At 35.3% G+C, this 144,179-nt stretch overlaps 1 long non-coding RNA gene and 1 pseudogene across 4 annotated transcripts; one reads left to right on the top strand and one right to left on the bottom strand.

Annotated features, from left to right (window-relative positions):
• Positions 1–34,981: 34,981 nt before the first annotated feature.
• LOC149562453 (uncharacterized) lies at positions 34,982–132,399 on the top strand. 3 transcript variants are annotated; one of them, XR_016363946.1, is made up of 3 exons: positions 34,982–35,416; positions 131,115–131,207; positions 131,954–132,399. It is a non-coding gene; the product is annotated as an uncharacterized LOC149562453 (long non-coding RNA). The 3 variants fall into 3 exon arrangements; XR_016363945.1 differs by lacking the exon at positions 131,954–132,399 and adding an exon at positions 131,817–131,850; XR_016363944.1 differs by lacking the exon at positions 131,954–132,399 and having other exon boundaries at positions 131,115–131,494.
• On the bottom strand, positions 125,903–126,996 carry LOC149562454 (vesicle-associated protein 4-2-like; annotated as a pseudogene). Its single transcript, XR_016363502.1, has 5 exons — positions 126,963–126,996; positions 126,703–126,820; positions 126,458–126,535; positions 126,098–126,217; positions 125,903–125,962 (listed from the first exon to the last, which is right to left on the bottom strand). The product of XR_016363502.1 is annotated as a vesicle-associated protein 4-2-like (transcript).
• Positions 132,400–144,179: the final 11,780 nt, after the last annotated feature.

Here is a 144,179-nt window from a genome sequence, read left to right as displayed (position 1 = left end):
TATATTAGGTGGGTTTAAACCTAATAGCAAGAAGCATAAGATAGGGACAAGCCTAAGGATCAGCTAAATCCTATATTTAGTAGGGATAAATCTTAATTTTGGGCCAACATTAACAGAGTCATCAAGGCCCACTTCACTTTAGGCTCTATAGGGCCAAGGCGAACAAACCTTAGGGATTGATCTTATCAAATTGATATTCTTCTCTTCAAGACTAACCCCTATAGTAGAAATGGTCAATATTCTTCTTATGATTTGTTGATACACTTCTTGATCATGGTAGCTAACTATAACCACATAGAGGGTAAAAGAAAATAAGTAATGATCAATACTTCTAGTTCATCATTACATAAAATGGTAAATTGATTTGTTTGTTTGTTATGTATTTTCTGCAATTAGGTGAATCATCAACTTGTTCTTGAACTTTAATTTACCAATGTCTTATCCATTGATATATAGAGTCAAAACCAACAAACTTGGACCTATTTAATCAACTTGTAATTAAATTTTCCAATAGTGAGCTATGAATTTCATTCTTACCAATCCTTCTTATAAACCCTAAACCCTATCAATTACAAAGAGCAATTATCTAATTCTTTGAATCAGCTTTGGTTTATTTGATGATGGAGCCATGCTCCAAACTACCATAGATTTTTTATCTATGTTGAACCTTCTTCCTCTTTGCAATCCATCAGCACCAAATGCTTCATATGAGATGGAATTCTCCTATCTCCATATCTAATCAAGCATAAATGCTTGCTCCAAATCCCATTTGGGTACCAACAACATACCACTCCTTTGTGCAAGGTCTCTTGTCTCCTCTAGAGTCATGACTTCACTCTTAGGATCATAGGCCTCTAGCTTATCAACCAATTCTAACTTCTACTCATCTAATTCTCCTGGTTTCATCTTCAACACCAACTCACTCTATTTTACCTTATACAAAAAACTCTTGAACTCAATTGATTTGATGAATTCATCATCCTCTATGAATTGTTGGGCCCGAATGATCCTATCATCCAGCCTTGGTGCTACTAGTTCCAAGTATGTGAGTATGCTCTCAGTTGCATTAATCCTATCTTAGAGATAGCTTTTCCTTAACTGAACAAAATATTGACTATTGCCAGGTAAAATCTGTAGTATATGGACAACTTTATGTCTCTTATTCCCTTTTGTGACCCATGATGCCTTAGGAGTGTCATTTTCCTCTATTTATAAAGTCACATCAGGTTTAGGGTTGTCTAGGTACACTCTCTCTTCCCTCCCATAGGTTCCCTTGGCATCTTGGCCATAATCTTAGCATGGTCAGTGACTATCTTCCTAATCCTATGAGAATAGGGGACATCCATATAGAATCCTGTGAAATTTGGATCTACTCTCTTCATTTCCCTCTCCACCCTCAAAACATCATCCAACTTTGCGAATTTATCAGTTACCTCACCCTCTACAACTATATTTGGAATAAGGTCCTCATGTGGTATCTCCTTGGTGTCGGGCAGCACATAGGTCCTTATCTCCTTAAGGGTGCTCTTCATCTAATTGTCAGGATCATATATCCTTTAGGGACCAGTTGACAGGTTGTAGTGGTGGAGGAAAGAATGGATTTGATCAAGAGCCTCTTTTCCAATTGAAAATTCCCCCACCTTGAAACATCTACATAAGAAAGTGCCTTTATGCACTTTAGGCCCTAGATTCTCCCTATTGACCATAAACAACTACCATATGAATTCCATTGTACCCAACCTAGGGGGAATAAACTTTGGTAATATGTGGGGTGGTTGGGGATAACCATAGACTCTCATCAAAGAAAAATTTGGAAATAAGAAATTGTCCCCCCAATTTTGATCTAATCTTTTACCTTCAAAAAGTAGGCCTAGTCTCAATAGACTTTTTAAAATCTCAGGTGCCCTAAAGTAACCTAGATCTAACATTCTCATTATCATAACACTAAAATTATTAAAGAGTGAAATAAAATTTGAAAAATTTGTCCCATATCCATGTCCACAAATGAATTGGTAGCTCTCCATTTTCATCAATAGTATGATCAATGAAATCATAGCTCACATACCCCACATTCTTGTACTAGATCAGGTGCACTAGCAATGAATAGTGATGGAACTTGAAATCTTTTTACTCTCCACTTTGAGCCAGGGAAATGTTTGCTATCATCACCTCAAAAATGTGTTCAACATAATCATACTCCCCCCCATTGTAGGAGTCTTGCATGTCTCTGGAAATAATAAATTTAGCTCCATACACCATGTCAGTTCCATCTTTGCCAATCACCTTGTGGACACCATATACTATTTTTACAAAGTAATTTTTAAACTTGTCCAAATGCATCATTTTTCCCACCTTCTTAGGGGTAATCACCCACACTCTTTAAATCCATAGGGATATGTTGTAGCATAGACTTCCTAGTGTAGGCCTTGGTATTTCTCTCAAACTTCTTCTACAAATCCTCCAAATCTACAGGTTGTCCCATGGCTCCATCCAATCCAAAAGCTTCAATGAATGAAGCACAGTCAAGTATACAAAGAATAGTTCCATCTTTCCTATGGAAGGATTTGGTGGCCGAATTGTATGAACAAAAAAGGGCCTCCATTAAGCCCACATCCACGAAAACCTCTAGAAATATCAACTTTACCAAGTTCTTCTTCCATGGATTACATACTGGGATCTTCTTTTTTCTATTATGGTAGAAGTATTTGAATAGCTCAAAACCCATGACACTAGGGCATATAGCATCTCTAAAAAGAGCATATGGGTCAACAAAAGCATGGTCATTTGTAGCATTAACATTTGAGGAACCAGGGAAAAGTGTAATCCACTCTTTTACAAACCTATTAGATTTTCTTTGTCACGCTTTCCCTCCCTTAGAAGTTGAAGTTTCTCCAATCCACATGTCTGACACTTGAATTTCTTCTACCTCTTTATCAGACATCTTGAAAATATGTTGGAAAACACAGTATGAACTCCACTCTTAGGCACTAAAAACAATTATCTGTATGCACTAAAAACTCTGCAACTACTCAAAATCTCTTTTTTTGTAAATGGTAAACTGTAACTGATAAATAGAAATGCCTTTATAGCTCGATGTATATTATCAACATTCATCTTTGCATTGATTCTAAGCATGCTCGAGCCATAAGATCAACTTATTCTATCACCTCAAGGGAGCATCACCACTACTATCCAGCAATGCACTTTTCGTACCATACTCAAATCTCATTGGTCGAGAAGTTTGTTGTTATTTCTAGCTCAAAAAAGTGAATAGCACATTTCATGCCTAATTAATGTTTACGATCTTATGATGAACACTAAAGAAAGAGACTCCTTGTATTGTCTTACGAATGAAGAAAAGGTTCTACGATGTTATGAAACCTTGGAAAAACCCTCATCAAACAATCGTAAACCATGGGAAAACCCCTTACAACCTTACAATACATTAATTATTGTGGCATCAGAGTTGATTGTTAAATCCTTTATGATCTCTCAACATGCAACTTATACTAAACAACATAGCATCTTACCTCAACCCGCCTTACCTTACGATCTTACAATCATGGTTATCTATCACTTCATAACATCTTAAGTTACCCATCAAACTCCCATGATACTATGAGAAACTGCTACCTTTCTTTACCATAGCATCGTTATCTTTGACTTTTACTTTTACGATCTCATGACATGTCCCTCTTCGTAGCATCGAAGCTTTTTATTCATTGGCTTAAGATCTTATGATACACTATTTATTGTAAGATAAGAGATCACACTATGTTGCATTAAAATATAACTTATGTAAAATAATTTTATCGCCCCATTGATCCAACTAAGCATCCACCTGGTATATGTTTGACAATTGACCAATGAGGACTGGACACATATCGCTTGTCTGATCATGTACTGCCAATTTGCCTTGTTGTTTGTCACCTTACAATCCTAAGTACCCCGTAGCATCATAGCATTAAAACATCATCTTCATGACCTTACAATACCCATTTCTTCATAACATTGTAGCACCTTTTTTCTCAGTTTTTGATCTTATTGTCATAGCCTTATCGTAACATCTTACAATTTTTCAAAAACCTTCCCGATGTCCCAATCACCTTCTTTGTCATAACATCACACACTGGACTTTGAAAATCTTCAACATGACATATGACCATATGATACAAAAGGAATCGTTAGACTGGGCACTTTTAACTTTCTCATCCACGATACTACGCCACACTGCATATCTCAAGATCGGGGAACTAAAATCATTACACCATGATCCTCCACTAACCCTTACATCATAACATCATAAGAGATGATGTAAAAGACAAATAAACTTCCACTTACATATAAAACCTAAGGTAAGGGCTAGAGTCTAATTTTTATGAAAATTTATTGTAATATCAGATGAAAACATAATCCTAGGGCACCATTTTTCATACTAGGGCAAAGAAAAATAACTGGATTAGGGAAAAAATACTATGTTAGGACTATCCTCTATAAATGAAAACTGATAACACATAAACCCTAACATCACAACACTCCTTTTAAAACATTTTCACCATAAAATTTTGCAAATTTAAATTCAATGAAAATAAGGGCTATTAAACTCTACACCTATGTGAACTTGATTGAAAATTTGAAAAATAGATCTTTCATGTCTCTTTTTTGCATGCATTTGTGTCTTTTTCCTCATATTCTTATCTTGATCTTTTCTCCCCCTTTCTTCTTTTCTCTTATTCTCCTTTTGTGCTTTTTATCTTTTACCTAAATCACTAGCAATATTCATCTTCTCCTATTCCCTTCTTTATGACCTTATCTTATTCTCTCCCTATCTCTTGTGCTATTTTATTTTTCTCTTATTCTCCCCCCTTTTTTTCATCAATGACAAAGTGTAAGAATTTGGTTTTCACAACCTATTGAGGATCCCTTTGTAATAGGCTTTAGCACTATTCAGTTGTGTTTGTCATGACTCCTTGAGATATTGGAGAGTGAGTGTCTCACTCTAAATATCACCCATTTCGTATTTGATGCTACCTAGTGTTTTTTTCGGTGGCTTGGATGACCCAATCTCAACATCTTTGATATGTTCTTAAAAAATACCTATTAGTGGTGATAGAAAACTCTAAAGTTCTAAGAACTTTAAGGTTTTCTTGTCTTCTTCAAACTTTGTTCTTTGTATCAAGTGAAATCTTTCCTGGACTTTTTCTATGTAGTCTATTGCTTAATCTATCAAAGCATTGAATGTGATCTACATTTTTAGAAGCTTAGGTTGAGATTTATTTAGTGTTCTCTAAGTTAGACATGAAGGTAGTTGGGTTGAATACCTTATATAGTACTCGAGTGATGTTTTTTAGTTGTTCAACCATTCTATCTTTAGCTTCGAACCAATGCCCCCTTTCTTTCCTTAATAAGATGTTTGAGTTTCTCCACTCTCTTTTCTTCAACCTTCTTTTATGGTACCTTAGCTATGTTCTCTACTTGTCCTTTAATGTTGTTAATTATGTGAGTGAGCTGACTTATCATATCGGTTTAAGAATCATATGCGACTAGTGAGGCTATATCCACAATTAGGTCTCTAGTCTTAACCAATATTCATTCTCTCTCTTGTCTCTTGTTGTCTTGGTCCAAAAGTTCATACTAGCATACTAGTTTGGAGTATTTCTTTAATTGCTTGGAGTCCATTTTCTTGAAGTTGGCATTAATTTTCTCAATCTCCTCCTTGAGTGACTCTTTCTCCTCCTCTTCTTTGGCATCACATACAAATAGTTATTCTTCATCTTCAAAGCTTGAAGACGATGATGAGGGTGACCCACATTGACTCTTTCACCTCTCTTTTTTTTTTTAGTTCATCTTCTTTCAAGATTAGTCTTTGATTTGAGGATTATGTTTTCTTAACACTTATTTTTTCTCATGATCTATTTTATGCCACCTTAGACTTGGTGCCAATTTTCATATAGGTGACTTGTCTTTCTCTTCTTCATGTACAAGTGCTTGGTTCTTGTCATCAGTTTCTCCTTTATTTGAGCTCTTCTCCTATTAACATTTACTTTCTCTTGCAAATGTTTCTTTCCTCTCAAGTTCCTTCTCTTTCTCCAGAGTCATTACTCTCTCAAGAGTCTTCTCTTTTGTTAGTTCCCTTGCCTTTTCTAGACTCTTTTAATTTTCTAACACTTTGGGCTCCTCTTTGTGTGCACTTTCTAAGGCCAATTCAACAACACTAGTTAAAGTTTCTATCACTTTATGGACCTCAAATGCCTTTTATTTCTCAGTCTTCTTGGGATGTTTCTCCTTGATTGGAGCTACATAATTTTCCTTTAGTACTTCATTAGCTTTCACCACCTTTGGTTGAGCTACCAAGTTAGGACATTTCTCTTTCTCCTACATGGTAGGTTGTTCTGTCACTTGATTCTTCTTTTCTTCCTATGCCTTTTCTATTTCTTCTTCTTCATCAACTATTTTGGAATCATTTTCCTACTCTTGTTGAGTTTTCTTAATTGGTGAGGTTTCCTTTTGAGATGTAACTACCCTTATTGGTGAGCCTATTCTTATTGCGGAATCGAATCTTGTTGGTGAAACTTCCTTTTGAGCTAATTCTAGTGATTTTTATTTCACCAATGGGCTTACCTTTTGAGTGGATTTCTCCATCACAAGACTTTGTTGGGCCTCCCTTCTCCATGAAGTAAGAAGGTTGAAGTTCTTAGATATTTATGGTAGCTTTTCTACCATTCCCTCTTCTTCGTCATCCTTACTTGTCCTCAGTGCTCTCTTGGGCTTCTTCTTTGGATTTTCCTCTTGCATTTTTCCCTTACCCTTTGGATATGTATATTTGGGCAATTGTGCCTTTGCTTCTTCCACCTTTTTCTTCATGTTGAACTCTACCAAATGTTCATCCATGGTGTTCCATATCTTCACAACATTTTCATATTCTTCTTTCTTTCTCCTTGTAGTCACTAAAGCTACATTTTCTAGCATGGAGAAGTCTTTCTTGTAGGTTTCTATTAGTGGCTTTCTTTCAGATGAAGGATACTCTTGCCTCATCTGCATGAGGACATCATCAAGTATTTCTTTATACCTAAGTATTTTGGCTCTCCATTTCCCATAGATTATGTCTAATAACTCTTTACACACCTTTTCACTTACCTATGCCATTATCCTACTAAATGTTCTCATACTAAGTAATACAACACTAATAACTTTATTCTTATTTTCCTAAATGAGCTTGTAAAATCTATTTCTTAGTGTATTATAATTTTTGTTATGTATATAATATCAACCAAAATATCTTCAAATGAGTGTGTGTGAGATTTATTCTTACCTCTCTTTGATACACTTATGACTTTGACATCAATTTTAGTCTTAGAGGACTCTTTTTCTTTGGGAACCGGTGAGAGTTCCTTCTCCTTTTTCTTTTCTTTCTTGATATTCTTTCTCTTGTAAGTGATGAGGGCACAACCCAAGACAAAATGAGCACAATAGAAAAAGGAGAATATTATTATCAAAAATGATATGTTATTACATTCAGTACAACAAGAATAGACTCAATTGCATGCCCTATGTGCTTACAATGTTATCAGATTCTAGAGAAAAACCCTTTTCACAGTACCTTCTCCCAAACTCTGCAAAAACTGCTTTTACAACGCAAGAAATGACCTTAAGTAACTTGAATTAAGTTTAGAGTCAGGAATACATTTTAGAATATTCCATTTGGCATCCACCACCAAAGTAGAAGGTTCTAGAAGACATGTCAGAAGTTGGTGCAAAATTAGAAGAGTTTAGAAATGGTAGTCCAACTTCTGGGAGGCATAACTTTTGATCTGGGACTTTGATTGATGAACCATTTATACATTTTCAAAAAGCTCTCCAAGAACTATATATCCTTATGGATGAGCATTTCTCATTACCTATTTTTGGGCACTTATGAGGCTGTTTAGTGCTCAAATCTAACTTTGAAGCGTTCTTTGGGGGTCTCCAAGCAACTTAAAACTGCAATAACTTTCAAACCGTAATGCCTTTTAACCTAATTATTTTTATGGAATTCTTTAAATTACAAGTACAATCATCCCTCCAACTTATACCCTTTGACTCATCATAATTGTGGCTCAACAAGAAAAAAAACTATTTTCTACACTAGCACATATCTCGAGGTGTTCAAAAACACTAACCCAAAAAACCAATAGTGGAACTATAAGAGTTGGCATCTCTCTTTGGCCCAAATGGGTATCTAAAAATACAAACACATTAAACAAAAACTAAAACTAAGCATATTTTTGGGTGATACAGGATTGCCCTTACACCACTAAATGCTCCTACATCAAACACCCAGGGTAAATTCAAAAGTGACCCTGTCACTTTATAGCTAGTAGAGGAAAACCTAAATGGGAAACCTCTGTCTTGGATAACTAGGTCAAATATTCTAATGGTTGTCCCTTCCACTTCACTAGGTACTCCTCATACTACATATTTCTAGTGCTTTGACCTACACGACTATCCATAATTTCTTCAATCTCCCCCTTCTCAGAAGTAGGAATGGGACATGGCTCTAGTATCAACTCCTCCTTTGCACCATTTTCATGATATTTTGTTAAGTCTACAATATTGAAAATAGGGGAAACATGGATCTCATACAACAACTCCACTTCATATGCATTTCCTCAATCATGTTTCTTCAAAATCTTGTAGGGACCGAATTTCTTCATCTACACCTTATTGTAGGTGCCCACTGGAAATTGTTCCTTCCTCAAGTACACCATAACCATATCCCCAACTTAAAACTCCTCATATCTCCTCTTTTGATCCACTCTAGCCTTATATTGCAAGTTCATCTTGGTAATATGTGCGCGTACCTCCTCATGTAGGTTCTTGACATGTTCAACATGTCTTCTACCTCAGCACTAGTCCTCTCTCCTTCCTCCATCTTCCTCAACTCTAGTTCAGTCCTCAGACTACTCCTATACACAATTTGGAATGGTGATCTACTAGTATTCCTATTCACTAAATTATTGTAAGCAAATTTTGCTTGTGGTAGAACCAAAGCCCATCCCTTGGGCTTATCTCCTACTAAACACCTTACTAAATTGACCAAACTTCTATTCACCACTTTTGTTTATCCATGAGTCTGCAGATGATGTACAGAACTAAACTTCAATTTTGTCTTCAACTTCTTCCACAAAGTCCTCCATAAATACCCAACAATTTTAGTATCTCTATCATAAATAATACTTTTTGGGAGACCATGTAGCCTCACCACCTCTCTAAAAAATAAATCTACAATATGCACTGCATCATGAGTCTTGTGGCATGGAATGAAATGTGTCATCTTTGAGAACCTATCAACCACCACAAATATTGAGTCATTACCCCTTTGTGTCCTTGGAAACCCAAGAAAAAAATCCATAGTTATGTCCTCCTAGGGCTTTGATGGAATAGGCAATGGTTGATAGAGTCTAGTATTATGACTGACTCCTTTGGTTTTTTGACATACTCAAAAACTCTTCACAAACTTATTCACATCTTGTGAAAATTGAGGAAAAAAATAATGTTCATTAGTAATGGCAATGGTCTTATCTTGATCAAAGTGTCCTACTATCCCTCCATTGTGTTTCTCCTTGATCAAGTTCTCCCTCATGGAAGTCCTTGGAACACATAGTTGACTGCCTTTGAATATCATATATACCATCTTGGATCATGTAATCCAACCACATGGTCCTATCTAGAGTAACAAGTTCTTTGCAAGCCTTCCAAGCCTTTGTAAATTCAGTATCCTCAAGGTATAGATTCTTGATTTCATCAAACCCAACTACTTCAACCTACATTTTTGTCAACAACAATTGTCTCCTACTTAATGCATCCACAACCCTATTAGATCTTCCACTTCTATGTTTTAATACAAATGTATAGCTCTGCAAGAACTCTAACCACTTCAAATGTCTCTGATTCAATTTACCTTGGCTATTTAGGTACTACAACGCCTGATGATCAATATACAAGACAAATTATTTTGGAAACAAATAATTCCTCCATTTATTTAAGGCCTAAACTATTCCATAGAACTGCTGATCATAAACAAAATACTTCTTCTTTGAATCATTCAATTTTTCACTAAAATAGGCACTAGGCTTACCTTCTTGGCTCAACACAGCCCCAATAGCACTACCACTATCATCACAATCCACTTGGAAGACTCTTTTAAAATTGGGAAGTGCTAACATAGGTTGCTCTATCACCTTCTTCTTCAGGAACTCAAAACTCTGTACAGCTCTTGTAGTTCGCTTGAACTCTTTTCTATCCCCTCTCATTGTTTCAATTAGGGGTGCACATATACTACTGAATTTCCTAATGAACTTGTAAAAACTAGCCAAACCATGGAATGACCTCACATTAGTGGGAGACCTTGGAGTAAGCCATTCCAGGATGACCTTCACCTTCTCTAGGTCTATTTTGAGACCTTCAATTGATACAACAAACCTCAAATAGACTAACTCTTTTTTGACAAAGCTACACTTTTTCAAATTAATCAAAAATTTGTCTTCCCTCAACCTCTCAAGGACACTATGAATGTGCAACAAATGTTCATCCAGAGACTTATTGAAAATCAAAATATCATCCAAATAGACATTAACAAATTTTCCCAAAAATTACTTTAGTACCTCATTTATAAGCCACATGAAGGTTCTTAGTGCATTGGTCAATCCAAAGTGCATGACTAATCACTCATACAGACCCTCCTTGGTCTTGAATGCAGTCTTCCACTCATCTCCCTCTCTTAATAGTATCTTGTGATAACCACTCTTGAGATCTATCTTTGTAAAGTATTGAGCTCCACTCAAGCAATCCATAAGATCATCCATCCTTGGCAAAGGAAATAGGGACTTGATGGTATCTTGTCTATAGCTTGAGAGTCTATACACATCCTCCACTCTCCATCCTTCTTTGGTGCTAGTACTGTAGGTACTACACATGGAATCATGCTCTCTCAAATTAGACCTTTCCTCCAAAGCTCCAGAACTTCTCTTTTCAACTGCTTAGTCTTAATAGGAGTCATCCTATGAGTAGCCTTGTTAGGAAAACTAGCTCCAGGGACTAAATCTATCTGATGACTTATTTGCCTTATTGATGGCAACCCTTTTGGGACATTATCATATATGATATCTCCATACTCACTTAAAAGACACAAAACTTTAACTGGAACTTCACTACTACCTTCCTTATCCTTTCTAGGAATTGAAACATAACACACATGTTAATGTTTCATGCCATCCAAAAAATTTGTTCGATCAACAAGACATACCCTAGCACTATTTCATACTTTTTCACCCTCCTTTATCAAGGGCTTCAACTTGTGACAAATGTCATCCTTTGTCAGAGAATAAGTGTTAGCATAACCATCATGTATAACACACCTATCGTACCACCACGACCTTTCCAACAAAAAATGGCATACATCCATTGGGATGATGTCACAAAGAACCTCCTAGTGGTAACTAGCAATCTTGAACTTTAACAAACAATGTTCACTAACTAGGACCTTATGATCATCCTGCACCTAGGCAATCCAATATGGATGGGGGTGTTTCTCTCTTTTGAGCTTTATCTTTGAGACCATCTCCTCTAACACTAAGTTGTCAATGTTCCCATCATCAATAATCACATCATAATATTTACCCTCACACTTGCACCTAGTATGAAACAGACTCCTCCTTTGTCTAGGTTCAGTCTCATCGTTGAACAAGACCCTTTATTAATTCAAACCTCTCATTTTTCTGCATCCTAGGAACATGATGACTTAACATCATCATCCACATGAGAAACCCTTTCTTGACCAATAGTTCTCCTATCTATCCTTTCTTGGAATTGAGGGAACTCATAGGCATGATGGCCTTCTTTGCAGTGAAAACATGTACCACAAAAGCCTTCTCTTCCCAAACCTTGTCCACGTCCTCTACCTCTTCCTCTTTGGTCTCCAAAGTTTTGATCATGGGAACAGTTGAAACCCTTATTCCTTTGGTTTCAACTAGTACCCACATCTTCATTTTTCTTCTAGTCCTCATTTCAATCTCCAAATGACTTACCACCGCTCCTTTGATGCAAGTAGGGAGGTGTTCTACATATTCTTCTTACAAACTCTATCACTAGGCTTCTTCCAAGCCTATCAAGCATATCACCATCAACCTCTTACGACTCTTCCAAAGCTAGAGACTAGGTTGTTGGCCTTTTCCTCATGCTGCACTCACCAATTCCAAGTATCTCTACCTATATCTTCACAAACACAAACAACTATCTCTCATACCACACAAAACCTCCACTCCCTTACGCCCTCTAGGATCTTTCACAAACTAAACACACCCAATTGCTTCCAAGGGCTTAACTCATTACCACATAAAGTGATTTTAACCAGTCATAAAGTTCCATACACCTTCATGGGATCCAAACACCATTTCTAACAAACTAACCTAATGAGGGCTCTTCCTTGTAGCCCTATCTTGGGGTTTTAGACAAGAAATCAAAATCTTGCCAAACAACTATCAAAACTAAAGGAGGATTCAGATACCCAATATTGAGCTTGACTAAATTCCAAAATCTTAGGTTTCCAATTTGTTCAATAAAGCATTCAACCAACAGGCCCTAATCTAGGCTAATAGGCCTAAACACACGTTCAAACTAAAAACTCACCAAACTCTCAAAGAATACTAAGAAATGAACTTGAGTACATCATTACCTTACTAAGATCTTTCAAACTTCCTATTTTAGAACTCCTAGCTATTTAGGAGATAATAGATCCTTCAAACCCTAGCCTTAGTGAGGGTTTCATGTCTATTTTAAGAAACCAACTTCAAACATCCTACATCTCGATTGCCAACACTTAAAGTAGATCCTCCAACATTCCATGAATGAATATAAACCTTTCATCTCATATATAGACTCTAGACAAGCTTCTATCACATTTCTTGAATGTTCGTTTATTATATTTTACATGCAAAAATAGGTACTTGCTTATTATTGGTCCATACCTTCATAGGGATCAGGGCTATGGTGTAAATTCATGAGAGGATAGTCTCAAACAACACAAATTTTTTTAACAACCTTCACTAACTCCACACAATGGGAACATGTAGTTACTCTGGCACCTTTCTCTAAAAATATGTAGAATATACTATCTAAATAGGGAGTAGTGAGTTCTTGGCAATAACCCAATGATACTAGACAAACATTTAACATCAACTTTAGTACTATAATTCATTACAATATATAGGAAGCTTAAGAATAACCACATCCATGGAGAAAGGAAGAAAATATTAGAACTGCAGTCAAATACTAGTACACCAACAAATTTCACAAAAAAACAAAACACTGATTTTATTATTTAGAAACCATACAGCATACCCTTCATCTTTCCTCTCCACATCTCATTCTATATCCTCTACATGAGATTGCATTGATTATGTAATAGAAGAAATTTCAAATCCCCAAAGAGCTCACCCAAGATGATTGACCTTCCATCTTCTCCAAAACCATCATTTTGCAAAAAATGTTGATAGCAACATTTTTTTGACAACTTTGCATTTTTTGCACATTTTTGACAATTTTCCTTTTTTGCTAACTCATGCCTATTTGACACCATATATAGGTTCAAAAGGATTACAATTTACATGTTTAATTCACTTGTGACCTTGCATGACATTTTAATACCCCTCAGGGCCTTTGATCAATTTTGACTAATCCTAGACCTTGGTCTACATGACCTTCATTGAACACCTAATTACATGAATTGAATAACTATTACAATAACCTATCATGACTCAAAAACATACTAACTATGACTCAAAATTCCACGGAGATGGTTAGGGTTCTTCTGCACCACCCTTCCTCCTTGACCGCACCCTCTTTGACTTCCATCAAACTTTTTGTTTAGCTTCTCCTCAACTTGCAAGGCAAATTGGTATGACTCTTAAATGTTGGTCATTCTAACTAGACTTAGCTCCTCCTGAATGCTAGGTCTTAACCCATTAAGGTAATGGGAAACCTTTTCCTTATTTTCTTTCGCATGCCCTATCCTAATAAGGACTCGATAGAATTCCTCTATATATTATTGGACATATTTTCCCACTTGCTTTAACTCTTGTATGTTCTTGAACAAATCAAGCTTGTAGTCAATAGGAATGAATTGCTTCTTTAGTTTGTCCACAATGCGATCCCATCTTGTGATTTTCTTCTTGCCTCTTCTATTCCTTTCTAACTGAATCTCTTGCCACTAGTTTTGGCATGGACCTTCAGTCCAGCCTTCGCAAACTTAACCTTATCAGGGTCCTCAATATCCTCATACTCAAAATATACCTCTAGCTCATTGATCCAGTCAATCAACTCATCTAGGTTTAGATTCTCAAAAACATGTCGATCTCAAGTATAGGTCTTTTTCCTAGCTTGGCAATGACCCTAAAAATATTCTTCTCCACCTGGTTCAGGACTTCTCCTTCTTCCTCCCCTTCCTACACAACATTTATTTCTTCTCCATTTTCCTCCTCACTCTCATCCCTTATGACAAGATTCATCCCTCTACGGATCTCCTCTTGTAATGTTTGTGTAGACACCTAAAAACCTTTAGAAAATAAAGTATTTTTATTTTCTGAAAAAGTCCTGATGACATCATCATTTATTAATTAATTAATTAATTAATTAATTAATTAAATTTTATGCCATTAAATCCCTTTATCTTAATTAAAAATATTTAATTAAGGAATCCCTCCCAAAAATGTTTAAATCTTATTTAAACATTATTTTCTTATTTATTAATTATTTAATTAATAAATTGACCAAAAATCCTAAAATAAATTTAAAAATTATTTTTTGCCCAAAACTTGGCCAATTTCCTTATGACCAATAACCTCTTCCAAAATCTTCTAATCCTTCTTTAATTTCGATTAAAGGCTAATCTCATCATTTCCTACCCCTAACCCCAACTCAAAATATTTAATTAAAATTAAATATTAATCCTCATGTTTATTAAAAAAGTTTTAATAAATATCTCCTCAACCCAAACCCTTGAAATAAATAAAACTTTATTTATTTCCTAAAAATCTAATTTATCCTCATCCTAAGAAGTTCTAGACTCTTCTAGAAAGTCTTCATCCTCATCCTAGGAAATTCTAGACAATTCTAGAAAGTCTTTATCCTCATCCAAAGTCTAGACTCTTCTAGAAGATGTCTTTAAACCTAATCCTAATCCCCTCCTAACCTTGTCACATTCCCTAAACATGGGTTAAAACTTACTAACTCAAGCCAAAGTTAACAAATATCTCCTCCTTCACCCACCCTCATTAAATGCCATCCACTTGCCTATCCCTAAGCTAATCCTAAACCATCCTAATCCATCCTCTAATCATTTGCACAAGCCTAAGCAAGCTTAAAACCTTCCTAATCAAGTCCAAGTCGAATTTGCTCTCATCACCCTCAAAATATCTCAACAATAAAACTTTATGAAGTCCACTAGGTCATAAATGACTCTTACAAGCCCTTTTATTGCTCTTACAAGTCATTATGAGGGTCTTTATGAAGATTTTATCCCTTGAGCCTCCTTTGTTGATTCATCCTTCCCCTTTCCTCCATCCTCTCACCATGTGACATGTGTCACTCCTTGATTGGCTATAAGGAAGCACAATCCATGTGCTCTCTTCTCATGCAATCTGAGCCCTCCATGAGCTTTTTCTCATCCTTGCATCTTAGCCCTCAATCCCTCAAGCCTCTTGCCTATAAATTGGATCCTTCCCCTTTGCAAAATAACACAATCCATGAAGTAAAGTTATAATGCTATTTTGAGAGACAAATCCATACTAAAGCCATCTATCCACACCAAAAATCCATAATCATCCATTGAAGCCTTTGGAAGCATATTGAGCATACATCCTATCCATTTAGATAAAGCTACTCAACAAGAGAGCTTCTTATTGAGAGAGTCCATTAATGGCTCATATTCTCAATTGAGAGCTCATCTTAGTCTATCTTGAAGTTTATGAATTTTGTTTAGTTTGTAGAAGCTTTATTTAAATTTGGTTTCTATTAGCATACTAACATTGCTCATATACATTTTGGCACGCCCGGTGGGACCCCGCATGGGTCATCTTCATTAGCTTTTTTAGTCAAGTTTTGTATGTTATTTTCTGATTTTGGCTAATTTTTCTTGTTTTTGTGATTGGTAGGATTGTATAAATTGGTTTTGTAGGTCCACATGAGCATGAAGAAGACAAAGAAACTCATAATCTATCTCATAGTGTTTGCAGATTTTTCAAGCTTATAGGTGGACAAAGAACTTGAAATTCTTCTTCCTCTTCTTGTCTATATTCTTCTTATTCCATCTACTTCTTCTTCTTCTTCTTGTGGGAGATCTTGGCCATTTTTTTTTAAGGAAGCAAAATCATACACACTTCTTTTTAGTGCTTAAAATGAACCCCCAAATCATACTTAAATCCATTGAAAAATTTAAAATTTGCAAGAAAGAAAAAATCTTTTAACAAGTGAAACTAAACCAATCTAATCATTTGCATCCTTGCAACATCAAGGTTTTAGATGCATTCATGCAAAATTAGGAACACTTCATTTTTGGGAATTTAAAAAGAACTTCAAGTTTCTATTTCAAAAGGTTCAAAATCAACACTAAGTGCACACTAAAGTTCTTTTTAAAAATCTCATAAAAACTAAGAGTCCTAAATGGTTGCGAAAAATTGTCCTAAAAGCTTTGTTATTTGTTCCAAACAAATGTCTTATTGCAAAATCTTGAATGTTTCTTAGGATTTTCATGCATCAAAACAATCTAGGAATATCATTTTTGGGCTTAAAATATGAAAATTAGAACACAAAATCTTGAATGAAAACCAAAGTCCAAAAAGTCATTTTCACTTTTGAGTCCAAAACAATCTTGAATGATCTAAGGTTAAAACAAAGCACTTCAAAGTTCTTAAAACAACACACAAAATCTCAATCTTGAATGCTCAAAAGAAAACACTTGAATGTTTAACCACTTTTCTTTGAATGCATGTTGCTAAAATCACTCTTGAATGCCATGGATTAAAATCAAATTTTCTTTGAATGCATGATTAAAACAACAAATCCAATCTTGAATTCTAAGGATCAATTAACCATTGCAATATCAAACACTTCATTTGGAGCTTCTAAAAATTGAACAAAACAAATCTCTTTTCCACATGCAATCTAGGTAAAGTTTGATTTTTGGACATTTAAGAAACCTTGTTAAGTTAAAATACAAATTTGCAAAAATCAATTTGAGTAGTTCCTTGGACTCACCTCTTTTCTAATCACCCATCAAATATTAAACATTGGTTGCAATCTCAGCGCCATTTATGGGGATGGGTCTACTTGAAAAAGGTGTTAAATGTTCCACAATCTAACTCACTTGGTCTTTGAATGTTTGCTTTAACTTTATCAAAATTCTTAAATGATCAAAACTCTAGATTAAATCGATCACACTTCAAGTTTGGGCACTAAAATTGAACAACAACTGACGTGGAGAGCCTCCGGGCGCGCGCTTGAAATCGAATCTCACACACTTTTGTTTTGGGCTTAAAACAAACTCACACTCAATCTTGAATGCCTTAAAGAAAATTAATCGATACTTGACGTGGAGGGCCTCTGGGCGCGCGAGTTTGCTTTTGTTGACCCTAACTCTTCTTATTGTTTGCATTCTTCGATCGATTTACTTTTGTTGGCGCTTCAAGTTGGAATTGAACATTGTCTCTTAAACATGAGTGCTTGCAAAGTCTAGATTAGCACACATAAGAGTCAGTTGGTAAAAGAACAAGCGTGTTTTTTATCCCAAGGTCATCCAAGTCTTCTCTCCCCTTGTCGTCTTTCGAGGCCATCTTGGGTGCATAAGATTAGGATCCAAAACCTTGTTTCTTTATAGGAGGCCTGCTTGGGGATTTCATCACCCCTTGGACGACCTCAACTCCAGCGTTCTGGCGGAGTATAAGAATTGGGAGGTGAATCGAAAGACACCTCTCTTGGGATCAAGATTTTGTCACTCGGGCTAAGCCTCAAGGAACTTTATACCCTTGAGAAGTGAAAGAGGAGAAGTGGGTTACCGCTCCTCTCGGCTGTGTGACATCTTTTTGGTCTCATCTACGGATTTGGGCCTCACGTACCTTGGGTATATCGAGGACTCCTTAGCTAAACCAACTATCAACCTTGTAAACAACCATCTAGGATGTTAATGTGTTTGAGGTGACTGATCAAAACATTTGTAGAACATACACACTCCTTGGCGCAAGTATCACTTTCTGAGAATCAAAAACTTCTATCTGGTTGTTTCTATCTATTGCTTGATCTTTTATTTGTTGAATGAATGTTTGCCAAACTTGGTCAATCCTAGCTTAGGGCATACTTAGCGTAGTCACTGCCTATTCCAGAAGTTGAATGAGTTGAAGCAAAACAACCAAGATCTCTCAAAGCCAAACAGATTTAGAAATTGATGTCAGAGCAACCCAAACCCAAACAGAAGTTCCACAAAGTTAAACTCAAACCATCTCTAGCATACCAAGAACTTTCAGCCAAGAGAAAAGAAATAATACCAAGCCCACGAATTGCCAAACTCCACAAAGCAGAGGACAAAGCTACCAACGAAGCACTTCAAGAGGCCTGGTTAGAGCGCACCATCAAATTTAGCCAACATCCAGGAGTTAATCCTGCTTATGCCTTACCAACTAGGCATGATTTCTATGATTAGACACCCTTGTTTCTCCCCATCTTCTTGGATTAGCTTCACTTTAGAGTCATCTTTGTAGAAAAGCCAGCCATCTTAGGCTATCCCCTTAAGAATTATTAGCTCATCCATCTCATTTAGAATCAAACCATCTAGCCAGCAATCAACACCTCACATCCAAGTCTTCAAAATTGTTGTCACTTTTGCCAAAAGTTTGCCACTCCTAAAATCTTCCAAATCCATCAATCTCACCAAGGTTATCCCTTTGATAGAGCTTTGTCTAGGGTAATCCAGCTTTGTCACTTGTTATCCCTCATCACCTTGAGCTAAAGGTTGGGATCCACAAGTGGTCAATCTTGTGTTCTTCCTAAAGGATCATCAGTCTATCCTTAAGTTGACACAATCACCACCAAGCTTGCACATAGGAAAGCAGACCTTTCGTGCTTTGGCAACATATCTTTGAAGTTAGAATCTCCAACCCAATCCTCCTTAGGTTTTGTCATATAGCTTTGCCTTAACCTAGGAAATCATTTGCATAGAGAAGCCTTCCCCCTTTTGCATCCATCAGCATTATTGCATCTCATCCCTAGGAGCATTTTTCATGCCACCCGTCACTCGCTTAGCCAAGAAGAAAGAAACAATGGAGCCCTATCATTTGGATCGAACAACCTCACCCCCCTTGAGCACTCAGCCATCCTTCAGCCCAGAGAGCCATCATGTACTGACATTGAAGCTTTCATGAACCAACCAGGAAATGCAGTATTGGTAAATGCCATTATAGACAAGAACAAAGAGACAATCATGGCTAATTTTCGAAGGGAAAATGTAGGAGCCTTTGACTTTGGAAGACCCCCTCCATTATCAGATCCATCTCACCCATTGTTTGGGCAGCTACCACCACCCATAGGCTCTTATGATCCAAATTATCCTCAATATATGCCAAAAGAAGAGCCTCCAGCCAATCCATATGATCCAACAGACCCAAACATACCATCATCCACCCAAGTTGAAATCTCCATGCCGCAAGCCAACCCATCCACCACCACTCCATCCTTGGTTCATACCTCTCCGCTCCAAACCCCCTTTACCCAAAACAGCTCACCGTTCACCCCCTTCACTATTGCTGCTGCTACTCCCCAACCCAGCCTTCCAAATCCACCCATCTCCCAAATCAGTGCTAGCATCTTTGGCCAACCTTAGCAATATACAACAGGGATGCCACCCATGGGGCCAAGTAATCAACCTTTCATCACCCCCAGCTTGTTCACTGCAAACCAACGCATAATCCCATCATTTCCATTAGGTCTTGGGAGCTCAATACCATTATCCACAAATCTACAAGCTACTACCCTCACTCCACAAAGCTATCAAATCCCACAAGCTACTACCAATTTTCTACCAAGCTCCCAAGTGACCCCAGCCCCTGCCACCACTCTACCAAGCTTCCAAATCCAACCACAAAGCTATCAAACCCCATCAGTTCCATTCCCAAGCTTTCAATTCCCACCACCTCCACCACCAACTAATCCATTACCTCCAATTACCAACTACTTTTCAATGCCACTTCTAGGAGGTAATCCACCACCCCAGCCAACCACCAATTATTTGCAGATACCATCCCAAATGGGGGCACAACCCACATATATTGGTCAAACCCCACAAGCCCCTCGATCCTTTCCCCAAGCCTCTCAACCATCTTATACCTTACCTCCACAAAGCAATCCATTTATCCCACAGCCAGCTTATGTTCCTCAATCCCAACCTCAAATCCCATATCAACAGCAAGCCTCGCAGCACATGCATTAATATGCGCCACCTCCCCCTCAGCAACTTGTCATCCACCATGTAGCTGCCCAAACAATGTACAATCCCTATCAACAAATCCCTCATAACCATTCATATTCAGTGGCCCCATCTAGTACATACCTACCTCAAGGCACTCCTACATTGGGGGCACCCCAGCCATCACCTATCAATTCAGAATGGGAGCAAATGAAGATAGCTCTGAAAGCCATCCAAGAAGGGAATGATCCAAAGACATTCAAGTTTGAGAATGTGTGTCCTTACCCATTTGACAGAGCCATTACCATGACACCATTTCCCAAACACTTTGAGGTACCTAAATTTGACAAATTCAGAGGAAAAGGAGACCCTGTCACACATATCAAAGAATTTTACATGCACTGCCAGGACATAGCATACAATGATGTCTTCCTCTTGTGCCTTTTTCCCAAAAGCTTGGCTGGACCAGCTCTTGAATGGTTTTATAGAATCCCTTATGGCACAATTAAAAACTTTGCTGAATTATCTGAGGCATTTGTAGCCCAATATGCCCATCTTGTTGAAACAGAGCTATCAATAGTTGATCTTGTCCACACCAAGCAAAGAGGTGGAGAAAGCCTTGCCAAATACCTACAAAGATGGCAAACCCTTACCACCCGCATATCCTGCACCTTGCTAGAACGCCATGTGGTGAAAATGTTTATTGATAATGCCCATCCTAGCTTGGCTCACCACATGACCATGAACTGTTTGCAGACCTACAAAGATATCAAAGAGAAAGGAATGATCCTTGAGCAAGGACTCATTAAAGATGGTGTGGTCAAGATTTACAAGGAAGCCAACCAAAATCAATCACATTCCAATGATAAGTCTAGGTATTGGAACAAAAACAAGCACATTGCAACAGATGGCGTCACTGACACCAGACATGTGAATATTGTTGGTCCTTCTCACAACCAGTCCAACCCACCATATCAACCAAACAATCAACAAGCTATCAACTACCAACAAAAGAATAACCAAAGCTATCAAAACCACAATCCAAGACCCAACTTCCAAGGGTCTAGCAATCAAGCTAATGCCATCAATGTAGCTACAGGACAAAAGCCTAGATTCCAACCTACACCTAGAAACTATACACCCCTTGGTGAGCCATTGGATGTCATTTTTGAGAAATTAGTCAAAGAAAACCTCATCAAATTTCCTCCTACCCAGCAAATTGACCCAAGCCAATCCAAAGCTGCATGGTACAAAGATAATGAGTACTGCAAATTTCATAGGGTAAAAGGTCACACTACCCTCAGATGCATGAAACTGAAAGACTATGTGCAGGATCTCATTGATCGGAAGGAAATCACTGTTGGTGCCCAAACCTCTCCCAATGCAGGCTTACAGATCTATCAAAATGCTTTTCCTCCACACCACAACCAAAATCCTAGAAAAGCACCTATCCAAACCAACAACAACAACACCAACAACCGTCAGCCAAACCAACAGCATGGGAAGAACAATGACCACACTTCATCCTATATAGACTATGGTAGCCTTATAGGTTGTATATCCGAGAAAGAGCCTTCCGTCAATGTTATCAATATCCAAGGACCAAACAATGAGTGTGTGGTCACCACTCGAAGAGCGCGATTTAACATCGCAGGCCCACCTATTACACCAACACCATCAGCTCCATCAAAAAGCCAATACAATATCTTGGAACACCTTGGGAACATGCCAGCTCAAATCTCCATTTTAGACCTTCTTCGCACTAGTCCTGTGTACAAGAACATCCTTGACAGTGCTCTCATAGAATCTCGTGTCCCTTCTGATATCAATGATACTGATTTTCGTAATCTTGTTGGACACCTCTCATCCTCATGTGCCCTATCGTTCAAACCCACCGACATACCCGTGGTCGAGCCAGATCACACCCTTCCGCTTCGCATAGCCATCATGGTATCCAACTTTGTTGTAAAAAGAGTAATGATAGATAATGGATCAGCCTTGAATATTTGCACCCTAAAATTCATAAAACAAGCTGGGTATACTGAGGCAGATATCATCAGTGAAGTTATCACCATCAAAGCTTATGACAACTTGGAAAGAACCATAGAAGGAACTATTTTGCTGCCAATCAAGGTTGGGCCAGTCATCCAAGAGACACTCTGCCATGTTATTGATCTAAACCTACCATTTAACATCCTCCTCGGTCGCCCATGGATTCATGCCATGAAATCCGTTCCATCCACTTACCATCAGTGCATCAAATTTCTGCATCAAGGCACTGAGGTAACCATCCATGCCGATCCAGAACCCTTTGCTTACTGCAATGCGGTTGAAGCTTCATATACAAACCATTGCCCTGGAATTGATATCGGCACATCCATCGCCAACTCATCCCACACTTATAATGACCCAGAAACCATCCTCGCCTCTACCCTGTCTACCGTGAAGATCAATAACAAAGGTTGTGGAGAGTATAGTCTGTCAGATGCATTTGCTGTCGGGGCACTGCCAGTTGATCCACATGCCCATGGACGACCGACATATCACAAAGCTAAGGAGGTTCCACCTCCTCGATACAAACAGTTTGGCCCAACAACCTTTGTATCCTCAAAAATCCCTCTTCATGAGGAGCTCACTCCAGATATCAACAAATGGTTACATAAGGATGCACCTCAAAGAAATCAAGCACGCCTTGATCACTTCAGCCAAAAGTATCCCCAAGAACATAAGCTCATCACTGACAAATGGAACTATCAAGGTGGTGGTCTAGGACCAGAAGAAAGAGGCATGCAGTGCCCCATCGACGCACACAAGTGGGAATCGAAGTCAGGTCTTGGCTTTGGCATACCCACAATTGGGGGCACCAATGAGAACGGTCACGCTTTTTTAAACATTCATCGCAACCTTGTCGAAATCGAAGACATTCCTGAGGAAGTTGAAAAGAGAGCCTACGACGATATCCTAGACCAAATCTCCCTCGGAGACTCTGTTCTCCAAGAACTATCCATCCACCTCATTGACCTACCACTTGCCCATCCACAACTCATAGATTGGGACCAACCAAGTGTCATACACATCGATGAGTTCACATCAGAGGAGGCACTTCTAAGATTCATGGGAGCTGAAACTCCTCACAAGAAAACAAAGCCAGATTCTGCCTATATCTACAAGCTAGATCCCAAGGGGTATTTTGGAGAAAATCCCCAACCTAGTTCCGATACACCCAAAACTGGAACTAAGGTGAATCTAAGACTAGCTAAGGCAACGAAGAGAACCCCTCAGCAAGAAAATCCTGAAGAACATGAGGATTTAGCATTGCCTCCTCAAGATAATCGACCAGAGGGGTCTTCTATTCTAATTGAGGATACTCGAGAAGTCAACATTGGTTCATCAGAGATCCCCATACTTGTTCACATTGTTGCATCCCTATCACAAGACCAAGCTGACCTCCTCTTTGAGGTCTTAAGAGAGAACATTGGCCGATTTGCATGGTCATATCAGGACATGCCAGGACTTGATCCAAAGCTTGTAGTTCATCATCTTGCAGTTGATCCAAAGATCAAGCCCGTCAGACAAAAGCTTAGAAAAATGCACCCCAAGGTGGCATTATTGGTCAAAGCTGAATTAGAAAGAATGTTAGCTGCTAAGGTTATCCGATCTATCGACTACTCAGAGTGGATCTCCAACATGGTCCCTGTCACTAAACCTTCCGGTGACATCAGAATCTGCACTGATTTTAGAGATCTTAACAAAGCTTGTCCAAAAGATGATTTTCCCTTGCCCAACATAGATATGATTGTAGATCTTACAGCTGGACATGAAATTTTGTCCCTCATGGATGGATTTTCTGGGTATAATCAAATCAAGATTGCAGAAGAGGATCAGCATAAGACAGCATTCACTACCCCTTGGGGAACCTTTTGCTACAACATGATGCCTTTTGGCCTAAAGAATGCTGGGGCTACCTATCAAAGAGCTATGACAGCCATTTTTCATGATCTCATCCATAGCATTTTGGAGGATTATGTGGATGATATCTTGGTCAAGTCTCATACCTTCATGGATCATCTTGCTGACCTGGAGAAAGTCTTTGATAGGTTAGCCAAATATCATCTCATGCTGAATCCCAAGAAATGTGTCTTTGGGGTCACATCTGGCAAGCTTCTAGGTTTCATAGTTTCTAAACGAGGTATAGAGATCGACCCCAAGAAGGTCAAGGCTATCTTAGACATGCCTCCTCCCCAGACACTGCGACAGCTTCGCTCTCTTCAAGGAAAGCTCCAATCTGTTCGGCGCTTCATCTCCCAGCTTGCAGATAAGTGTACACCATTTTCACATTTACTGAAGAAGGATGAGAACTTCAAGTGGGATCCTTTATGTCAGCGTAGCTTCGACCATCTCAAGCAGTATCTCATCAATCCCCCTATCTTGGTTCCACCAGTTCCTAGTCGTCCCCTGATTTTGTACATATCAGCAACACCTACTGCTCTAGGGGCACTTCTAGCACAGCTTGATGACTACAACAAAGAAAGAGCCATCTACTACATCAATAGAACCCTAGTTGGTTATGAACTCAATTACACTCCTATGGAAAAAGCTTGTTTGGTAGTTGTTTTCTCAACTCAAAAGCTTCGCCATTACATGCTAAGTCATACCATACAACTAGTCTCCAAGATTGACCCTCTCAAGTATATGCTCTCTAGAATAGCACTTACAGGCCGTTTGGCCAAATGGGTTATGCTCCTTAGTGAATTTGACATCCAGTATGTGGATAGAAAGGCAATCAAAGGGCAAGCTATAGCAGATCACCTAGCTGATGCACCTCTAATAGATGCTTATCCATTGATCACAGAATTTCCAGATGAGCATATATGTCTAATTGAAGAACAACCCCCATGGAAACTTTATTTTGATGGCTCATACACATCTCATGGATTAGGGGCAGGAATATTGTTGGTCACACCTCAAGGGGATTACATTCCAAAAGCCTTCAAGCTACAATTCCCTAGCACCAACAATATAGCTGAATATGAGGCCCTCATAGCAGGATTAAAGATAGCTGCAGAATCGAACATTGTTGAGCTACAAATCTTTGGCGATTCTCAGCTCATCATCAAGCAAGCCCTAAATGAATATCAAACCAAAGATGAAAAGCTATTACCCTACAAAGAGCTGGTTGATTAGCTAACCCAACATTTTACAAAGCTTCAGTTTACACAAGTGCCTCGAATACAGAACAAAGCAGCAAATGCTATGGCTACTATAGGCTCACTCTTAGAAATTCCCCAAGCAGCTACACAGTATGAGTTTTTAGTGGAGCAGCTCCTCACACCCGCCCATGCGAATGAGGATTCAAACCGTGTTTGTATCTTGGTTGGTCCCCAATCCCCTTGGTACCATGAGATTCACGCTTACCTTAACGATGGTATCATATCCCCTCACCTCACACGTACCCAACCCCAGAACCTCATCCGAAAATCATCCCGCTATGTTATCATAGCCAATACCCTATATCGTCGGGGTTATCATGATACTCTCTCTCGATGTTTAGACCAAAATGAGGCCGCGATGGTGTTAAAGGAAGTACACTCTGGACTTTGCGGTGCCCACACAAGTGGAATTGTCCTAGCGCGACAAATCCTTAGAGCAGGCTACTATTGGCCTACCATTGAAGAAGATTCCTGTGACTTTGTCAGAAAGTGTCTCCCATGTCAGCAGCATGCAAATCTTGTGCACGCTCCAGCACAGGATCTACAGCCTATTGCACCACCTTGGCCTTTCGCTTGTTGGGGCCTTGATCTAGTTGGAACTATCACACCCCTCTCATCTGATGGACATAAATGGATAATAACAGCTACAGACTATTTCACTAAATGGGTGGAAGCAATCCCCCTAGTCTCAGCTACAGGAGTTCAGGTCTCCAAGTTCATCTTGTACCACATTGTTTGCCGCTTCGGCATCCCATCCACCATCTTCACCGACCACGGAGGTAACTTTGAAAATCTCAACATGGAAGAATTATGCACTTCCCTTCGCATCCATCACCGCTTTTCTAGCCCATATTTCCCACAAGGTAACGGCCAGGCAGAGGCAACCAACAAAACCCTCCTCAAAATTCTAAAGAAAGTTGTCAATGATTCCGGCCGTGATTGGCACCTACAAATAAATTCAGCCCTATGGGCCTATTGAACTTCTTTCCATACATCCACAGGCACAACTCCATACTCCCTAGTCTATGGTGCCGAAGCGGTACTACCTATAGAGGTTGAACTTCCCTCCTTGCGCATATCTTTGCAAGGGCAAATATCAGATGAAGAATATAGAGTAGCTCGGCTCACCCAGCTAGATCTCTTAGACGAGAAGCGACAACAAGCCTATGATCATCTCACAGTCTATCAAACTCGTCTCAAAAGGAATTTCAACAAGAAGGTGCTTCCACGACACTTTCAGCCAGGTGACATGGTCCTTAAAGAAAACATGAAAGTCCAAGCAGATCGAGAAAAGAAAGGCAAGTTTGAACCTACATGGCTTGGTCCTTATGTTGTCACTGCTTCCTTTGGCTCCAGAGCCTATCAGCTATCTACACCGGAAGGAGAACTCTTGAATGATCCTACTAACATCATTCATCTCAAGAAGTTCTATGCTTGAAGATCCTTGGTATACCTAGCTTTTGAAAAATACAAAAAAATATAGTAAAGAGAAATAAGCGTCCAATGGTGAAAACTTGGCAATTCAAACGCCTTGGATAGGTATCTTGGTGAAAACCTGGCAATTCAGGCACCTTGTGTACTAAAGACTAATCCATTATCTATCACTATCCTATCCCTCATCCATTCACCCACCATCCCATAAGACACACTTGCTTGTTCCCTTGGTGTTCCAACCAAATATCCAAAATCTGATGAAGCTTGTAAATACCTCTTGTACAACTTGTAAATCTTGTACTAAAGCTTGTATTATACCTTGTAAATCTTGTACCATACCTTGTCTATCCAAATCTTGTCCAAGGTTTGTACCATATTCCAACCTATAAATAATCTTGTATCCTAGCCTGTATCCTATCACATGCACCCAAAGAATTCCATTTTCCTTAAGCTTTTCACAAACCATCTACCTATCCACCTATCACCTATTATAGACATCCCATCCTTCACAAACATTTCCATCTCACAAAAACCAAAACATGAACAAACTTGTACTATATCTTGATTAGCCCGCTTGTAAATATCTTGGTCTGTCAGCTTGTACATCCTCTTTAGCTTAGTACCATTGTATCTATCCAACATTTGTGTCAGTTTGTCCTTGATCAGCATCTTGCACCCATCACACATCTTGGTTAGCTATTCCAACGCATCCTTTAGCTAGATTTCCTATCACCAAAGTGTTATCTTTCTTAGTTCAGCTTGCCAAACGCATCACTCATCCAAATCCACCAGCTTCGGTGCTCTCCGATAGGTCCTTGCAGGATATAGCTTTCCTCATGTCTGATCTTGGTCCGTTAGTACCTTGTCCTACCCATCTCATTGGCAAACGACTCTCTTTTGGATTTTCACTTTCTTTTGATTTGGGATCTTCCCTTTTGGGTCTTGAAGTATCTTTTCCAAGCAATCTCCTTGTTCCCTCCTTAAGGTTGCCATGATCTTCCATATCATGGTATGCTGCGAATGGGGCAATTAGAGCGTAAGGTCTTGATCCGGTCTTTCGTTTGTTTTTCTTTTCTGCTTGTGGGTTCTCTAGTGTCATTTCCACGCTGCTTCCTCTGGGATTCATGTGTGATGCTGGGGCAATCCTTGTGTGTTTGTTTTGAGTCAGTCTGTCAGTCCTGTGGACAGTTGGTGAAAAGGCCTTGATGTTCTTGGTAACCTTGGCAATTAACCAACAGTCCTATAGCAAATCTAGTGCTCAACTACATGGTGGTACTTCTCTTTGAAGTATCCCCCCCGCTCAAAAAGCTTCAATGGTTTTCCTTCATCTCCATTATCCCCCATCCATATCTAGCATCTGTCTCTCCTACCCCAGCTTATGCATCAGTATCTCTTTGAATCACTCATCACTCTTAGCTTTAGGGATCCACAATCCTAGTCTTAGGGATCCACCAATCCAAATCAATCCACCAAGCCTCATCTTTCGAGATCCACAATCCTAGTCCTAGGGATCTCCGAAACCCAATCTTCTGCCAATCTGACTCTTTGAAATCCTGTTGCATCAGCTTTTTTAATCCCCTCATCCATCTCCCCATATTGGATTCCTTTTATAGCGCTCCGCTCCTTCATCCTCTGCAATCCCTGAGATCTTAAGCTTGCTTCCTCTTGTGCCTCTGATTCTCCCTTTATCATTCTCCCATAGTAAGAGTTTGAGCTAACTAAACCTCTTCTCTTAATCCAATCTGAGTCTCCTTGCTCATCCCAGATTCTTGTATTTTTCAAGAAGCCACCGAGCCTCGCTTTCTCTCCTCGCTGCCTTCTTGAGGGGGCATCTCACAGTCCATTCTCTCCTCTTCTGCTCTAGCCTTGGGCATCTTATTTTCTTATCTTTGATGCCATGCCACTTGCGGCATCACATCAAAGAGGGGCAAAATGTAGACACCTAAAAACCTTTAGAAAATAAAGTATTTTTATTTTCTGAAAAAGTCCTGATGACATCATCATTTATTAATTAATTAATTAATTTTTATGCCATTAAATCCCTTTATCTTAATTAAAAATATTTAATTAAGGAATCCCTCCCAAAAATGTTTAAATCTTATTTAAACATTATTTTCTTATTTATTAATTATTTAATTAATAAATTGACCAAAAATTCTAAAATAAATAAAAAATTTATTTTTTGCCCAAAACTTGGCCAATTTCCTTATGACCAATAACCTCTTCCAAAATCTTCTAATCCTTCTTTAATTTCGATTAAAGGCTAATCTCATCATTTCCTACCCCTAACCCCAACTCAAAATATTTAATTAAAATTAAATATTAATCCTCATGTTTATTAAAAAAGTTTTAATAAATATCTCCTCAACCCAAACCCTTGAAATAAATAAAACTTTATTTATTTCCTAAAAATCTAATTTATCCTCATCCTAAGATGTTCTAGACTCTTCTAGAAAGTCTTCATCCTCATCCTAGGAAATTCTAGACTATTCTAGAAAGTCTTTATCCTCATCCAAAGTCTAGACTCTTCTAGAAGATGTCTTTAAACCTAATCCTAATCCCCTCCTAACCTTGTCACATTCCCTAAACATGGGTTAAAACTTACTAACCCAAGCCAAAGTTAACAAATATCTCCTCCTTCACCCACCCTCATTAAATGTCATCCACTTGCCTATCCCTAAGCTAATCCTAAACCATCCTAATCCATCCTCTAATCATTTGCACAAGCCTAAGCAAGCTTAAAACCTTCCTAATCAAGTCCAAGTCGAATTTGCTCTCATCACCCTCAAAATATCTCAACAATAAAACTTTATGAAGTCCACTAGGTCATAAATGACTCTTACAAGCCCTTCTATTGCTCTTACAAGTCATTATGAGGGTCTTTATGAAGATTTTATCCCTTGAGCCTCCTTTGTTGACTCATCCTTCCCCTTTCCTCCATCCTCTCACCATGTGACATGTGTCACTCCTTGATTGGCTATAAGGAAGCACAATCCATGTGCTCTCTTCTCATGCAATCTGAGCCCTCCATGAGCTTTTTCTCATCCTTGCATCTTAGCCCTCAATCCCTCAAGCCTCTTGCCTATAAATTGGATCCTTCCCCTTTGCAAAATAACACAATCCATGAAGTAAAGTTATAATGCTATTTTGAGAGACAAATCCATACTAAAGCCATCTATCCACACCAAAAATCCACAATCATCCATTGAAGCCTTTGGAAGCATATTGAGCATACATCCTATCCATTTAGATAAAGCTACTCAACAAGAGAGCTTCTTATTGAGAGAGTCCATTAATGGCTCATATTCTCAATTGAGAGCTCATCTCAGTCTATCTTGAAGTTTATGAATTTTGTTTAGTTTGTAGAAGCTTTATTTAAATTTGGTTTCTATTAGCATACTAACATTGCTCATATACAGTTTGAACTTGTTTTTAGAGGACTATAACCTTAGGAGGAACACCTCTGGCCCTTCCACCATGCTCTCTTTATGGAGGCATCTTCTCACTACCTCAAAACCCACAACCACACAAGTGTGGTGCAAACTACCTTACAATTGGCGCTTTGTCTACACACTAAGGAACTCCTACTTTGATACCACTTGATGAGGGCACAACCCAAGATAAAATGAACACAACAAGAAAATGAGAATTGTATTATCAGAAATGATATGCTATTACATTAAGTAATGAAAATAGATTCAACTACATACCCTATGGGGTTACAATGTTATTAGATTCTAGAGAAAATCCCTTCTCGCAGTACCTTCTCCCAAAATTTGCAAAAGTTGCCCTTACAATGCAATAAATGGCCTTAAGTAACCAAAATTAGGTTTAAGGTTAGGAACACATTTTAGAATATGCCATTTGGCATCCACCACCAAAGAAGAAGGTTCTAGAAGACACATCAGAAGTCAATGCAAAATTAGAAGAATCTAGAAATGGTAGTCCAACTTTTGGGAGGCATAACTTTTGATTCAGGATTTCGATTAACAAACCAGTTACATTTTCAAAAAGCTCTCCAAGAACTCTATAGCCCCCCCATTTTTCAAGCCCTTATGAGGCCGTTTGGTGCCTCAAATTTGACTTTGAAGTGTTCTTAAGGGGTCTCTAGGTAACTTAAAACTACAATAACTTTCAAACCGTAAAGCCTTTTGACCTGATTCTTTTTCTGAAATGCTTTAAATTGCAAGTTAAATAATCCCTCAAACTTACACCATCTAACTCATCATAATTATGACTCAATTACAAAATAACCTATTTTCTACACTGGTACATATCCTGAGGTGCTAAAAAACACTACTCAAGAAACCAATAGTGGAACTATGAGAGTTGGACTCTCTATTTAGACCAAATGGTATCCATAAATACAAACACATTAAACAACAACTAACACTAAGAATATTTTTGGGTGATACAGGATTGCCCTTACACCATTGGATGCTCTTGCTTCAGTAAGTTTCTAGCTTTGCTAGCTGAGTTGTACTCGCCTCCTTATTACTAGTGTCTTTTTCTATCTCCACAAGCACAAGTGAGGAATCCTTAGTCGGTCTAAGTTTTCCCTTGGTGTCTACCTCTAGTTGAGGACTAGATGGAGCTCCATTGGTGAGCTCTTCTTCAATATCCATTTCTTCAACTTCTTCAATCTCTATGGCCTTGAGATCTTGTTTCTTGTTTGATTTCCTTGACTTTTTCTTTCGTGTACTCATCTCTTTTTTCTTGAGGAGTCTACCTTTTATTTCCATACTTAGGGTCTATTGGCATGGCCAATAACCTTTCGAGGTATGGTCATGCCACTTCTTCAGTTATCACATACTGAAATGGTGTCAACTAGTGAGTTCTTGGTTGAATCGCCTGAACCAAGCACTTGTCTGCATTTGTAATGAAACAAAATTCATATTTGTGTTCCTCTACCAGGCTAAAGGGAATCCTCTCCTTTTGATGCATTTCCTGCTGAAATTTCATAAAATACTCCCATAGGGTAGCATTTCCTTTTCCTTCTTCATGTATAATTTACTAATCTAGGTTGTGATAGGTACATCTTTTGCCCATTTGAAGGGTAGATACCTTGGAAATTCCTTTCTAAAATAAAAGAACATGCTCACAAAAATAGCTCCAAATTTCAAGATATGTTTGCTTTACTGCTTCTTGATCCTACTTAAATTCTCCATTATTTGTTCGTGAAGCCATCCACTTAGGTCAAGTGTGGTGTGGTCATAAATAGTCTAATAAGCACCATATACATCTTCATCTCTCCCATATTTCTATGTTACAAAATAAGTACTCATGAATGTGTTGGGTATATTTTTTCAAGGCCAAGGATGAAGCCCTTGATACATTCAAGAGGTTCAAAGTCCGCAAAGAGGATGAAAAAGGGTACAAAATCAAATGTTTGAGGACAGATCATGGAGGAGAATATTATTAAATGATTTTTCAAAATTATTGTGAGATGAATGACATCAAAAGGAAACTCACTGTCATATACACACCTCAACAGAATGAAGTGGCTGAAAGGAAGAATCGTATAAATGACAAGAAGCATGTTACAAGCCAAGGGTTTGAGTAGTTCTTATTGAGGAGATGCAAATACTACAAATGTGTATATTCTAAACATGAGTCTTAGGAGTGCACTCGACAAGATGACACCTTATGAAGCATAATATGAGAAAAGGCAATTTTAATCATTTCAAAGTTTTTGGTTGTTTAGCATATGCATATACCCATGTACTTGATCAACAAAGATAAAAGTTAGATGTTAAAGTGAATCGTGCACTTTATTTGCTATAATGAGGAAATTAAAGCATGTAGATTGTGTAATCCTCTCACTAAAAAGATTATTGTGGCAAGATATGTTTTTTTCGATGAAGGGGGAGTGTATGGTCATACAAAAGGCCATATTGAGAAATCGATTACTATTTTGAATAATGATGAGAACCCCACTAATGATTATATTTCAAGTGGTATAAATCCTCCAAGCAACCCTGAATTTAGTTCTTCAAGTCCAAATACAATTACATTTTCAACTCCAAGGCCTACAAGTAAGATGAGAAGGTTGAGTGATATTTATTGAAGGGACACAAATCAAGCACATGAAGAAAATCCAAGACATGAGACAGTTAAATTTTTCTAATTCTCCAAGGCTTATTTTGAACCATCATATTTTTAAGAGGCATGTGCTAATGAGGTTTGGATGCAAGGAGTGAATAAGAGATGAACTCCATTCACAAGAATACCGCTTGGGAGCTTATACAACTTCTACATGACAAGAAGAAGATCAACACCAAATGGGTGTATAAGACAAAGTTTAACAGTGATGGGAGTGTTGAAAGAGATAAATCAAGACTTGTTGGAAAAGGCTTCACATGAGAATATGACATTGATTATGAAAAGACATTTGCACTAGTAGGAAGACAAGAGACTATTAGTATGCTGATTTCATTAGTTGCTCAAAATAATTGAAGCATACATCATATGAATGTTAAAAGTGACTTCTTGAATCAATACATAGAAGAAGAAATATATGTGTAGCAACCACAATGGCCTTAAGAAAGCACCAAGAGCATGATATGCAAGAATAGATGGCTACTTTCAAGAATAATGACTTCAAGAGAAAAAAAAGTGAACATGCCCTTTAGTACAAGCAAGGAGGTAATGATATTCTCACTATAGGCTTATATGTTGATGGTCTATTATATACAAGTATTAGTTGTAAAATGAAAGATGAATTCAAAGTTACTATGATGAAAGAATTTGAGATGAAAGATCTAGGTCTTATGCAATAATTTATTGGAGTGAAGGTTTCTCAATAAGGATAAAATTTCTATTTGTCAAACGAAGTATGCAAATGATATGTCGAAGAAATTTGATATGGCTAATTGTAATCCATACCCCACTCCAAGTGCTTGTGAAGTTGTGTTGCATGCAAATGACGGTTATAAATTTGTTGATGAGAAAACTTATAGAAATATTGTTGGGAGTTTGATGTTTCTAATCCACAAAGGCATAATATTGCACATTCAATTTCATTGGTTTCAAGGAATACAACAAATCCATTTGATATACACACGAGGGCAACCAAGAAAATATTGAGGTATATGAAAGAAACTCTAAATTTTGGTATTCATTACTACCGTTCTAACAATTCAATTTTATCAATTTTAGTGGTTTGGGTGAGTTACATGAAGTTAAAAAAAAAAACAAAGTACTATTACCCTCTCATCCATCAAAGCATAATATGTGGCAATCACTTCAACAAATACACAAACTATTTGACTATGAAATATTCTTGAAGAAATTAGATAAAAGCAAGTTCAATGGTTGTGATTTTATGTGACAAAGTAAGTGTCATCAAGTTGGCCAAAAATCTTGTTCACTATAGTAGAAAAAAATATTCTAAGCTAAAATATCATTTTATTCAAGATTTAGTGCAAAAGGAGGTTGACATACTTGAAGCACATAAGCACCCAAGATCAATTCACATGTATCATTATCAAAGCAACTACAAGATAAGATTGTTAGCCCTCTTAAGGTGCAGGCCCATGGAAGGTGGCTTCCTAAAATATGTTTTTAGGATTATTTTAAACTAGGAGATCCTATAAATTTTGTAGTGGAGTTTATTTAAAAAAAAAAAAAACCCCATAATTTAAAAAATAAATGGTCTCATGATTTTATTAATTTAACATATTTAGTTCACTTACTAAATAAATAAAAAAGTTTAAAAAGTAGATTTTGTAGCCCCTCTCATAGAACCGCACCCTTAACATGAAGGATGAATATGTAGATGTTTGGTGCAAAGTCATAATTTCAAGATATAATTTCCAGCCTATGATATAGAGAGTTCACTTCATATGTTTCAATTCATAACTGTTATTTTTTCCATTAATTTTTATTGTAACTATAGTTTACAAAGTGAGCGAGTCTTCAGTGTGCAAACTGCTGTTAGTAGTAGTAGATTGGAATGTCTCTACGTTCAAATCTGTTAGCAAATGCTTTTTTTTGAAAACTCCTTTTGAGTTTATTATTCCGATGCAACTAAATTTCTGTATTTAACAGATATTTAAATTGTGTTAAAAACAGAACACTCTGTTTTTAACAGAGTTTTTTTTTCTGTTCATGTTAAGGGTTGATGTATTGGAACTGTTATTGCTACTGTTTTTTTCTTTGCTGCTATAAGAAAGTGGTTGCTTATCATAGATTTCACACCCAGGCATCCTGCCTACCTGTGCTGGAATGGGGATCTTTGAAGTAGAGTATGGACGTGTTGCAAAAGTTAAGGAGGAACCTTTTCCAGGTATTATCTTTGCAACTCATGGGTGTTTGCTTATTTAGACGCTTCAATCCTTGCTTGGCAAGCTGCTGGATTGTGGGCTTGGGAATACCTGATTGTAAAGACAAGGATGAAAATCAAAATGCTTTAACTATTTCTAAAATTAGTTTATAAATAACTTTTCCTTTTGAATAATCCTTTGATGTACCTTCCAAACCTTTCTGAGCTGCTTCGATCCTCTCTTTCCTAAACCCTTTCCGCCTTTTCTGTGTCCCGACATCTCTCGCCAAGAGGCAAAAAAGAGGGAAAAGTTGAACAACTTTAAAATTTGGGTTCTGAAAGAATTCTGGCCAAATTCTACACAATAACCTCGGAAGCTAGCGCGCGGGATCGAAATTTCAGAAAGAAAAGAAATTTTGAAAAATGAAATAGGAAAAAAATTATATTCTCACAAAAATCGAGAACAAAAACCTAGGAAAAAAATTTAGGGTTTACTTATTTTAGGAAAGAAAAACTACGGAAAACGGAACGGGTTTGATCATTTTTTTCCAGTGTTCAACAGGAAAACCATAGCAAATGCAAGGTTTTAAACCGATTAGTCACAGAATACATATCAGATCTCAGAAATAGCTGAAGTTTTGACTCAATTAATTGCAGAAGTTGAAACCAAAACCCTAGGAAAATCAAGAAGTAGAAACCAAAACCCTAAGAAAATTAGATTTCGGCGTAGCTTTAGGGGATTTCAAAACTGAATACAGGAGAGGAGCGAAATGACTTATGATACAAATACACCAGTGAAGAAGAAGTACCATTAAATATTGTATCGGAAGGAAGAAACAATTGTACAAATTTGCATCAGGACTGTCGTTAAATATTGTATGATCTCGTGCAGAGCCATTAATTTAGATAGTTGCAGCGGTAAAGTCATAGGAGCTTCATGCACAGTCTTTTATTTTTGAAGATTTTTAAGTTTTGTGAAGTTTGTAATAAGATTTCAGTAATTACAATCCATAGAATTGTAGAAATCTAACATTTCAGATACATATGTTCTAATGACTAATACATTTTAGAAATAAGAACAGTTGAGGGAAATCTTAAATTATAACAAACAAATGATTTCTGAATATCAGAGAAACAGTTCCGAATCAGTTACTAATAAGAACAGTCTAGAGAAATATCATATACACACACATATCTACATTGACATAATCCTGTAATCTGCTTTATTGATTGAAGAAAATACACGTTAAAATCCACAAGCAAACCAGTCTATAATACATAAACTACTGCATTTACCTATATATTTCACTCTAACATATCCATATGCTGGAGACACCACTATCACATTCTGCGCCAGATTCACAAGTCAAATACAACGTCTCTTTAAACTTTAAGAATAAAGAAAAGCTCTGCCCATCTTTTGAGAAAGAATCACACCTACGTCTGCTCCAAAAAGACGAGCTTAACGATTGCCCTCACTTAAGCCGAACACAGCAAGTCCCGGTTTGAAGACGTCTGTTGCAACGGAGTTCGACACAGCTTTAAGAAGCCCTTCTTCGTGCTTTCCCATATATGCTCCACATACTTCCAAGGCCTTTTCGAAAAGAACTTTGTCCATTTCAGCTTCGTTCTTGGCATAAACTGGAAAATTTGCAAACAACTCAAAACAAATACAATTCCCTGGAACAACCTCTTGGATGCCATCGAATACTTCCCTCAAAGAAGGCAAAGTTGTTCTGGCATAAGGATGAATGCGCTGTAACCCAAATATATTGTAATAGAGCGGGAAAAACGATGCTCTTATCATCTGCTTTTCTTCAGTTGTGAGGGCATTTATGGTGTTTTCCACTCGCATAGCAGTTGCCCATAACTGAAGATCAGAGAGCATGGTGGCGTCCATGGAGTCAACGAGCTCAGCAATTTCCTGCAACGGTGATGCTTCAGTTTTTACTAGGGACCTTTCTAACATACACCGCTTACAATCACAACTAAATCCCTTGAATGCTGATTCTCGTCTGAACAGTGGCAAAAGGGTGTCAAAGTAAGGGATTGTTATTTCTGTTGGAATATTTAATTCTGTTGATGTTTGCTCCTAGAGCCAAACGCCCACCTACCACCCCGGACGAACTCCAGAACAGTCATAAACATGAATGCGGTAGGTGAGTTTTGAAATCAGGAAAGAGGGGGAAATATATGACAAAAGAAATGTCTCACATTTATTCGACCAGTTAGAGTGTATTCAGCAGATCAGAAGTTTAGCAGAGCAGAGCAGAGAAGGAAAAAGAAGAAAGTGATCAGCAGATCCAATCTCTCCAGTTGCACGTGATTCCTTGTTCACTCTGTAAGTTCATTATTGTTGGATTTGTCCTATTGAAGCAGTGATTGCTTCAGGCACCATTGTATGCAGCCATTAGAGCTGCAAGTTTAAAGTTCATTGAAGTTTGAAGTTTTACCAGTTTAGGGTTATTTTAGAGTTTTCTGGTTGAAGCCGAATGCTCCCAGATTTTGTAATGTTTTTAATCTAAGTTGAATTGAAAGCAAGCAGGCATACTTGAATCCATTGATTCCTCTTCTATTCATTGCATTTTGACAAGATTGTTTAGAAGCTTCAAGCATTGGCTGTCTGGTTTTAATGGTGAAAGCATTCACGTTGAAATTCTTCTAAGTTATATTTATCTTCCAGTTTGAGCCGAGCTCACTCGGCATCCACTGCTGCTGGGCTTTGCCCTTTGTGTGCCGAGCTTACTCGGCTTCCTCTTGTGCCAAGCTAGCTCGACATCTGTTGCCTGTCACTCGGCACCTTCAAGTGTTGAGCAAAACTGGCACTCAGCACCTTCATGTGCTGAGCAGATTTTTAGGTTTAGGTTTGTGAGTTTTAATTGACTTTTTTATTTCTCACAATTTCTTCTCCGGCAGCAATTTTTCTTGCGGCTATAATAAACATGGCTTCTCCCACAATAATGCAATTGGCATTGGGAAAACAAGAATGATTAATGAAAGAGGGAAGTGCCCACAGACCATATTGCTCATTTTGTCTATTCATCTCACTATTTGATTCTGTAGTTTGTATTTGACACCCTACATTTCGCATTATCTTTGCAAGTTTATGCTGGTCTAAGTTCCATACTTGATTGAAAACATCGTAGTTAGTCCAACTGCCATTATTGATCCTGAAGAGATCCATGGGGGGCACCTTCATTTCATCCGAATCGGCAAGGGACTCTAGCTGCTGCAATATCCTCGGAGATGACGCTGCAGAGGAAACGATTTTGGCCTGTAATTCCCGTTTAAGATGACCAAGTTTTGTCTTCACTTCTATCATACAACCTATGACTGTTTCAGGGCTTCCTTTCAATCTGGTTAGCTTAATGCTGCTAGATGCAATGGCGTTGTCCACGAGCAGGACATCTCCAATATCTACATTGTCAGTGGCAAACAATCCTCTGCCGTGCCCTACTGACTTTTTAATCAGCACAGGACCAATATAATTGCTCAACTCAGGCGCACTACAACCACCGTTTATGAAATAGGAAGAGAGATCAAAATTACCTTGTTGGTTCTGACGGCTGAGTTCCTTTGATTTTTCATACTGCATCTGGATCTCTTTTGCTGTTGGGGACTGCTCCAGAGCTCTATCGAAGCATTGGCAGGCTAACTTATATTCTCCAAGAGAGTGGAATGCCCGGCCTTTGCGAAACAAGGACTTGAGATGCTTCTGATCAAGGCCTAATGCCATTTCACAGTCTCGTACGGCATCCGGGTACTCCTTCAACTTCATCCTTGCTTCTGCCCTGTTTGAATATGAATACACAAGGGTCTCTCCTTCACTTCCTCCTGTATTTTTGAGGAAGAGGGCATTTTGGGCTCAGCATTGTTGTGCGAGAGAGCCAAGTCTATGCATCTGGAGTAAAAGTCAATTGCTCTGTTCCAATCCTCATCGCTGAAGTATTTGTTGCCCTTATTGCGCAGTTCAAGCAAATTCTTAGCCAATGAAGTTTCTTCATTTCCTGGAATGGAAGACAAAATCTGAACGTCTCGTGGATTATCAACGCGCAGCATGAGTGCACCATCTTGGGCGCCTTGCTTAAAATAAGGCTGTTTGATTGCAACCTTGGAGCCTTTAGGAAAAAGCCTACTCGCATTTTCCATTTCAATGTTGTATATTGCAAGTCGCACAGCATCTCCATACTGGTCTTCCATGATAGTCATAATGCCCACCATTCTGAGCGGATCAGCACACAGCGTTCCAAATAGAACGTTGCCTTTATGCTCCGACTGTTTCCGGATTGTAAATCCAATTGTGTCACACTCTCGCATCGATTCCATCTGCCTCATCTCCTTGAAGGAATTCTCATGCGCTTCTAACAGGGCTTCTTTGTCGAACTCTTGTGAAGCCTTCAACTCTTTGAATCTTTCAACCAACATGGCTAACATGTCCATATCTGCCAAGTATCCTCTCGATCTACAACAATGAAGCTTCTCTACTATACCTGACACCCTTGAAGAAATAAGGAAGCGATCTCACCTTCCACACGAAAGCAATATGATGAAGGAAAATTCGCATAATTGATTGCGCAGAGCAGGTGTTCCCTACAGAGCCTGGTTGTGGCACCACTACAAATGTCCATCGACAACTCTTGACGCTGCAAACCTTAAATTAAAGGTACGCACTAATGGGTACGCTATTTTAATATATTTTACTCGTCGGAAGTCACTAATCCACCTATTTTTGGGTGGGGTGGGAACAGAATTATTAGCATGAGCCTTGTGCCCATCAAGTTGCAGCGAAACAAATTGACAACCGGGATAGGATATTGATTTCCTTATAGATTAGTTTTAAAGTAACCCGCCTGGTTTTGCGCATAGTTTTGGATAAACAACGGTCTTTGAAATGAATGAAGTCATTCCAAAAAAATCAATATCCTAATTTTTTCATTAAATTCTTTGTAATGAATGTCAAATTTAATTTTTAATTAAAATATAGTTCTAGGGGAAAAAACCTAGTAGATCTAGCAGTGGCTCATGCTAATTTAGTGGACTTAGAATTCGTAAATCTTAGGTCAGATTTTGCCGATTTTTTCATAATACCTTTGTAGGTGAGTGAAGAGCTTAAAGCTAAGGTTTTGACTTTTGGATATTGTGCTATTTCAAAACGCTCGTTCGATACACGCCATGTTCATGGACCAATAGTTAGTCAATCAAAAAACACATATTTTAGTTAAATGTCCCAGTAGTCTTTATGAAATGTCCCAATAGTGGTGCACAAATTGGTCAATCACCAACAAGAAAAGCTAAAAAAAGCTAAAACCTGATCAACTATCACTATATGTGCAATCAACTATTAATACACATGTTTTCATTTTTTGGAGCTCTTTTAAGAGTAGTAATTGGAGGCATCTATGGCAAAACTATCACGATGGTTGGACCCCCAGTTAGTTAGTGGATCTCTTCCCCTATGAATTTTACTTGATTAAAAACATAGTTAAATAATGCATTTACTAGCTTAAAAGATATTTTAGTTTAGAAAATTTCAAATTTACTTTTTAACAATATTTATAATTTAATTAATTTAATATATTTATTTATAAAATAATTCAAAATTTAGTATATATGCACTTACATTCATTTTAAGACCTAATTGCTATCGTAACGCTCCAAAATAATAATAATAATGCATTCATTATTTTAAAAATGAATTCGATATCTTTATTTTTATTATTCTTGAGAATATCCTTTTCAAACATTATATCATGCCTACGCTAGTTTAGAGATCACATTTTCTTCCAAATCACATATATATTGTGAATATAGCAATGTCCATCTTAATACTAACAATCAATCATTATTTCCATAGAAGAAAGAAAATTGAGGTTAAGTAATGGTGTTGGTCACACTAGCTCTAGCGTAACAACATAGAGAAATGAATCTTTTTCTCCAAATCAATTAAATGACATTTTTATGTGTGCATTGTTTTGAACTAGTTTTACTATTATAGGTTTTTTTCTTAAAAGAATTAGCTTTGTCTTTCTTGTCCTTATAGATTTGTATAGGTTCTTTGTTGAGAATCGAGAGCTCAACAATTAACCCTTTTTCTATGATCTTCTTAAAAGAAGTTAACCATTGGATCTAAATTTGGAAATCAATCTTGTGGTTTGAATTTTGTGCAATGAGTTCAACCAATAATTTTTAGGGATGTTATAAGAACATTTATTTGTTAGGTGTCACCATATTTGTAGGAAAGAGATGAAGGCTTATGCATTTTTTTGGTTGTTGTTGCATAGGTCACCCATGCTAACTTCATGTTCAATTCTATAGGCATTATATGTCATAATTTTCTTTGTTAGCACATTAAAGGTCTTGATCCCATAAGGTAATCCTAAGAGCCAGTCCATAGTTTGACCTCCTAGGCTATGTGGAAAGACGCACATAAGTCTCATTATGATAAATTTCTAAAAGAGTTGTGAAGAAAAAACTCTTTCATATGATCCCAAGGGCCACCTTTCCATATGTATTTGTCAAACTTAGGTACCTCAAAATTAGGTAGAAAAAGAAACATGAGTAAGCTTGAATTAAAAAGATAAGGGCATTGGTCCTCAATCATGAATTTCATGTTAGAAGCCCTAGTTTGTATGGTAGCAATTTGATATTGTGGGGTTTGAATTTTTTGAGCCAAGGCGTTATTTTGTTGGTAATGAGGTGGACGTGAATATGCATTTTAATTAGGTGCATGGTAATAGAACCAGTAGTTATATGTTGGTAATTGAATATCCCTTGTATAGATTTTGAATGCACTCATTTTGGGTAGATTGATTACCTTGATTGGATTGTTGGGTACCAAGACCTTGGTTGTCTTATTGATCGTGTGGGGGAACATTCTATTTTTTTGACATTATCAAAGATTTAAAGGCTTCTTCTTTTGTAAATGGGATGATGGAAACATGGTTATGTTATGGGTCCATTGGGAATGTTTGCTAGCACTAGCATCACTTGCATTATTGATTTCCTTGAGTAGGGACACAAATCATCAAGCAACTTGACTCCTTTAGTGGCCAATGACATGAATTAATGATCTAGATGATGTTGCATTACCACCATGAGGATTTTTTTTAATTTTTATAAAACATGACTTATTACATGGGCATCCTCTATCTTTGAAAAGGGACCTCCACATCACCATCAATGGCATGGTCAACATCCTTCAAAGGTCTATCCTCACAAAGTTGTCGCATATCATCATCATGGATGTGTTCTATTTCCTTTATAAATGAGCATGCCAAATTTATAACCTTGGAAATTAGGAAGGTGGCATCTCAAATGGTAGGATGACAACTAAGTCTAGGATTAGTGAAGGATAAAAAAGGGTAAGGTAACTCGAGATATTTTAACGAGAAGATAGGAGAAGGTTGATTTTGAGTATGGAGGATAGTCAAAAGACAATGATCAAGAGGGAGCATGCTAATTGGGAGATGATAAACTATACTCAAAAGATGATAAATATCAAGTGATAAAGACCAACTACCTAGCGATAGCCAAAAGACAATAAGATCAAGAGAACTAAAGATTTGACTTGACGAGGAATACAAAATAGATATGGAGCTCACAATAGGATAACAATTTTGAAAGACACTGACTAGTAAAGGGTTTGAATAGATAAAGACTTTCAATAGAAATATTCTCATTTTCCATTTAACACATTTTAATTAATTATTTTGATAGAAATATTCTCATTATTTCTAAAGGGAAAAATTGAGATGTAGTCTAGATTAAGAAGTAAAATTGGAACTAAAGTTAAAATGTGGAATCGAATGTTAGAAAATGGAAGTAGACCACACATTAAAAAAATTAAGAAATATAATGAAGATAATTAATTTCGAAGATATTTTTTGTTCTTTTGTTGACCTTGGCAATATGTTTTCTTATATGTAATGGGCACCCCTGGATGTCCCAAAAAACTAAACCAAATTGCTAAAAGGAATTATGTCAAACAGTTTGCATTCAACTTCTTAAAACCCCTTATAACTCCGGAAATCAAACGTTTATTTGTTTGTTGTATTTCATGCATGGAATTGGTATCATACAACATAAACAAGAAAGGAACTACAATAATATGCAAAGTGGAAATGAACTGCTGCTAATAAAATGTTATTTTCAGAATTCATAAAACCAAATACATGGCAGATTTATCAACTCACTAATTACTTCAGCAATATTGTCATAATACTCCAGCCCATGCTTACGAACTTGCTGCTGCAATACTTTGTCCTTCAATCAGTCCACTACCTTCGTAATACCATTCCCTCAAAGCGGCATAAGCGTCGGACAAGTAGTGAAGAAGATATGAGCAAAATACCAAATCTGCCTGTAGCCGGAAATGCAACTAAACTGCCTGATAATGAAGCCAAAAACAAAGAATTCCAAAGGCCAAACCCCAAGGGAATGACGTCTAGAATGTTACAAGAGAGGATAGACGTCCTCAGATGCCAAGAACTGAGCTGCAACTCACATACCAATTTCTTCTCATATTCAACCTGCCTAATGAAGCCACAGATGCTTCCTTTTATTCTATTCCCACGGGTCCGCTCAACTCATATGGGCAATGTGGGATAAAAGATGTGTAATATAAAACATATATTAAAATACCCCTTATGTCTCCCTTGGGTACACATCACCATAAAATAAATATTAAAGTAACACTTTAATATTTTACAATTAAATTAGACGTTACTTTAATAAAACTTTAGGCATTAAAATGTATTAGCAATCGAACTCCGAATAATGCGAGTGATAGCTCATCGGAAAGCTCTCACCGAGGAGTATCGAATCCAATCACCAAAATTGACCTGCACTGTGTCCTGCCGACTTACTAAAAATAGTAAGTATGCCTGAAACTGAGTAAATCAACTTCATTTTGGCCCAAACTGGAAATGACTAGGCCAAAACACTCCAAGATCCCATTAAACCCTTCGTTAGCCCTCGGGACCATGTAGAACAAGGCTAACGCACACACACTTGGTCAACTGCTAAAATGGGGACATTACATTATAGTCCCACTTTGTTCCTCAAGAGCTATATCAAGATACTTATTAATAATTTGCTATTCATATTCAAATTAATATGTATAAGAGATAATGTCTTCCATATTTTATGTTTTATTTTTCTAATAGTTAACTTCTTTTATTTTATATTTTATGTTTTGATATCTTGTAGTATCTGCTTTCTAATTTTATTTTTTGATATCTCATAGTATCTTCTTTCTAATTTTTTTCCCTTAAAATGTAGGCATGCTAGTTAACTTCACATGTGAAATAAAATCAAAATTAAAAGATAAGACATTGTACATTAGGAACATTTAATAGAATTATTTTCTTGTCGAATTAGGATATGATAATAGGAAAATCTACGATTAGTGACTTCTTTTTATCAAAGCCTTCCTAAAGGGGTATTAGCTCATCAATTGTTCTATAAATATACAAATATCATCAATAAACACAAGTGTATAAAGTTTAGCATAGCATTATTTTTCCTACAAATTTAGGCTTACATAACCCACGTGTAAATTCCCAATGACACATAGTTTCTTCTCAATTGCCTCATTCCATCATGTAAACTATTGTATCAACACAAATATATAGCTCATGTTAAAAGACAAACAACCATAATTTTTTAATGATTTTAAATACTCACTATTTTGAGGCTAGAATGATGAGCATATATATCATGCATGATATATTAAATGATGTTATTGCATATTTTATTTTATTCCATTCAAATCTTATGAAAGTGCTTTTGAGATAACTCTTAAACATAAGATTACTATAGTATTTTAGACTAACGATTATGAACTTTGTTAGTGTAGTCATGCTACTCAACCAACTCTTTTTAAGTTCTTTTTTATGACAAGGCTTTAGGATATTGAAATACACTATGAATAGTTTTAAAATATTTTTCTATATTTACTTATAATCATGAAAGAAATAATCAATGATCATCAAAATAATTAAGATTTGGAAGTTACTTGATTTTTCTTTCTATTTCAAATTCTTTTTATAGGAATTTTTAATAGATTCTCTCTATGTTCATCCAAGCATAAATGTCTTGTATAATGTAGTCGTGCAGCTCCATCATCGTCTCCAATATAAAGAAGAATTTCTTGCTTAATCATGTATATCCTTTGAATAGAAGAATCTTAATCTTTATATTTCAATAATCCTAGTTATTTCCACCAAATAGAAGAATTTAAGCTCGGGTAAAATTGTTGATTGCACCAAGCATGCAAATACTTTACAGAAATGATTTTTCTACTTTAATATCATTTTAGATGCATACATAGAATATTAAAAGTGAATTCATGTTGTTTTCTACACATTAAAAAAATATGGCAAAAAGTTATTTATATTAACACATTTAAAAAAATTTAAGAATGTTGTTTTTGTTCATATAGTATATAGATTTCTATTGAATACTACTCCTATAATTATCAATGTTTTGGATTAAGGTAAAATAGGTTTTGAGGGGACTCTGAAACGGAAACAGCTAAAGGTTAAACTATATTGTTTGCCCTGTCGTTGCCAACAAAATGCATATTGGCCATCGGCAACGACAGGGCAAACAAAATAGTTTACCCTTTAGCCGTTTCCCTCTGAAACCCCTTATAACAATATTACATAAGATATTCAATAGAGCCCATCAAAACCAAAAAAACTAGAAAAGAACACTACTAGAGACACAACTAACAAACCAAACCAAAACCAAAACCAAAACCAACTGAAAACCAACCCAATAGACAGAAAAGACACAACAAGCTACATAAACAAAGACGTGGAGGAAGCTAGGAAATCTCTCCAAGGACATGATCCACCCGTTTCTCTACAATGGCAACATCACCAGCAGTACTCAGGATAGCTTGAGCAGCAACACCTTGAGTTTTCTTCCTCATACTCGCCCTTGTACGTTTTCCAGGTCCAACAACATCCATCCCCTAATCTAGACCCGTGTAACAAGTACCTTGATTACCATCTTTATTATCCATTCTGGCAAAAAAATCTACAAGCTTTTGAGTAACCACCTTCATATTCTCCTCACTTCATCTCAGGATGTCCTTCAGATTATCCTCATACATCTTCAACTTCTCTAGAACCTTCCTAATTTTCTTTTCCAACTCCATCTTGGCTTGGAATTCCCTATCCAACTGTGTTTAGAGGTTTCCAACCTTAGCCTCAAGGTTATGAATTTCATTTTATATCCAACTGTCCATTGTCAAAGAGTTATCAGCCCCCAACTTCACCTTGTTTAGAAACTCAATAGTACACTACACCTTTCCACTAGGAACACCATGGCAAGAGTGAGTAGTAATCTCCTTTCCACTGCCAGGCCTTCCAGTAACCTTCTGAGCTTCAACATTTGGGATCACAATGTTATCAGGGTCAGAGATCCCCTTGGTCGAACTAGAATGAGGGTAGTCAACAATGTTCATAAAGGGAAGTTGGCCCTCCTTCCCATTATGGCCCTTCTCCTGAGCAATCTCTTCTCCTCAGGTTTCTTAACAACCTTATCCTTCTGCTTACCCTTGGTCTTCACTCCTTTGGTTGACTCGGCCATGAGAGGCCCTACCATTTCAATACCGGTCTCCGTCTCTTTATCCTTATTCTTCATGGAAGAAGTAATATCCTCTTCAATTTACATTCCTTTCTCCTCATAAAAAAGAGTGTTAACAAGGCTTCTGTCATCATCCTTTGTTCCTGAGTCACTTCTACTTTTGGTCTCCATCCCCTCTTCCATATCAATTTGTTTTTGCGTTCTAAAAAGGGATTTCTTTCCCATTTTCAAGCTCCACAAACTCTTCTTCTCAAGCTCCTCCCCTTCCAAAACTCTCTTCCTTTTAGGATCTTTTAGAGCAGAAACATGAGTGCTCATCTTACAATACTTCAAAATCAGAAGAATGAGGCCCCTTATGAAGCACCGACTTCTTGGGCTTTTCCCTATGCTCAACCAAAATAGTCTTGAGGGAAGTTAACAAGAAATAAGGAAAAGACACCCTGTTTTTAATGAAAATGATTGAGCAAGGAAAAATGATAATTGTGCACCCTAGAATATCTCTTGAGTAAAATAAGCCATAATACAGAAAAGAACTTTCTTCCAGATGGGTTTAATCTTCGCACTATTATAATTATCATTCACCTGGACAAGCATATCCTCCTCTTCCTTAGTTTTAGGAAACTTGCGCACTACCACACTAAAGACGTTTCTCTCTTTAAAAAAGAGTATACCAGTATTTGGCAGACCAAAGATCTCAGAAATAAACTCCACATTCAATTCTACTTTAGTCCCATATAGTAACAGACACCCTCCCATCCTTTGAAAAAAGCATGCTTAACGTCCTTCTTGAAATCACAGATACGTTCCAGGTACTAAGTAATCTTACCTTTATTAAGATGGTTCCAAACCTCCCCATCTTTCTTCCACTCGGCGCAAGAGGCCGACTCTTGTCACATGGCTGAGGGAAAATGACCAAACTATAATTTTAGAGAAATGGCATGGAGGACATGTTTAGGAAAAATGCAGATCTCAATCGAAAAATTAACCCATCGCACATGAGGAAATGATGTGCAACTGATATTCCGGCACACACTACAATAAATGATGCACCGTTTAACAAAATCAAGGTACTTATTTTTCATTTCCATGATCTTTTGTAATTTTTCCCACATAATTACTTGTTAAATAGGTCTTAATAATTTTCTTTAGGGTTCGTTTGGGCTCGTTTGGTTGCTAGGATAGAAATATGAAATTAGCAATATGTTTTCTATTTTCTGTTTGCTGTGCCAATTGGAATAGAGAATAGGAATACATATTCCCATTTTGCCCCTAAAATAAGCTTATGTCCATTCCAAAAAATAGTTGTTATTGAAATAGCCATTCCTATTCTCAATTCCTATGCTTGCAACTAATGGCCCTTAGTGGTTTATCTATGCCGATGCCACTAAGCCACATAATAGTCTCCTTACTTGTGATCGCCATGTTGGCGATCCAGTCAGCTGCTTGGTTTATTTCTTAGAAGGAATGAGATATAGACACTCTCAAAAGAATTCAAAATTATTTCTTGCCTCTTTTATAAGAGGATCAATGGTCCACAAGGCATTACTTTTTCCATGAAGACAATTAATAATGTTCATGGAATCACCCTCGATCTATAATTTTTTGCAGTTGAGATGATTGGCCGATTTGAGCACATGAAACAACCCATTAGCCTCTACCACGTGGCCAGTCTTTATTCCCAGAGGCATGTACTACTATACCCAAAAAATTGCCATACATATCCCTAACAATGCCACCACAACTAGCTTGACCGAGATTCCCCTTAGCGGCACCATTGAAGTTCTCACATAACCAACCATCTGGTAGAGGTGTCTATGCCTTCCCAACCCTGACCTTTTTCCATTCTTCCTTTAGCATTGGGGTTGCAGAGAAGAAGAGAAAAAGGATCATAACCTTCATTCTCAAAGGTCCCTTCCTTTATGATAAAAAGATTATTTTCCTTAATGGTTTTGATCGTCTTCGTCACAACCACCCATGCAGGAGAAACCTATTTCTAAACACTATTATTATGCTTCTTCAATACATTTTGACATACGTGGGGAGCAGCAAGAGACCACACTTTTTTTGCCACTGAATTTAAAGCAGGGCATTTCCATTGTTAAGAAAACTCCTTTAAAATCTTTGTAGAAAAACCCAGTGGAGGTTCCAAGAATTCAAAATATGACCCCACCTTCGAGGAATAAGGACATTGAAAGAACAACCGAGGGACAAATTCCTGATCATTCTTAAATAAGAAACACCAATTAGTCATGTAGAACCCTCTTTTCCAAAGGTTGTCTACAATCAAGATTTTATTCCACATCAAAAGCCAAAAAATGTCAATCTTAAGAATAAGACCTTTTGTCCAACAAGAAGACTAGAAAGGGGAAATATCAGTTCAAAACAAGGAGGAGAAGGTAGAGGACACATAAAATCTTCAACTAGGGTGAAAAGTCCAAATCGATTTATCTTTCCTGTTATCTCTTAAAAGAATAGATTTTAGAGATATGTGAATATCATTGAGACTGGAATCAATAGAACATAAACTAACCCAAGAACAATACTTCCAATAGTCAACAACCATGATTCCAAAGGAACTCTTGCAAATATGAATTAACCGCAGGTTAGGGAAAACATCCACCAAAATAGCCTCGAACTAACAATCATCCTAGAATCAAACCTTGCTACCACCCTAGCTTCCATCGTTTTTCTTTACCTGCAATATCTTTACCTGCAATATCTTTAGCTTCTTGCATAAAGTTCTAGATAAAAGAGCCATTCATGATAGGAGGTGAGTTGAAGAAGACATCAAGAATTGGAGAGTTGAAGAGGTACTTCCTTTTTCATATAAGATTCCATTCTTTATCTTCCCCATACATTCTCTAGATTTGCTTAGCAAGAAGGGCCTTATTGAGTTGCCTTACAGGTTTAATTCCCAGGTCCCCTTTGGATTTTGGCTTACATACCTGGTCCCGGGCAACCAAAGATAACCTCTTCCTCTCCTCCATTCCAAACCACAATAACCTTTTCTGGATTCTCTCCATTGCATCAACAAATTTGGCTAGAATTTTGAAAAAACTTGAGTATAGGTTGGGAGCTTGCATTTGAGTAGAAAAACCTCACTAGCTTGGCTCAACAAGTTCCCCTATAATTATCAATGTTTTAATATATTTTTGTTTTAGATTTTGTTGTTACAAGTATAAAATTGTGTCCTCTTGAACAACATAAAACCATTGTACACTATTTTGAATTAATAATAAAAGTAATACCCTAACAATTTTTTTTAAAACAATTCAATGTAAGTATATATTCATATACACTATATTATTCATATGATTATTACATTTTATTTAATTAAACACTCATATATAATATTATGTATATGATCATTAGATATTGTATCAGTAAAATGAGAACAAAATAAAACTTATAATTCCATCACTAATTAAAAATACTTAATAATTTTAAAAAATATTGTTTTCAAAAATTATATCTTTAAAAGTTAAATTCAAATATTCTAATAAAATGTACATTAAGCAGTTGCAGTTCCTTTCAAATGCTCTTTCAAATAACTTCTTGTTAATAGATAAAGAGAAATGAGGGAAATACACCTATTGCCCATTTACACAAAACGATGCACACATAATGTATTTTAATCTTAGAAAGAAAGAAAAATGGAAGGACCCAAAAAGTGGAGTACAAGTTTCCACCTATAGATGCAGTGGGTTTGCTCCTTGGTTCCAACATAGAGAATTCAATAAATCTTAACAAATACACAATTATCGGTAACTTTATTATGTAGTAGACATTTCCTATCTGGAATACAACGATCTATTTATTGTGATCAATGGCTGCAAGTGGCGGAAACACCCAAGACTACAAAATAGGACAAACTGTAGTTCTAGAATAGAATTCAAAACTGTCATTGTTTGATTATAAAAAAAATTCTGTGTTTCCCTTCAAACTCTATCTGTTTTGTCTTATTGAAATAATTGACATCATTACACAAATTCACAGTACCTTTTTTTAAGGAATTGAGAGATACTATGGTAAATCCATTAAGGACGATCAAAACTTTATTATTCATCAGATTTTGCAATCACTATCTTTATTTCTCCTTCAAGTTTCTATTTGCCACTTATTATTTGCTAGAACTTTTGACTAGCTACCAATGAAGTGTCGTATTAAAATACAAAATATCTATTAAAAAAAAAGCAAAAAGAAATGTATATAACTTTTACCTAGTTGTATGTAAGGAGAGAAACAATAGAATATTATTGTGCCACATATAATAATATTGTATGGAAGATTTGAAAACTTAATTTAGGTTTATATGAAAGGAGAGCAACAATAGAATCTTTTGTGACTAGTTTAGAAGTTCCAAAGAAAATACTAAAAGAATTACATTCTTTATAAATGAAAACATTCGATTTATTGATGACGACAACAATAATTCTAATGACGAAGACAAAGAAAGCTTAAAGAAGTGGGAGATATCTAAATTATCAAGAAATATCGGAAAAATAAGAGAGATAATGTTGTTTGGACCTCTCGTCCTCATATGTGGGTCAAAGCCAATTTTGATGTGTGGTGAAAGGAAACCCAAGCATAGCAGGTTGTGGTGGAATAATTATAAACAAAGGTGGGAGAAGCATTTTTTCTATGGTAGCTCCAATGGGTATTTGATCTAGCCACTATGTGGAAGCTATGACAGCTCTGCTAACTATTAAAATGGAAAAAGAAGCTAGATGTGAAAGAGTTTGGTTAGTGGGAGATTCAAAAAATATCATTAATTGCATAAAAGGTCATCATGGGGCAAGTTATGAAATAAGACATATAGTGGAAAAAATTAAGGTGGTGGCACAAACTTTTGAGAAAATTTACATTTCCCATGAATATAGAGAAGCTAACAAGGTTGTTGATAAACTGGCTAATGTGGCAATGTCAAGTAATGTCATCATAAAATGGGAAGGTACAAAGAATATGAGTGATGAGATAGTCAACACAATAAATGAAGATAAAATCAGCCTTTGAGCAGGGGTAATTATTAACTCAAATGAAGAAAAAGGATAATCATTTTTTGAATACTTGTACTATCAACATGAGCAAAAGGTTTCTCATAAAAAACATTGCTATTATCGCCATTCTGAGTTGGGGTTATGTCTTAGTGAAGCAAAATCATCTGAGTTTACAATCTACTATTAGCAAAGTTGTCAAATCAATGGGGAGCGATCTGAATTACGTGGAGCTTGAGTGTTGCCAATGAAAAAATCATAAGAGAATGTGGATGATTTTGAAGGAAGGGGGCTTATCGAAATTCTTGGAACAATTCAGTGACTCAGACAAAGAGATCACATAGCAATTTGTGGATGCTTGGGGACAAGGTAAGGTTATTCTACACAATCTTAGGGTTGAAGTTAATGTAGATTTGATCTTGAAAATTACTAGGTTGCCTAATATTAGTAAAAGTTTTACAAGAATATAAAAATTGCCTAAGAAATAGGAGAAACTGAATTTGGTTAAGGATAAGGTTAGTTTTTCTGAGATTCAATAGGTGAAGAAAAAGTGGAGAAATGTGTTAAGGGCTATCATGGAGTATGTGAAATTAAATGGTAGCTTTACAAGAGTTTGTAACTACCACTTTGTGTTTTTAAACCAATTGAAACATGATAAAAAGGTGTCTTTCCCCTTCTATCTTCAAAATTCATTTGTGAAAAGTCTTGACAAGCATTGCAGGAACCCCAACAAACCGATCCTCCATGAGGGTCATATGAAAATGGTTTTTAATTATTGTGAAAAGCTTAAAATTAGGAATTCACTAGATTCCAAAGACCAAGAGAAATGTAAAGGGGAAATCCAAAACAAGAGGAAACAAGGGGAGAAAAAGGAAAAGGAAAGAAAGAAAGGAAAGTTTAGCAATTTGGACTTTGAAGACCACTTAGAGTCGAAAAAAGATATAAGGAAAAAGAAAAAATTTAAATCTTCAGATTTAGAGAAGAACTCTTCTTCGGAGTCTAGTGGTAGTTTAGATAAGAAAATTGAATTAGGGGAAGAGAAAGAAACATAAGAAGAAGAAGGGGAAAGTTTTGAAGAGGAGGAGGAAAGGGAGGAATCTAGAAGTGAGGAGGAGGAAGCTGATAAAGAGGAGGAAGGGTTTGACAGTGAAGATCCTGAAAACACAAATGTTACAGATAGTGAATCCAAGAACGACAAAAATGGAGAAGATGAGATAGAGGAAAAGGACGATAACTCTATAGAAGGTAAATCTGAAGAAAAAGAGGAAATAGGTGTTGGAAGTATAAGGTAGGCAAGGTTATTGAGAGGGGAGGGGTGAATCAGGAACCAATAAAACTTTATCCAACTTCACCAATTAATTCTTCATATAATATTCTGATATAATTGCATGCATGAAAGAATGAAAGAAAATAAACATTCATAACACTTTTGACACAAGATATGGTGACCCAGAAACCTTCCAATTTAATAAGTAAAACTAGTGTGGGGATGATACCCACAAGCTCTAGTACTACAGTATAAAATTAACCTCTTAAGGCTTACAATTGATCACTTCTGGTGGTTTGTCCTAGTAGGAGCTATAGGGACTATGAGGTCCACCTTGTTAATGGATTTACAAATATACAGTGAAGTATGCACTTGGTTAAGAGATTTAGCAAAGATTGTTAAGTTTATCTTGTTAAATGATTTGACTGATACACATGTTAGGATGAACTAGTGGCTGATCTCTGATCTGTAACTTTGATTTGCTGGTTGAGATTCCTTGTATTACAATGACCACATGACTGTGATAGATAAATCTCTGTTGTCCCTTATACTACTTGTAGCCTCCTTTAATTCACATTTCTGCTCATCATATTCTCTTCACATACATACTTGGATATGATACAATGCATTAGATACATACCAATCTAAATCATAACTTACTGGAGTTAGCTACTATACCAATTTCATCATAATTCACAAAGTTGGCCCAACTACTATAACTTGGGTTCTGAAGAAAAACTCAGTGATGTTTCAATACACAAAAAACACTATCAATGCTTGAAATTCTTTGACACTCGGTTAAACTTGAAGCTTAGTCCATACTAATCACTTCCAAGTAGATTGAACTTGGTCATCACTGTGTGACTCAATGAATACTGAGAAAATCGGTGGCAATTGAATCACTAGGTTGACACTACATAACTCAGTCAACACTAGATCCACTTTGTTAGCCCTGTGAGCTCGGTAGACACTATTGGACTTGGCTAACACTACAGAGCTCGATTAACACCGCAATCTTCTTCACTTCCACTGACTAGCTTGGTAGCATCTGCTACACTCGGTTTGCACTGAACTTTGTCTTTGATGCTCGGTAAACACTATATAGCTCGACAAACACTGCAAATTGACTTAGGTGCTCTGTAGACATTGTATTCCAACTACTTGGCTTGGGAACAACTGAAACACTTAGTTAACATTGCAAACTGAATGATAAGCTCGGTAGCAACTATAAAGCTTAGTAGCAATGTAACCAATTGATTAAGTGTTGAGTCATTGATAGAAAAATTGACCTTAATGTCAACAATCTCCCCATTTGCCATTAGTGACAAAAACACTTATCAAAACAAAAATCTAACGATTCAAAAATATAAGTCAAAACTTCCTTTGTCATCATTCAGTGTCTTCAACTCAGTTTTGACTTCCATTTGCTGTGGCTCGGTAACATACTCTATCTTTCTAATTTTTTCAAAATTTATTTTGTAAAGGTATTTTCTGCTTATCCATACTGCACTGTACTGCTCCCCATACATATATCTCTCTTATATACATACAAATGTAGTATAGTATACTCCTCCTCCTTTACATATTACTTCTCCCTCATTCTTATTCATATAATATACACTTCTCCCCCTTTTTGACATAAATGCCAAAGGTGTATAATATCTATATGTTAATACCAAAATGTGATAGGTATTTAGAATGTACCTTCAGAATAAGTACAATTGTCTTGTCCCAATTTTCTTGTAGTACCTTGCTTGAATGCAATGCAATCTAAACTTTTTCTGATAATTCCATCATGTGATCAGCTATGGAGAAGTTGTTAGCATGGATGAGTGTCTTTGCATGTGCAATAAATTTTTGCAATGCATCCATGTTTGGAAGAATCATGTCTTGGATTTATGCAAGTGTGGCCCTGATCTTGGCTTCTTTCTTCAGTACTTCTACCTGCAGACTTTTCAGATATCTAATCTTTGAATAATGTGCAGAACTATGGCTTGGGTCAAGCGACAGCTGGTGTGCACTTGCCTTCATGTCTTCATCTATCTTGGACAATTTATCCTTAATTTCCTTTGTAAAGATAGATGTGTCACTTGACAAATAATGATACAATATTATTAACAGATGTTTCTAGTGAACCAAGAGTAGTAGCTAACTCTACTTGATCTATTGCAATTCTTTGTGCAACTTGTTCTAACACTCTGTTCTCAAATTCCATTTCCGCTCTTTGAAGTAGCTTTTCCTATTCATTCAAGTCTTCATTGAATTTGTGGACAATTTTTGCTCACTAATCAAGAATGGGTTGAGTACCATCAACCTCAATACTCAGAGCATCAACAAATATGCTCTTTATGTCTTCAAAAACTTGATTTTCTTTCTTCTTCTCTTCTCCAAGCTTTTGTTGCTTAGCTTCATTCTTCAGTAGTTCTCTCATAGTATTCATTTGATCAGGAATAAGGTTAGAGATATCTCAATTTGGAATAACTATATCCTCATCCATATCAATAGCTTATGTTTCTTTTCCCTTTTCCTTCAGAATGGTGGAAACAATTTGTTTTCCCTTGTCTCGAATTTCAGTACTCGGTTGAGATTATTTCTCAATTGTCATTGTACTAGCTATGGATACACGTAGAATAGAAACAATTGTGGAAATTGATGGACTAGAAAAAAATGTTGATATGACACTAATAACAAAAATATCTTGTTGCTGCTCAATCAAGCTTGATGATGGAGGACCTTGTTGCTCGATAGATGAAGTGCTAGGTACTTCAGTCATTGTAATATTCAACTGAACAAATTCAGAGCTTGGTTGGGTTCTTGGTATAGAAGTTGTATCCACAACCAACTCGGTAGAAGCTATCTTTGAGCCATATTGCACTAAGGTTGTGCTCGAAGAGTGAGGAATTGAGGCCATGATTGTTGCTGCAATTTTATTTGCATTAGTTTCCTCAATACCTTGTATCTCCAGAAGACTTTCTCCAGTAGCTTCTTGTTCTTTCTCCTCATCATCCAAATTGACATCATCTAGTTCATCATCTTTTATTTCTACATTTTCTTCCTCATCTTCATCATCTTTGTCATCAACATCAACAACAAAGTCACTAGGTTGATGCAAATTATAAATGTTTTTCCATGTTGGTGTAGCTGCCTTCACTACATATTCAATGTCCTTAAGCAGTATCATACAAGTGTTCAACTTGAGAGTGAACTTCTTTTCATTCTGCTTCAAGGAGTCTTTACTTTCATTTTACTGAGATATGGCATGAGTTGCTTCTAGGTCTATTCGTAGATGTCCTTGGTAGTCTTTTGTGCATGCTCCCATCTAGGCTTTATTGCTTGCATAAGTTCATTAGGAATTTTTTGTGCAAGCTCATCAGGTGACTACTTCCATTTACCTAGCTTGGTCATAACAACATCCTCCATGTGCCTTTTCTCATATGTATTCCTCATCTCATACTTGAGGAATTTAAAACGTGCCATGCTAGTTCCTTCTTCCATCTTCTTCAACATTTCTTGAAGTGTAGGTGCATATCTCTTGAAAATAATATGTTTAGCTTCATCTTCACCTAATTTCAATTTCTTTCTGCACTTGACTGCTCTTCTTATGAATACAACAGGGGATGACTTGGTAGGTCTGGTTATGATAACCTTTCCTTTCTTCCGTAAAGGCTCTTCTTCCTCAGATTTGGCTTCTTCTTCTTCATCCTCTGCATCATTATCTTCAATATCATCACCTTTTCCCTCGGTAAGCATTAGAGGTGAATTTTCTTGCTTTGTGCCTCTTAGTAGTTTTTCTACTCTTTTCCTTCCTTTATTTACTACTTGAGGTAGCTTAATCTCAAGCTCTATTCTTGCCTTAGCTTCATCATATGTTCTGAAATATGTAGCTTTGGGATCCACAAGCTCATTCAAAAGAGCTTGTGTGATATCCTTAGTGTCATCAATGTTAACGTCATACTCTAGAGGCTTACTCCATGCCAATGTAGGTCTGATTGCCTGAATCTTTACTTTGTCACAATCCACCATGAAACAAATATCATCTTTGTAATTTTTACAAGTTTCTTAGGGGTCCTATACCTATTATTCATCTTCTCCTTGAATGTTTCAAAATAGCTATCCATGATGCTATCAAAATTTTCACCCATCTCTGCTATATACTCATTAATCTAAAATAAAATAGGAACATCTTCCCTCCATACTACTATACCTTTGGAAGGGAAGAATTTATGGATGAAGAAGAATAAGCATGTTAAAAGAGATCCGAACTTAGATGGATTATTCTTTGATCCTCTAATGCTCTCCATGTTTTTGTTGAATTGGTTCAACAGTAACTCAACAAGGTCAAAGGTTAGGTTATTCTTCACAACCTTGTATGCAAGATCGACAATTTCACATGACACGTTGTTTAATCTACTAAAATTGAAAATCTTGTAGTCAATAACATGAATGTCGATTTTCAGCTCCCTATTTGTTACACCACTAATCTTCATGCCTCTTCCATCCCACTCGACAAGAATTCTATTTTCCAATTTGACCCGACCTAGGGTTTTGGTTATTTTCGTTTTATTAAGCATTGCAAACCTAGTGATTCTATGCATCATTATCTTCATTATCTAAATGGGTTGGTCCAACCATAACTACCCATTATGTACATGGCTTAGAATATATTTCATCCACTTGATCTAGAAGTCTCTTGGCATATGAGAGATATGTGTCAAGCCCTTGGTTTCCAAATGTTGATGTTCAGGTTTCAATGCACCATCCACACACAATTCCTTGAATGCCTCATTCATCTCTAGGGTTCCAAGTTCTTGGATAGAATAGTGATAAAAGGAATAGATCTCATGCATTAGTAATACCTTAGGCAGAATTTGAGACTGTGCACTAGTTGGGTTGAGTGCCTTTACAATCACTGGACTCAACTTGAAATTTGGTGCTTTGTAGTTGAATCCACGAATCAACATTTCAGAACCTTTCTTCATTTTTCTGCTTGAAGATGCCATGCTTAGTAGGGTTTTTGAAAACATCGAGAATCTTTCAATAACAAACACTTAAATCACTCGGGCACTCTAGATTCTCTCTTCACAAATGGCTTTGGAAATTCATGGTGAAACAATGCCTTTGATTTCTTCCTTTTAATGAATTTCCTTCTTCCAATTGCCATTAACACTTCATACTTCATACTCACTCGGTGACAAGCTATCCTCCACTTGATTTAGTCTTTAATGCTTGGAAGACATCTATAGCTTGGTAGAGTCACCATCACTTGGTAGGAACTACCAACTTGAGTTTGCAACAATATGTAACCCAACCTTGCTCGATAAGGTCTTGCAACCTGACCTTGCTCAGTAAGGTTTCCTGCTTTCTATTATGCCTAGTGATCCTTGTGCATCTTAAATGCTAATGTGGATATTTTTTCCTATGGGCTAGAGCTGATGTTAGATTAGTTCTTCTTAATCATAGTTCCAATGATCTCCATTAGTTCCAATGATCTCTATAAGGAACTAAGTTGAAGTGATTGAACCACAGAACTCACTGACTTGTGTGTCAATTAGATCATTATTTTGATTTGCATTCTTTGGAGATTTTGGTACCCATTGCCGCCTCATTTTCTTTTCGTATTTTCAGCTTTGGCTTTCTTTTCATCTTCAATTCTATCTATGTTCATACAGTTCTTGGAAAGATGTCCAACTTCTGTACAAATAAAACATCTTTTGTAGTATCTCTTTTCCTCATATGATGTTTCACACAATTTACTCCAATGTGCCCGAATTCATCATAATAGTGACATCTACACCATGTGTTTTAATCCCATCCAAATATGTCTTTCACAATGTGTTCTATTGGGTTCCACTGTTTGGTTTTGCACTCTCAAGATTTGTGTCCTTGTTTCTTGCAATTGTGACATTTTCCTTCAAACTTAGGTTTCTCTTTACATTCACTTTCTCTATGACCATGCTTATTGCAACGATAACACTTTCCATTAAATTTTGTTTTACCATTACTCTTGCATTTGTTTGATTATGACCTATCTTACCACTATGATTGCAAGTAGATCTTTGATTCTTTTGAGCTTCTTGTTGAGATTTTTCACCTTCTTCTATGTATCCTATTTCAACTTTTCCTTTGTGTCTGTACTGACTTTTTTCATTCAATTGATTCATGCTTTCCTAAGATTTCATCATTCTTTCATAGGTTTTCTTTTTAGTGTTGATATCATTCTACAGTCTTTCATTCTTTGATCTTAGATTAATAAGTTCTTCATTTGCATTAGTGAGCTAATCAATGAAATTTGTTTGTTGAAGGGATAGATGTTAGATTTCATTGTTCTTTTCTTCTATCTCTTCTTTGGCTTTGTCTTTTTCTTCCATGACTTCCCATAATCTAACTGATTGGATTTCTTGTTCTCTTTTCAGCTTTCTAAATTCTTCTTGAAGATTGAAATTCTTTTCTCATAGGTTTTTGATTGCTTCATCAACTTTATCTAAATTTCTTTCAGTATAAATATCTTCAATTCTTTCTTCAATGTAGAGATTGCCATTCATTTGTACTACAAGATCTTTCCTTCTTTTCAATGATTGAAAGGGTTTCTCCTTTGCTTTCTTGAGTTTCCCAATAGCCAATTCAAGATCCAACTTCTCATCGTTAATAGCCTTGTCTAGCCTATATACCTCCATTGTCTCTAATCTTTTCTCAAGTTGTTAAACTTTTGATTTGAGAACCAAAATGGGCTCTAATTACAATTGTTGGAAATATAAGGTAGGCAAGGTTACTAAGAGGGGAGGGGTGAATTAGGAACCAATAAAACTTTATCTAACTTCACCAATTAATCCTTCATATAACATTCTGATCTAATTGCATACATGAGAGAATGAAAGTAAATAAACATTCATAACACTTTTGACACAAGATATGGTGACCTAGAAACCTTTTGATTTAGAAAGTAAAATTGGGGTGGGGATGATACCCACAAGCTTTAGTACTGTAGTATAAAATTAACTTGTTAACGCTTACCGTTGGCTACTTTTTGGTGATCTACCCTATTAGGAGTAATAAGGACTATGAAGTCCACCTTGTTAAAGGATTTACAAACATACATTGAAGTATGCACTCGATTAAGAGATTTAGAAAAGATTGTTAAGTCTACCCTGTTAAAGGATTTGACTGATACACCTGTTAGGATGAACCAGTGGCTGATCTCTAATTTGCAACTTTGATTTGCTGGTTGAGATTCCTTGTATTGCAATGATCACCTGACTATGATAGATAAATCCCTGTTGTCCCTTATATTGTTTGTAGCCTCCTTTAATTTGCACTTCTTCTCATCATATCCTCTTCACATACATACTTGGATATGATACAATGCATTAGATATATACCAATCCAAATCATAACTTACCGGAGTCGGCTACAATACTAATTTCATCATAATTCACAAAGTCGGCCCAACTGTTGTAACTTAGGTTCTAAAGACAAACTCGGTGATGTTCAGATACACTTTGAACAATGTCAACACTCAGTAATCTATGACACTTAGTTGAACTTGAAGCTTGGTCCATACTAATCACTTCCAAGTATCTTGAACTTGGTCAGCATTATGTGACTCGGTGAATACTGAGAAACTAGTAGCAACTAGATCACTAGGTTGACACTGCATAACTTGGTCAATACTAGAGCCACTTTGTTAGCCCTATGAGCTCAGTAGATACTATTGGACTTGGTTAACACTACAAAACTTGGTTAACACTTCAATCTTCTTCACTTCCACTGAATAGCCTAGTAGCCTTTTCTACGCTCGGTTTGTATTAAACTTTGTCTCTAAAGCTCGATAAACACTATATAGCTCAAAAAACATTACAAACTGACTTAGCTCGGTAGACACTGTATTCTGACTACTTATTTTGGGAACAATTGAATCACTTGGTTAACTTTACAAACTGAATGGAAAGCTCAGTAGCAACTTTAGAGCTCAGTAGCAATGTAACCAATTGACTAAATGTTGAGTCATTGATAGATAAATTGATCTTAATGTCAACAATAGGTACTCCTAAAGAGGAGGACAAAATTGAAGTGGATGAAACAAATATGGAACTTTCTGCAGGGTCTAAGGAAGATGGTGCTAAGGATCTTTTTGCTGGATGTCAAGATGATGTTTCCTTTCACCTAGGGTATAATCTAGAAGACATTACAGTGACAACTTTGAATGAAAATAGAAAAAATAGGGGAGATGAAACTATTGTGAGTAAACAAGATGAAAACAAAGGGGCGAATGTCAGAAGGGACACGATTAAAAAGGACAATTAGTTTGTTGACACCTTTATTTTTGAACTCAAGGGTGAAACAAGGATAATGGAGAAAGATGACGAAGAAGGGAACTAAGGAGCTAAGGAAACTAGTGTTGATCATGTTCAGGAAGAAAATGGAATGATCCTTAATAACGTTGATGGAGAAATGAACATTTTGGAAATTGAAAAAGTTAGGTATATCCACTCCCTTCAATTTGACAATTGGATAGTGTAAGAAATAAAGAACATCAAGGAAGGGATGCAAGATTTAAGGATGAAATTAGAAAGTGATCAGATTGGTAATGTTGCTAGCAAGGTTAGTTTTTACCAAGAGGAGATGGAGACTAAAATGAAGAATATGAATGAAAAAATTGAGAAAAATGAAACTATTCTGACCACTATTTTGCTCCATAGCCATTGAGGGATAAAGGCCTCCAAGATGAACCTAAAATGTCTGTATGAGATTTTGCAAAGTAAGAAGGTCATCAATCTAGATATGGATAAAGGAATTGCTATTGAGATGGAGATGGGACATAGAAAAAGGACAAGGGCTAGCATCAAGAAGAATATGGAGGAAACCAAGGTGGAAGATCCAAACGAGGATACCTTCATCGGGACCATCCAAAAAATTGAGAGATTGGAATAGGATACAAAGCTCCTTCTCCAAAAATTGGTCTAGGGTTTTGGTCTTCTTGTCTTGGTATTTATTGGTTTTTTTGTGTTGTGAGGTCAAACACATGTGTTAGGGTGTAACCTAGGCTATCAATCCTAAGGATAGGCTGAGGTCAGTTAGTTGTATAGAATGTAGAAAGTTTTAGGATTTTTTTGTGAAGACAGTTTTGACAATTTTGAAGAGCAATAGCTTTCTTTCCTTGATCATGGATTAGAATAACCAAGTGAACTTTGTACTTAGTTGGATCATTCAATCTTGAATTAAAATCTTAAATTTAAAGTCTTGAAGTTGAGTTTTCATTGTTTTTAGAAAAATCTTTTGGTTTCACCAATCTAATGCCTAGGTCAAAATTGTTTGTACATGTTTTGATGTAGGGGGTGGTCCATATGGTGGACGGTATACTTTTCTTATAAATATGGAAAGTAGGTTCCCAAAGCTTTATAAATATGTCTTTTGTATATTTTAAGCGCATGTTTGAAGTGGTTGCAATGAAGCCCTAGGCGAGAAAAGGATACTCGACTAAGGAACAATAAACTGGAAAAGTGATTGGTTTGCTATCATATTGCATTGAAGGAACCCTGATTTCCATATTGGTAGAAACAATATGGATGAGTGATGATATGGTTGAGAGGAGAGGTCCTAAAGTGGAGGTTTTCTGGTCCAAAATTAAAACCCTTCATTGATGTTGATACACTATGAAGAGACCCTCATTTATAGCCTTCAAGTGTTGTATGGACATATTGGGGTTTTGAAGCTTCATGAATTTCTTAGAATGTTGAAAGGGTATCGCAAATTGACATTTGTTTGACAATTTTTTTGGTACATTATGAAAAGAAACTGCAAAAACTCCATTAGTGAGCCTAATTGGGGCTCCAAACCTAATAGGTCATTAAACAAGTAATAGAGTTTTAGGATGTGGGTTGTGAATAGTGACTTGGATTTCTTAGAGGGGTTTTGAAACATCATGTTGGGGGATACACAACAACTCTAGATATTGTATTGGGATTTGTGCCTATTCTTGTCTAATATAGAGAAAATGCCTTCAATTCAAGATTGGGGTGATAGAAGTAGATATAGATAGTTAGTGTGAATAGATCCTAGGGAAGGGGATAATAGGGAGATGTCCTCTTAGTAAGAGGGCTAGGAAGGAACCCTATAGGCTTAGTAAAAGCCTTTGGTCAATTTGGGCATAGTGGCCTAAACTAGTGAGATTGGATCTAGTTATATCAGTATCTTGGCACAAAAATTGAGGCATGTTTGCAGAGAAAAAAGGTGCTTTGGAATAGAATTCAAGGTTCTTTGGCACGAAGATAAATTCATGTTGTCACGAAAATTGAGGTGCTTCACTTTTTCTTTCCCTTTGGGCTCTTTTTTGACCTTCATGTAGTTTTTTGGTCATAACTTGCTCATTTGGACTCCATTTTATGCAAATGAGATATCATTGGAAAGAAGATTCCGAGCCAGACGCGTTGGTGCAAGTCTTACTAATATTTTTTTCCAAAATTGTTCTTTTCTTTTTTGCAGTCAAAATTAGGAGTTCTATTTTGCACTTTGAGAGACATATCTTGAGCATCTGATCTTTGATTTGGGAATTATTTATATCATTCAAAATCTATTTTTGAGCTCTTTCTAGTGATTCTAGTTATTTTTCCAGATTCTACTCCAGGCACATTTTTTTCAATTTTTGTATTTTTGCATTCTAGTGGACGTGTTGGTTGTTTCAAGTACTTGGATCAATTTCGTTGCTTCATATGATTCATCATGGGTTGTATAATCTATTGTATTAGCCTTATGTCTATTTTGGCCTTTGTAGATATCATTTGTATGCATTATTGCCAATGTAGTGAGATAAAGTGTCATATTCCTTCTATATTTTTGTTTTAGTTGTTTTTCCTTTTGATTTGACTAGTGTCATATGAGGACACTCATGCATATTATTATATTATTGGAATTCATTATATCTTGTCACTAGTAAATTTAGCCTTAAATTTTGATGAGAAAAGGTCAAAATCGCGACCAGAGTTGGTCGAATAGACGACTAAACCTGTCATCAATATTTTTTAGTCAGTTTTTTGTCACAGTAGTTATGCGTCAAAATTTTGACTTCAAAAAGGTTGAGTTACCAACACAAGTTTTGTCGATTTCCTTAGTCCAGCCTGAACTCTTATTTCCTCATTTGTGTCCATCGCTGGTTGAAATTTTGATGTACACCCCTTGACTTTTTCGATGGTAAAGCCAAATGCTCAACGACAAAAAAGACCAACAATTGTCGAAATTGCGACCAAGATCCCTTTCAACCATCGTCAAAATTGTGACCAAGACCCCTTAATTTTCTATGGTTTCGATGGCAAAGGGAAGACATGTTGGTCGAAATTGAGACCAATGCTTGGTAGAAATTTAGATGGGTTGTGTCAATTATTGCAAAAGCTTTGCTCTCATAGGAGCCTTCTAAACTACACAAAATTGGATTCTAAAGCATAATTGCTTGGTGCATGAGATTCAGGGTATCGTGCACATTTCTACCTCCACACCATTGTTTCGTTCATATCACATTATTTATTTCATACAAAACAATGGGAAGGAGGAAGAAATGTGCATGATATCCTGAGTCTCCACCAAGCAATTATGCTTTAAAATCAAATTTTGTGCAGTTTAAAAGGCTCCTATGAGAGCAAAGCGATTTGCAATAATTGGCACTGCCCATCTAAATTTTGGTTCTTGAGAGACCATTGCTTGTGAAGACTGCAGGGGAAAATAAAATTAGGAAATAATTATTTATCAGGAATGAAAACCAATAACACTAACTAATCTCTATTTTTCAAACAGATAAACGTGACAAAAAAACTTACAGTCCCAATCACATCATCATAAGAGAACATATATAACTATAACCCCTTATTTGGCTGCTTGTTGATCAATTCCTTGGCAAGAGCATCCAGGACATAATATTAAAACACAATCAATCCCTGAGCCTATTTCTAGCAATTGAACTGTACTTTAGAAACAAAATTTTCCTTAAAATTGACGCCTCACCAGTTGTAGTTCATTTGCATATGTAATGGCTTCACAAAAGTTGAAAGCTTACCATTTGTCAAGAATACAAAAGGCACTCATAGTTCAAATGCATCAATAAAAGTAAAGTTATTTGAATGTTCAAAAAATGTGAAACTTCCACTTAATAGCTAGAAAAGCCATATCCTCAGTATACATCATCTTTGATGGAATGTTCATAAATGATTTTCTCTAAAAGCTCAAACTTATGCACAAAGAAGCACCATGCTCTCTAAGATATATATATATATATATATATATATATATATATATATATATATATATATAGGTTACAAGACTGATATATCGACAGGAGCACGACAAGGGCAAGAGACTGTCACCAATATCGATTGTGGAGTTGCAGATAGGTAAGTGATAAACATAAAAAGGTAGTACAAGGCACAATTTTCCATGTTCTAATATGATGAACTACCTTGGAGTTGGTTCTAAACCTTGATTGCTTAATGTTGGATTTGATCCAATGGTACCATTATCTGGAAGAGGTCCCACACCCCACTTTCCTGATGATTCTGAAGGCTTAATGACATAAACTCCTCCATCAATCATTCCAAGAGCAAACTGATTTGAGTCAGATGGATGTGATGCAATTACTAGAGGATAGACACTGCATGAATAATTAAAGGATACATTTTGAGTTAAATCATAAAATACTTGGGGATCCATTTATCCATACATAACATAACTTTTGCCTCCCTGGGCGACTTACCTATTCATGCCTAAAGCTAAATATGCAAAAGGTGTAATACAACAGCGTGGTCTCAAGCTCTCTACGTCAAATACTCCAAGGGCACCATCACAATAGCTTGCAACTATGAGAAGGTTGTAGCATGTATATACTGCACTTGAAATGTGAGAAGATAGAGAATCATGAGGTGTCCCCTGTAGTACAAAAAAATGTGATATCAGTTTACACTCATATAGAGAAGGTAGCTTATATCATTATCACTTACTAAATTTGAATTCTAAATTGCTGACAAAGACTTACATAATGCAAACGGTCAAACTTAGAAGCATCATAAATAGCAAGCTGGCTTTCGTGAACAACCAATAAGTGAACTTGATCATTATGGAACTGTACTCTTGTATCCCCAATCGGTGGTGATGATCTTCCTTTCTACACTTGTAAAATTTTTGATTTTCGCTTCTCCCATCTATCAATGCTCCAGAAACAGAGCTGCCAGAACATTGGCCAAATATTTAGTAATTTGAATCTATAAACATGTGAATGTACAAAATGAGATGGCAATGGATATACAAAATGAAGACAAACTTGGGCATTGGCCCCAAAAGATACCAATACATTCAAAGTGTGTGAAAATGCCAAGCTTGTAATTTTCTTTTGGTGGCCTTTAAGCTTCATTTTTACCTGGTTAGTTTAAACAAGTTTTGAAAAGACACAAGTTAGAATTTCATCATATTGAACAATGTCATCATATTGAATGACCCCAAATACTCTTCCTACAAAATAAACACCAAAACAAAATGAATAGAATGAGGAAAGTTCACTTTGACCGTGTATAACATTTTTGCATCGACTTTGCAATTCATATTTTAGAATCTATAATCTAGATAGTAAATTAGTAAAAAAGAGAACTACCATGATGTATCATTTAGTATAGTGAGCTTGAAAAGAAACAAAAAGTCATGCTCGATCATAAATATAATTTTGGAGATACCTGTAATCAAGTCTACAAGCTTTCCAATTTAAGATACAAATTAAGACTTTTTCATATGAGTGTGGTCAGGTTTATAATGGATCAGACAAGATAATGAGCTAGAAAAGAGAAAAGTTATGATGATAGATAAAGCTATGATTTCTAATTCTAAGATTACAAAAATACACAATCAACTCAAAAAATGAAAATTCAGAGCGAATAAAGATTCTATTTATAAGTAGTTTACTTAGTATACACTATTTTTCTCAGAATTTAATGAATTTCAAAGATTTTGATATGACTTCATAAATCTCTTTTGCATCAATATTTATGAGTTATTAATAAGACATTATGGCAATGGCGCATACTCCATTATCTATCATGATCAAGATAGGAAGTTAGAGAACATGAAAGTTGTGATGGTAGATCATAGAACATGATCTAAAATATTGATAGGAAAAAATGATAAAAATAACTGAATTTGAAAACAAATTAGGTAGTCTTACTTTCTTGGTCTATAATAAAGATTTTCAAAAAGTTCAAACACCCATCAATATAATGAATTAAAAAAATAATATTAATCCTAACGATGGATTACATGGATCATACTCTATAATGCATTATTGAAACAATGATCTAGAAAAGAAAAGGTGATAATGGATCATAGAAAACATTGACACAGATAAAATATATGCAAACAATTTCAAGAGCATTCAAATTCGAAATAAATTTGGTAGTCATACTCTATAGATCTACATTAAAGACCTTAAATGTTTGAATTATTATCTATATTGAAGATACTGAGCTAGATAAGAAAAGTTTGATACATAGATCATAGAATTTTGACAGCATACTCTATGATGCATCAAAATAATAAATCACAAAGGAAGAAAGCTATATTGATAGATTGCAAGAACGAAATCTAGAAACCTCCCAAAAAGAAATCAAAACACATCTAACATTTCTCCATTCAAGCACTCTTACAACTAATGAGAGACGATATCAAAATAGGAAAAGTTGAGCGAATTATTTCATTGATCTAACCTATTGGACTCCAAGACAAGAGAGAATTAAAAGTAACTGTAACAAGCCAACCACCAAACCAAGCAACAAAAGACACCAAGCTACCAGCGTTGCCCTTCATATTTATAGGAAATATCTACATCAAACCAAACACAGATAAATCTACACATTATGAGATTCATATAAATTGATTATCAATATAAATAAACCATTGATTATTGATATAATTGCTTTTAATATTTGGAAGGTTGGGTTCAGTTTTGACTAATGTGACCTAAAGACTAAAGTTCAATTACTAGAATTTCATTAAAGAATTATCTTTTTAGTCTATATTAGTGGTGTCTAACTGGTTTACTAAATTTCTTTATCCATTTCATAGTTAAGGATTTGTTTTAAATTAAAGTGGCCTAGGGATTAAGTTATAACCCATGTTTCAAAGCTCAGCTATTGATAGAGAGATTCTATAGTGGCAGGGTACATGCATCTATAGCCAGGGGTAGGCATTCCTAATGATCCAAGGATTACACCAGGGTGTTGAGAACAATTGAGTGGGATATAAACATTAAATGCTTTAGAGAATGAAGAGTTTGAATGAAAGAATGATTTAGAGGAAAAGCTCTCTAGATATTTTCAAGGTCGGTGAGGATGAGGGTGTACAGAGGAACTAATCCGTAATACATTGGGTCTTCTCATTAAAGAAAAGTCTCTTTATAATGATCATGAGGTCCATTCTTCTCAAGAATAATGTCTAGCCTCCGATAATCAAAAGAGTTGGGTACTAAACTCAAAAGAAATGATAAGGTAGGAAGTTTTGATTCATTAGTGTTTACTGATAGACTGACTTCATCTCTGCATTTTCTTCTTAACCTAGTCAATTCACTTTTCTAATGAGAACTAACCTCAGACATTATAACCCATGGAATTCCGCCAATCCCTAATGAAAATGTTGCAATATAGGCCTGTACAATATAAATACAAGAAGATGTTATAAACAATAATTTTTATCAGAAGTGGATGCTGAATTATTGAGATCTGAATAAAATATTGCCTGGTTAATGATGTAATACTCACCAATAAACCAATCAGAGCTAGCCTACTCCCAATCAACTATAAAATAGATTGTGTAGAGTGTTCCTGTAGAACAAGGTAAACCGAAATAATTCAAAATAAACATCATAATTTTTATGTTCTATCTAATAGTCATTTTTTGTAATTTATGTACTTGGTAATTATGTTGAAAAATAGGCTACCAACTTGTGGACTAAAGTGACATTAGAACTCAATTATCAAATAGAAAATATGCGCTTGTCAACAATAGTTCCATTTTTAAACACATTGACACAACAATGACATTCCCTTTATAGTATTAGATGATTTAACAAGAGAAATGGCTACTTTCTTTTGCATGAGCATTAGGTAAATGAAATTAAATCCCATTAAATTGAGTTAGTGGATATAAAGTGTTATAATAATAGGAAAGTGTAATTACCAGTATGTAGAATGACAATCCAACAATAAGGCAATTGATGCTTATTCCTCCTGCAGCAATCTGAAGAAAGTTTTCTTTATTATTGTTCAAATTAATACACAATAAATTTCCTTATAATAGTCTATATTCATGACCTAACTCATACCATTAGAAGCGGTCTCCTACAAGATTTGTCCATCAACAATGCACCTACTGCTATTATTGGCACCTACCAAGCATCACTTTCTAATTAATAAGTAAGACAAACATGTTTGATCATTGAGAGGAACTAAATGAGATATTCTTATCTGGAATTGACCATTGTTGGTACCTGAACTATAGCAATTGCAACTGATGTTGTTTGACCTGAAGAATAGGCTACAACAAAGTCCAAGTTAATTATAATACATTAAAGTCCAAAAGTCTTTTGATCTCTTATGAATTCCTTCTGCCTGTAGTTTCGAGTTGATATTAATTTTTATGATCTTGTTGTTTCTTTATTGTACGGGTTTGAACCCTATCCCACTTTATCTAATTAGAACAATTATATTACATCTAAAATAGAAAATAACACATTTATATCAATAGAAATGAAAGAGAAACATCTAATATCCTACCGTAGCTTCTCACCAGTAGCCTCAAAGATTGCACTGGCGTAAAATATAACACCATTGATTCCACAAATTTGTTGGCATACCACTAGGCCAACACCAACCTGATACAGAAAATACAATTATTAAGTTGTAAAGGATGACTAGATAAATAATTAAGATTCAACAAACAAAATTTCATCAAGTACAGTACATATTATGAAGTTGTAAATGATGAATGGATTATTGGAAGGAACTGTGGATGAGTAGATAAATTATGGAGAACCAACAAATCATTGAGTATATTGCTTACAATGACAACAGGAGCATAGTTTCTATGAAACAAATCAAGTATTTTGGTCTTGGGCAAATTTTCCAACTCCTCTATATATTCCTGTATAATATATTCAATAGATTGATAACCTAATATCAGCAGCAATCAACTATTTTTTTTAACATCTTCATTGGAACTGATTAGCTCCAAATTTTTACTCTAATTTTAGCTTAAATTGAAATTGGAAACTGACCTAGTTGATACCGGTGAATGAAAAATACATATATTTCTAGAACAGACAAAGATACGCACTGGGATTTTAGTTGCTTCATATGACACATCACATTGGCTACCCTTAAGAGCTTGTAATGCTTCTTTAAAATCTTTATCATGACCAGCCTTTGCCTGGAATGCATTGATAACAAATGTATTAGAAAGAGCACCACATTTCGAACATGTAGGGTTTTTTAAATAAGATATTGTACAGTTCTTAAATGGTCATTTTAAAACATCTCACATTAATATGAAAATTGAGTGTGGAAAATAAGACAATTTTGACTATTTAATACTTTTAGTTTAGAAAACAAGTCTTAGTATGTGATGTTTAAATCGTCTCTCATTAGATACCCCAAACTTCAAAGTTACAACTACTATATAAGCAAAGAGCTTCATGAATTAGACCAATGTTTCTATTATAGTAAGAAAGGACTAAAAACTAGGAAAAGAGGATGACAAAATCAAATAGAACCAAGGCAAGAGTCTACAAAATATCTATGAATTGTGAGCCTCTCAACTCAATTAATCATGAAACATAATAATAATTGATCTTAGCTTCCACTTGTACAATCATGACATATGACATGATTGTCACAACTGTTAAGAGGTAAATGCATCCAGTGACGGTTTTGTCTGGATTCCCCTCATGTAGAAAGGTAGGGAATTGATGTTTTCTGAGGGAGGGTCTAATGAAGGCCAAAGATGGCTTATAGCAGAACCACGCAGGAAGCTCATGGCCATGGCTCTAGACACACACAACACTGTACCCACAATCTTGAATTGGCTACTTGCAAACTTAATGTCTACTTTCTCCATCCTACAAACACAAAAAAGTACCAATTAGACCATAAGAGTAGAAAAACCCAATATTTGAAGAAGTAGAAAACATGTGATTAGAGAGTACTACTCACCCAAAATACTCACTTTCTCACCATCTTACTCACCACCTTGTTTATGAATACTTATCTCCATACTTAGCATTATTTTGTGTCTAGAGTGTCATAAATATTTTTAAATGTAGAATGAAATGGTTGTAAGTATGCATTTCTACCACATGCAAATGATTTTGAGATACAAACCTGTGTAATCCAATCTCCCAAGGAATAGACAACACCACTTATTGCCATCTTTTCCAAAATAGGATTTGTCATAAAGCGATGTTAGAATAGTTACTAAAATGGTCATAAATTATGTTCTTATAGTAAAAGAATACTTTGACTTAAGAAAAAAAATACACAATATTAAAACATGACATCATGCTTTAAAAACTAAAAAAGTACGTGTAACGAAGAACTTCATTTGGACTTGCTAATTGGTTGTCACTATTAACTATAAGCTTATCTTTAAAGTTTGAGCTTCACTTGCTTTCAAGAATAGTTTAATATTCTCTACTAAACAAGGCCAACCACGTAAAGGTGGAAGCTCATTTGGCCCTCCCCCCCTAACATCACTATAAATTCCCCATTAACATTTAATAACATTCATTCATCCATCCATTTTTGAAATATAACATTCAATCATTATAATCACATGATAACATTCATTAACACATAAAATTCATTAACACACAACATTCATGAATAATTCATTAACACCCAACATTCATGAATAAGTCATTAACACACAACAATAATTTCTTTTTGGCTTTCTTGTTGTTTATTTTTTCATGAAATTTCTAAGAGAAATATTAATGTCCTCATCATCCCCCTCTACTGGTTCTAACGCATGTCTTCTCCTCATCTGTTCAGGAACATCATGAGGCCGTTGCACCAAAGGGGGGTCCATTGCAATAACAAGTACTTCATGAGTTAAATTCGCACCATTTTATATTAGTGAATTATGAGTTTTTATTTAAGTAAAAGAACTATACATCAAAAAATTAATTTAAAAGAACAAAACATAGATTTTCTTTACCTGAATGTGCAACGTGAGCTACCTGTTGATCAATATTGAATATCCTCTGGCACTCGTTCAACATGACATGATTCTATATCCTCTAAAATATACACAAAAAAGTTACACCAAGTTCAGTTAAAGATGCTAAATTGTATTAATAATTACATAATTAGTTTTAAATAGAAAATGAGCACCTCCATGGATAGTACGATGCACATCAGGGGCTTCATGATGCGGCGTATGATCTATGTCATGATTAACAGGCTGCATTGCAATGTCATGCACATTATTATCAAATAGATTGTTGCTCAAGTATTCAATTTCTAATATATATTTTGGCATATTTACCTATGCACATGATGCAGGAGACTGTTCAGTTGGGGCAATGAAAGCTTGTCGTAGGCATTCAGCTATGACTGTATAGCCTTGCTTGAAGGAAATTCTTTTGTGTTCTTCCGTGGCCTCCAGATTAAAATCAACACCCTACATTTTTTTATTAATTAACAAAATTATTTGCATTTTATAAATACTTTTTCTCTGCAATTCATTTATTGCTACTTATTGATTTTAGAATATCCCCCAGAGCCAAGTTTGTACTGCCCAACCTTTTCCAGCTTGGCTTTTGTTGCCTTTGATGTGTCCTGCAACCGATGAAAAGTTTGAAATATGTTAGAGGATATAGATATAAAGATCAATACTAATTAGTGCATTATTACATTAATGTACTAATAGTTAATACTATTGCATACCTTCTCACACTTGTTGGCATAATTTCTCTTCAATCATCCCCTTTCTCCTTTGCATCCAAAATGAACTCATCCCATTCCCTCACTATAATAAAGGAAGGACGCTCTTACTTTGGGTTTAGGACATGACTCTTTCTATATGAGTCCCTCACAACCTTAAGATGTTTGCAAGCTTTTTGGAACATTTTCTTATGATAAAAAATATTATTACCAAACTCATGCTCTAAATCTTTGATGAGTTGATCTTTCAATTTTTTATCTTGAAAGTTCCACCTTTTAAGAAAAAAATAAAATTGTTAGATATAGCTAGTAAAAGAAAAGACTCGAATAAAAGGAAAAATGTTGCACCAATTAATGATATGAAAAAAAAACAGTGGGATAAAATTAGTTCACTTATAATGTTCCATCTTGTACATATGATGGGCCTGAATATTTGTAGTGTGAGGTCATAAAGCTTCCTATAAAATGTATCGTTTCCTGCAAAAAATGTCATGAGATAATCAATCCAAAGATTCTTATGATGTTCCTATGGGAAATCGTATTTTTTTTATGACTTCTTTCATAGCATTGTTGTGCTGCTCTGACAATAACCAACTACATGCACTTGTATAAATTTGGTCTCCATTGTTATTTGATTGAATGCCATTTTTCATTGTATGGTTAGATTCTTCAATGTCACTACAAGTTTTGACAATTTGGTCTTTGTCATGCCTTCCATCCAAGATTTTCCATAATGTCTCTATTACATTCTTTCCAATATGCATAGGATCAAACAAATGCATAATTGGGAGTTGCTCGTAGTATGACAACCTAGTAAATTGTGTAGGATAATTTTTTAGGCCTTTTGGAAGTTGGTCATTGATGACTTGACGATCTTCACAAGCATCAATTACATCATTAGTAAAAAAAAATACAATATCGAAATATAAATTTGAAACAAAAACCATCAGATGGAATGACATTACCTCGACGATTTATTTTATTGTATGCAAACTTCCATAGGCGAGGTGTCATTCTCTGTGGCTTTGACATAGTCTTTTCTTTCCCATTGAAAAGATGTTTTTTGGTAATTCAATACTTATGATTTCTATGCAGAAAGTGTCTATTCTCATTGAACACCTGCTTTCTTAAACTTTTTGAATGACGAGATTTCATCTTTGGACCCCAAACTGGACATGGAAATTTTCCCTTTGTTTGAAGACCTACAAGATCGTGTATAATTGGATTAAATGTGTTAACTTTGACATACCAAAAAAAAGGTGTTAAGAAGAGAACATACCACAAAAATGTGTTAGCCTAGGGGCATCATGTATTTTCCATACAAGCATTGCATGAAATTCAAATTGTCTTTGTCCTATTGGTCTACAGATGTCATACATAGTAACCCCATTCCATAAACCATCAACTCGTCAATAAGGGGTTCAATATATACATTGATATCTTTAACTTGGTACTTACCTAGTTGAATGAACAAAAACATTACATAATTATTATGACCATTTTGATGGATTAGTAATAATAAATTAATTTAGATGACCATTAAATCAAAAAAATTCTGGAACAATCAGTGTCAACATTATCTGCTTTCTCTTTATGGACAACCAAGGAGGTATTTTATTGTTGATAACAAAAACTGGCCACACTAAGCAAGTAGGTCTCATCTCTCCAAAAGGATTGACACCATCTGCTGCCAATGAAAGCTTGAGATTACAAGGTTCTTCTTTAAAGTGTGGCCATTTTCCCTCTATTTCCTTAAATGCCAAACCATCTGCAAGCATTCGCATAATGTCATTTTGACTTCTATTGCATACATGGTAATCCATAAATTGTGCCAAGCTATTGCACCTGAATAGTCATTGCAGATGTGGAATAATGGGAATATGCCGAAGAAACTTGCAAGGCACTTTTTTTGTTGATTGATTTGATTGATATATACTAATATGACAAATAGGGCATTGTGTTGCAAATTCATGTTTGTTATGATATATAATATGATCATTCAGACATGCATGTATTGTTTGATACTCCATTCCAATATCTTTCATGATGGTAGATAATTCTCGATACGAGTGAGGTAGAATGTTTGATGGCGTTAACAAACACTCACCTATCAACTTATGACCAAAAATATAATTTGTTAATTTAAAGAATATTAATTGCTACACAAACCCAATGTTAATTGTAAGGGAACTACGAGTAAAATAATGAAAGAAGATGGCATACCTTAACATACGTGTCATTGCTACATTGGATAAACCATTCATAACCTTCAAATTCACCAACAACAATACAACAACAAGAAGAGTTCTTTTGGAGCCTTCATACAGGGACTTGTGTGCCTTCTCAAGTATAGGTACATCGAGCTCTACATCATCATCATCATCTTGATCATCGTGATCATCTTGATCATCGTGATCTTCATCATTGTGGTCTTCTTCCATGGTATCATTACCTTATACTTCAATATTCACACCTCCATGTTCCCTCATTTGGAAATCTGCATTCTTCGAATTGTCATGGTCCATAACATGAAACTTAGGGATGTTGACCTATATGAAAATGATGACCTTATATTAATCATGACCGTGATGTCATCATCAAATCATGTCTTATGTAATTTATAAATTATTAAAATACATACCAATGGACGATATTTGTTTCCCCCTTTAATGTGACCATGTTGCCTACAATGTTCCTCAGCTTTTTTGATTAGATATCTTCGAGTCTTTAAGCCGTTACAGATTTTGCAAGGACAATATCATTTTCCATCACCTTTTCTTTTTAAGTTAGATTTTTTTGTGCGTTGATATCGTCAGACATAGTCTTTCTTGAATGGAATGACTCATTGGTGGAAGAAGGATGATTTGTTTGCAACCTGCAAATGGAGTAGTAAGAGGAAGACACATATAGAAATGAATACTAAAGCGAGACAGATAGGAAGAGGTATAGATAGAGAGATAGATTGATAAAGAGATAAAGAAATATAAAAAATGAAAAGAAACAAATACTTAGTTGACCTTCCATAACTCTACCTCTACATATTGCACTTGCTACATACAAGCACTTCCTGAGAAAATGGTTAGCAACAGCCAAGAAGGGAATAGGAGAGTCCATTTGCCTCAAGAGGAGGATGCACAAAGTGACCAAGGGGCAAGAGGAAATGATGATCTAGAGAGAGGAGAGTCTCTAATGTTCAATAGAACCCTATTGAAGACTGTCACAGAGAAAGAACCTCCCCAAAGAAAGACATTATTCAGAACTCCCTGCAAGGTAAGAGGTAAAGGTCTACAAAATTATTGTAGATTCTAGTTCAACTGATAATATAGCCTCAGTAGAAATCCTAGAGAAGCTTGGATTGAAGAAGTTGCCTCATCCTAACCCTTATAAGGTTTCATGGCTAAATAAGGAGCAACAGGTCATAGTAAATGAACAAGTTCATGTTCAATTTCAAATAGGGGAGTACAAAGACAAGATTGTCTATGATGTTGCAGAAATGGATGCTTGTCACCTATTGTTAGGTAGGCCCTGGCAATTTGATGTCAATTCTAAGCATAATGGAAGGAGCAATGTTTACATCATCTCCAAAAATGGGAAGCAATACACCATGAGACCACTACCAAAAGATAGGAAGGAGATCCAACATGCATCTAGTGTGATGATGGTTGGAGAGAAGGAGTTTTTGAAGACCCTCAAGGTGAAAAGAACCCCTTGCTTTGCCATAGTTGTAAAGCCAAAACTTGGAGAAAAAGGAAAGGAGTTAGGTCTGTGAACCAAGCAGGAGTTAGGACATGTTGGAGTGGGGTCAACCCAAGATATTTTGGAATCTTCAAGAACCTGGTAAAGGGTATCTAGAAAGGTGAAAATAAACAAGTATTTTTACAACTACAAAGGAGGAATCGAGAGCATTATAAATAATGAAGAACAAACTTAAATCCACATGGCTTCACCTCTATTTACAATTTGATCTTTCTACATGTGAAATATGACAATATACAAAATTTTCGATCACATTTTCACTTTAAAAAGAACACCAAATAGACCTTTGGTACAATATCTTCTTCAGATTGTTCACTATCATATTCTTCAGAACTGCAAGCTCCTGTGCAGAAAAAAGATGAGATGTACTAAGTAATTTTTGATGGGCAATATTTAAACAAATCAACTATCAAATTTTTTGTTATGAAATTCAGTTGCTTTATTATGTATTGAAGACTTGGCTTAACCATGGAGTACCTCATCAGAAGACTCGTCCTCACTTGATTCTTCTTTACCATTTTTTAAAGTTGCAACTAACCCATTCTTCACTGCAATTGAGTTATTCTTTCCCAAAGCACTTGGTTTTTTATGTGTTTCCTATAATGCACTTTGAATAATATTAAACACAAATTTCTTATCTCTTTCAAAAAGTACAAAAAAAATTGATAAAATGAAAAGTGTCACGATAGTATAGCAATATTTAAAGATAAAAAACAAATATATATTAATATTATGCTAGAAAAGTAAAATGAAAGTCTTCATCATTTAGAGAGCACCAATTTCTTTGTTTGATTTTCAATTTGAAATAAAGCATTTCAATTAACCATTTGTTCACTATTGAACATCAAAATTACATAAGCTTGTGAATCCACTAAAACATGATTCTGTTCTACAAATAATTATCCATAGCAAAATGACTAACCTCCTCCTCAAAAGAATCCTCATGCTAGAATCTTTTGCTAGCAGCTTCTTTGCGATGGCAAGATTTTTTCTTATAGGATGCTTCACCTTTATCTATAGAGCATTAACACAAAAATGAGTACCATAAAGTCAAAACATATGTTATATTATCAATATGATCCCAAAAAGCAACAAAATAACTGGCACTCTTTAGATCTGGTATTTTTTTCAATATAAATGTTCTAGTTTGCTCATTTAAAATCTCAGTAGGAGGGGTCTCAAAATACTTAGATATGTTATTGAAACCAATCTTGACCCTTTAGGAGTGATCATGACTTTCCAAGTCATCAAAGTGAAAAAATTTACAAAAATTGTCAATGACAACTTTGATAGCAATATTAGAAAGTCACCAAGAAATGGCTGGGGATCAATGAAGAAAGTTGGTACTTGGACAATAGAGTTATATAAGCTCATTTGAAATCATTTTGAGGGGTTGGAGTTCCCAGTGTATGAAATATTGACTAATAAAGAAAATTGTTTGATGAATCATTCCAAGTAATTTCTTAGTGCATTAATTAAGTTCCCATTTTATATTTTGATAGTTGTAAATAAATTTTTTCTTCTTGGCTAGTTCACTGGCCTAGGTAGAGTAGTTGGTGTAGGAGCCCCACACAACCAAGCCAATGGTGCATCTTATGAAGACCATAAAAACAGCTAGAGGAAATTAGGGAATTAATTGGCAAGTTATAAGAATTAGACTAATATGATGATTCAAATATTTGTAATGTCCGTAATAGTAATAAATAAAATTCTAATGGGCTATCATTGTCCAAGCACAAATAACATTGGAGTGTTTAGAGTCTAGGAATGTTAGTGATCATAAAAGATCAAAATTTGGTTAATGGTCTTTTTGTTTAAAGGGATTCCATAAAATATATGTCAACATTAGTTTGAGTTTTTTCTATTTGAAAACCATACCATTGAACTAACCGATGACACTTGTATTGGTTTTGAGTCTCTATTATAAGAGAGACAGTCGGGTGTACGGACAGATCAGAAAGACAACAATAAGAAAACTCTATTCTTTGCAATTGATTTATATTACTTTGGGTCTCCAATCAGTTGGTTTGAATTGGAAAGACTTTGACAAGGTTTTATGCATGAACTACTATGTTTTATTGATATGTTTCATAACATTGTAGGCTTGTTATTGTACCAGTCTTGACTTAAAATAGTTACTCTTGATTTCAATTTGCTATTGCAGTAACACCTTAGGTAGAATGAGGATCATCTCATGAACGTAGAGGCTTAACCTTCATGGGATGAAATTGTTAACATGTATTATAATCTGCTAACAATGCATATGCAATTTTGTGGGGTGTAGAAGTGATCATAGGTTGAAGATATATTGGAATTGAAAGCTGTATACAGCAGGAAATATTTTGCCCGAATGTGGAGTGAATCCTACGTTGGAAAAACATATAACATATTGAATTTGTGTGTGGAGGTAAGAGTTCGAGGGAACTCTAGTCAAATTGGGTTTGAGTCAAGATTTAGGGACTATGGTGTTGCAGGGCCCAAGAGGTCAATCATTTATGAAATTTGATCATTTTTAGTCATCTCACACCTCTAGTGTGAGTTTGGAGAGATAAGGATAGCAAGTGTGATGTCCCTTATTAAATTGATGAATTGTCATGCAAAGATGTGGGGTACAATTATGTATAATCCTATTGGTCTATGGTAACCATATACAATCCTTTGCTATTTTATTAAACTCTTTAAAAAGGGTATTAGGAAGTGTCTTTAGATTGTCAAACATTTTGAGGAAAACCAAAGTTGTCCCCATTCCAAGCATGCAGCAGGACCGACAGGTAGGGAATTGTGCATTTGAGCCAAATTTATAAAAGTATGGTATTGTCTTAGAGTCTTAAAGATCCTTGTGCCAATTAATTGGGTGTTTAAGAAACCAAGTCAGCATCTAGGAATATTGTGATAGACTTAAACAAGTTAATTCCTTGAAGAATTTGAAGTTGTTGATAGGCACAAGTATCTAAGTCTCTTAAGTTTGCAACTATTATTGTGTATTTAATACCAACCACCCTTCCTCTGCATCAATAGTTATCATAGAAATTTCTCTAATTTGATTTATAATTATTGGAACACAACAAACTTTAAGAATCTATTAGGGAACTATAAATAACTTGGGGTCAATATGAAATGATCTTCTATTTTTGGAATCAATCCCTAGGTGGATTTAGGCATACCCAACAAGGTGACTTGATGGTTATAGGGTTTGGATAGAGGAGTAGTTTGATTGGTTTGTGCCAATCAAGGATTGGAGTATGTATAGAAATATCTAAAGGTATAGTTTCCAAGAACTAAGAAGGATTTGAATCTTTTTGTGTTCCTTTTGAATCTTTGTGAGGCCCGTCAACAAGTAAAGTCTTAAAGCCCTTGTAGTAGGCTATTTTATAGGAATGATTTGTACGAAGGGGTTGAAGAACTAAAACCTTGAAAATATTCAAGCTCTCTAAAACCATAACTTGATTGGTATCTTCTTGAGTTTTTTTTGAAATATTTTCAAAATAGAAAATTTGGAGGCCTAATTAGGGCAAAAGGCTACTAGCCCTAAAATAAGGGTTTGAGGAGATCGGTAAGAAACCATGGAATTTTGTGAGAAAGAACACTTTGAACCTAATCAAATAGACTTGTATGGGATCCCTCCATCCTACTACAACACTAGTGAAGTCCTTGCTGAGTTGAATGAATCTTGATGCTTTGAGTCTTGCATCTTGTTAAAGTGGAATATTGAAGTAGGAAATTGGTAGAGATATCCTTGGAAAGAATAGGAGGATTAACTAAAGAATTATCCTAGTATGGGGTCTTGGAGTAAACCCTAAGAAGGCTTATTAGTGAGCCTTTTGAGGTCCTAGTAAAGGTTAATTAGTATCTACTTACCATTACAACAAGTTGACAACTATAAACTTCCGACAACATTCCATACATTTTTTTGGCCCTAATTCATAGTTGTCAAATTATTTTTGTAAAAAGAGAAGCAGTCTGTCTATTCAGCAAGAGAAGAGAGTTAACCGATTTACTCATTACTTTACATTATTTATAAAGATTGTAACTTCCAAATATATATATGAGATTGTTAATTTCTTAAGCTTTAATTTTGTTATTTTATGTGAACTCTACTTTGCAGATTCTCCAATTTCTTTGGAGGTCTTTGAGCTCCCATTTCTATCTTTTACTATTTTAAACCTTACGAAAATAGTGCAAATGTATACACTTCAAAGAAGTTGATGGAGGTCATCTGAATTATCAAATTCCTATTAAAATGGAGTTCAATTTATTACGATAGAAGGTAGTTAACTTCATGTGAAAAATGCATCTATGATGACAATAAAATACTTAAGAAGAATTCATTATAGGCACTAATATAAGAAAGACAATAAACTTATAAAGTGTAAATCTCATATCAACTACAAATTATACTTACTAAATAGTGCAGAGACAATTCTTCTATAAATTGGGCTTTACACAGAGCAAGCTTTTGAATAAAAGAAATCACTACATGTGTAGGCTTAAGGATTGAGGTTTGTGTGAATTATCTATTTCCTCTAGTATTGAACTTTGAAACAAGGAATCACCATTTGGCCTACAATATACACCAAGCATCATGCACTCCTTGAATTTAACACAGAGTTTAGTAGAGGAGAAGCAATACAAAGGAAACAAATAATTCCATATTAATTGCATAATACTTACTACCTAGCATAGAGGAAGCTCTTTTGGAAAAGTTTCACAAACCTCGATTAAAGCCAATATAACTCTTATTAATTTAATAAATATACTTACCCATTAGTGATATATTCCACACTCTAGAGCATTCCATGGCAATCATACTTCATAGACAATATTAATATGGACTTCCATTTAAGCTATGTTAAATATTTGATAAATGACTTGGCATCAGTAATGCCTACCCAAAAATGGTAAAATTCTAAAATTCAGTCATAGGCCTACCCCTACTGGCCATATGGAGGGTAAAATGGAGGAAAGCATTAAATCACTTTAAATGAAAGAGGAAGAGGAAATTTTTTGAATTGTTTTGATAAAATTCATATATGTATTTCTTTACTTCCCTCTTCTAGTTCCCGAGGACTAAAGCCAAAATTTGTGCAAGGTCCTAAATGTAATCTATTAGTAGAGATCATTGGGCTCCACACTCGTGCATCTAACTCCTGGTACATCATAGGTAAAAAGTCACAAAGTATAAAATGAAAGCAAAGAAAAATTCTTAAATAAAGGGCTAATACACCATAAAATCCCTTACAGTATCTGGAGACATTAGTGAACTCAATGAGTTTTGTGTGAATGATCTCTCCTACTGTGCGGTATTCTTTGGAAATAAGGTTTGACATCAAAGGAATTAACTAGTTTTTCTCCCAAACTATGGATTTTGGTATTATTTTGGTCAACCGCTCTCAGTTTATGTCTTAACTCACAAACCCTTCTATTTACACCCTCATAACTAGGGCTTCCTCAAACTACATCTTCCCCCAATCAATCCTCAATCAATGATTGTTTAAACAAGAAGGTATCAACTCACCTATTCACCAGTTGCAACATGAAGCCAAGCAAGTTTGTGTATGCTTGAATGGCAGCTAACAGTTTGAGTTTAGGGTTGCAGTAGATGCTCAGAGGGTTGCTAAATGCTCCAATGAAATGCTCCAAGGATGAAGAATGTTGGAAATCCTCAAATTATCCTCAAATGATGCTCAATTGGTATGGTGCTCAAGTGAAATGCTCAACTGTTCATGCCGCTTTTTTTTTTTTTTTGTCTTTATGTTACCATGTTGGTCGCAATTGAGACCAACACAAAATAGAAAGAATTGGTCGCAATTGCGACCAACACAGGCATGTATTAAAAAAAAAACAAAATTTTCCTTTATAATGACGACCAACCAAGCCATTTAAATTTGATGGTCAAAATTTAGGGTTGAATGTACTAGTGTGTGCCTTATTGTACATGCACTACTCTGATTAAAGTGTCATGGGGGTTTGATTTTTTTCCTTTGTTTCTCATCTTCCTTTGTCTAGTAAGTGTACCTTTTGTGAGATTAACCTCATCATGTGTCTGAGATTGATCACCTTAGCATGCACACACACATTATTTATTTGCATCTTGATTGTGGTTCCTTGACATGCAATTTTGTTGGCCTACTTTTCTAGGTTCCTGTCACCTCACACTTGTGTGCATTAGGGGGGTTCTTCTATTGTTTCTCATGCTTCCTTTGTTCGATGGAATGAGCTATGTATTCAATATTTTTTGCTATATACTAGGTGGATGTATTGGCTAGGTACCTATGCATTTTGGTGAGATGGATCATTTACCATATAGATGCTCTTCTTTTTGTTCCTACTTTGGTTGTAGCCTTCCATATTCGATTGATCAGCTCTTCAGGATTCAGTGTTTCATGCCATCTATATCTTCCAGTTTAGTTGTTTTCCTTTGTGCGCCTCCTAATTTAATGCAAATTATAGTCTTCTCTACCTAGTCAGGTTATATTTTAGTGGAGGTTCTAAAGATCAATAGTTACTATTTGACAGAGCTATGCAACTTCTACATGCTTCATTGGTGTTCTTTATGATCATCCTTTTGTTCCTATCTTTTGAGACATTCTCTAGTTTGGAGGCTTCCTTAATCCTTCAGTAGTCTTTCAACATTCTTTCTATCTCTTATTGAAGTAGGGTTTCTCCCATGTGGTTTTCTTTATTTCTCCTCTTTATAGAGATTTGATTGTGCTTGGCTACCTCATTAGGCCTTGCTGTCGAGACCCAATTTTAATTTTCATATTAGCTTCTTGATTTTTAGCTACTCCCTAAGTTTATCTTGTGGAGGTGGTGTTAGATTAATAAGATAGTCTTATTAATTAAATAATTTTGATTTAATTATTAAGTAACTTATTATCTCTAGTTTTTGTAAGCTAAACTTAGGCATATAATAATTAATTCTTTTATTAATTATTATCATGCAACCTAGGTTTTACTTTTTTAGGATTTTGATCTCCTTTTATAAGGATGCATCTCTCTTTTAATATTCATTCATTCATTCTCTTTTGATAATAGAAATTTTTCTTTTTTCTCATCAAGAATGTCTCTTATGTGGATCTCTAAATTAGAGCCTCCATAGCTTTTTCTTCTCTCTTTCTATGATAGGTGATTCTTGGGAACTATGGGATTGAGCTTTCAACAACTTCAACAAAATGTTTGTATAGTAAGAGTTATATAATTCAAACTTCCTACAAGTTTTCTATATAAAGAAATATCTACAAATGGGGTTTGCATATCAATCAATAAGTTGGTTTTAATTCACATTAAGTAAAAACATGGTCATTGTCATCCAACACAAAATTTTCAAGTAGATCTTTAGAATATTTACTTCGTGGGAGAAAAATACATTTAGATGCTTGTCAAACTTTCTTGGCTAAAAAATAATATAAAATCCCTAAACCAATCATTTAATTTTTTTGATTAAGTTGAAACTTAATATTAGAAATTAAAAAATTTGAATTTGAAGTAAGAATCAAATTATCTACACAAAGAATAATAATGACAATATCATTTTGAATATGTTTTATATATAGAGTATCATTTTTACTTATAACAAAACCTTTCAAGAAATAAAGAATTCTTTGATCTTAGAGTATCATTCTCAAGGAGATTGTTTTGATTAAGTAAAAATAGGTTTTAAATGACTTGAAACCTTATACAAAGCATCAAATAGGAACAACTAAAAAAGTCCACAAGGAATTGTGCATCGGCACTAAAACAACAAAACAAACTAAGACAGAAGCCTTAAAACAATAGATAGGAAAAAACAACAGATAGGAAAAAACAACAAAAATCTAGCAAAAAGATAGCACCCAGATAGATACAGGATCTATAGTATATTAGTAGCCTACTCAGAAAGGATATTCATGTTCACTACAGAGGCCTTCAACTCTTCAATTTCTTTGTCTTTCACCACCTATGTCTTCTTAGAGTTAGCTCTAGTGCATTTACTAGGGTCTTGCTCCTTAGTCCTAACCTTAGAACCATGAATACTCCCTTGATCTAGTTTTTCCAGTAGAGAATTGATGTTGTCCACAATAGTCTTCAATATGGAACATTTCTGGTCAGCTAGTTTTTTAATAACTTTTCCATACTATCAACTCTTCTACCCATAGCATCCATCTTTTTTTGCATATCCTTAATCATTTTTTCATTAGCCTTGTTCTTCATTTCTAGAGGTGGAACTCTCTTCATTAATTTTTTGACTTCTTCTACATTACCAATAACCTGTTAGAGTCTATCTAGATGCTAACCAAGAGTCCTCTCCCCTTTAGTAGTCTTTCTAAGCTGCCTAGAATACCTCCTGATAACTTGCATCTTCTCCTTCATGGTGGAAATATTCCTATCCATCCTTGGTTTACCCAAAGTATCCTTCATAAACCCCTATTCCTCAAAGTTGTTACTCTGGTTAAGGCAATCCACATCCACCATGGTAGTTCTCTCAATATTCGCTTCTTTGATCCCAATGTCATTTGTCTTTCCTTGAAATTGTCCTTTCTTACCCCTCTACATCCTTTGAATAAGGATCACATCATAAAAGGGAATGTTCAAGGCTTTGTCAGTCTTCTTATTCTTAGTTTTGGTATAGTACCAATTTTACCTTTGAAATTCTTCCTTATAACCTTCTCAGAGTCTTCCTTAGAATCTATGTCCTTCTCATAATCCACATTCTCCACCTTAATTTTCTTGGCAGACAAGCTCCCATGTGAGAGGCTTTTCCTATTTTTATCAACAATCATCGCCTCATCATGCTTTGTTTCATCCTAATCACTCCCTTTAGTAGAACAATCTAGATTTTTTTACTAAACTGAGGCCTATCCACTTTTTTGGCTTTAAGGGTATTCATTATCAATACCATTAAACCCTCATGGCAGGCATGACCCAACAGGGTCATTTTGAATAGCCAAAATAGTGTAATCCAAAGACTGACACAAGTAAAAGGGGAAACTAATTCTAATCCTATGCCTGAAATGATTGACCAACATAAAATGGTGCCTAAAGATCTTGGTGAAATGGCCATCAAGGGTGAGATGCTCAATCACAACAAACATCACAAACCGCCAAGCTCTAGAAATGGAGTGCAAATTAAAATAGGAATTCCCAATTTTCACCAACCTGTTTCTCTCCTTGTTTGTCTTTGTAAACTCATCGGCAACCCAATCAGACAACTTCCTATCCTTGTAGAAATTGATCTTATTTGGCTTGAGCCTGTGGCTTCTGCTATAATGTCCTCTATAACTTCCATTCTCTGGTTTTCCACCAAGATACTATCGTCCTTCCAAGTCTTGATAAACTAATGAGTAATGGCCAAGTTACTACACTTTAATTTCTCCATGAAGCCCATAAAATGCCCCTGTTCAAGGATATCCCAAATTTCAGGCTTCTTCTTCCATTCTTTGTAGCTCGCGAGCTCAACCCTCTTTCTCTTACCGCTCATCTTCAAACTGTAGAAAATCCTAACAATCTTAAAAATCACAGGTGAAATGGAAGACTCTATTTCAAAAAACCTGTAGAGAAAACTCTTATACCAAAAAAACCACAATCCATGTAGTAATGAATGAGTTATCTCATCAATAATAATTATTAACCACAACTCCTCCTTTTGCAACTTATAATTATTTCTTAATTCTTTTTTCATCATTGTTAAAACTCTTTTGCAAACTTCTATTTTTTTCGTACTCTATCAACGAAAGGTCGACAGTAAGGATGTTGTCTCCATAATTTCATATAATCTTAGTATGGCTTTTGCATGCCATATTCGTAGCCCAGTTAGCCACAACATTAGTTTCTCTATAGTTATGCATTATTACATAATCTACAAAGGAATTAATCAAGTTGATGGCTTTGCAAGTAATATTATGGATAGAAAAAGAATGGTTATTAACATTATTAAGACAATTAATAATATTAAGGGAATCCCCTTCTAACGATTTTTTTTCCAAGTTCATACTCTTTACAAAAAGGAGGCCATAGAGGGCCGCACCAACTAGGTCCTAATTGTATTAATAGGTTCTATTAGGTCTTAATAGGATGTAATAAATCTTATTAGGTAATAATGGGTATTAAATTAACCTATGACGCATTAGGACCCCTTATGATACATAAATCCTCAAGGATATTGTTTGAGACCATAAATAAATAAATAGAAATTCAATTTGGAAACTACCATAAATATATTTTTCAATTTACAAACTAAGTGTTAACTACCTTCTTTAAAATAACTAGGTGGTTCAGCCATGTGGATTTCTTCAAGAAAATCGCCATTTAAAAATTTTCTTTTAATTTCCATTTGGTGAATAGGCCAATTAAATTATAGAAACTAAAGCAAGCACAAGTTTGATGGTAGGCATCTTAGAAGTAGGTGAGAACTTTTCAACTTGTTCGACCATACCAAGTTAGTAGATTGTTTTTATTATTTTAGGCATTTTTAATTTTTATTTATTTAATATGTATAATAGTTTTTAATATTTGTTATATAGTTTTTAGTTCTTCTTTATAGTTTTTAGTTTTTTTTAGTTTTTAAATGTTTTCATAGTTTTTAATAGTTAAAATATATTTATTAATGTATTTTCATAATACTTTTCAAATACATATTTATTTTTAATTGTAGAAAATATTTAGTTATTTTTATGAGATTTAATTTTATAAAATAATAGAAAAATTTAGAAAATTGTGGTTTAAAACTAACATGACCTAGTGGGACCATATATGACATATAAACTAACATGATCTAACATAACATGCATAATAAACTTAATAGAACCAAATATGACCTATTACGACCCTTAAAACCTACCATGATCTAGTAGGACCCCTTAAGCCATATAAGAATTCATTAAGAATTTATATGCCTAACATGACCTCTTAGGACTTCCTAAGACCTAATATGTCTAAGAAGACCTCATAGGACCTACTAATATATGTTAGGAACTAGTAGGTTTCCTTAGGTCCCCTTAAGACACATATGGAGACTATGTACCCAGTAATATATTATAAGGGTTCCTAGTGTGTTGTAGGGTAATTTAATACCCATTATTACCTAATAAGACCTATTAAATCCTATTAAGACCTAATAGAACCTATTAATAAATGGTAGGGCCTAGTGTGACTCCTTAGGTCCACTTAAGACACACGTGGATCCTATGTAGTTAGTAATATATCATAAGGGTTCCTAATGTTTTCTAGAGTAATTTAATATACACTATTACCTATAACACCTATTGCATCCTACTAAGATCTGATAGAACCTATTAATACATGTTAGGACCTAGTAGGACTTCTTATGTCCCCTTAAGACACATATAGATCCTATGTACCTCGAAATGTATCACAAGGGGTCAGTCCTAATGTGTCATAGATTAATTTAATACCCATTATGACCTAATAATATTTATTACATCATATTAAGGCCTAATAGAACCTATTAATACAGTTAGGACCTAGTATGACTCCTTAGGTCCCCTTAAGACACACATGGATCCTATGTACCTCGTAATGAATCATAAGGGGTCCTAATGTGTTGTAGATTAACTCAATACCTATCATTACCTAATAATACCTATTAAATCTTATTAATAACTAATTGAACATAATAAAACCTAATGGAACCTATTAATACAAATTAGGACCTAGTAGGACTCCTTGCATCCCCTTAAGAAACATATGGATTCTATGTACCTAATAATGTATCATAAGAGGGTCCTAATGTGTTGTAGAGTAATTTAAGACTCAATATTAAGACCTATTATATGCTATTAAGTACTAATAGAAGCTATTAAAACATGTTAGGACCTAGTAAACTCCTTAGATCCCCTTAAGACACATATGGATCCTATGTACCTAGTAATTTATCATAAGGAGCTTTGATGTGTCACAGAATAACTAAAGACCCATTATTACCTAATAAGACCTATTACATCTTATTAAGACCTAATAGAGCCTATTAATAAATGTTAGGACGCAATAGGAATACTTATTAAGACACATATGGATCCTATGTACCTAGTAATGTATCATAAGGGGTCCTAATATATAGTAGAGTAAATTCAAACCCATTATAACCTAATAAGACATATTAAGTCCTATTAAGACCTAATATAACTTATTAATACATGTTAGAACCTAGTACGACTCCTTGTGTTCCCTTAAGACACATATGGATCCTATGTACCTAGTAATGTACTATGTACCTAGTAATGTATCATAAGGGGTCCTAATGTGTCGTAGAGTAATTTAAGAACTATGATACTTAAAAAAACCTAACATGACCTATTAGGAACCCTTATAACCAAAATTAAATAACATGACATATTTCTACCCCTTTTGACCTATCATGACCTATTAGGACCCCTTCATCCATATTAAGACACATTAAGCACTCACATGTCAAATATGACCTATTACAACCCATTTTGACAAATTAACACGAGTAAAATTGTAGATTGTTATGAATATGATTATATATAATTGAAATTGAAATTTAAAGAATCTAAGTTTTAAATGTAATTCGTGTGACTTTTTACTTTTATCTAATGTTATTATATTGTCCTTATGTTTAACATTTATTGCACGATCTAGAAATGTGTGCTTTAATTAGATTAGTTTTTAAGACAATGTACATATATGCATATGTATGTGCAGATCTCTATTTATTGTTGACCATCAAGGAAATCAAGGAATTGTTAGTTAGTAGCAAACACTTAGTCATTCACTAGGAAGACTTGGTTAGTCATCACTATGATCCACTCATTCTACTAACGCTGAGCAATTTAAAGTGGACTTATATATATTTCAGTTAGAACCTGACCGTTGTTACTATCGAGCAAGTCTAAGTTCACTGAGTATCCCTATATAAATCAAGTTTTCACAGAGATAGTGTATGCCAAGTGCATAATATGAGACAAGTATATAGACATTGAGTAACAAGAAGAAACCTAGCTAAGTAGAGATCTAGTGTCAACATGAATTGAAGACATGACTGAGTGTCAGGATGTTCAAGTACCGAGAAAACCAATTTTCAACATATTGGTTTAGAATGACACAATCATCAAGGTAAACCATTTTTTGGAGCTATACATGTGTTTAGATGATCAAGGGGCGATTTAAGGAGTTGATCAAGATGTTGATTAAGGAGCATCAATTCTTTTGTAAGGTGATTAGCCAATCAAAAAAATGGAAGGACTAAGAGACAAAAAGGATAGATCTAGATCATTAATTTTAATATAGAAACCTCTAAAGTTGATTATAAAAGGAAGGATACAAACCCTAAATTCACGTATGTGAAAAAATATGAAAGTTTGATGTGAATTTTGAAGGTGGATCAAATAGAGTAACCAAGTAATATAGTAAGGCAATAAAGTGCAAATTAGAGACATATCATATCGAAGAAGTGACCAAAGATGGTAAAGAGGGGATCTATTATCACAATTTGAGTGTAAATAGAAGGATTAGGTACTAATACATTTTAATAGGTGTTGTCAAGGTGTAAACCTCTTAACAGAGTGGTCCTAATAGAATTTTGTAAATCTCTTAACTAAGTACTTACTTAGTTGTAAGGTTAAATCCTTTAATCAATATAGACTAAATAAGTCTTGTAAGCTCTTAACATGGAAGACCCCTCATAGGTTTGATCATTAGAAGTGATCAAAATTGTAGCTCTAATAGGAAAACTTTATTGCTATAGTAGTGAAGATTTATTGGTACCATGCCCACCATAGTTTTACCTTTGCCTTGGAGGGTTTTTGCAAGACAAAATATTTGTGTTATGTGTTGATCATTTTCTTACATGTTTTGCTGATGTTTTAGTTGTTAAATCAGATGCATCATCACAATGAATATTTATTTGATCTATGGTATATTGAGATAAGGGTTAATGGTGGAGATATCAATCATGGAAAATGTTTGAAGTATTAAAGTTTTGTAGATCCTAATTCCCCCACCCCCTTCCCCCTTGACCCTCTCAGTATCTTACTTTCCCTAGCTTATTTCCAAAATTTGGTATCAAAGAATTGAGTTCTCTTAACATAAGTTTAACATTTTGAGATCAAGATCTTGGAGATGGAGATCTACAAAATGGGAAGATCATTGAGAACTAGAATCTTGATATACAACTTGTATTGCATCAACTTGATTTTGCAAGAGAGGAACTAAAGAAATCCTTGAAGAGAAGGAAGGAGATGGAAATTTAGTAGAACGATACATAATATCAAGAGGAAAGCACTGAAGATCTATTTGATGATGGAAAATATAGTGAAACTAATGCATCAATAGGAGATCTATTAGAAAGGAACAACACTCTGAATGAATAGATAAGAGCACTAAAGAGAGAACATGAAATCCAATTAGTGAGACTATGTGAAGTGACCATATAGAAGAAGAAAGTTGAACAAGACAAGAAAATGACTAATGAATACAAGAGAAAAATGGCTACAAGACTTGATGAAATGAACATTCATGTGTAGAGGATCACACACAATTAGTTATACATGGTCAACCAACTAGTAATTTCAATACAAGAACTTAATAGTAAAGATGTGGAGATTGCAAATCTAAGATCAAATAGTGACCAAATGAAGAATGAATTAAGAAATGAGAATGAATTCATTGAAAGAATGAAAAAATCTAAATAAGCCATGTGATTCCTTGATAAATAGATGAGATCATAAAGAATACCCCATGATACCTCTAGAATAGGTTATACCAAGCACCAATCATCTAACAAGGGAGGTCAATCATCAAAGAGTGTAGAACAAAGGAATGCAAAGCTAAAGAAAAACAAGCCTATATGTTATTACTGTAGAAAATGAGGCCATACAAAAAATGTTTTTAGGAACAAGAATGGTAAGTCTGACCCTAAACCCAAATTCAATGGATATTATTTCAATTTCAATAAGCATGGACATAGGGAAAGTGAGTGTGGATAAAACACTCTAGTTGCACCTATATTTGAACAATATTGCTACATTCGTCAGAAGTATGCTCATAAGGCACAAGATTGCAAATCCAATGCAAAACCTAACTTAACACCCAAGAAGCAAGGCAATGGACCTAGGCAAGTTAACACATTCAATTGGGATTATAATACATGGTACAAATATTAGTTGTGTGGTAAATATGGTCATATCGCAAAAATTGTATAAGGACACATTTTAGGAATAAATGTAAGAGTTGGATGAATGGAAGTATAGTTTGTTATAGCTGTCATAAAATTGCACATTTGAGAAGAAATTGTAAAATCAGAGAACTAACACCTAAGAATAGATAGAACAAGCGAAAAAAATTGTTAAAGCTAAGAAAGTAAGAAACCAAATGAATTAAACCTAGAAAAAGAAAAAAGAAGGAAGTGGTAGTGTGACAAATGATGTTGAGATCACCCAATCTAGTGGATCAGGTGATCACACTAAATAAAACTAAGGAAATAAGGTATGTATGGAAGTGTATTTCAAATGACATATCATACATTAGTTCCTAACATAATATGTATTTAAGTTCATATCAATAGGAGTTTAGATGCATTAGGATAGATGTGTAGTGTGAACCATGCAAAAGGAACATATACTGCATAGGTGAGTAGTCGATGTTGAGCATCAATATTGGAAATCTAGCGATGATCAAGTTTTAGTATGAATCAAGATGCCATATCAACTAAGTGAGGTGTTGAAATGTTAGTAGTGACCGAGATGAAGTATTGACCCAATTGGTGAAGTGAAACAATGTGTATTGACTGAGTTGTCTTGTGTTGGCTGAGATAGTTGTAAGTCACCTACTATTGGTACAAAGTTTTAATGAGGCCCTTAGTTCAAAATTATAAGGTATATAATGATTTTCAAAAGACATTCTAAGAACCTAGCAATCAAGTTTTGAAGAGAAGAACAAATTTGAGCAATCAAAGAGTTTTTAGGAGAGTTTGAGAAAAGATAACAAGGCCTACTAAAGGAAAGAGTCTTAGAAACACGACATTAATCACAACAGGAGTCAAGCAAAGTGAGAAGAAGAAGAAGAGAAGAGAAAAATTGATAGTGAAGCATGATGATGATGAGGATGAAGCATAAAGGACTGAGTAAGATGACTTGAGAAAGTACTAAATTATTCCAAGACAAGAGATGTGAGATATTGACAAGGTATGTGAGAATTTGTGAAGCATAACAATTTTATCACATTTTCATTATATATACATTGAGTAAGGGAGATAAAGAAAAAGTTGAATAGACAATTTTGGATATGATGGTGAATTTTAAGTATACACCTATTGAATTAGACAAGAAAATTTTAGATGAATTGTATAATAAGATAGAATTTGCCAAATGGAAATGGGCATTAACAAAAAGGAGATAACTAAGAGAGGCTACATTAGTCTAAGTGATGCCTACTTTAGGAAAACAACACATGTCTATCGCTTTGAGAGATTATACCAATAAGTTTTTGTCAAAGAGAAGAGCATGTATGATATTGGAAAATAAGATTGAGGAAGTTGTATAGGAGAGTAGGAATATTTGGAAGAGATTTTTTTGGTGAATGCCAAGATATTCAAGGTAAAGGAAGATAAGGAAGGAAAAGTGGCAAGAGTAGTAGAGCTTGATAATAAAGAGGGCATCTATAATGATCTTGAGAAACTTGTACAAAAAATTCATCAAATGGTTGAGGAAAGTGAAAATCAAACTGGTGTAGTCACCTAGAAGATGAAACACTAGAAAACATAATGTTAGATATGGATACACTTGAAAACATAAAAGATTGAGGATACCGAGAAAGGAAAGGATGAACTATTGTGATGTGAAGCCTAATTTGACTCAAAGGTTTATTTAGTGTATTTTTCCCTCCAGATTATTTCTACAAGGATTTGGGGGCAACGTCCCCAAGACAGGGTCAAGGGACAATGCACCTGCAGAGTCCTAGAGTAGCGTCCCAGGTGTGATGTAAGGGTTTGTAGGTTATAATCACAAGATAATAATATATTTGTGTCTTGTATTCTCTTCTGTGCAATTTATTATTGTTTGATATTGGTGTTATTTGCATGTAACTATTATTTATGTTTGTGGTTAATCCTAACAAGTGGTATCAGAGCCAAACTGTCTTCATTTTGTTTTAGTTAGATCGTCGTCATTTTTTTAAATCTATTCTTATAGGAAGATTTCACGGTTGAGTGGGGGTCTCATGGTTGAGTGGGAGTGATGATAAACAAGGGTAAGCTAAAGGTTGAGAAGTTTAATGGGCAGAACTTTCAGTTGTGGAAAATGGAAATGGAGGACTATCTTTATCAGAAAGATTTATGGAAGCCATTGGAAGCAAAAATAAAAAAGAGGGAACTATGAAAAATGAGGATTGGGAGATTTTATATGAAAAGGCACTTGGAAGAATTCAATTATGCTTGGCACCATTAGTGACATTTATCATTGCAAAAGTGAAGACGATGGAAGAGTCGATGCAAACCCTAGCAAAACTGTTTAAAAAGCCCTCTACTTGAAACAAGGTATTTCTCATGAAGTGTATATTTAATATGAAGATGTCAGAAGGTGGATCTATTGTAGATCATTTAAATGAGTTTAATAATTTTACTAGTTATTTATCTTCTATGAATGTTAATTTTGATGAAGAAATTAGAGCTTTCTTGATTTTGTGTTCTTTGCTTGAAAGTTGGAATGGCTTGGTAATGACTATGAGTAATTTTTTTTTGGGATCTAATACCCTAAAATTTGATGATGTGATTGGTGTTATTCTGAGTGAGGAAACTCATAGGAAACCCTTAGGTGAATCTACATTAGGATGTGCTTTGAATGCACAAAAAATAGGCATAACAACTAAGACAGAAAATTATTTTAGAAATCATGGGAAATCAAGAGGAAAGTCAAAGGGAAAGAGGTCTCAATCCAAAGGACTGAGAGATTGTTGGTATGGTGGAAAACTAGGGCATAAGAAGAAATATTTCTAGACATGAAAGAACAATGAAGGAGATAAACCAGAAGGGAACAAGGAGGAAAATGTGGTAAATAACAAATCCAAAGAGGATTGGTTTCTTCTTTCTTTAGAAACTATTGATAATTCATGGATTTTAGATTCTAGTGCTTCATTTCATGCTACACTTCATATAGGTTATTTTATTGATTATGTCCAAGGAGATTTTGGGCTTGTTTTTTGGAGGGATAATGAACCCTGTCAAATTGTTGGGAAGGGAAAATTTAAGATTAAGTTGTAGAATGAGAATCATTGGCCACTACATGAAGTTAGACATGTTCCAAGGTTGAATAGGAATTTAGTTTCAATAAGGAAACTTAATGATGAGGGTTGTGTACTTACTTTTAATGATTAAAATTGGAAGGTTTCAAAAGGTTCCCTTGTAGTAGAGAAAGGTGTGAAAATAGGCACTTTATATCTTTGTATAGGTCATACTATTTCTTCTACTTTAATTATTTTAGAGAAAAATGAATGTTCAGGAATAGTTGTTATAGTTGGGTAGGGAGAACAAACAGTTGTTGTATGAAATTACTTGGGCACATTAGTGAGAAAGGTATGAAATTACTTCACTGAAAGAATTTTTTACTAGGTCTGGAATGTGTTAATACATGGATTTCTTTGAAATTGGTATGGAAAACAAAAGAGAGTGAGTTTTGTGAAGAGTGGGAAGGAAAAGAAAAATGAGAAATTATTGCATGTGCATATAGATGTATATGGACCAGCTTAGGTATCTTCCCTTGGTGGCTCTTATTATTATCTTACATTTGTTGATGATGCAACTGGAAAAGTATGGGTTTATTTCCTCAAACAAAAATCTAATATATTTCTAACTCTTAAGAAATGGAAATGCTTGGTTGAGAATGAGACTGGTAAAAAGATAAAATGTCTCAAATCTAATAATGGTGGTGAGTATCGTAGCAAATAATTTGAATATTATTGTTTCTATAATAGTATTCATAGATAGAAAATTGTTCCAAGGACTCCACAGGAAAATGGAGTCGATGAATGGGTGAAGATGACAATAATAGAGCGTGCAAGCAACATGCGGTTGCATGTTGGGTTGTCCTTAAACATGTGGGTAGAGGTTGTCAATACTATTGTATATTTTATTAATAGAGGCCCCTCTACTCCTTTGGGTTGTGGTATTCTAGACGAAGCATGGACTGGTAAGAAGAAGAGTTATTCTTTTCTAAGAACCTTTGGTTGTGAAGCATTTACACATATTGATTTTGAAAATAGAACCAAGCTAGAAGCTAAGTCAAAGAAATGTGTATTTGTTGGATATGGCATTGATGAATTTGGTTATATGCTTTGGAATTTTGAAAATCATAAAATTGTAAGAAGTAGGGATGTCATATTCAATGAGAAATCATTGTACAAAGATTTTTTGTAGCAACATGAGAAGAAAAAAAATGATTATGTAGTTATAGATGATACTCCAAAAGATGATATTCCAATAGTTCCTCATGATCTGCAACAACCGCAACAACAAATACCACACACCCTAATGAATGTTAGATGGTCAACAAGGCTAAGTAGAACTTCAGAAAGATTTTCTTCTTCTTTGTATTATATTTTACTTAATAATGCTAGTGAACCTGAATGTTATGATGAAGTTGTGCAAGTGGATACAAAGATTCAATGAGAGTCTGCAATGAAAGAAGAAATGGACTCTTTGTTGAAAAATCAAACATGGGATTTATGCAAGTTGCCTATAGGTATTAGGGCTTTATAGAATAAATGAGTTTATAGGTTGAAAGAAGAGGATGGAGCTAAGAAATGATTTAAAGCCAGGTTAGTGGTAAAAGGATTTACACAAAAAAAGGGCATTGATTTTGATGAGATATTCTCTCATGTTGTTAAAATGCTTCTATTCACACCGTTTTAAGTATTGTGGCTACTGAATATTTGTATTTGGAGTAGCTTCATGTTAAAAAAATCTTTCTTCATGGTGATTTGGATGAAGAGATATATATGGCACACTCATAGGGATTTGAGGTCAAAGGAAAGGAGACCATAGTGTGCATATTCAAGAAAAGTCTATATGGCTTGAAGCAAGTACCTTGACAATGGTATCTAAAATTTGATAGTTTTATGCACGAGCATGTATAAAGTAGGTATCATTCATGTCATTGTGTTTATTTTAAGAGGTTGGATGATGACAACTACATTATTTGATATTTATATGTTGATGATATGCTTGTAGCTAGGTCAAACATGGATCACAATAAGGCATTAAAACAATAGTTAGCACATTCATTTACTATGAAGTATTTGGGGGCAGCAAAACAAATTCTTGGTATGAAAATTTGTAGAGATAGGAGGAGCATAAAATTGACTTTATCTTTGATGCAAGCAAGGGGTGAATAACTAGGGCCAAAGGCTCACCCAACTATCCAAACCACCTTGCAAAAGGTAACTCAATGAAAGAAAACACAAAGAACAACAACCAAAGGAGGAAGAAGAGTGAAATACTTTTATTTATTCATCAAAATATCTTCATACATGCCCAGATGTAAGGTTACGGCCAAAGAAAAATACATTCACATTCAAGATCCAACAACAAATTTGTACTTTCAGTTCTGCTCTGCAATTTTCTTCCCAAAAACTTGCCTAACTTTGAGCCTAAACACTCTATATATACTTGCCAAAATGTCTTACAAATTATTGTAGAATATTACATAAGAGTAAGGCTGACCCAACAATAGTCTAGACACATCCCAAAAAAAGATCTTAACATAAATGTTGTGATTGAAATAAATCCCGCAAGTCATCTCACATAAATCATATCTAAATGCTAACACTTAACATACACTGGGTAACTCGGCACATGAAGGAATTGCTACAATAACTTGACACATGAAGGAATTGCTATAGTAACTAGGCACATGAAGGAATTGCTAGACACATGAAGGAATTGCTAGGCACATGAAGGAATTGCTACATTAACTAGGCACATGAAGGAATTGTTACAATAATTCGGCACTAACTTGAAAAATGAACAAAAATGAGCAGGATAACAAGGCAACCCAGGATGCTCCTACATCAATCTTAGGCTAATTATATTGTGAAGGAGTTACAACATTTCTTTATGGAGAATGCTAAAGTTGTATGCACACCTTTACCTAGTCATTTGAAGTTGACTAAGGAGATGTGTCCAAAGATGTAAGAAGAGGAAAAAAATGTCCAAGGTACCCTATGCTTTAGCTGTAGGAAGCTTGATGTATGCTATGGTATGTACTAGGCCAGCTATTGAACATGCAGTGGGAGTTGTTAGAAAGTATATGAGTCATCCAAGGCTTGAGCATTGGAGTGTAGTTAAATGGATTTATATATATTTGAGGGGAACATCCAGTAAGTGTTTACATTTTGGAGCTCTATTACTGATTTAGAGGGCTATGTTGACTCATATTTGGCAGGGGATATTGATACCAGGAGGAGTACTACAAGTTATGTATTTATCATTGGTGGGACAATAATGAGTTGGATTTCTCAGTCATAGAAGGTTAATTATTTATCCACTATAGAGGTAAAGTATGTTTCTACTATAGAGGAAGCCAAGGTGATGACATGGCTTCAGTTCTTCATGGAAGAATTGGGACACCCATAGAGGGATAATTATTTGTTTATAGATAGCTAGAGTGGCATTCATCTTGCAAAGAATTCTACTCTGCATTCAAAGACAAAACACAATCTGTTTAGGGGGAATTGATAGGGGGCCGCTGCAAAGCTGGAGAAGATACATACAAATGATAATCAAAGAAATATGTTTACCAAAGTAGTAACAAAGGAGAAGTTGAACTCCTTTTTAGCTTTGGTTGATCTTCTAGACTAAATAGAATAAAAGAACAACAAAGTCTAGGGCGGTTTGAAATTCTAATAGGACCTACAATTTTAATGGTCATATGATTAGTCTTCAACTAGGAGGTTATTATTATGGAGTTTGATTAGTCTCCAAGTGGGAGATTGTTGTGATGTGGAGCCTAATCAGACTCAAAGGTTTATTCGGCATGGTTTCCCCCCTAGATTATTTCCATGGGGTTTGGGGGTAATGCCCCCAAGATAGGGTCATAGGGTAGCACCCCATGTGCACTCCCTATCATAGTACATGGTGGGGTCGAGGGACAATGCTCCAGCGGGGGTTTGTTAGTGTAGTTTTTTATTTTTCCTATTTTGCTAGGTTTTTTACACTTTTAATAATCTTGCTTAGGTTAATAAAGCATGTCTTATTAGGTGAATGGTTGTGAGGTGTCACCTTCCTACATGTGAGCATCCATTAGCTATCTTGGGAAGATACTTTGCTATCTTTAGTCCAATAGATGGTTGCTCCTCATTGGTTGGTGTTGCCACCTCCTCCCTCTTCCTAGCCTATATAAGCATGCTACCTGGCTTGTATTTGCATCTCTTATTTTTGCATCCTCTTAATGATATTTTGCTTCCAGCATTTGCATTACTCTCTTGGAGACTAACTCTATGATGCTATTTTGATTTTGTATCATTTGCATTCATAGTTTAGATATTTACTTTTTGCACTAGTTTTCTGGGTTATTAATCTTTTCAGATTCTAACATGGTATCAGAGCTTTTCTATGTGCAAGAGTAGATTTTAGTTTCCTTATTTGAGAGATTCGGGAGGGGCAAATAAACTTTATTGTAGTTTTTTGAAAAACGAAGTATGCTCTTCTCTTGCATCTTTGGATGATCCTGAGAATCAGAAAAGTTTTGACAAAAACAGTTTTTTCTGGGGTTTCAATCTCAAATCTGACAACCAACTTGCATATTTGGAGTTTTAAATCAGTTTTGCAGGTTCCAGCATGCCATTGATGGACTTAAGAAGTTGATCCAACATTTGCATGTCAAATTTTGGTTGCTGGGGTCGTTTTCTGATTTTTGGAGCCATTTTTTACTGTTAAAGGCGTCTGATTTACACTATAGCAACATCTTCTATTCATCAGCAAGAAAAACGCTTTCTGGGTTTTGTTTGCAGCCCAAAAAAACCATCTGGGTATCTTTTAGATTTTGCATGCAAGCTGTATATTTTTCAGGATCGAGCATGCAAAGCTACAGCCATACCCCTCTCCGTTGGCAGCCGCAGATTTGAATGCAGTTTTCAAATGTCTCGTTCTTGCTCATACGGACTTTGATTTTGATGATTCTTGTTATGAAATTGGCTATTTTTTTGTGCTCTATCCACTAGTGGAGTTGGTTTTTGATTTTCATGCATGAATTCTTCAGAAATTGCAAATTATCTGTCGTGATTGTGCACAGTTCTCGTTTTGGAAACTTTGGAGGATCATAACTTTCTCATACGACATCGTATCAAGGCGATTCTTTTTTTGAAAGTGCATGATTTTTCAAGTAGATCGCAATGGTGCTATTTTTCTTTGATTATTGTGCCCAAGTTTCACTTTTAGCATATGCTCTTCATGAGGGTTTGTAATGCATTGAAATCAAGACCACTAAGTATCTCTTTCTAGTGGTAGTTGTAAATGCACTAAAATAAAGTGCCAAATCATATTTTTTTTGGGGGGGGGGTTCTTTGATTGAGTAAAAAGGGGGGGGCATTGTCATGGCTGGGTTCTCTTCTTTCTAGCATTTCTTCTCTGCATTTCTTCATCATGGATCAAACAAATATGCCCATCCTAACTCCATACAATTACTTTGAGTGGAAATCACGCATGACAATTCACTTAAGGAAAGCTGGATTAAATAAAATAACTATGGGACTTGAAACTGAACCTGCTAAAGATGAAGATAAACCTGAGTGGTTTAACAAATGTGATGAGGCATTTGGAACATTGTGTTTTTCTGTTTCTCCTGACTTGCTATTTCACATTGAGTCTTTGGATACACCAAATGAAGTATGGACAAAGCTAGAAACACTATTTGGCACACAAGATTCAATGAGGGGTCATATGTTGGAAAATGAATTAATTAGTTTGAGTCCAGGCAATTTCAACACAATCCAAGATTTCTTCACCAAATTGAAATCACTAAGGTTGCAGTTAAAACAATGTGGAATTGAAAAGAAAGATGAACAACTGATTCTTAGTATTCTCTCTAAGCTAAGTTCAGAATATTCTGTGTTTGTCTCTACCTTCTATGCTACTAAGGGTGCACTTGGTACTCAATTCACCATGCCATCTTTAGATGATTTTGCTGTCAATCTCACTCGAGAACAGGACAAGCTAATCCAAATGGGCATTCTTAAGTCCTCTAAGTCACATGCCTTGGCTGCCAACCAAGGCACAAAAGAACAACAAGCACAAAGTAGTAACAACAATAGTAAGGACAAGAAACAAAAGAATAGCGAGGAGAAGAAGGATCAGATGCCAGTTTCTTCAAAAGAAACTATTGGTACACCATCTTCCAAGGGCAATAAGCCTAAGAAAGAAAAGGTCAAATGTGCTTATTGTAAAAGACCTGGTCATGATGAACATAAATGTTTGCAGAAACAACTTGATCACTTGACATACATTCTTGAGAAGAATAATATTAGTGTTCCTGAGTCTATCAAACAAAGTTCTAATGAAGGGTCTAACAAGGAAAAAGAAAACAACAAGGGGAAAGGAAAGGGCAAGGCTCTTTTTGTAGTTGCTTCCTCACCATCCACTTGGGTTCTTGATTCGGGTACTTCACACCACATGGCTTCATCTAAGGAAGAACTTCCATCCTTGGAGCCGTGTACTATGCCTTCTATTTTGATGGGTGATAACACTCTTGTTGAGGTGTGTGGGAGAGGGTCAGTGGGGGATGGTACATTCCATGATGTTCCTTATGTACCCTCATTGTCAACTAATCTCCAATCGGTACACCAGATCACTCACACAGGTTTAGGCAAGCGGGTTGAGTTCACTCCTAGTTCAGTGGAGATATGTGAGTTGCACAATGATTCTATAGTTGCAGTTGGGAGAGCAGATCATCAGTCACAACTCTATATGTTTTCTCACTTTGTTCCTGATCCTCCTTTGACTGTTTCACTCACTCACTTTAATGATCTGAGCAGATTATGGCATGAGCAGTTTGGCCATCTTAACTTCCACTACTTGCATCAGCTTAACCAGCAGAGCATGGTCACAGGGTTGCCTTCTACTTTGACATTGGAGTCACTTGGAATACATGATAGATCTTCTAATGGGTCAGATTCACTTGAGCAGTCTTCTACCTCCACTTCTGATGCAGAGAGTGATTCAGAGGAATCACCTCCTTCCTCTCCTAGTCATCATTTACAGGTTGATGATTCTCCTCTAGATTCTCCATCTTTTGGTCCACTTTGGGCTAGACAGACCTCGCATTTTGTAGGTGATTGGGTTGGGGATCCATCAGACACCAAGCATACTCGTTCACAATTCCAGGATGCTCTACATATCTTCATTGCTACTGCCTCAAATCCACAGTCCTTTCATGAGGCTTATGGTATTTCTGAGTGGGATACAACTATGCAGGAAGAGTATAGTTCCTTGATGAGGAACCACACTTGGGATCTTGTCCCTTTTCCTAAGGGAAGAAAACTTGTTCGATGTAAGTGGATCAACCGGACAAAATTTGCAAGCTTTGCTGGAGGTGCAGGATGCTTCATCTTTTGGGGGGGCCTCTTCCTCTCACTTGGAGTCCTAATTTTCTTTGGGGAGTCTCTTTTCTCTCTCTTTTGGGAGAATTTTATGTACATGGGTACCTCATCAGGCTTGACTTGCCGGGACCCATTTCTACATCCACCTAAGCTTCGCTTATGGGGGGGTGTTAGTGTATTTTTTTATTTTTCCTATTTTGCTAGGTTTTTTACACTTTTAATAATCTTGCTTAGGTTAATAAAGCATGTCTTATTAGGTGAATGGTTGTGAGGTGTCACCTTCCTACATGTGAGCATCCATTAGCTATCTTGGGAAGATACTTTGCTATCTTTAGTCCAATAGATGGTTGCTCCTCATTGGTTGGTGTTGCCACCTCCTCCCTCTTCCTAGCCTATATAAGCATGCTACCTGGCTTGTATTTGCATCTCTTGTTTTTGCATCCTCTTAATGATATTTTGCTTCCAGCATTTGCATTACTCTCTTGGAGACTAACTCTATGATGCTATTTTGATTTTGTATCATTTGCATTCATAGTTTAGATATTTACTTTTTGCACTAGTTTTCTGGGTTATTAATCTTTTCAGATTGGATGATCCTGAGAATCAGAAAAGTTTTGACAAAAACAGTTTTTTTCTGGGGTTTCAATCTCAAATCTGACAACCAACTTGCATATTTGGAGTTTTTAATCAGTTTTGCAGGTTCCAGCATGCCATTGATGGACTTAAGAAGTTGATCCAACATTTGCATGTCAAATTTTGGTTGCTGGGGTCGTTTTCTGGGTTATTAATCTTTTCAGATTCTAACAGGGTTTAGCCCAAAATAATCTTATATTGTAAAAGGCATCAACAACTATTTTTCTTTTGGAAGACTTATTCTAGTCCTAATTTTGTAAGCGAAAAAAGCTTGTATAAAATGGCGTAGGGTTAGGGATTTCATAATGTATGGTGATATTGTAGCTTCTTGTGGTGGTATTGAGATGTAAGGTATTGCGGGTTGTAATCATAGGATAATAATATTATTGGACTTGTTGTTTGTGGACATAGCCCAGGGATTGGGTGAATCACATTAAATCTATGTGATTGGGTGAATCACGTTAAATCTATGTGTCTTGTGTTCTCTTCTATGCGATTTTTTATTTTTTGATATTGGTTATATTTGCATGTAACTATTATTTATGGTCATGATTAATCCTAATAGGAAACAACTTCAAAACCCAAATCACTAAGAGGTATATTGATCGAGCCCAATCTAGTCATTGTATAGATTAGAGAATATCCTAAGATTGGTGAGCAGGGATAGACTCAAAAAGTTACACTTGTTATCACTGATACATCTACAGTTATTGTTGATACTAATGTGCAAGTAATATGGAAAGCAAGAGATGCTTCCATAGTTGTCGAGTAGCTAAGTGTGTCGGCCATTGAAGAAAGAAGTAAACAAGAGTTTGATAAGACAAATCATTCCAAGAAGGAAAAAACTGATGAGAATAAGGAGACAAATGTGTGACAAAATGTACAAGTAGAGAAATCTAATACTGATGAGGTAAGATCAGCCATCTCAAGTCCTTAGATTGAGGGAGTTAAGAAGAAAGTGAGACCAAGTTCAACTATTGAACTCACACAAATTGAGGCACAAGAAAAAAATTGATGAGAAAAAGTACATTAAGGGGACAGTAGAAATAGTACAAAGAATGATTCTAGATTTCCCAACACAAATCTTGCAAGTATCTTTGTCAAGCTCCAGTACCCCTAACTTATAGAGGAAGAAGATTCAAAAAAAGAAGGATGGATCACCTAGTAACCTAGTAACACTTGATGAAGTTATTGTGCTTTTACATTGGGACACAAATAACTTGACATATGATCATATGATCACTTTACAAGAGTTGTTAGCATGAAAGACAAGGCAAGAGGAACTAAGAAGAGAGCAATAACAGAAACATGTACTGCATGAAATGAAAGACATTTTCCTTGATGCTTTTGATGTCAAAAGTCTTAATGAGAGAGTACCTATAATCACACAGTTAGTTCAAATTTTGGAAAGGATTAATGACTAGAATATTGATATAAATGAGAACTTATTACAGTGGTATGAAAAGTAATTTGAAAAGAAAATTTTGGAGAAATTGTCAACAAAATTTTGAGTAGGGCAAGTTGAGCTTTATAAATTTGTAAATATATTGGAGGAAGTAGTTAAGAACATTCATTCTTTGTGTAGAAACTTTTGTGATGACACACATTTTACCAAGGATTTTCAGTGAGTTGATTAATAATCTCCAAGGCAATTTACAACATATCGCTATCTTACAATTTCCCTAGCTTGGGTACTCTTAGAGAGCTAGTTCTTGAGGATCACTTTCACTCGCTTCATACTCCTTGCCTATCCATCTCTTCTTATTCACCAGCTTGTTACTACACCTTTTACTATACCTTGCTAGACATTGGAATAAAATGATATGATCCTACTTGAGAGCTAGTAATCTCTAAAAATGTTCTAAAATTTTGGTAATGTTCTAAAAAAGTTTAAAAATTACAAAAAGTCCTAAAAATAAAAATCTATTATCCTAGTCAAAACCTAGAAATAGGCACCTTGGTAAGACCAAAAAAATTAAAAAATTAAAAAATTCCAAAAAAATGGAAAATTTCAAAAATACAAAAAAAAGGTGTCATTGGTGAAAACTTGGAAATGTGCATCATGGTAAAAAAAAAGAAAGAAAGAAAATTCCTGCCAAGAAGGTGAAAACCTGGTAACCAAGTGCCTCTTGTTCCAAATGCTATATCATGCAGTGCATCTTTTGGCTTCTTTTACAGTTGCTTTCCTACTTTAGTTTCCTTCTCTTGCTCATGTATCCATGGATTTAATCTTGTCATAACTTGAGGGAAAAACCCTGTAGTGTCACAAGAATTTCTTGCATCAGTCACTTGTTGTTTTAACTGCGTTTGCCTACCATCGCTCATTTCACTTTAGAGATTCCTCTCATGGAACATCTCTTTCGTCAATCACCAGTTGTTCTAATTGCATCTGCCTACTGTCACTCGTGTCACTTTAGAGATTCCTCTCACATAACATCTCTCACATCAGTCACCAATTGTCCTAACTATGTTTGTCTACTTTTGCTCAATTTCCTAATAAGGTTCTTCTTACTAAAGATTCCTCTTTGACTTTAGTCACCAATTGTTCTAACTGCATCTATCTACTGTTGTCACCCTAACAAAGAGATTTCTTTCATATATGTTCTAAACATTGACACTTGACATCAATCCTATAAAATAAAAACTGAACTCAAAATGATGAATTTGATTGTGATATGCTGAGCTTTTTTCTTTGTTTGTTTTTCTTTCCTTTTATCATGTCTCTTTGAGCAACTCGATGAGGTCACTTTCGACCAGAGAAGTGAGGACTAGGAGCATGATCGTTTCTTTATTTTCTACTTGATGGTTTAGTTCCAATGATTTGAAGCATCCTTATAAAAGTGGTGTCCACTATAAGAGCCCCCATCTTGTATTGGATGGTTGTGTGTACCTTGACTCCTTTTATATGGACTCTTCATTGAGGTTGATTCTTCTCCTTTCTTGTTGGAGTGAACTCTTTATGCTACAGTAAATACTAATACTAGTCCTGCTAAGTGAACATATGAGTCACTACGAGTATACCTAGCATGATTTTGTCTCGTATTACAAATGTACAAGTCATTACAGATAGAATACTTACTGATTACTTAGCATAAGAAGGATCTCTCATGTGTCTGGTGTGTCTTCACACAAGAAACATTCTGGTCATCCTAGCATTTATGCTTTGATGCTTATGTTAACTTGCTATATTAAAAGTGACAAATGTTTTGGTCATTCTAGCTTCTTATGCCTGTATTTAATCACCAAAAAACTAGAACATATGTTCTATTCATATTCCTATGATTGCAATGTCAATGGGAATTATACGACATCTGGAATTTAGCTAAATGCTCAGTGATGATAATTGTTAAAGCTTGGTAACTAGACTTAGGGTTGCATCTAGCACAAGGCTACATTTGCATAAGCACATGGTTTGATCACTGATTTAATTGCATCCTTCATGATGATGAATTGTCGGCCTATTCAAAGTATCATGTTTCTTCATATGTGCACAAATGATCGATTAATCACCCTCTTGGCTAATTTGGCTACTTTGGATCCATTTTTAGGATTGAATATGAAAATTGACACACTTAAGTAGCTCAAAATCACATTTTAAAATTTTGGGACTGACACGAATGTGACATAGGCAAGAGATGAATAACTAGGGCCAAAGGCTCACCCAACTATCCAAACCACCCTACAAGAGTTAACACAACGAAAGCAAACACAAAGAACAACAACCAAAGGAGGGAAAGAGAGTGAAATAATTTTATTGATTCATCAAAATATCTTAATACATGCCTAGCTATAAGGCCTTTTGGGTTACGACCAAATACAAATATATTCACATTCAAAGATCCAACAACAAATTCACACTTTCAATTCTGCTCCCTCCTCTTCCTCTCCAAAAAAATTCCTAACTCTAAGCCTAAACACTTTATATATACTTGCCAAAATGGCTTACAGAGGATTCTAGAACAAGGAAAGCCATAAGTCGACCCATAATAGATATTAACTACCTATACCATAATTAAATGCAAGTAAAGTCGACTCAAACTAGAACGAAACATAGATAACTCGGCAAATGAAGGCTTCACATAAACTAGCACTCGACACTAATAGGAGCTCAACATCCAAAGGATCAGTCAATACCAATAGGGACTTGGCACCCAAAGGATCACTCGGCACCAACAGGAACTCGGCACCCAAAGGATCACTCAGCATCAATAGGCATAAAGAACAAAAGTGCAAAATTGCAAGGAAACCCAAGATGCTCCTGCATCAGAATGAATGCTTGTGTAGTCCAATTTTTTCGATACTTTGTGAATCTCAAAATATTTTCAAATCACATTTTCTTGAAATTTTTCTAGATTTCTAAAAAAGTCAACTCTAGTCAAATCTAGTCAACCTTGGTCAAATTTAGTCTTTTAGACCTCAGAATCACTCTAAATCGACTCCAAATTTTCTTTAAATCTTTTTGATCTCTTCTATATTCTTTTGGACCTTAGACTTCTTTAGTATCTCTCAATATACTGCTCTACATCATTGTTTTGGTGTGTCATCTTTCGATTTTGCTCCCGAGGGGGAAGGATGATTACATCATTGAATCTTTCAAAATTGGTTTCAACTCAATCTAAATCTTATGTCCTCATCACCTGGGGCATCTCATCACTTGAGGCATCTTGTTCCCCTCTATCTGGCCGCATATGTCATCTATCTTATCTTTTGATTAGTTTATCAATCTTATAATGATCCTTATCACAGTTTGATGGACAGGTATCGAGATAGTCTATCCTAGACTCCTGAGGATCAAGTCTCATTCTACGGATGATTTTATGATTCTTGATAGGTCTTATTATCTTTTATGGACTAATATTTAGGTGTTCTATCTGGATTCTAGGGAATTAAGCTCCGTTCTGGAGATAATTCCAAATTCTTGCTAAGAATTAAGCTCCATTTTGGAGATAATTCCAAATTCTTGTTGTGGATTAAGCTTCATTCTAGAGATAATCCTAACCCTTGCTAAGGATCAAGCCTCGTTCTGGGGATGATTCTATGAAGCATGATTAATCTTGTCATCTTTTAATGGACAGGTACCGGGATAGTCTAAACCTCGACTCTTGAAGATTGAGTCTCATTCTTGGAACAATTCTATGAAATTTGACAATCTTTGTGCTATCAATCTCAGTATCTAGGTGTTCTATCTAGATCCCCTAAGGTTAAGCTTCATTCTAGAGATAGTCTTTAAAAGCTTATCAACTTCAATATCTAGGTGTTCTATCTAGATCCCCTAAGGTTAAGCTTCATTCTAGAGATAACCTTTAAAATCTTATCAACTGGTCTCCATGTCATCAATTTATGAACCAATCTCATTTCTTGATCTATGCTTCATACTTTTGATTTCTTTGAATCAAACATGCTACTCAAACATTCATTCAAAGAGGGGCAAATGTAATACACCAAAATGGGCACATTGCCATGTTAACCAATTTTGGTCTATTCAGTCAATCCTAAGTTCTATTTTACTAGGCAATATTAATTCTGATAATCTCTACTTGACCTAAGTGTCAAATGCAGAAAACCCTAATCTACATTAATCACACTCTCTATCTAATTCCTAAGTATCAAGTCAAATTAGCTATATTAAACCTATTGATTAAGTTGAATTTATTATAAGTGTTCATGCTTTAATTAAATTATAATTAATTCTTTAGCTAATGTACAAAGGAATTAAATGTATTTAATTTAATAATGTCCTCATTTTAATTATTGAATTTAATTATTCAATTAATTAAAGTTTTATCCATTTATGAGGTCATATTCTATTTTAGTAAATTAAATATTCTCTCCAAATGTTCTCTCCAATTCAAAAATGGAAACTTAGAGCGGATTGAAATCGAAAAAGGAAGTATATTAATTAACTCATTATTCCACTCAAAATTAAATCAGTTAACTCATTCTACTCAAAAGAAATCAGTTAACTCCCTTTTCATAAGAAATTTTCCATTCTGACTGAATCTCATCTTCAATCTTGACCATTCATTTTGATTAATCTTGACCATCAATTGATCCTAGGATTCTATTTAAGTAGCCTTCAATTTCTCATTAGAGAGGTTGAATTGAATTTGCATCGAATCCATGCTAGAGTAGTTACTCATTTTCATACATCAATAGCTTAATTTATTACATTGCAATCTCATATTAGCTTAAAATGCTTTCATTTAGCATAATATATTTCTTTTGTTCATAAATTAAAATGCATTTCATATAAATTAATTGCATTGTCATGTAGTTCTTAGAAAATCCTTCGTACTAGAGGTCTAGTTGCCAGCTTCTCATTCTGAGAGCAAGGCAAAATCCTTATAGTTAGAGGGCAACAACTCAAACTGTTGGATTACTCAGATGAATAATCTCATATTCATTCTGGGATAATCTTTCAGATAATGACCATGTTGAAATGTATGTGAGGATCTAAGGCCCACATTTCATGTATACACATGCCTCATTTAGAGATAATGCAGAGAGAGTTGACATCAGCAAAGGAGTTGGTGTAGAGAGATCCAAATCTTTCTATTGCTAATAGTTTCATTGATCTAACAACCTCGCTAGAAATCAAGATCCAAGTTTTGGAATGTGTAAGAACAAGTTGGGATAATACATTAGCTATGATATTGCAGATCCACAAACCATTTTTGGACAAGTATGGTTTGACCCCTACACCCCAAGGGCCATCAGTGACAAAATAGTGGGGGATGAAGAACTTGGTACATGGGGGAAATGAAGTATTAAATTGGGAAGACTTTTTGTATGTATATCTTGAGAGACATAGAATTTCATATTATGTATAGAGAGTTTCAAGTATGGATTATATTCAAAGGGGGGGTACTTATGATTTAATTATGAAATTTTTTTATCATGAAAAAGCATTTTTTCCACAAATGTCAAAGGGGGAGATTGTTGATCCTCAAGGCAATCAAGGTATTGTCAGTTAATGTCAAAAACTTAGCCATTTATTAGGCATAGTTGGTCAGTCATCATTATGACTAACCCATTCTACTAAGGTTGAGAAATGTAAAGTGGACTTGTATATATTTTAGTTGGAACTGAGTAGTTATTACTGTCGAGCAAGTCTAAGATCACCGAGTACCCGAGTATGAACCAAGTTGTCAGAGAGACAATGTATGCCAAGTGCATAGCATGAGGTAAGTATATAGAAGCCGATTAACACAAAAGATGTCAAGCCAAGTAGAGATAGAGTGTTAGTATGAACATAAGACATGACTGAGTGCTAGGATGGTCAAGTGCTAAGTATAGTTTTGACATATTTGTTTAGAATGGCACAAGCATCAAGGTAAACCTTTTTTGAGCTATATGGGTGTTTAGATGATCAAGGAGTGATTTTAGTTGATCAAGGTGTTTATTAAGGAGCATCAATCCCTATGCAATGTGATTAGCCAATAGAAAAAAGGACTAAGTGACAAATAGAACATATTTGGATTATTGGTTTTGATCTAGAAACCTCTGTAGTTGATTATAAAAGGAAGGATACAAACCCTAAATTTGTGTGTGTGAAACAAGTTGCAAGTCTGATGTTTGATGTGAAGAATGAAGGTGAATCAAATAGAGTGACTGAGTAATATAGTAAGGCAATGAAGTGTAGAGTAGAGACATATCAAATTAGAGAAGTGATTAGAGATTATAAAGAGGAGATTCGTTATCAACATTTGAGTGAAAACTGAAGGATCAAGTACCTCTTAATAGAGCGGTCCTAACAGACCCTTGTAAATCTCTTAACTCAGTACTTAATTAGTTGTAAGGTTAAATTCTTTAATCAAGTTAGATTGAATAAGTCTTGTACACTCTTAAAAGGGAAGACCCCTTACAGGGTAGATAATAAGAAGAAAGCAAAATTTTAGCCCTAACAGGTAAAATTGATTACTACAATAGTGAAGATTTATGTGTATCATCCCCACCATAGTTTAACCTTCACCTTGGAGGCTTTCTGCAAGACCAAATCTTTGTGTTATGTGTTGACCATTTGTGTACATGTTTTGTTGATGTTTTAGTTGTTAGATCATATACATCATTGCAGTAAATTTTTACTTGATCTACGGTATATTGAGATAAGGTTTAATGGTGAATATATCAATTATGTAATCTTTTTGAAGTGTTAAAGTTTTGAAGAGCTTGATTCACCCCTCTCCCCCCTCTCAGTATCTTATCCCTCGTAGATTTCCAATATTTATCACCTATCTTACTGTGGTTGTATATACATTCTATCATAATGGATTCTGGTTAATTGATTATGGGGATCCTAGTGTACATGGTCATGGACCTAGTACATCATCTCATAGGTTTGTAGCTACTAGTCAAGATAGAAAAAAATTATTTTCACACACTATACATCATTTGCAGACTATCATTAGTGCGATAGATGAGAGTATACAAAGTTCACCCACCCTAAAGAATAGGGAGAGGGTGAGTTCTATTATAGATGAGATGATAGATAAGATTCGCATTATTTAGTCATATAAGCTATATAATAGCATCAAAATCAATTATATCTCTATGCCATAGTGTTATTTTCATTGTAAAATGAAGAAAGATAGATAGACTCGTCTCTACTGCTAATGTGAAAGGTGTGTTCCCATATTATTAGGAGAAGGTAAAGGTTAGAGGTTACATGGTGAAACAACATTATGATGTCTTACTGGAACCCTTCATATATTATCACTAGTTGACTGAACATCACATGTAGCCCCAAAAGGATGAGATCCCACTATATTTTGCAAGAAATTATTTATAAAATTATATCCATGATGTTGACTACACAAATTACCCTACACATGTTGTTTAGGGTAAGGGGATACTTTCAGATAGATTTAGATTATCTAATACCCCAATTCCCATTAATAAGAAGACAATGGTTGTTCCAAATATTTTGGTAATGCTAAAACATTTGGAGCTAGCCACAATAAGAGAGAGTGTCCCAGATGACACCAGTGGAGATGATTGTGAGAGGATTGTGAGTATTACAACACAAGTACATGAGATGTCTATTGATTAGGTGTACATATGTCTGACATGCTCATTATCTATAGTTATAGATGGTCATGATGGTGCATCTTATTCTTCTTGAGATATGTATCAAGAGGACAACATGCCTTTTTTACTATATGTTGTGATAGAGTCTATAGTGGACCACTTACGAGCCCTAGAAATAACTTTATGTAGTTATCTTCTTTTAACTTGTAAGGCTATACACATGTTTATTAGGGATTCCTCTTAGTAGAGTACCATCATATGTCATTGACCTCGTTAATAGCAAACCAAACTATAGGGTGGATATGGGAAGGAGAACATATCTACATCATCTACAACTCTAGTATAGACCATAGTTAGGGAGGATGCACCTCCCCTTATCCAACCAACTTCATATCTCCTTTCTTATGCACCACAATGAGAATTCTTTACCAACTTTCTCATGGATCCTATTATTGATATGTTGAATTTTTCCTTTGCTAATAATAACCTCAATGAGATAGGGAGACATATAATTTCTACTATGATGGCATATGGATATTTAGAGACAACTACCCACCCTATGCAACAAGACACATAAAATTTTAGAAACATATCTATTTTTTATTATTATTAAATACTTAATTTATTTAACTTGTATGTGTGCATGTGAGAAATGTGTTTCTTTTATTTCATACAAACTACATTTGCAACTCAAGAGGGTAGAGATGTAGATATACATACTAGACCGCCCCATTCATCATGAGACACTAGTAAATTTAGATGTCTCTAAGTTACTATTTATTTAAATATTCAAACATTTAATTTATTGTATATACATACATGATACATTTTCAATTTTTTATTGCACATAGGGTTCCAAATCTTGTTGGGTTCAATCACATCATAGATCGAGACAAGGCCCTACTTGAGATTTTTCTTTATAGATCATACACATGACTTTACATCACATGTTTTAGTTATTTCACATTGATGTTTTATATTACCATTTATATTTATAGCACATATTCTAGACATTTCATATTTATGTAATATTTAAACATTTACTTTTACTTTTGCATTACATGTGTTAGATATTTTGGTACATGCATGTTATGTAAATATTTACATTTACAGTACATGTTTTACGAAAAAATTTCATTTATACAATACATGTTCTATGTATATTACATATATATGTTATGTGATCATTTATATATACATTTATTGTATGTGTTTATTGAACATTTACATTTATACGATGCATGCTATTTCTAGATTTCATAAATATATGTTATGTGTGACAATTTATATTTACAATATAAGTATTTTATTTATATTTATGTAATTTAAATTTGCATGCACTCATGTTAATATCATAGATATACATGAAAAGTAACAACATTCATAGACAAATTAAAATAATATAATATATTGATTAAGTGGATTAATGTGTTAATTATAGTCAATTTTATTAAAACATAAGGGAATTATTATGTTGATAATAGATATAATGAAGGAGATCCAGTAAGGGGATGGGGTTGTCTTAATGGGATTCTTAAGGGGAATAAGTATGGGTATATAAGACATATAATAAATACATTTATCTAAAGTAATGACATATAAGAATTACATGTAAGAAATGGCATATAAAAAATACACCTATCTAAAGTAATGACATATAAGAAATACATACAAAAGATATAAGAAACACATAAGAAATGATAAACACACACACACACACACACACACACACACACACACACACAAGAAATGTATCAAACTGATGAAATATAGCCAATTGTTCTAAACTAAATCTCCCAATACATATAGTTTGGATCCTCTTTATTTTTAATTATCTCCAACAATTTTTCATGCTCTTCAAAAGGTAACCTACACCATTTTGGTCAATCTTTATTTTTTGATAATAGGAACCTAAAAATGAGATTAATTTCCTTTGTATCTTTATTATCTAGATAAGAAATAATGATTAACAATTTATAATATATGTACTAATTACTTTTATAGATGTCTTAAGTATAGCCTATTCCTTCGATAACAACTGAACTAGTTTGATATAGCTAGTTATCTCCATCTATAGTTACTTTTGGCAACTTATAATGTTTTTTTATTTAGTATTGTCAAGATCCACAACCATAAAAAAAATATCACCTACATGTAAAAGTAAATTTCATAAATAAATTTGACCATCACCTTTTATTGCAATTATAAAATTAAAAATAATGAAACATGTTTGCAAAAACTCTTCTGTAACAACTAAATCAGAAACATGTTTGTAATTAGCTGAATAAATAGGATTATGAATGTCTATGTCATTGTCATCATCTTTATAAGGAGGAATTATGATAATCTCTTTCATATCCCAATTTGAAAAATAACCATTTGTAATATTCTAGGATTGAATCATTACATTATTCTATATGTAGTCAATACAAAAACATGATTTTTCTCTTACTTGAATTAGTGGAGGTTTTCATTATAGTGTAGTCATCACTCGATTCAAATTTATAATACCAATAATTAATTAACAATAGTAAGGATTGCAAGAGAAAAAAATAACTTAAAGGTCATAGAAATGAATCTGGATAAGGTAGATCTCTTGACTCTAATTGGTCCTTCCCTAGTCATTCTTAGTGACAACAGTAAAGAGGGAGACATGAACCTCCTAAACAATGTTAGGAACAACCTACTTAATAACTTTAGATCAATAAAATGGATGTTCCATCAAATACTAGGTCTAAAGGATAGGATGTCCATGGTTGAGGAGAAGGTTGGTGACAACAAGGTGCTAAATGTGGATAACAACGTCAATGCCCCCATTGGGTCCCTAATTGACTTGGCCACATTTTATAGGTTGGAAGCCTAGGTGTGGAATTGGTAAACAATGTTAGTGGTATTGATAATACCCTCTAGAGTATAGCTAAATAGAGCTATAATATTGTCAAAGCCTCCAACGAACACATCAAGCTTCTGATTAATAAGATGGAGGGAAGCCCGAAGGAGAAATCCATTGCTGTTGTGACTGAGGATATTGGATAGGTTGTTGACAACAAGGAAGGAATGAGTAGAAGGACCAGTGATACTACTAAGAATATGAAGACTAGGGCCTTCTCTAAGATTGAACAAATCAAAGCTACCACTAAGAAGATGGATGTGTTGTAGGATCAAGCAACAAAAATGATCAAAAGAATGAGTTAATGCCATGCTACCCCCTCTCTCTTTCTGTGACTTTTTGATTTGCTATATTTTTTGTGTCATCTTTTGTTTACTATCCTTTTATTGTTGGATATGTTATTTCTAGGTTGTGGTTTTTGAGTTGTCACTACTACATTTGACCTCATTTTTCGACCAAAATTTTCGATCATCAATTAAAATGGTTTAGGTTGGTCAGATTGTAGAAGGAATTAAAAAAAATCTAAGCCCGTGTTGGTCAAAATTTTGACTAACCTGTATTGGTTGAAATTTCAACCAACACGGGCTTAACTTTAAAATGAAATATCATTTTTGATTTCATTTTTGCACGAAGGAGATGGAGCTACAGAATCTTGCTTTCCCACCACCGGCTCCTCATCTGGAACACTGGACTCTCCATCTCTCACATCCGGCTCTAAATCTGGCGAAATGATTCCTCTTGATCATCTGTACCTAGACCTCATCGATTGGTTGAGGTAAAAGGTTTTTTTGTTTGCTCCAGGTCCTGATATGTATTACCATATGGCTATGGCCTTCCCATTCGACTTGTGCATGCATTCTGAAGCAACAGATATTGAATAAACTACTTGAGTTTGCACCAGAGTAGGGGGAGATGACACCATCTACAGTTGCCATTTGCAATCTAGTTGATCAAGCAAATTTGTACGCTAGCGTTCTTCCCTTTGCATCCTCTTGTGCCCATCTACAGCCCTTACATCTCTCCATCTCACTAATTCAAAATTTACTGCAAGTTTTGTAGATGGAAAAAGCCAGAGGTTGTATGCTAGGAATTAGTTGAGTGGGGAGAGTGTCTTACTATTGATTGAAGGGTTGAGAGAGAGTGGGGGATTAGGATATAAGCGTCTTGGAGATCATTTTACCAGAGGGCTTTGCTAGGTGAGGGTTCATGAAAGTACACTGGAGGCGCATAACAATATGTGGAAAAATGGAACTTTGTAATATATTAACCAAGTTTTACCATGCTTAAAGCCAACAAAACGATCCGTGTTTAATTTACGCTCATCTTGACAGATAATAATATTTTTGTAATCTATTTTAATCCTCAAAACATGGGAGCCCAGTTCAATGACGTTCTTTTAGTTTGTTAAAGGATTTTTTTAAGCATTTACCATTTGCATGTACGAGATTTGTTTAGTTCTTTTTATAATTATTAATTTTTTAACCTATGCAAATATATATTTTAATTTGTAATTCGTATTAGGGTGTTCTTATTGTTGGAAAATGAGAAAATTGTCCTAGAAGATGGGTAGAGTTAGGATTCCTCTCTAGGAGTTGGTTGGTATTTTTGAGTTTCTAATATCTATCAAAGTCAGCATACTCTTACTCTGTTAAAAAATGTGGTCAAGTTTCTAATCTTCTTGGTAGGGGTAATGACCTGTGAAGTGGGTTGTTGGAAAAGTTGAGGGATGTGATTTAATGGAAAGGTTGGGGGAACTGAAGCATATAGTGTGTTATACACCAAATATCATCCGTAGTTAGAAATGGAACTTATTGAAATACAAGATGAAAGGGACAACTTGAAGGTCAAAGTTGGCTAGTGATCTTCCCAAAGGAAGTGTGCTGATGGCAAATTATGAAACCTTTTAAGAGGAGCAAAATAAGATGACTACAAATTGGAAATGTCAAACACAATGTTAGAGGGATTATCATTGCCTATATTGAAAATACAAACTCAACAAGGGGATCATGTAACACGGCCAAATAATAATAACAATAAAAATGACATAGGTGGTTTTTCTGCATTCATCAACTTTTGTGACACGTTTTTTGTGGTTCATTTGTGTAGTTTTGAGTTTTGGGTCATATTTGGCAAAAAAACATCTCTTACAAGGCCAGATATGGATGTTCATCTATAATAATTAAAATGTTACTCGTGGTGTTTCTGTAGTGCATCAACTTATATGATATGGTATTTTGGCTTTCTGTGTAGCTTTGAATTGATCTTAGAGTCCATATCTCACAAGAACTCATCTCTCAAGAGTTCAACACGTCTTATGTAGATAATGTACTATTCTGTTTCAGGCAATTTTATTTACTAGGTTTTTGTTACAGTCGTCCCTATTTAGCTTCTATTATGCCATACATAGAGCATTCAGAACATGTTGTGCAAAAAATATATCACAAATGATAATAGTAATAAACATTCCAATAGTGCTACATTAAATAAGAGCATTTAGTTGTGATGAAATCATGGTTCCCAAACACTCAGGAAAAATTTGGCTAATCTAAATTGACTTGGGCTCAGCAACTTAAAAAAAATTTACATTCAAAACTTGGTAAAATCTTGGAAATAATTTGGCATGCATGAATTTCTCCTACATAGATGCCAAGTACTCACCCCAAGTTGCTCTGTAAACTCACCGTAAACTCAATTCAATTGGATATATCCACTTTAAATTGGTTGATAGAAGAAGTCCCATTCATTGAAAGCCCATATAAAATATACATTGGTAATCTAGCAAAGACTGTAACCACTGAAACCCTGAAAAAGAAATTTGAAAAGAAGGGGAATGTTTTAGATGGAAAATTCATTTGTATACCACAAACAAGAAAGTCATGTGGCTATGGATTTGTTTCATTTCCATCAGAAGCTGACATGGAAGCTGCTATTTCCTCATTCAGTAATGCGGTGAGCTTTCAAAGTCCTTACTTAACCTTGCACTTATAAGAGTCAAGTTTATGTTTTTTGGACTAATCAATGAATTTTAATTTTGAATTACATATTAGTGATACAATACATAAGAGCAAAGAGACCCTTCACACGTTCACTGCATTTAACTTTACAAGGTTGCTGATAAGTGTTGCAAACCCATTAGCCATTTCAATGCCAGCCATCCTTCACCATACATTAGAATCAAATGTCAAAAATCTTTGAATTGAGTTTTATCTTAAAAAAATGGCAATAACTCAAGAACTTAATCAGTGCTAAAACTGCACTGTTTGTCTGTTTGTTACTATTTGTAAATTTGAGTTGTCTTTTAAAAATGACAATAACTATCAATAACATGATCAACACCGTATCAGCATTGTCTGTCTATTTATTACTATCTTGTGCTTGATCACAAATTTTGAGGAAAATGGATGCAACTTTCACTACTGCCAAACTTATGTATTTATGGAAAATTGGTCCCAGTTCCCTAATTATCCTTTTTTGTGTAATGAACTATCACTCCAATTTCATTCTGATGATTTGATCTGGCTTTGTGCAAAGGTTTCCCCCTCCCTCTGATTGAGTTCACTCCTAAGCTTGACTTTCTTATGACCTGAAGATCCATTTGAAGCCACAATGCAAGTTTTGGAGAAAATCTGTGGTACAGCTAATTTTTTCTAAAATCCATGGTACCGCAACATGATTTTCATGTATGAATGTTATAGATAGCCTTTGGATTTCCAATTCCTAGTTTTGGCCTATTGTTTCCAGTAGCAGCACCTTCAGGGATTATTTTCAAATAATATTGCATGGTCATACCAAAATTTTGGTGGAATTTCAGCTAATTGTTGCATTCAACTTGATTTTGATTTTGATTCTGCATTCAATTGATGTATATCCTACCTTTCCATCATGTCTGATGTGAAATTTTGGGCATTATATTCATTTCATGACTATTTTAATGGACTCTGGTAAGTATTTTAATGGACTCTAGGCAGAAATTATGTGGAATTGCTTGGTATTTACTCTTTAGTATAGTGGATTATAGGTATCTCCCTCAATTTATTGTACAACATAGCTATGCTAGATTTTTTAATTTCACATTGATGGATTGCACAACATCCCCTTAAATTTATCCATGTGTAATTTACTAATTTACAGTGGTAATTTAATTGCATAAAGGAGCCTTGTCTAGGATTTGTTTCTGGCTGGATTTCAGACCTTGTTTTTCTTAATGGTTGCTACTAACTCAATCTTCAATAAAGCAATATATTTTGTGCCATGATAAGCACTACCTATTGATGCATTTGGTTTTTTGCTCCAGTTATTTTATTGTGAGTTGTGTCTTAAAAAACATGGGAGTTGTTTATGATCAGTGTTAAAGAATGATGGGTTTCATATTTGAACATTTTTCTTAACCTGTGTTTATAGTTCTCTTAAACGATTTACTGAACCATGTGCAAAATACAATCATTCATGCTTGCAATAATGCAACATAAAGTAGAACTAACGAGAGGATGGTATACAAAATAGAACTGAAGTTTAGGACACCTAGAAAATGAAAATTTTAAGACCGATTAGTGAAATCAAGGACTGCAGTAATATTCCTTCATTTATGAAACCTTTTTTGAGATAACTCACTTGGTCTTTCAAGGACGAACCACATTAGGAGCTTCTTGATGAATATGATGTGGTTCAGTCCTTTCTTTCCTTTTAAAATTTTTTTCTTCTAAAATCTTTAAAATGGTTATATGATCTAGGATGAACGTAGTTCCACAACAATGCAAAATTATTTTGGATATCTTATTAAGCAAGCACAAAGTACATCAATTATCAACTCCGACAAATATTCATGTAGGGTCGTGAGTTTATGATTTATTTTCATATTGTCTTGTTAATAATCAATATTGACATCTCTCCATTTTCTCTATCTATCTATCCATCTATCTATAATATTTTAATATATTTTGAAAATTCACACACACACACACACACATATCTATACTTTAGAAGTTAGTTTACTTCTGCCCCCAGCTGTCCCTATTTTTGGCTTTTTAGAAAATGTCTTGGAAATGTGTCCCTTGCCGTCCCTGTCCTGGAAACCCATGAAACATAGCTTTCAACCCTATCCCATGCTAGTTTGATATGTATGCTTAACATATTATTCAACCCATCCAACATCTAAAGGTCCATGATTTGCCAAAAAGATTAGCCATGAGTAGATAATATGTTGAATATTCAATCTTCATTGCCCTCAAAGGGAGGGGTTTCCTCCCTTGGATCTACTTATATACTCTCTAATGTTTGTGAGTCCCTTCTTCATGGTTTCCTCTTCCCAATTTTGTTTTTATGACTTCTTGCCTCTCCTCTTCTTCTGTTTGCCCATACCAAGTGCTTTGGCAGCAGATTGGCTTAGACATCTTTATTCAATTGCTTCATCAGGTTCCAAATTATAGTCTTGGTCACACTCCTCTGAATTGAATTCATATTCAGAAGACGCACACTCTGCCACAACTATTTCTGCAACCACTTTAAATGCCTTGCAGGGATACCCACTATCTACCTGCTTAGATGTGTTTCCAATTTCGTCTATTGCACTTTCACCAACTTTTTGAGTAATTTTACATGCCATGTTATAATTATCATCTTGTCCAATTTTATCATATAATGAAAAGCACTAAGGTGCCTCATCCTCAATTGTAGGTTGAGAAATATTGTTTTCTTTGTTTATTGGGATTTTTTGTGTTATTTTTTTGAACGCACTTTTTGGTTGGCAGTTTATGACAACTACTTTCTGTGTGAGATTTGCTACCACATCTTTAGCAGTAATATCTCTTCACCTTAATTTCCATTGATTGTTCCCAGATCCTGGTCATAGTTTAAGTTTGATAATTCTAGTGACAGGGCTTATTGAGGTAAGTTTAATTCTGGCATATACCGGTGGATTCTTTTTCTCCATGTCAATCCCAAGCACTTGCCTTAGTTTCAATCAATAAAATGGACCTAATTTGGAGCCCGGCATTCAGAAGGTAGGTTGTAGAATCCATTCCAAAATGCTCTTTCGAATGGTGCATTTGATCTAGGGTTGGAGTTCTTTTCTCACTTCTTTGTGTGAACCAAAGAATCTCCAATCCACCATGGAGCTGCTTTCAAATAGTCAGTCCTTGCTTTCTCAGATTGAACATCCAACATGATAATTTCCTTAGGGAGGAAGTATGCAGAAGCGTTGAATTTCCAAAGGTGATTGCCAATTCTAAACTTCTTCCGTACTTGCTGCACACCCACTAATGTTTCCTAACACTTCCATTGAGTTGAATGCATCTGCCAGCATATCAGTCATTGTCGAGACATTGACTTTTACATGGTGGAGCAGAGATTGTGGAGCCCTTGGAAATGTCTGAAATAGATACACATTTATCCTTATTTTTGTCCAATCAAATTTTGAATTTCTTTTTTCTCTACACTGTGGATATTGTGCACCATCATGGAGATATCTTATTTATCATCTCATGTTTTTTGGGTATTTGTTCTTATCATCAATAATTTTACTTACAATTTGCAGATGCAAAAGAAATGATTCTAGGGAGAATGATAGAGACATTTCTTGTCAAAATCAGATTCTGGTCTTGAACAAGCTTAGAATGAGGTTGTTGCTCTATATCTGTATGCACTTAGCACATGAACTAGCCAAAGCTAACCTCTTAAGACAATCAAAATTGAAATGTAGAATATTTTTCTTATACAACATCATTTTTGGCTGGAAGTCATGTCACTACCAAAATGTTATCAAAATTAAAATTATAAGAAGCAAAATAAATCATACAAAAGTTGTAACCAGAGTCACTACTACACACCCCGTGCTCAGTACTGTTGTATTTAATGTGGATACAGTTCAGATACTTGCAGTTTCTGTATCCACACGTGCCCCCAAAAATACTAGATTTCCAGCTATATTAGATATATTGTTATTTCATTTTGAAAAAGTTTGACATGAACCTTTCTAAGCTTAATTTAAAAGGTTCATTGGTGCAATTTTAATTTTTTTTTGTTAGTTGTAAATTTTTTTTTTTTTGAGTTGAGATTATAATTTATTATTGTTCACCTAGATTTTTATTTTAAAATTTTGAATTTTGAATATATCTTGAATCTTTTCTTTGTTAATTAATACTGAAGTTCTACTGAATCTTATTTTAATTTAGATTTAAATGACATTGTATGATTTAGTTATAGGTCCTAGTTTGTATATTCTGTATTGTTAAATCAACTTATAATTATTTATGTAGCACTTATGTGTTTAGTTGCTTTTAAACTAATTAAAATCTCTACTAACAACTTAGAAATCTGTGTTAAATATATTTCTCTGTCTTTTTCATTAGTGACATATCCATATCAGGGTCTCTAAACATGGCTGTATCAATGTCTAACACAGTATTTGAATTTGTATCTATATCCATGTCCATGTGACTTTGGTTGTAACCCCTTTTTAATTAACTCTTCTGCATGTTGTGTTCAATTATCATTTTTTTATATATATTCTACATACATTAGCGTATGCATTGTAATCTCAAATCTTTTATCAGAATATTGATAACTTAGATGTATTTCATTCTAATTTTGTTATCAAGTGAAGGGCCACTTAGTTAAACAGTGTTTCTAAATCACGATCAGGTTTTTTTTTTTTTTTCATATATCCTAAAGCAACGATTCAAGCCAATTTTGAATCTTTTGTATATCTATGAATGGAATGTGAATTCTTATGACATGACTTATGTGTTATATTTAACAATTTATCAGTAGGAAATCTGCAATGTTTCTGCTACAATTGTGGACACAAGACAGAGTACAAAAAATAATGCAACATAAAGTAGAACTAACGAGAGGATGGTATACAAAATAGAACTGAAGTTTAGGACACCTAGAAAATGAAAATTTTAAGACTGATTAGTGAAATCAAGGATTGCAGTAATATTCCTTCATTTATGAAATCTTTTTTGAGATAACTCACTTGGTCTTTCAAGGACGAACCACATTAGGAGCTTCTTGATGAATATGATGTGGTTCAGTCCTTTCTTGCCTTTTAAAATTTTTTTCTTCTAAAATCTTTAAAATGGTTATATGATCTAGGATGAACGTAGTTCCACAACAATGCAAAATTATTTTGGATATCTTATTAAGCAAGCACAAAGTACATCAATTATCAACTCTGACAAATATTCATCTAGGGTTTGATTGCTCATGGGGAAACCTAAAGGATTGACATTTATGATGATCTAGCTTGTCATAGTCTATGCTTGTATCCACTCTTTCTGGTATGTAGCCATTGTGTACTAGTGATTATACCTTTCTTGCATAGTCTTTGTTGCCTAAGATTTAACCACAAAGTAGGTAAAGAAAGTTCATCATAAGCACACTCAATAGTAAAATTTGGATTGCAAATTCATCATAAGCATGCTCACTACTTCAACAAAATCAATTTTTGGAAGTTTCATTTAATGCGACGAGAACCGACCTTCTATTGGTGTTGGAACCTTCCTGCATTCGGGGCACTAGCCAATCTTCTCCCCCTACCCCCTACAATGACCCCATTGCACATTTTTTTTGTTTATAGAATTTATTTATATGTATATGCTTTATGGTTCTTCTTTGCCTTCATTCCTACCTGTGGTGTCTATGCCCATTTTGAAGGACCAATCAGTACTAGAGGGTTTTGCTCCAGTTGCATATATCTGAGGAATTCAAATCCCCATTTAGCTTCTTGTTTGCAAAGAGTGTCATTTTGACCTCTAGCAGTTATTATAAAAGTCATTTAGGTACTTGAGGAAGCTATGCTGCACAACCCATATCACTCATATAATCCTACACTTGAAGGGAGCCCAAATCCAGTTACCATGGGATTGTTTTTTGATCAACAGAACATTAACAAAACATATGTGTTAAACTTGCATATGCGAGAGGTTGATATAAGTGCTCCTTTAGAGATATGTTGATGGTGTGAAACATTTTAACATTACCCATAAAGACATTTTTTCAGTTTTAAATCTGTGGTATCTCCTTAAGAAGGCTTCTACTTCTTTTTTGCTTCCAGTCTAACTGATGTATCCAGTTTGCTCATCTTCACAAATTGCTTGAAATTTGAAATGGAATGACTGGGAGGCATTTATTCATTTGAGGTGGCTATTGGATACATGTCTCATGATGATTTTGATGGATAAAGTTTGCAGATGGACACAAATTGGCACACAATACTTATGCTCCACAAATATAATGTAAACATGAGAGGTACATTAGATAGCTGCCTTGGTGTATTTATTATTTTGCTCTTGGTCATGGAAGTTGTTATATTCTATATAAACTTTAATATCTAATTTCTTTTTTGTTTTCAGTTATGAGCAGTGGGCCATTAACTTTGTTAGAAGTATAAAAGAAAAGGTTGCTCCCTTAAGGATGACCAGAATGCCAAACTCCATTGTGATATTTGTCTTAATACAGACAACACTATTAATAGTTGTATAGCTTATTATGAACTATCTAGAGGGGGACTAGAATGCAAAACTCCATTGTGGTATTTGTTTTCATATGGACAACACTATTAGTAGTGGTATAGCTTGTTAAGTACTATCTAAAAGGAAGTATTTGTACACAATCATCCCATTACACATTTTTTTGTTTATAGCATTTATTTGGTTGTCTGTGCTTTACGGTTCTTGTTTGTCCTCATTCCTGCCTATGGTGTCCTTGCCCATTGTGAAGGACCAATAAATGCTGGAGGGTTTTTCTCTAGTTGTATATATTTGAGAAATTCAAATCCCCATTTAGCTTCTTGTTTGTAAATTGTGTCATTTTGACCTCTAGCAGTTAAAAGACATTTAGGTACTTGAGGAGGCTATGATGCATAGCCTATATTTCTTATATAAGCCTACACTAGAAGGTGTAAAAGTTTAATAGGATCTTTGATAGAGATATAGTGATATCCTTTTAATATTAATATGAAAGAGAAGACACTGAAATGTAACTCTTATGGAAGACTGAAATAATTTTAGACTTCTAATATATGACAGTTATATGAATACTCAAGGTATTCTATATTATCTTTTACTTCCAAACTATAATTTATATCATGTAACTGAATTGAATGTAGACAAACTATGTTGTAGATCTGATTGCTGCTGAGACTAATGCATTACCTTTTATTATCGATGACAGTCTCCAGCGATCGATATAAAACATAGAGTGTCATCCATTTTAAGTAGCCCAATCATGATGGTCTAAATTCAAAGAGTCAGCATACAATGCTAATATTTGGCCATGAAATCTTTAGAGGAATTTTTATAGCAAGAAAAAAACTCATAATTACCATATTTATCTAACTTTAGCTCCCTCATATTTCAAGTTTTACATTTCTACGATTGATTAGTATGGTCCACCACCTCTCTTGACAGAGTTAAGAGCACAGATGATTTGTATTTCAGACTATTTGCAGAATGATGAGACCAAGAGCTTGACAACATCCTCCAAAAATGTCAAGCCTAGATACAAAAATCAATTCAAGACCATAAGAAAAAACTGCACACTAGTAACTTGCTTGAAACATCTGTAAAAGACATTTTCTCATTTGCAAACAATAAATTGAAAATGACATTATCTCAGTGGCAATGTCAGTTTCTCAGACATAAACTGCTAAGGTAAATATCTTGTAGTTGGCATCTACCAGATATATCTCTCTTTAACAGTTTGCAAACATGCACACAAATAACTTGTATGCTCCAGCCTCTAACAATCAGTAGTAAGATTATCTTTTAAATTGATAGATGCTTCTACAAATCTGAGAAAATTAAAGCACACTTTTGAAAGCAAAGATCATCAAACCATAAAAAGGTAGAAATTTCAAAGGGAATCGTCTCCTTCCAGCTGTTGCTGTGCCAGATACCTTTCCCTGCACTCTTTCTGATACAAAGCAAGAATAGTTCCTTATTAAATTGTATTTTTAAAGTTAACATTATCAGATTTCCATGATCCACAATTCTAAAGTTGCATGGATATAGAGGGCATGCAAAGAATAGGTCAGAGAAGACCACATACCCATTCATCTATGACAAGCCCTTCACCAACAATTCGTGGAGCAACATCTTCTGGAGGTTTTTTCCGTACCTCAATTGCAGCCTCAGCTTCAGCCAATTGCTTCTTGAGCTTTTCCAACTCCTTTATAAATGTCAAAATTGAGGATAACCAATTCAGTACATTAATTTTCAAAATGTAATTAAAACAGTCTTAATCAATCATTTCACTAGGAGTGTTTATGCATAAAATCCAAGTTTAAATGGTCTTAATCTATTATATGACCAGGGGATGTTTTGGAATTTTGAACTGTGATCATGTCATGAGATTATTTCAAACCAATTAACAGATTTCTACTTATGATTCTTCAAAATTTTCACTTACAGGAGTGGAACGTTGTGGATCCAAATAAACAACGTGCAATATTTGCTCTACTGCTACTAGTTCCTTCTGCTCTTCAAACTTCTCACCAAATTCACTAAATTAGAAATTTTATAATCTAGTAATAAGTTCACATCAATGTTCAGACCATGAAGAATATTTCTGCCTAACTAGCAGCTTCAAACAGATTCTACATTATGAATCATTTATGTGCCTTCTTCTATTTCTTTGAAAACAAAAAAGTTTACCAGCTCTAAATCATATTCCACTCCATCCTTGACTTTCAGACTAACAATCTTGAACTTGTCTTTAACTTTTTCTCCGGTTGTTTCTCAGATTGCTCAGGTGGCTCCACAAATTTAAATACTGCGTTGTACATGCTCCACATCACAATATAATCAGTATAATCAATCATTTTCAACAGAGCGTATTCTAATAACAAGCCGGATCTCTAGTAATAACAGAGAAGCCTCTCCAATATTGTTTTTTGACATCAAAGAGAACTTACCAGTTGCTATAAGTGACTCTCCTGGAGTAAGCATACCTCCATAGAGTCATATATAAGAGAACTTACTAGTTGCTATATATAATGGTAATGATGATAATAAAATAAATAAATTATAATCTACAATATATAATAATAGTTAGTAAAAATGATAAATTTGTATTACTATTATATAAATTTCCTACCAAAAACACTGTACAAGATGATGTACATGCACTCAAAGCTCTTTGGGTCTATGGAACACTCCAAGCTATCTAGATTTTTTTCTGCACCTTATATGTAAAGAAGTTTGTGCACTAAGTATTCATTTTTTTGTATTTTGAGCATTCCACTAGTCTTTCCTAAGTATTCTTTGCTCTTTGTTGTTCCTCATCATATCTAGCTCCATGCACCAGTATTACACACTTGCAAAAACAACTATATTATCATATTGATTGCTGATTTATTTCTGAATATTGTCATTAGGGGAGGGCACCTTAAAAATATCCCCTCTTTGAGGAACACATCCCAGGAGAGGAGATGGCATTTCCTTGGCATAATGGCCTTTTGAGGATCCCCTCCTCTTAGAAATGATGAGATTTAGGGATCATGTATCCCTATGGAACATTGCTATCAAAATTACCTAAATTAGTAAAATTGCAAGGAATTTTAGTAGCTACTAGTATTATTCCTATAAATATTAAGGTTGGCTATATCTAATATGAGGAATTATGAGTGTTGGTTATGGGAGAGTCAATAACCTCTACCTATACATTAAAATATGGAGTACTATTTTATGACAATCAACCAGTGATATTGTCTAAATCTGATAGTAAAAATGATCCTCTAACAGTAAAAATGAGCTTCCATAGTTGGAAGCACTGAGAGTGTTAGATCATTTGTACAAATTGTAACAAATTGTAAGACGAATTTCTATAATGATCGGATGGTACGAATTGCAAATAACTACAAGAAAAGGGGGTACAATTAGCACACAAGCACCTTTAGTCATCTAGTAGTAGGAGGAAAGGATGTATAATTCATTACATTTACAATTTCACCCTCTTTCTTGTGTCATATATTATATTCATGGGTCAATGGGTTTGACTCAAAAAATGTACAGTTGAATCATGATAGCAATATCAAAATCTGACTTGCTATGGAAAATATCTTAGGCTTATCTATTGATGAGCTCAAGGGGCTTTCTAATGAATGGTTCATAAGGCACAACACTTGTTGTAGGTTTTGCAAATGGGATTACAAGTAGAGTGGTTTAAACAATGGAGGAAACTCCATGGTTAAGCCTTATTGAGCTGGAGTAGTACTGGAATGGTTGAGCCTTTGAGCAAGTCGTGGTGCTTCATCTTTGTGAGCACTCCCTCAATGTAATTCCTTCAAACAAAGAGTAGCACAAGAAATTTATTAAGTTTTTCCATAATCTATACAATATTTATTAATTATTAAGCATTATAGTCTTTCACAATTATTATCTTGAACGTGGATGATCTAATGAGGGTATTGAAACCCGTGGATGAGAAATGACTGAGTGCTTCGTGGGAGCACACATAGGGAGACTACAACTTGAGTATTTTCCATTGTCTAAGCACACATGTTGTTGATTAGCTATGTTGTGGCAAATGATGGGGAAAGAAGTTCAAACTAGTTTCCTAACAAGGTTGAGTGATTTATTGAAGTTGCTTTGACATTGATGTTCTGCAGAACAGTGCCAAGTCACGTGGATGTTTGAATTGATCTCTCTGTTGAAGCATAATTTCTTAAGGACTTGTTTTTGAAGGGTGTAGATGAATCATACTTTTTAGTTCATTATGACGTATGTCAATGGAGGAAGTGCTAAGTTTTTGTCAACTCTTTTTAGATGTTTTAGCTTTTCTCCCTAACTGTGGCATGAAGTTAGATAAATTACACGTGGTTGCAGTACTGGATATTGATGCTATTGGCACATTTACAATGAGTCAAGAAACATTGAAGTATTTGAGGGAAGGTAGAATTGGAAAGCCTCCTTCAGAGGTTGGTGTTATTTTAAACTTAAGTGCTACAATATAGTACCTCAGCTTTCTGCTACCAAATTCATGTCTCTGCTACAAAGGTTCATTTTTAATCATTATATTCTTCTTGGATTAAGATTTGAATTAACTATTTAATAAATTTAAATGTTTCAGCATAAACATGAGAGTCATTTTACTTACATAATAATTTAAACAAGTTATCTAGCAAAGTTTTGTTTTGTTTACATGCATTTGTTGATAGTCTTACAAGATCTATGGCTTTAGAGTGGGGGACAGATTATGGAATACGTGTAAATGGTATTGCATCTAGTCCAATTGAAGGTATTCCTGGAATGGAAATACTTTCACCCAAGGAATTCCTAGGCGATCTTTGGAAAAGCCAACCTCTTTATAAAGAAGGAGATAAATGGGATGTTGCTATGGCGATCATCTATTTGGCATCTAACACTGGTTAGTATCTCTTGAACCTATCTAATAATCAATATTGAAATCTCAGAGATGGAAGCTATTTAAAGAAAATTATTGTTTGGAGGGTTATTTGTTTTTAAATTTCTTTTCCATAGACTTGGAGGTATTTAAAAAAAAAAAATTAACAATTTTTGAAAATTCCATGGTATAGAACTTTGAAAGAAAGAATAGTATATTAGTCATACAAGAATGCTAATAGTGAAGGTTCTCTCTAACAAAGGATCAGTCATACAATTGTTTATGTCCCTCTTAAAAGGTGTATACCTGATCGCTATAACTTTACATGGATTTCTGTATCATTCAAATTATCATCTTGAAACATTATATATTCTTGTTTTATTTATTTGCTCTTTTTTGCTTTTAACTTGTATTGCAAAATTCTTCAATTTCTAAAAATTAATAGAGACATATCTCATACCAGAGATGTGTTCATCTTTAAAACATGGCTCAGAAGGTGTAAGATGGCTCTCCCTGTACCAGTGCCTTTTTCCTTAGTCTGGAACTCATTAAAATCCTTCTATCCTAATCAATTTTCATTTAAATTTGGCAAGAATAAGGTCTTTACATTAAAACTTAATAAGTGTACATAAACATTCAAATCAGCATTTTCATCCACGCTCAGAGTGGTAATTAATCTACCAGATGAATTCTCACAAATAAGGGGCATTGACATGTTATTATATTTCTTTGAAGTGTTCATAGTTGTAAACATTAAACATCTAGTTTTCTTTCTTTTCTTTATAGGTTTTAGGAAATTGTGCCATTGAATGCTAGGAACATATTGGGTGTAGAAGACAATGGTCCCGCTGCAAAATGGTTAGCCCTTATTCGCCATACATTGAACAAAAATACAATTTTTTCACCATATAGCTTGGATGGACCAAAAGATTCATCACTAGAACCTTGTAGTTCTGATTCTGATTGTGGATGTTCTCAAGCAAATCAGAATTCTGCTTCTCACTAGAGTAATTCCTTCCAGACTTTGAAATTTCATATCAAACCAAACATTGAACTGATTAAAAATCCAACCTTGCTGATTGTGTGAATGTGTCCCTTTGGAAATAGATATCTCAGTAGACTGCAATGCTTGGTTTGGATCAATTTCATCATAGGACAAAAGTGATTTCAATGTAAGGCATTCCTTGTAATATTGGTGCATATCTACATAGTTCCATGTTTGTATTTTTATATGTTGAATCAATGTAATTATGCTGTAGCAGATTTGATGATTGTATTTGTTATTTTAGTGTGCTCTGTTTTATTTTAACTCTATTTTTACTGTGACTCTCCTGTATTATTCCTGCAAAGAAAAAGGTCTTAAGTACAAAATGAATTACTATCTTAGTATGAGAGTCAACTGTTGGAGAAGGAACATTCAGGTTGCCATGCATTGCTAAGAGATGACAAGGTATTATTTTGGTCTATGAGTTTTAATATTGCTACTTGTGTGGGAATTGTGACCATGCTTTTTAGTATTTTTGTTGCTTACAATCTTCTACTATTTAGGGTTTATGGTGTGCCTAAAATCTCTTTTTAAACTAAAATGCCACTTTTTTCTTGATGTTGTTTCTAATGAAGTCCATTCTCTGTGTGAGAATATTAACCGGTTTCTCTTGTATGAAATTCAAGTTGCTTGTTAATATATTTTGTATAACAATTTTACTATGTTTTGCATTTACAGAATGCTTCTGTCTAGGTGAAAGGCCCCCCAAAGAAAGACACAAGCTCTAAAGAATCAGACAGTGAAGAGTCTGAAGAGGATACTGTACAAAAGGTAGATTGCTTAATCTCTTTGCAATGAGGATAATGCTAATTAACATACTAGTTTGCTTCAAGTTGTTTTTATCTTTGGATTTTCAAAAATCCTAGGCAGAATGCCATGTCTATTCAGCAAGCATTCGATGCTTTTGAAGTATCACTCTCATAGTTGCATACATTGAACTATTTGCATATGTAGATTATTTGAGTTTGTTCCTCAAGAGTGAAGCATTTTGTTGTTCAAATACTTTTTGCTTTGTAATTCCTGACAGATATCAAAGCATCTATTTACGTGTGCTACTACTGGTTCAATTGTCAAAAAATATTCTTTGACAACTCTTATTTATTTACACAACTTCCTTTTTATTTTTGTCATGCCTGAATGCATGTTTTTTTAAACAAATATTATTAAAAAATTAAGTACACTTTGCTAATTGTTTACAGTTAAGTTAGTTCCTCATTTGAAATCACTCTATGGGGTGTAGTTGAAATTGTATTTTTAAAAACTGATTGGTATTTTCATTTTTGATGATGTCCATGACCTTATTCTTATTTTCAAACATTCTAAAGCAAAAAACTGAAAATATGCTAAATGTATAAGTTTTGACTCAAACCCTCCACGCAGTAACTGGAACAACAACTGTGACTCTCATGTTTGGTAAGTAGAGTGGAAGCTTAAGTTTCTAATAGACTGTGTGCCACCTATATTTGTATATCTGACTTTAAAATGGACTGACTCTGATTTGTCTTATTTTAAAATAGGGGATCTCTTCCTGTCAAGAACATTCTAGGAAGATATGTAATGTGTTATTTGCAACCATCACAATTGGGATCCGACATATACAGACACCATTAGAAATTTAGAGGCACGAGATTTTCTAGGATGTTACTAGACAATAGCTTTTATGACAACATGAATTTCTTTTTGTGGAGAAAATCCTAGTAGTAGTCATGCATCATATGCAACCTTCAAATATTGGTAGGGACCCTGGTGGACAAAAAACTAGTGGTTGTGAATATGTTTCATTGGAGTATCAATTCCTGACTGGGGTAAAGCTTCTTAGGAAAATGTTGTCTATAGTAAAATGAGCAACTGCAGACTTTGCAGACTCACTTCTCAGTCACATAATTTGGTGGTTGTAATTTCCCTATGTTTCTGATTATGAGATACTACTTGAATTCTTCACAATTTAATGAATATAGAAACAGTTTCTTGTATTAAAGTAATATTTGAATGATTTTTAATTCCAAATGCATATACATTATGGTTTAGATCAAAATAATTATGATTGCATAACAATCAAGATGATATATATTTGCTATTTCTGATATACAGGAAATTACATGCAATGACTGAGGAAATTCTTAGTACCTTGTACTATTCGTTGTGTCTGATATACAAGTAAAAATTTGCAAATATGCAAGCTGTCTCTGATATAATTTTATATTTATGCTCTAAATATTGTGATAAGTTGTCTGATATGACAATATAAATATACTCAAAGATGATGTCATTTTTGATGGTAGACTTTATATGCCTACATTGAATGGGTGCCAAAGGCAATATGCTCTCTTACAGAGTGATCATTGTGAGATACAAAATATAATAAGTTCTTCCAATCATCCTGAGTTGAATGATAGAACTACCTTTTTACAGCTTTCATTAGATATGATTAGTCATGTTGTAAATGATGTGAGTTATATCTCTTTTCAGTCGCACCCTTTCATAATAATCTCTAATCACTTCTCTTATGATCTAGATTGGTTTGTTCACAATAAGCACTGGGTGGGGTTGACTTGGTGAGCTGACCTAGGGGGTGGACTTGGTGAGCGAACATAAAGAGTCCACTTGGTGAGCATACTTGAATTGTCAGCTTGGCGAGCTGACTAGGGGAGTCAAACTAGTGAGCTGACATGGCGAGTCGACTTAAAGTGGCGAGCTAGTGGGGCAAGTGGGGGTGACTTGGTGAGCTGACCTAGAGAGTTGGTCTAGGGGGCGGACTTGGTGAGAAAACTTAGAGAGTCGACTTGGTGAGCGTACTTCAATTGTCAGCTTGGTGAGCTGACTTGGGGAGCTAGCCTGGCGATCTAACATGGTGATTGGGCTTAAAGTGGCAACTTGGTGGGGCAAGTTGGCGAGCCGACTTAACAAGGCCACTTAGAGACGCGACATGGCAAGTTGACTTGGTGAGCAAGCTCGATGAGCGGACCTAAAGACTGACCTTGATGAGACACTTTGGTGGGGTGACTTGATGATCGAACTCAAAGAGTCAACTTAGCAAGCATACTTGAACAATCAACTTGGTGGGGCAAGTTGGTGAGCCGACTTAGCGAGTCCACTTGGTGAGGCGAGAGGTGAGTCAACTTGGTGCAGCAACTTGGTGAGCGGACTTAAAGACTGACCTTGATGAGGTGTTTTGGTGGGGTGACTTGATGAGCGAACTTAAAGAATCAACTTTGTGAGCATACTCGAATAATCGACTTGGTGACATGACTTGGTGGGATGGCTTAGCGAGCCGACCTGGCATGCGTACATGAACAATAGACTTGGTGAGCTGACTGAAAGAGTCAACTCATTGAGGTGAGTAGGTGGGAGTGACTTGGTGAGCTGACCTAGAGAGTTGACCTAGGGGGTGGGCTTGGTGAGAAAACTTAAAGAGTCGACTTGGTGAGCGCACTTGAATTGTCGGCTTGGCAAGAAGACTTGGGGACTTGGTGGGACATGTGGGTGAGGCGACTTGGTGTCATGAATTGGTGGGCTGGCTTGGCGAGCCGACCTTAAAGAGTCAACTTTGTGAGTGCACTCGAACAATCAACTTGGTGACATGACTTGGTGGGCTTGGTGAGCCGACTTGGCGTGTGTACTTAAACAGTAGACTTGGTGAGCTGACTTAAAGAGTCCACTCATTGAGGTGGTTCGGTGGGGGTGACTTGGTGGGCTGACCTGGAGAGTTGACCTAGGGGCGAACTTGGTGAGAAAACTTAAAGAGTTGACTTGGTGAGCGTACTTGAATTGTCAGCTTGGCGAGCTGACCATGGGAGTGGGCCTGGCAAGCTAATATGGCGAGTCGACTTAAAGTGGTGACTTGGTGGTGCAAGTTGGTGAGCTAACTTATTGAGGCCACTTGGTGAGGCGACTTCGCGAAGCGACTTGGTGAGCTGACCTACTAAGTGTACTTAAAGACTAACCTTGATGAGGCACTTTGGTTGGGTGACTTGATGAGAAAACTTAAAGTGTCAACTTGGTGTGTTGACCAAGTGAGTTTACATGGTAAGCGAGCTTAGAGAAGCAACTCTATGGGGCAACTTTGTAAGTACACTGAGTGAGCCCACTTGCTGGGACAAGGTGGTAAAACCACTGGATGAGTTGACTTTGTGAGCTGACTTAATGAGTCAACTCGTTGAGGTGACTAGGTGGGGGACTTGGTGAGTTGACCTGGAGAGTTGGCCTAGGGGGCAGACTTGGTGAGCAAATTTAGAGAGTCGACTTGGTGAGCATACTTCAATTGTTAGCTTGGCGAGCTGATTTGGGGAGTCGGCTTGGCAATCTAACATGGTGAGTGGGCTTAAAGTGGCAACTTGGTGGGGCAAGTTGGCGAGCCGACTTAGCGAGGCCACTTAGAGACGTGACATGGCAAGTTGACTTGGTGAGCAAGCTTGATGAGCGGACCTAAAGACTGACCTTGATGAGGCACTTTGGTGGGGTGACTTGATGACCAAACTCAAAGAGTCAACTTGGCAAGCATACTTGCACTAGTGCATTTGGGTTCATTTTTCGACCTTCATTGATCAAAATTTTGACCCAATTTTCGACCAAATTTGACCAACCCATTGGTCAAAATTTTGACCAACTCACTGGTACATGATTTGCCTCAATTATATAACTAAGTATATATTTTTCATATTAGTTACTATCAGTGTTTTTCAGGCATTTTATAAAATAGTTCACATGCCTTGTGTATGATATGACATTTTGCATGCATCCTGCACTCTCTCTCATCTGGCTGATGATGGATTACATAGAGTGATCTGAAACCATGATGCTAAAAAATACACAATCAAATCCAAAATGAACTTGCACTACAAATGGATTATGGAAATCTGATATTGGTAAAATTGCATGCATGTCTACCAGGACAATCACAACTTAAACATATATTTGTCCTAGTAGACATGCATGCAAAATTAACAATATCAAATTTCCACAATCCATTTGTAATGCAAGTTCATTTTGGATTTGATTGTGTGTGTTTTTTAGCATCATGGTTTCATATCACTCTCCGTAATCCATCATCAGGCGGATGAGAGAGTGCAGGATGCATGCAAAATGTCATATCATACGCAAGGCATGTGACTATTTTATAGAATGCCTGAAAAAAAATTTACACCTACTTGTTGGTAGAAATTTCTACCTTCATTGGTCAAAAATTTTGACCTTCATTGGTCAAAATTTCTACCTTCATTTGTCAAAAATTTTGACCTTCATTGGTCGAAATTTCTACCTTCATTGGTCAAAATTTTTGATCTTCATTGGTCAAAATTTCTACCTTTATTGGTCAAAATTTTTTACCTTCATTGGTCGAAATTTCTACCTTTATTGGTCGAAATTTTTTCCTTCATTGGTCGAAATTTCTACCTTTATTGGTCGAAATTTCAAACAATTAATGGCAGAACTTGTACCATGGCTATGGAGGTTTTTCGACCAACCAGAAGGTTGGTCAAAATTTTGACTAGAAAATTTTTGACCAATGGGTTGGTCGAAGTTGGTCAAAGTTTGGTCAAAAATTGGGTCAAAATTTTGACCAATAATGGTCGAAAAATGGTCTCAAATGTACTAGTGTGTAATGTTTAATCTCTAGACTTTGATGTACAGAGTTTCAAGGCCCCCCTTCAAAACCTTTTTTTTTAATAAAAAAAAATAGTAAGGATTGGATTGATCAATATCTATAATATTAAACACATGTAAAATTTGCAAATTTCTATGTCAATAATTATACAATATGATAAAAGAAAAATACGCATGATTTAAAAAAATAAAATTAACCAAGTCAAATTTATTTTACCTTTCACTTTCCAAAAATAACGTTTATTATATGTTGTGTCCTGACTAGAAAAATGTACCATTCAACAACTTGTTTTGTATTCTCCACGTTGTTACGTATACATGAAAGATAAGTTCTTGAACTTATAAAAATAATATAACTTAAATGAAAAATATACTTATACATCAAATTTAAATAATAAACATCAATTTTATACTTGTTTGTTCATGTTGGTAAAGTGCACACTTCACACATGCTCCTGCTCCATCATGCTCTGCTTTTCTATGTCTACTCTAAAGAAGTTTCAAATAAATTTAACATTGCATCTAGCATGTTGCACTGATAGCCAATTCAATGCTTTTGCAAACTTAAATTATCTTGCAAAAATTGATCAAATTCATAAATAATCAAAGTTTGAAAATTATTCATTTAATTATATATATACAAATTAAAAGTAATTTGAATGAACCTACCTACACAACCATTAGACCAAATCCAATGTCCAGAAGTATTTGTACCATGATTTGTAAGAAAAAATATTGAAAAACAATGAGCTTCATAGTTGCTATCATGAACACAATCATTTTTGAAATAAAAATAAAGCTCCTTGATGATAATACATTCATTTGGAACAATACTTTCTACCCCATCCACATCAAATTCTGAAAGTCTATAGGTAACTTGTAAAAATATTGCAACTTGATTAGAATGATAATATCTAGCTATAATGTTTTGAATCTCAAAACTATTTAGCATCCCATCTACCATGACAATGTTGGATATGTGGATAAATCATAGTCTTAGTTTGGTTCATCTCATACTCAAATATCTTCCACAAAAGTAGTGTTGAAAGATCAATATTTTCCATTTGATATGATTTTATTGCAAATCACCACAATCAATGGATGCACTTTTTATGCATTGTACATTGAATTCATCTGAATCTTCTGATATATCACATAAAATGGACTTCAAAAATTATGTTGTACTTCTATGAATGACCATATTTGGCTTAAATGTTTCCGTAGATTTTTTAATGATTTCATATGTAGTTGAAACTCAACATGATTCTAACAAATCAAGTTTTTGGCACCTTATTACAAAACAAAGGTGCAACCTCTCAAACATTTTTTGAATTCTTTTTACATTTAAAAACTCTTATTTGAAAGCTTCAAAAATTTTACTTTATGTTGTATCTACAAAGTATTTTAGATGAGGGTTTACTTGAGTGGTAAATATGTTCCAATTGGTGAAGTTTGCACATCGGCCTATGTTGATTTGGCAATTATTTCCACATATAGGGTAGGGCATGTTGCCCCAACTTTATCAAAAATAGGTCTTACCTGTATGTGTCAAAATGGGACTACACACACATGTATGATGCTATAGACCATTTGTCTTGTGTCTTGGCTAGGTTCATTGATTGCACCCTTATACCAAACAAAGGTCAGCAACAATTCTAGTGTGAGTGGGGGTGGGGTAGACAACTATAGGAGATGTTATAGATGCTAGTGATATTTGGGTGGGTTAGTGCATGCTGAGCCACATGTATGATGAGATGCATGAGGTGGTCTATTTCATAGCAAAGACCATAGCGAATGGCATCATAGCATTGTAGATCTTGGCTTGGGAGCATCTCCCCATAGCTAGGCCAATTTTTTTATGATAAGTGGGAGGAGGGATAGACATTTATTATGATATAGTGCAGAGATTACCCAACCTTAGTTTGGTAAGCTTGGACATTGACAGTAGGCTTTGGATGATCTGGCCTTGGTTATATGGAGGCCATGGTGGTAGATAAAGACATGGGTGGGGGGGGGGGGAAATCCCAGGTGAGATACATGCTAGTATCTTGGCCATTGATAGGTTGATCCCCACAACATTTGGAGAGGTTTCCTATCTCTCATTTATGGTATTTCTTCAAGAGGATGTAGGACCTCTTAGAAGAGTACACAGGTTACACCCACTTCACCGATGAGGTGAAGAAGGGATGAGGTGCATAGCTAAATGCCACTTTGATGGAAGCAGGATGCAAGGTATGGTGTCCCAGAGGTGGGATTACCTACTAGAGTTTGCAAATGTGGGAACCACCCCAAGATACAAAGATTGGCTACTAAGTCATCCATATCCTAAATTTATAGATCCAACAGGGATGGGAGCATATGTATAGGTAGTTCCCCAAGTACAACCATCACAACAGTAGGGCTAGTAAGAGGGACCCTAATAGAGGGTCACATAGTTTATGATCCCTCCTTGTGTCATGATGATGGTTCTAGGGGAGGGGAGTAGTGGTGTGGTAGCGAGACTACAAGGAGAGGGTGGTTCACTTGGAGCTATGGGAGGAGGCATTATCCGTGAAAAGTAGGCCATGTGCCATGATTATAAGAAGAGAGTGGATGCACTTCTAGTATAATAGGCATAGGCCAAGGACTAGCTTCGAGCAGAGATGGGTGGTGGAGATGCAATGATGTAGGATCATTTTGTACAGGGACCTACCCCTAGAGATGTGTTGGCATAGACCTACGATGCCATGAGGAGAGTTAGAGAGAGGTCATGGACTACATAGAGGTAGGTCATAGACCTACAGATTTAGGTTTTGGTTAGAGATGCTAGGCTAGCAGATAGGGATTGAGAGATCATAGATCTAAGGGATGAGATTACAAAGTTGCACCAATAGCTATTAGATGTTAGGATTAACCATGGACAAAAATAATAGCGACATGCAAATTTAACCAATATTAGAAAATAACAGATCACACATACAAGAACACAAGATATAAAGATTTAACGTGGTTCACCCAATCCCTAGGCCACATCCACAAACAACAAGTCCAATATTATTATTATCTAGTTATTACAATATGCAATCCCTTACAGCTCAATACCATTACAAGAAGTTATAATATCACCATAAATTATGAAACCCCTAATCCTAAGTCATTTTATACAAGCTTTTGTCACTTACAAAATTGGGGCTATAATAAGTAGTCCAATAGAAAAATAACAGCTGATGCCTTTTACAATATAAGGTCAATTTTGGACTTTAGGGGTGTTGCCCCCGAAAATTCTTCAAGGGTGTTTTCCCTCGACCTCACCCCATACTACGACAAGGAGTACACTTAGTGCGCTACCCCAAGACCCCGCAGGAGCGTTGCCACTTGGCCCCATCTTGGGGGCACTTCCCCTAAACCCATATAAATAATCTAGGGGAAAACTATGTTGAATAAATCTCTAAGCCTGATTAGGCTCCACATCACAAAAATCTCCCACTTGGAGATTAGTCATAGCACCGCTAAACCTATAACTGTCATTGGGATATCAAACCAAGCTAGACTCTATTATTCTTTTATTCTATTCAATATAGAAGACCAATCAAAGCTAAAGAGGAGTTCATATTATCTCTTGTTAGTTCCTTAGTAAACATATCTACTAGATTATCATTTGTATGCATCTTATCCAACTTTAATTGTCCATCATACAAAACTGACCGAATGAAATGGTACCACAACTATATGTGTTTTGTCTTTGAATGTAGAGTATAATTCTTTGCAAGATAAATGACACTCTAGCTATCTATAAACAAATAATTATCCCTCTATGGGTGTCCCAATTCTTCCATGAAGAACTAAAGCCATATCATCTCCTTGGTTGCCTCTGTAGCAGCAACATATTCTACCTCTTAAAATAAATACAGTGATTTGAATGACACCTATTATATCTATGCTCATGCATAAAACTGTCAAATTTTAGATACCATTTCCGAGGTGCTTGCTTCAAGCCATATAAACTTTTCTACTATCTGCACACTAGGTGCTCCTTACTAGTGACCTCAAATCCTTGTGGTTGTGCCATATATATCTCTTCAGTAAAATCACCATGAAGAAAGGTTGCTTTAATATCAAGCTTCTCTAAATGAAAATCTTCATTAGCCACAATGCTTAAAACAATACGAATAGAAGTTATTTTAACAACATGAGACAATATCTCATCAAAATTAATGTCATTTTTCTATGTAAATCCTTTTACAACTAACCTATCTTTAAATCTTTTCTTACCTCCATTTGCTTCTTTCAACCTATAAACCTATTTATTTTATAAATCCCTTTTACTTGTAGGCAACTTGCATAAATCCCATGTCATATTTTTTAGTAAAGAGTCCATTTCTTCTTTCATTGCAGACTTCCACTAAATTTTTGTATCTATGTGATCAACTTTATCATAACATTCAGGTTCACCATGTTGAGATAATGGGTGTTGCACACATTGCATAATATTGTTATTTTATTATGTAATGTTGTACCTAGATGGACGTGCAACATGTAAAGATTCTCATAGAATATTCTTGATGAGTTGTATTGTAACATTGTGATAATATTTTATGTAATTATTTAATATTGGGAAAAAATGAATTAAATGCCCAATATTAAATGTGGGGTCAGTGGGTTAGGTAGCACATGATTTTAGCACATGGTTTATGTAATACCACTTAGTGGTTTTGTGGGAATTGCTACTATATAAGCAGCCACAAGGGTAGTTGTTGTAGAGAGAAAGAGTGACAAGGAGAAGACAAAAGGCAAGAGTCGAGCGGGACAAGGCTTGACAGGTTAGCCAAGAGAGCATTTGTGAAGGTTGAAAGCATGGCATGGGATGTGTGGATTCATGCTTGTTCACATAGTTTGCTCAGTTGTGGCTATGGCCATGAAGGCTTCCATGGTTGTATGACAATGATATTTTTGCTGAATAATACATGGTGATGGATGCTTTTGGAGGCTGGGTTTTTCCCTCAATGAGGGTTTCCCAGGGTATATCTTGTGTCACAATTTTGTGGGTATGTTTTCTATTCTCTTGCATGTGAATTTTAATTCCGTGTTTATTTTAGATTTATTATGTGTTATGTGGAAACGGTTATATTCTTTATTGCCAAGTTTCCTTACAAGTGGTATCAGAGCTATGGTTTTATTATTGTAACTCTAGATTAAATCCATGGGAATTCATGAGAGGATAAAAGCAAGGGCAAGATATATGGATTTTTATTACAGATCTAAGGGTTTTGGGTTTGCTGTTATGATGGGATATTAAAATATTTGGGCATGGGAAATTGTTGGACAAAAAGAGTTTTTCAGATGTTTCATTTAAATGAGAGTTTTGGGGGGTAGCATGCAGAAATGACCTCCTGGGTAAAAACAGACCTCACCATTGGATCCGGGTCGACATTTCCATAAATTTTGATATATAATATGCCCTAGTTTGGCCATGTTCAGAGGAAATGAAAGAGTTTTTTGGTTTCAGCCTATGATGGCCGTCAAATTTAATCCCGTCGAAATTTTCATCACTGAAAAAAAATAAAAAATGAAAAATCGTACTGAAAATGGTAAAAAGACTGTCTTAGTAAAACGACCATAACTTTCTCTCAGAATATCGAATTTCAGAGTTCTTATAGGCATTGGAAAGCTAATTCAGAGCACTACAAGATGGTGTAGGTTTGGTTCTATTATTTTGAAAAAATTTCAGGTTTTAAGAGCCCTAAAGTCAGATGTTATTTATTATGAGCACGGATTAGGGCATAACTTGGGCATACGGAGTCAGATTTTGGACTTCGAGTAGTCCACGAAAAGCTCTTAGAGAGCTCTACACATTGGTCCAGATTTGGTGCAGGTTTGACATGATTTATTTGTTGATATATTGATCTGAACAATTTATAGGTATATTTTGACTATGATAACATTGTGAGTTTATGACATTGGAGATTTAAGTTTTGATGTCATTGTATACTCAGTTCATATTCAGATTGGTCTCATGATGATATGGTTATCAGTGTTTGGTTTGGATATGCATGATGACTTGTTGGATCTACAAGTTGTGCAGTGTTGTAAGCGGTCTATACTTACAGGTTGCATTTATAGCTTGGTTATAGGTTGTCTTTGCCCATTGATCTTTCATTATTGATGCATATTCAGATTGGTGGCTTGGATTTGGGTTGTCTATGCCCTAAGTCACATGATTTTATCTTCATGTAGAAGGGATGAGATGTTGGTACCAAGTACAGTCATGGCAAAGGATTGTGGTTGACTATGCTGACAGGTTGGACATATTGAGAGCCAGATGCTCAACTCATGGATTTGATCATGGTGTCATGGATTTTGGCATGACATGATTGGTTATATAGGTACATCCTTGATGTTCATTAGCTTGAATTTCTGATTCAGTTATGGTGGTATATCTTCTTGGTTAAGGATCATGGTTATTTGGTTTCTTTTGAGGAGCTCATGATGTGCACTTTGAGTTCTTTGATGGTTTAATGCCTTGGTTGATTCTCATGGTTAGAGGATGGATGTTTTCATCATGATGTCATGGATAGCTTGGATACATGGTTTAGTGGGAACTTGTGACAGTGCAGGATTAGTTCCTGATTTAGTATGGATCTTCATATAGGAGATGGATTTTATGATGCCATAAGTGACTTGGTACCACGGTTGAGTGGGATTTTTTGGCATTGATATATTTATTGAGTGTTTGCAGATGTTGGAGGTTTGTATTAGATCTTGTTGCTGCAGAAGCATCTTTGACATTTGCATGGTGCACTTGTTATCTTCATGGTGTGTGAAGATGGTTAGATCTTGAGGACTCATGGAGTTCTTGGTTATCTTCATGGTATGTGGAGATGGTTCTTCCTAGTATGTGGAGATGGTTTTCTTCATGGTGTGTGGGGATGGTTGCATCTTGAGGACTCACAGGGTTCTTGGTAAAGGTGTGGTTTATGCTTTTATTTGGCATGTTATCCTTGGTGTGAGGATGGTTTCATTATTATGTCATGGTATACTCTTGATACGCGTTTAGAGTTGTAACATGTTATAGTATGTTCATGTGGAGCATGTTATCTCTTTGGTTGAGATGGTAAGATCATGTTGTCATGTTTATGTTCCTGAGGCCATGGTTGGAACTTTGACATTGATCTTGGTTTAGTTTCTTGGTATTGAGTACACTGATCATAAGATGGATACTTCATGATATTGCTATGTTGCATTTGGAGTTGGCATGAATTGATTGGTTACAAGTGCTCATGGATACTTAGAGATGGTGGTGATGCTGATTTCTCTTGGATTAGAGAAGTATTTGTTGGGATGGTTGATGGTTTCAGCAGGAAGTCCAAGGGGCAGTCACCTGATATGGACTTGAGAGGAGATTGTTCTTAGATGAGTCTTAGTTGCAGACTTGGGTATCTTGATGAGCATTCTCATTCCCCACTTTTGGTCTACTTGGCGGTTTGCTACTTGAGAGGTATAGCCCATTATTTTCTCTCAGTTGCATTATATTTATGCTTGTCTTTCATGGATATGGATCTTGAGCTATGGTACATGAGTTAGTTCTGGAGGGTTCATTTGAGAGATGGTTTAGCATTGGTTATCTCCATGTGCATATGTTGTTATGCTGGTTGAGTTTGGGAGATGGTTTTATATTGAGCATTTTCTTTGGATTAGGAATGGTTATTCCTTGGTTTAGGAATGGGTTTATTGAGTTTGATCTTCTTGTGAGAGGCTTACATCTATGATTGTTGAGATAATGGGTGTTGCACACATTGCATAATATTTTTATTTTATTATTTTATTTTATTATGTAATGTTGTACCTAGATGGACGTACAACATGTAAAGATTCTCATGGAATATTCTTGATGAGTTGTATTGTAACATTGTGATAATATTTTATGTAATTATTTAATATTGGAGAAAAATGAATTAAATGCCCAATAATAAATGTGGGGTCAGTGGGTTAGGTAGCACATGATTTTAGCACATGGTTTATGTAATACCACTTAGTGGTTTTGTGGGACTTGCTACTATATAAGCAGCCACAAGGGTAGTTGTTGTAGAGAGAAAGAGTGACAAGGAGAAGACAAAAGGCAAGAGTCGAGCGGGACAAGGCTTGACAAGTTAGCCAAGGGAGCAT

This window comes from Cupressus sempervirens, chromosome 4, assembly GCF_028749045.1.
Source record: "Cupressus sempervirens isolate cs-2001-9-10 chromosome 4, ASM2874904v1, whole genome shotgun sequence".
In the NCBI taxonomy this organism is placed as follows: Eukaryota; Viridiplantae; Streptophyta; class Pinopsida; order Cupressales; family Cupressaceae; genus Cupressus; species Cupressus sempervirens.
Note: the sequence above shows the minus strand (reverse complement) of the source record. Positions and strands in the feature narration are given on the sequence as shown.